This window comes from Labrus bergylta, chromosome 3 (genome assembly GCF_963930695.1).
Source record: "Labrus bergylta chromosome 3, fLabBer1.1, whole genome shotgun sequence".
NCBI lineage: Eukaryota > Metazoa > Chordata > Actinopteri > Labriformes > Labridae > Labrus > Labrus bergylta.
In genome coordinates, this window is record NC_089197.1 from 28,428,519 (window position 1) to 28,572,697 (window position 144,179).

General features: G+C 40.1%; 2 protein-coding genes across 4 annotated transcripts in view; both read left to right on the forward strand.

Annotated features, from left to right (window-relative positions):
• Positions 1 to 38,568: 38,568 nt before the first annotated feature.
• Positions 38,569 to 110,970, forward strand: esrrga (estrogen-related receptor gamma a). Of its 3 annotated transcripts, none has more exons than XM_029278619.2 (9): positions 38,569 to 38,939; positions 49,304 to 49,462; positions 61,878 to 62,302; positions 68,354 to 68,470; positions 78,446 to 78,556; positions 81,277 to 81,438; positions 101,143 to 101,249; positions 101,363 to 101,525; positions 105,246 to 110,970. In XM_029278619.2, exons 1-9 carry the CDS (start codon positions 38,884 to 38,886, stop codon positions 105,488 to 105,490), a joined length of 1,545 nt encoding a protein of 514 aa, XP_029134452.2. In that variant the 5' UTR covers positions 38,569 to 38,883; the 3' UTR covers positions 105,491 to 110,970. The 3 variants fall into 3 exon arrangements, with proteins under 3 accessions (XP_029134452.2, XP_065809170.1, XP_065809169.1); XM_065953098.1 differs by having other exon boundaries at positions 38,573 to 38,943; positions 81,256 to 81,438; XM_065953097.1 differs by having other exon boundaries at positions 38,573 to 38,939; positions 81,256 to 81,438.
• A 14,327-nt stretch (positions 110,971 to 125,297) lies between these two features.
• Positions 125,298 to 144,179, forward strand: part of ush2a (Usher syndrome 2A (autosomal recessive, mild)) — a 192,969-nt gene continuing 174,087 nt past the window's right edge. The window contains exons 1-5 of the mRNA XM_065953099.1: positions 125,298 to 125,784; positions 126,280 to 127,042; positions 128,334 to 128,548; positions 128,820 to 129,032; positions 132,491 to 132,659. Of these exons, the coding sequence (XP_065809171.1) occupies positions 126,488 to 127,042; positions 128,334 to 128,548; positions 128,820 to 129,032; positions 132,491 to 132,659 (1,152 nt within the window). The 5' untranslated portion in view covers positions 125,298 to 125,784; positions 126,280 to 126,487. The remainder of the gene's footprint in view (positions 125,785 to 126,279; positions 127,043 to 128,333; positions 128,549 to 128,819; positions 129,033 to 132,490; positions 132,660 to 144,179) is intronic.

Sequence of the window (144,179 nt, forward strand, 5' to 3'; positions counted from 1 at the left end):
CACAAACGCCCACACACCAATGGCTATGCCTAAGGGAGCAATTTGGGGTTCAGTTGCCTTTCCAAGGAGACTTCAACACAGATACAAGAAAAGCAGGGGATCAATCCACTGATCTTCGGATTGGAAGATGACCGGCTTTACCTCCTGAGCCCCTGCCATCCCTCAACAAAAGAATATATAGATCTATATTTAGATGTAACTTCAAACTTTCATGACAAACTGGCAAATGGCAAAAAGAAATGCACAAGGTAAATCAAAAGAAGGATTGAGATTTCAACATAGATCTTCTGTACTCAAACATGTTTCTATTTTCACCTCGATGTCAGGAAGACACAACTGAACTTCATGTTTTCCAAACTCAACAAATTAACCGGATTTTACTGCATACAGTTTTGTAGAGTTAAAGATTTGCTGTAGCAAGCAAAAAAGTGAAAATCCAAAACAGCATTTTGTACTGAGCCATTGCTTCTGTGAGCATGTGTGTGGGTTTGTGTGTTTCTGTGTGTGCCTGAGCATGTTTTTGTTCTGGTTGGTACTTCACTGAGAGACTGAGAGAGTCAAGAGTCCCTAATCCTTGCCATCAGAGACTTCTCCACACACGCACACACAAAACACATTCACACACATCAGCTTCTTATCAGCTTGCCCAGTGAACCATTATTATGTTTGGTGTGAATGTGTGTGTGTGTGTGTGTGTCTGTGCACGCTGATGAGGGGATACCGGTCCTCCCATGACAGAGGTAATCCTGTTCAGTGGCAGGTCTGGGTATCCCAACTGGTGTGTTGAGTGTGTTTGTGTGTGTATTTGTCTGTTTGTATCCCTTAGCAGCAGGTCATGGAGCCCAAATCTACTGCCTGTTTTTCGCATGCTACTCTGTCTCTTAGTATACTAGGTTTTCCACTCTGCTTTAATGTCTTATTGTGTTTACTTCTGTCCATTTGTACCACTGAGTATATTGAAACATACATTTTATTATTTTGAGCTGAAATATACACAGATCAGCTGTAGCTTTATGACTGGTCTGCCTAATATTTTAAAGATGCCCCTGTCGTGAGGAAGACACATGAAATCCACTCAACCTGGAGGTGTTCTGTGGTATCTGGCACTAAGATGTTAGCAGCAGAGCCTTTAAGTCCCACAGCCTCCAAATTTGGTTGGGGTATATCAATAACTTGGCCTTCCAGAATCCCACAAATGCTTGACTTGAGTCACCTCTGGGGTTGTTGTGTTGCTCTACGACACATTATTTCATTACTCTGTGGTCTAGTTTCAATGCTCACGTGCCCATTGTAGGCGCTTTCTACAGTGGACAGGGGTCAGATTGGGAAAACTGGTATGCGGCTACACAGTCCTGTACGCAACAAACTGGGATGCACTGTGTTTTCTGACACCTACTACCACTTTTGGTAGATACCGACTGCTGTAGAGTGGGAACACACCTCAAGAGCTGCTGATTTGGAGATGGTCTAACCCAGTGGTCTGGCCATCACAATTTGGCTGTTATCAAAGTTGCTCCCATCCTTACCTTTACCCTTTTCTTCCTGCTTCCAACATATCAACTTTGAGGAAAAATTGTTCATCTGCTGCATACCATATTCATTCCATTGACATCCCATTGTAAAGGGACAAATCTATGAATTTAACTTCCTGTCAGTGGTCCTAATGTCATGGCTGTCCATGTAAAAGTGCTGCTGTTGGAGCTGATCCTGTTTCACACTGGAGCATGAAGCAAAAGTCAACTGAAGTGCCTTTGAACAATGAAGGACAGACCCTAATCAGTCTGTACTGAGTTAAACTCTATAGAAGCAGTAGATCGAGAAAAAAAAAGTACAATGATCTTCATGGAGGAAACGTACAAAAGCCATTTTGCTTTGCGAGTATATCAGCTCCTTGATTTTACACAAACCAGATAAACACTGACAAACTGTGGTCTTTAAAATCCACATGAATGTGAAAGAAGGAGGTGTATATGTGAACATGTGGACATATTCTAAATATGTCATCCATAAAACCAGAAATTCTGCTGCTGTGTGGTTGTCAAAGCTTTCAGATCGAGCTGAGAATATCAGAAATGATGTGATATGAGTACAGTGTATGTGAGTACAGTAAAAGCATGTTATCAATTGAACATGTTTTTATTGAAAGCCTTAATTGTCATTGTATAACAGGATACAGCAATATTAAGACTGCAGCTCCTGGATGATTCATTGAAGTTAAACGGACAGATTTGCATATAGTATTAAATACATTTGCACAGACAAGCAAATTCCATAAAAAATGCTATAAAAGTGAGTTTTCTGAATGTATGTTGGTTTGCGATGGAGTGTATGTTTAGCCTTGATCTCACTTGTGTTTTGGGAGCATTATAGTGTCTGTTTTCAGGAAACCAGCGGGGGGCTAATGGAACGGCTTTGTCTGTTTAAAGGAATTACCAGCCTCCTTCGCCAAAATCAAGTCATAATCTGCTTTATTGGCACCACTATGCTCATTGCCACACCACTGACAGTTCCTACCAACACAACACACAAACACACACCAGTGGCAATCAGCCAAGCACCACTACAAGATGTTAACTCTCCTGTGAAAACTGTCTGAATGAAAAGAAGAAAGGGAGGATAAAGACATGGAGAAGAGAAAAACCAATAATACAAAAAGTGAGAGAGAGAGGTATGAGGTGAAAAGAGAAAGAGGAGGGGGACAATGAAAGAGTTGGGGCTAGATTCATAAAGAAAGGGAGGGAGATGAGATGCTGCAGGGTTATCAGTGATTAACAGTTCCACCATATAGAACATTGGGCTGGACTTCAAAGAAAGAGCTGCTTTTTGTTTCCAGGCCCTGAGTGTTGTAGGCCCGTTAGGAATGTAATGTTTGTATACCAAAAACACACACTTACACAACGTTCTCACAGTCGTAAAAACACATATCTCCCAGTTAAACAGTGAGAGACCAAGGGAAGCATGCAGGGGAAGATTTGAAGAAATTGAAACAAGGAAGGTGAGGGTGGGAGTCAAGAGAAACAGATGGCAGGATATGGAGGGATGAGCAGAGTGAAATGGAAAACAAGAGCAGCACCTTCAAAATAGCATTATTATTGATTGTATCACAGTGTTTGTCTGTTTGTGGTTGGAGCACCAAAACAGTCGCCCAGCCTCAACATTAGTTGTTTAGCTGGTCTTACTGTTAGTTAGGCTCTTTTAAGGTTGAAGAATGACCCAGCAAACATCTGAGCTTAATGTTAGGATGAAAACAATGCATCTTTCTTCAGAACTACATTTACATCTCAACAACTTGTTGGATTATCAGAGACTGAAGTCATTAATTAATTATGTTTATAGACAGATGCCCCATTGTAGGATCAGTGGACATGAAATGTTTCCTAACTGTAAATTAAAACCACTCCATCATCAGTTCAACTTAATATAAACAAATTGAAAGATAGGGGCCCAGTTGTAATTGAATTTTAATTCAATCCAGTTTAATATATTTTCCACATGAATACTAAATATTCACTATCGTTGGACCTTTTCACAAGTCATGAAAATGCAGACTTTCTATTGAAAAAAATGCAGACTTTCTAGGCTTTCCCCCTGTGTTGTCGTGGTCCTTTTGTCCATATCTATCAAGCAAAGTCCTCTTAGATACAAAATTATCAATTCTTTGTGCAACTGTTTTTTTTTTGTTTTTTTTGTTGCAAAGTTGGTTATGATAAGCTTTTTATTCGATTTAATTCAGGGGTCTGGAATCAATATGAGACTATCATAGGCAATTTAATGCATTACATACATTTCATTCATACAATATAATAGGTTTAATTTGTTTTGAACTGTATAATATTAAACTGCGTTTTTGGATTTTGTTTATCTTCTCAAGGATTCAATCATCATTTATTGCAACATGTTGGTGGATTTCAGTGTTAAAACGCTCACACAAAAACGATAAGAAAGATAAAATTACAACCTTTCTCTTACACACACAAAAACACATCATCTCCAAACGGTCTCCCATTGTACACGCTCTCTCTCTCTCTCTCTCTCTCTCTCTCTCTCTCTCTCTCTCTCTCTCTCTCTCTCTCTCTCTCTCTCTCTCTCTCTCTCTCTCTCTCTCTCTCTCTCTCACACACACACACACACACATAGCAGTAAAATGCTCCATCAAAGTACAAAAGTGGACTGAGAGAGGGAGACAGAGGAAGAGAGAGGGAGAGGTTTGAGATCTGAGGAAGAGGAGACGAGAACAATGGCTTTAAGTCTTGACAAACACTTAGCCAAGGCCTTCAGACTAACACTTTGGAGCAGACATGTCTGCCTGCATACCAATAGCAAACACTGTCACTCCCCATCTAACTCAGAGGCTTTTGATGTTCTATTCACAGAGATAGAGAGAAGGGAGGTGAAGGAGGGGATGGAGGTAGAGTGAGTGCAGATGCGGGACAGAACTTGAAAAATTAAAATAGGAAGAGAAGAGAAGGAATAAAGTTGGCTGAATGAGAGAAAGATGTAATTTCTTCTTTGAAATATGTAGCATTTCAATCTGACCTTTTATTCAAATATTTTTCTTCTTTCCCTTTGTTTTCTATCCGTTCTATCCGTCTGTTTTTCTTTATCTCTATCTCTCTGGCTATGTTTCCAACAATATCTAGATCATAGCTGTAAGAATAAGTGACATAGAGACGAAAGAGGAGGAGGAGGAGGGAGACAGAATATGGATCCCGGTCCACAACATCATGGTACATATTTTCAATCCTAAAGTGTTGTCTGTTTCCCTTTTTCTTAAAACACCGACACTACAGAACACAAGAGTAGTAGAGGGTATTTGAATGACAGGTCGTAAGTATATATTGTGTGACCATGTGTATGTCAGAGCTGTCATTGGAACTGATGCATTGATCGATTTTGCAGCCTTACTTCCCACACACCGTGATAACACAGTCAAGTGAAAACCTTATTCCTACCATGACCAATGGCGAACTCAAACTTGCTGTAAATGCCCTTTATGAACCAACGGGTCCATTTATTAGCTACACTGTTACAGTCTCATAGACCCAATATCTTTACCTTGAAGCGATTTGGTGCAATCAGTTATGTCTTAAAATGTTTTGACAGCCCTTTGTTATTCACATGTCTCCACTTAGAGGTGCTTGTCAGGACCCTCAGTATCTAATGAAGGTGCCATTCAAACATCTTAATAAAATGAAACCCAATATAAACCATCTGCAGCTATATCAGATACTTATGAACTACTTTTAGAAACACAGTAACAAACTGTGACACATGGTCTCTGCAGAGAACAGGACGATGGTTCAAACAACACAGTACCTTAAGCAGAAAGGGGTTGAATTGTACTTCATTGATATACTCCAACCAAAGACATTTTGTCAAACTTTAACCATGATTTCTCCTTTGGCTGAAACTATACAGGATGGAGTGTTTCAAGTTTACAACTTGTTAGAAACAATGGAAAGGGATGCCTCCATGTGCAACAATCAATCAGTCAATGAATTTTGATTTTATAGTGCCTAGCCATACCGAAATGTTATCCCAAGACATTTAACAAAAAGAGCGAGAGTGTGCTCTTTACTTATTTACAAAATACTTAACATAAATCCACTTTGACACTATGTGCAAACCATCTGTTTAACAAACAACAGATTGTGCCTGGTATGTCAATAAGAGACATAAAAACAATACCCTGAATGTCTGAACTAAAACCCTAACAGTTATGTGACAAAGTGTCAGGACTTGAAGACATCAGAGAAATGTTTCATAGATGTTGGTGTGAGTCTGCAGCCATTTTGAAGACAGTGTTTGAGCTGCTTTTTGAATTGTAAGGCATTCTGCATACCGAACCTACCCTATAAAAACTGTATGAACCAAAGCAACACAGATGAAAACATCGGTTTGTTGCCAACTTGCAAATCCAAAATCAAGTATTTTAAATTTAGTTTGATGTTTTTACACAAGAGTAACACACTGTAAAAACGTGTGCAAACATGTAAACATACATGTATACCATGATGAACCACATCCCTTATCTGTCAAAGTGCACAAGCACTTGCAGGCACAAACAGACACCCATACCCTACTCACAAGTTCTCACAAGCACGCACACACAACCTTCTCTGCAAGTTGATAAGTGTGTAAGGAGGCAGGGAGAAATTATTAATTATCAGGCTAATGGGCACCAGGCTGAGTTCTGCTTCATTAAACTCTAAATGTTTGTGTGTGAATGTTTGTGTATTGGGGGGTGGGTCTCTTTATAATACACAAAGATAGGTGCACATTCATTTGCATACACCTGTACACCGGGAGGGGGGGTTAACAACAAAAGAACTGCACAATACACATTCCCCATGTATGAAATACTATAATTTATATTTGCAAACACTGAAACATGAATATAATTAGAGTAATATTGTCCAATGAACCAACTTTAGGGGTAGTTATGTCATAATAACTTGGTGGACAATAAGGTAACAGTAAGTGGTTTTAATATCAATGACTTGTACTTGAATTGATCACATTTTCTAGTGCTGAGAAATATTTATTTATGGACAAGAAAGTTTTGTGAACAATGAGAAAAGAATCTCAGGCTCCATTTAAACTTCAGTAAGATGCACTGTATCACTGAAGTTTACAGTTGTATCTGTGTACGTACAGTATGTATGTGTGTTTAGTGTAGTTGCAGTAGTGGTGCTGTGCTTATGCCCTGTGTTGATAGTGATGCAGTTTGCTTCCACTCTATCCCTTGCAGGGTTGTGCTGGCTACAGTATGATAAGTAAAACCAGCGCTGACGTTAATCTGTCTCACTCCCATTAGGAAAGACAGATAAGCTTGAGAGAGAGGCAGAGGGATGGTGAGACAGGGGAGGGAGGGAGTCAAAGAGGAGAAGTTACATTGTTTTTATTTTTTTGGATTTAGATAAAACCCTTACATAATTTCAGGTTACAATATGTGAGAATGGAACAAATTCATACGAATTTGAAGCAATTTGGCTTTTGTTGGACAGTTTTTTTTAAAACAGACGCTTTACAAGCAACAGAGGTCCCTGTTTGGACTCAACTGAGAAGAACAATTATTCTGCTAGGCATGTCAGTATATGCGCATAGCCCTCATTATGAGCTTACTGTATAATAACAGTGTGCTTTGAAAATAAGACTCAGCAAGAGTGAATTCATTAAAAGTCCCCATGTTAGTTGACCATCAAAATAAATGAAGAAATGAAAAAAAAAAGTTTGCTCCTTCGCTTGCTTTAGAAGAAAAAGAAGATTACGATGTGTGTGTGCATGTGCGTCTGTGTGTTAGTGTGAGATAGCACATATTTGTGATTTTCATGTGTGTGGACTTGTGTGTGTGTTTCCCTAAAAATAGCGTTGATGGTAAAATAAGCAGGGGCCCAGTCTCAGTGGTTTTTCCCATTGATTAGCCGGCTTGCTAATGCACAGTCATCCCCACCACTAGTGCACAATCACACACATACTGCATTGCACTAATGAGAGTTGGTTAAGACCCCCTAGGAATAACCAACCGCCACTTTACCCCTAAGAGACTCACAGGAGGTGTGAGAGAGAGGGGGTGGGAGTGAAAAAGAGATAAGAAGGAGGGGTAGAAAAGTCAGATAAAGACATCATAAAGAGAAAAAAGAGGACAGAGCATGAGTAATGATGAACACAGTGAAAGAAGACATGTAGTCCTGCATTCACCTTTGTGTGAATGTGGGTGCATTTGTGTATATGGTTAAGACGGCCCTTGTGGTGTCCTCTTGCTGTCGATGTGTGTATCCCGCTGTCTGGGTGTATATGTGTGCTAGAATTACCCAGAATGCTTTAGCCATTGACTGACTGGCTAATGGCAGTCTCTGTTTTCCTCTGATGGTCATTGACTAGGCCTTCTCATCGATACCTGTTTTTACAGCTATTCTAGTGCTGTGTGGATGTGTTTGTTTTTGTGGCTGCGCGCGTGTGTGTGCGTGCGTTTGTGCATTTGTGCATTTGTGTGTGTGTGCATGCTGCTCATGAATGATTTTACTTGTACTTGTCGACTTTATTAAATACAGGAATCACAAAAAGAACCAGTTCATCAGAATCTGTCACAAGTCATGAGCAACAAAGCGATCAAAAAGGGCAATACGAGTTAGCTAAAACATCTACAGTCAGATATTTCTGCCTCCAGATCATTAAGACGACCTTTAAAAACATTCAAGGAAACCAGCTCCCGAAGATTTAAAGTATCTTGCAACCGATTCCAAGAAGAGGGAGCAGCATACTTGAACGCCCTTTTTCCTAATTCGGTACAGGCTTTAGGGATGGTTAGAAGGTGTAAATCCTGCGAGCGAAGATGGTAACTTCCATTACTTTTTTTGATGTAGCTCTGTAGGTAGGATGGAAGCAGACCGAGAATACCCTTATAAATAAAAATATGCCGGTGATTTAGTCTACGTGCAGACAAGGCAGTCCAACCAACCCGAGCATACAAGGAGCAGTGGTGAGTAAGGGCTTTTAGATTGGTGATAAACCTCAGTGCCCCATGGTAGACAGTATCCAACGCATGTAGGCTTTGCGAGGATGCGTGCATGTAAAGAGCATCGCCATAGTCTAGCACTGACATAAAAGTGGCAGCAACAAGTCTTTTTTGGCCTTAAATGAAAAGCAAGACTTATTTCTAAAATAAAATCCTAATTTTAACTTGAGTTTTTTTTACCAATTGTTGAATGTGAGGCTTAAAAAAGAGAGAATCATCAATCCCAGATATCTGTATTGAGATACAGACTCAATTTCAAAGCCCTGAGAGGTGGTGATAGCAGAAGGGTTCAGTGGCTTTGATTTGGAGTTCGAGAACATCATGAGTTTCGTTTTATCATCATTCAGCACATCATCAAGTTTTAAGTCACACAAGGTACGCTGTACAGTATTAAAGCCTGATTTGGTGTAGGTGCAGAGCAGTATATCACAGTGTCATCAGCATAAAAGTGGAAATTTGAATTAATAACATTTTGATCAAGACTATTGATATATAAAATGAAGAGTAGTGGTCCCAGGACTGATCCCTGGGGCACGCCTTTGGATACTTACAAGGGAGCTAGAAGTGATGCCTTCTGCCTGCACGTACTGAGATCTTCCAAAGGTAACTGTCAAACCAGCAGACCGCTTTGTCTGATAGTCCTACGCTACTAAGTCTTTGCTTTAGTATTGCATGATCCACAGTATCAAAAGCCTTTGATAAATCAATAAAAAGCGCTGCACAGTGGTGTTTGTTGTCTAAAAATTCTATAAAATCATTGACCACTTTTAAGGCCGCTGTAGTTGTGCTGTGTTTTTTCCTAAAACCTGACTGAAAGTCAGATAAGATATTGTTTGATAGTAGGAAATATTTCAGTTGTTCACTCACAATGGACTCCAGAACCTTAACCAGGACCGACAATTTGGAGATGGGTCTATAATTATTTAAAACTGTAGGGTCCCCCCCTTTCAACAAGGGAAGAACAAATGCAGATTTTCATATAAGAGGAATTTCGTTTGTGTCCAGGGAGAGATTAAAAAGATGTGTCAAAGGTAAAAAGTAAAAAGTAAGGTTCTAAGTTGTCAGGACCTGCGGATTTTTTTGTGTTGAGGAGTTTGAGGGCTTTGAGCACTTCTGAGTCTGTAATGACTTGAAAACTGAAGGATTGACTTCCTGTAACATGACAGTCAGAAAAAATAGTTGGGGAATTTATATGCCTATTGCTAAAAGAGTCAAACAAGGACCCAGAGGCTATAAAATGTTCATTAAGCTTTGTATCATTAGAAACCTGGTAGTATTTTTGAATGGTCGTGCATTCAGCCCTCATTTTCCCCTTAGACGGGAAATCTTTATATTTTATTTATTTTATTGTACAAAGTCTGAAAAGGAGCTTCCAGTGACGCAAAAATCTTCATTTTGCGTCATCGGAAGCTGTTGTGGTTAGCGAGGGGAAACTACAACGCTAGTTCCTCATATTTTCGACCACTGAAGCTACAGACCAATCACAGATCAGTGGGTGGGAACTCACTCCCAGAATCGAAACTTAACGTCCGCCATATTGCTTGGAAGCTATGCTAACAGGTTCTATGGAGAAAGCTGATAATGGCGAAAAAATATAAACATAGCGGTGAGATGGCTGCTGCCGACAGGCCGGTCTTGTGTTTTGGCTGCTGCGGCCCCTGGTCGCTGTCCGTCGGGGTTGCCAGCTCGAGCTGGGGCGGACTGGTATTGTCGGTGCTCTCACTTTTTGCCTATGGACACAGACATAGAGTCTGTTTTCTGCCAGGAATTTCCAAGAAGCCAATTCAATTCTGGAAGAAATCTGGGAATCTGTTGAAGAAATGGCCGTATGTGTTGTAGCAAATATGTCTGTAAATGTTTTTATTACTATATTTCTACTGCTATATTCTAAATTTTGAAGAAACTGTAACGATCAAATTTCCCTCTGGGATTAATGAAGTATTTCTGATTCTGAACTAGAGGACCTTAGTGGGATTTGGTGTCGTTCATCCACATGAGCCAAAAAGAGATTTAATGCCTTTTCTCGGCCAAGAAGGCACCAACTTCAAAATGTATTTAACATTTCTACTACATATATGACCCAATGTCAGTACAGATTCATGTTTCAACGGGTGAAGTATCCCTTTAATAATGTTAGATAAAGGGGATCTTGTTGAAATAACAACCTCTTACAACTTGTTACTCGTACGCCTCCAACATCTCATTCCCTCCTCCCACAGATTCTCTTCATACATTCCTCTACACTGCCTTTCAGTCTACCTCTTTTTTTTCTTCTGTTGGTTTCATTTCTCTCCTCAAGTATCTTTACCTCTCCTCTCTTGACTTCCCTATACCTCTCTTTTCCTCTCCTTTCTCTTCTTCCCCCTACACGTCTCCCCACAGTTTGGAAAGGATTTGGTCTCACAGACACTCAGCAAGACTATCACCACTCCACCCAGGAGACCACTCATCTCTCCCTTCAACTCCACCCCACTTTGCCTTCCCCCTTTCTCCCTCCTCCATCCATCTATCTATCCATCCATCGATTGCCACTATTCTTGGACCTCTGTTATCCCACTCAAAGTCCAGCTCGGGTTTCCCCTTCCTTCCCACCACTCAGCTGTGTGTGTTTGTGTGCGTGTGTGTTTGTGCGTGCTTGTGTTTGTGTATGTGTGCTAACTTCCTAAGTTCTCTGTCTTTCTGAGTGTGACATTTTATTAATTGTCACATCTGCTCTTACATCATCACAACAAACATTTATATTAATTTCCTATCACAATTAGAGGAAAAAGACATAGGACATTTTAAAGTACAAGGATCATATGATAACTTTTTATTTACTATAAATGCATGATTAAAACTCAATAATTCACGCATACATACACATACACACTCAAAATTATAATTTGCACTGAATTTGACTCAATTCCATGCTCATAAGAAGCAACAGAGTCCTGCTGCCTAGTCACCCCTAAACGCCTAAGTGGCCCAGGTATTGATAATCTATAGGAAATGGTCAATTCTTTGAGAAAAGCCGACTTAATTAATAGCCGGATTACTCTGGTCAGAGAGAAGCTCTTTACTTATCCAGTCATCCATTCAGTTATCTTATTGTTCATTTAATTAATATAGACTATTTGAGATATTTTTGACATTTTTATGCCTTCATTAGAGAGATTATGGGCAAAATGAGGAGAGAGGAATGGAGAGCATGCCACAAGGTTCCCAAATCGGCCGAAAAGAAAGAAATTGTCCGCAAGTGGCCCATAGCACTGAATAAAAATAACAAACGAGAACACCAGAGATTAGTTACTAAAATGAAAATGTAAGTAATGCCAAGTATCCTTAAACAAAATAAGTAGCATCTTCCTTTCTCTTCAGCCATATTAGCAGTGAAGAAGGCTGTGTGGATTGTGAGAGGTGGACTGTGCCTGTGTGTGTGTGTGTGTGTGTGTGTGTGTGTGTGTGTGTGTGTGTGTGTGTGTGTGTGTGTGTGTGTGTGTGTGTGTGTGTGTGTGTGTGTGTGTGTGTGTGTGTGTGTGTGTGTGTGTGTGTGTGTGTGTGTATGAGAGAACACTAACTGTCATTGCACGGTTTGATGTCACCGGGTCTAATTGTCTTTCATGTGAACACAAGGGAGAGATGTTTGGCAAGCACAGGGTAAAGAGAGAGAGGAAATAGAGAGAAGAGAGAGAGGACACAGAGGAAAAGGAGGGTTTATAGAGGACTATGATGAGTATTAGGAGGAAAAGAAGAAGCATGTGAAATTAACCTGCAGTTTCTAGTACTAGTCCTCCCTTTATGGTCCCTAACTGCCTGCCTGCGTCTCTGACGGATGCCACGACTACTCTCCTCTGTTAGGTGAATTTGTGTAAAATGCCTGGTAATTGATGCAGGTCTGAGAACTAAGAGAGAAGCTGCCACAGGTGATGAATGCACACTGAATGTGTGTGGTATTTTTTCCTGAGACACTTTTAACTGGGCCTCTTAAACAACCATGGAGACAGAGCGAGCAAGCAATTCCCCTATTGCTCTCATTTTACTTGTTGGTGTGTGTGTTCTGTGTGCAACCTGCCCCATTGTTGATATTAAAGTAGGTGAGGAGCCTACTAAATAAATACAGGTTATTTACCTGCTTTTTAAACAAATCAAGAGTGTATAGACATTAAGCACACTTTGCGACTAAGAACTGATTCAGCTGTTGGTGTTTATGAAAATGACAGCTTCTGTGCTGTCATTGATAATAGATCTATATAATGCACATTTGAAAACAATTTCAGGGTTTCCCACAAATTGAATAGTATTATTTTATCAAATATTAATCAAGGAATTATTAAAGAATGCATGGTCTGCTCAGAGGGATATTTGGTGTGATTAATGTAATAAAGTTATATTTCACAATGTGGTGCATACAGGACCAACATTACATCGCTTATCCACTGAGATGTAAAAACCCACAATAAGGGAATTAATGTGCTGAATATTCTGTGTCATTGGACCAAGTCCTCTGTGCCTGTATTAGTGTCCATGTCTTTGCTGGAGCAGTAGATTGAATGCACTTCCACATACCTCTATGGAAATGAAGTGACACACACACACACACATATACACAGTGGGACAATCAGGTCATTCCAAGGTAAAAGGACTTAGATATAGTGAAATATTCATATTTTAGAGGTGCCTGTGTGTGTGTGTGTGAGTATGCAAGTGCAAATGTGTGTGTCAAACTCATGACTGCTACAAGCAGTTCTCTTTAATTGAGGTCCTGACGCCTCAAGCAAAATGCTTAGGAGAAAGATAAAACCTGTACAGTGGTAGGTAAACACTTACCTACACACACACACACACACACACACACACACACACACACACACACACACACACACACACACACACACACACACACACACACACACACACACACACACACACACACACACACACAGTGCACACAGGCTTGCACACACACAAACTAACACAACAATGTTGACCTTAAAAAACAAAATCAATAAAAGTTGGTTATCAGGCAGTTAGTACTGACACAGTTTGCAGTCTGCTTGCTGACCACTTTAGTGTAAGAAAACATTACTTATGTTTTGTTAATATTATCAAGGTGAGGTTAGCGTTGGATGACATGACATCAGATTCAAATCTCAGTCTTTTTTTTTTCTTTTTTCTTTGTCAAAAGTATTATATCGTAGAATTACTGTATTAACTCTGTTTGTTCAATACACTGTTTTTTGTATACACTGTTCTTTGGTGGGTGCCGTCTGTTGGACAAAAGCTGTGTTGTGGAGTAAAGTAATTTCCGAATGCGGACAATAAAGTATATGAAGTCATTATCAAAAGGGGTTGGCATATGAACACATATTCACGCACTACAACCACCATTCTCTCCCTCAACCAAGCCTGTTTTGATTGTTTGTGTGCATGAGACCAGAGAACAATGTTTTTAGAAGTCACTGTGATTTCAGATCTGATTAGCCGGTAACTGAATCAGTGAGGTTACAAGATTTGTTTCTCGTCTGCTGAGGTGTGTTAAGTTGCTGCTGCTGAAAACACATTTCCTGATATGACTCTTTCAATAAAGAAAGCATTTCAACTTCATAACTAGAGGGGGCTTTTATTGTGGAAGCATTTGTCGGAAATACAATGCATTATCATCTAATTAACTTACCTGAGTGCTTATACTGGTTTATGGCCCACCTCGGTGAGAATAATTTAACTCAACTTCTTTATGGTTTGCAACCTGTAAGATCTGCTATAAACTGACTTAGACGGACTAGAAATGCAACCAAGAAAATGTCTCATTTGTAATTCATTATTATTTTTTACCTCCCTCAATATATAGTTTTTAGATGTTTAAGTCGTGTCTTGCACACAAGGAATATGATGCTTTGAGAAAAGTCGATCAGGATTTTCAGCCATACAATGACTGTAGTCAACAATTCAATTCAAACCTTCAAAGATTAGAATACAATCCTGAAGAACAGAGACATTATCTTCAATAAGCCATCTCTCCTATTAAGGCTAAAGGACTTATCCTAAAGCACAATAGATCAGTAATTTTTTTTTTTTTACTGAATTTGGCATGGCAATATGTTGCAATCTATTGACATCTCTGGAGTTCTTTGGCAGGTGACGAGCCAAGATGCTTTCTCTACAGGTGCTAAAGGGGGGCTTGACCGATGCATGGGTGTGCTATGAAACAATCAATTCGTAACTTTATAAGCTAGTCGCTCTTTAAAAAATAAACTGCTAACCTTTAACTGCTTTACCTAAAAATTATGAATGTAGTTTGATTTTAATTTGGGTAAAGAATATTTGAAAAATAGCCACAACTTATCTCATGGCAATGACAAAAAAGTTTCAAGTTCGAAGGTGAAAGACTTCAGCAACCAGCAGCACTTAACTGCAAAGACAGCACAACACATCCAAAAATGAAAAGTGCATTCCTTTATTTGTGACCAACGTTTTATTTATTAAAGAATAAGTTAATTTCTTATGCAAAATTAGACAACTGTTCAGAGGTAAGGAATCATGAGGTCGGCAAAGGAAGCGGGATAGGTTGTGACTTAACAGCTATTTGTGTTATGAAAGTCACAAATAATGTTGTGTTAATGACTTCTCTTAGAATTTACAGAAAGAAAGCTTGGCACGTCTACCACTTAACTTTTTAAATACAGTATCACTGATGTTAAAAAGTCTAAATTGTGACTCATCTTACTCCTCTAGAACAGCAAACCTTAGTCCCACTCCCAAACCAAACTGAATATTTCTCTTCAGTCTCATAAGGCATTAATTACATTCAACAGTAGCACAAAAACTGACTGAAGAAATTTGAAGCACCAGCAGCCCATATTTAGCAACAAACAGCAACTTTTTTTTTCCAAAGCCAAAGTAGGTATACAGCAAATACAGTGCCAAAAATGATAATTTTTTGGTGTTTCCTGTGTTCTCTGCCCTTTAAGGAGAACCTGTAATCAGAGCTGCTTACAGTCAGGTGTCTGTACCCATAAAGATCTCCCTAAATCTTTTTTCTCTCCCCTTCTCTGTCTCTAACTGATTATACAAACACATCTGCAAAGGCATGTGCATAAACACATTCACATTTGTGTAAATGAGTGTTAAATAGATATTCCAAACTGTGCTTCATACTGTTCTTAACCCTCAAGAGATCATCCCTGGTTTCTTCTCAAGTCTCCTTTATGACATTTTATTAACACAATACTTGTACATGATTCTCCATCGTGTTTCCTAAAGTATATAGTTTCTCCTTCTTCTTCTTTCCTATCTATTTATTTCCCAAACTCATCTTCCCATTTGACCAATTTTCTACCTTCCTCCCATATTTATTCCACTTGTATTTGGAAGTGCAACAATAATTTGTGAGGCCAATTAGGAGGTATTTAAGTGTTCTTGTCTCAGCAACAAAACGAAAGCATCAAGGATGGAGGGTCCCCTCCCTCCCTGCTATCCACCCACCTTCTAATCCCTTAAAAGCACTTACGAGATTGGCGCTGCCGGCCTGCTCGTCTACCCGTTGGTTGCCACAGCAGCTGATTGGAGGAATCGAGGCTCCTAATTGGATCATGAGGGTGTGATGCAAGCGACAGCAGCCACATTATGGGAAGCTGACTTTGTGCAGCGTAACCCTGCCAGGATGACCCCTTCTCTGTGTATGCAGGTGTGTGTGTGTGCTGTGTGTGTGTGTGGGTGTGTGTTTAGACTGACCTCAATGTGACTAAGAGCCTCTGCTCATCAAGGCGCCCTGGCTGAGGCTGCAGGAGAGGATAGATTGATGAAGAGAACATGGGAATGTGGAAGAAAAGAAAAAGAGGAGAAAATTGAGTCAAAATCAAAGCAGCAAGAGTTGCAAAGCAGAAGAGAAAAGGGATGAAGATATTAGCACAGTATTCGGGACAGTGCACGTTTTCTTTTTTTCCCCCACACATTTTCTCTCCTTCCGTTATGACGGTAGGGGGTAAGGTAGGATTGATGACATGATGCAGTGAATTAATCCCCCTGAACTTTGTGCCTGTGCTCCCTGTGTGTGTTGGAGTGTGTGTTTGTGTCTTTCACTTTGGTGCAAAGTGACTGTGTTGTCCGTTACGGTGTAAATTGATAGCGTCACTGCTCTTTGCCGCATTACGGTGAACGTGGAGCTGTACATTCAGTTTCCGAAATGCATTCTATATCACACCATCATGCTCACCTGATCCCACAGACCTGAATGATACACCAGCAAGGACTATGTCTAAGCATTTTAACCTAAAACCCTGCTGGTAATACTCACAAACATGCTTCTTTTGTGCACTGTATGATAAGTACATTTTTGTTTTGTTATATTTTGTTACAGTAATTACAAGTTACTTGATGGGTATATTTCCCTGGCTGTTTAGGTAGTATTATGGTAAAGTTTTTATTATACAGTCAGCATACTCAAATGAACACAGAATCTTTGTCAACTCTTAAAAGTGTAACCTTTATATTAACACTGTAAGGTGTAAACATTTTCTTAACGAATTACTAAAAAGATAATTGCTAAATATTGCTAAAAACCCATGTTTGGTTAAAACACTTTTTTTTTTTAAACATGAGCACCACATAATCATTTAAAACACCTTCTAAAACAGACAACAACATGGAACAATGTATGCTCTCTCATTTTCTTCACAATAGTGCTCAACAGTCCTGGAAATTAGGCCTTTAAGCCCACGTAGGCCATCATAGGTGTTGGGTTGGACTGTCTTGAGTCTCCAAGCAACCTGTGACAACATATGTATTGGCCTCAGGATACAGATACCTTCCTGCCCATGCATGCACACACATACACACACAGATACACCAAAAACACAGTCAAAACAATTTTTTTGTTTATAATCTAATAGCACAAAAACGATTAAAAAAAAGAATTTGTAGTGAGACAAAAACTTACATACGCTTCATTTGAGAAGATATCTTGAAGATAGGAAAAGTCTTTGACTCAAACTCTGTTTCTCTTCAACTGAGAGTAACGTTTCAGGGATTTTACTCCATCCAGAGTAGAATTAACTCTAATTAAACTTATTTTCAATTCATTCAAACTTTCTGTGAACTTTGTACACTTGTAGCTTAGCCAAATTATACAGGTATGTCCAATCCAACACTTTTTTTGAAAACCTCACCAATAACCATCTCATAACATATTGGTAATGGAAATCATTATTTCTGAGAAAATCATCTGTTAAAAGTCATTTTTTTTAATATAGTTTTGAATTGACATACATATAGACAGGTATTAAAATCATCAAAATGTTTTATATTACCATTACCTCACTGTAAGGCACACATGTAGATTTACTTTCAGCTGCAATAAAATCACATCACATTTCTCTTCCATCTTTTGCTGCCTATCCTCTCTTTAGTTTGAACTGCTGCAAATGCAAACAGTGCAGTGAGCTAGCTATTGTTTTTTTTTTTTTTCAAATTTCTAGATGCAGCATCAAATAGAGAAAGCTTTTTTTAAAACTTTAGTTTCCAATCCAATGTCAAAGGTAATGATATGTAGTGGAATGAAACGCTAAAATAGATGAATACATTTTTACAAATCATGCTTAAACTGTTGTATGGATACAATGTATTTGGAAGCTAGAGTCACCGTATGTCGCTCTCCTGTCAGCATGGTAGCTTTGACTCTAATAACCAGCTCATTTAGAGCAACAGGGGGTGTCACAGTGTGTGTGTGTGTGTGTGTGTGTGTGTGTGTGTGTGTGTGTGTGTGTGTGTGTGTGTGTGTGTGTGTGTGTGTGTGTGTGTGTGTGTGTGTGTGTGTGTGTGTGTGTGTGTGTGTGTGTGTGTGTGTGTGTGTGTGTGTGTGTGTGTGTGTGTGAATATGTATGGTGTTCAACTAAGTGTCGATTTCTGAGTGTGTAACCAGGATTTGAGTGTGTGTGCAATCATTTGTGAACTTCAGCATGCGAGTTGGTTTCTCTCTGTGTGTGTGTGTGTGTGTGTGTGTGTGTGTGTGTGTGTGTGTGTGTGTGTGTGTGTGTGTGTGTGTGTGTGTGTGTGTGTGTGTGTGTGTGTGTGTGTGTGTGTGTGTGTGTGTGTGTGTGTGTGTGGTGTCCATGAAGAGTGGTGGTACAGCAGGGGCGTCTGATCCCTCCACCTTTTAAGAACATCAGAGGGTGTGAAAAGCACTGATTGCCCTAACCGCTCTCATTGGGACTCAAACCCCCGGCTTAGATGTGCTTGAGCGAGTTTGGAGAGACAAGAGAGGGGAGTTGGTGTGTGTATCTGTGTGTGTATGAGAGTGAGAGTGTGGAGAGACAGGGGGGACAGGAGAGAGAGAGGGTTGGAGTGATGGAGATGGAGAGAGGAAATCATGGTTAGCAAGGGAGGGAGTGAGTAAACAAGCAAATTTATAGTGAGAGGGCTGTGGTGAGAGACAAGGGACTGGAGGAGAGGGAGGGAGCATGCACCTGAAAGAAGTTTTGAAGAGACCGAATGAAGAGAAAAGACATGATTGGATCTTTCATAACTTTTTTTTATTATTATTATTTTTTATGTTAGCGTTTCATGTTTTCCTGCTCTTTAAGGTCCCTGTTATTTATACTTCCTAACGGGACCAAACGCCGGTCTGAGGGTCTCTTCGCCATCAATCGCAGAGAGGTTACCCGCCCGCTCATGGGTGGATCTCTTTTTCTTCCCCGGCTGGGGTGTTGCAGGCGGCTTCGGGCGCCTTCGTCCCCTTAAAAAAGATCATATGCTCTGTTTTCATGATGAAAACAGTATGGGGATTAAGAAGGCTGCGTACGAGACAAGACGGTTGTAAAATAATTCTGCCTGTGTCTTTTTACCTCACAGTCAGATGTGTAGAAGGTTGGGCAATTCATATATAGATTTAATGGTCAATGTCAGGTCTCTAATTGAAAGCCTGTTAAACATTCTTGAGAAAGTTATTCCCTGCAGGCATCAGAGGCCTCTTTCCCCAATATCTTCTTAATATCTTTCTTACATTTTTTCATAAGAAGGTTCCCAAGAAACAATGTCGGATTCATCAAATTTTTTCAAAATACAGAATTGTTAGCGCCTGTATTCTTCAGTTGATAAATGCCATGTCTTCTTAAACTGGAAGCTTGTGCATGTTTTCCCTAATTAGCATAGAGAAACACCCCTGTTATGGCCACATAAGTACATGAAACTGAATCAGAGTCAGTTCTGTATTGTCCAAATATGTGGGCACATACAAGGGATTTGACTCGAGTTTACTCTCATGGTCCATGTGCACAAAAACCACACTAGATCAAAAAGAGATGAGGAGAGAAGTTGGGAGTGCCCAATTCAAATCTTTAAACAATTAAAGGCTGGACTTCAAATTACAAATAGTGAAGTAGTTCTAAAGTTGATGTGCTGTTACTCAAATTGATTGGCTTATAAGCTCTTAGATTGTGTTCTCAGACTTTGGTGAATGTCAGAATTTTCTTACATGAGTGTGAGTGTGAGTGGGTTTTTCAGAACAAATTTCTTCTTAAGAACTGTTGGTGAATGATGCACTATGATTGCTGCTTTTGTGTAGTTTGTGTAGTTTTTATTTAATTTTTGGTTTATTTATGAATGAAAGCCACTTATTTTTTGTCAAACTTAAAGTGGGAGTGCCCCCAAGTCATCCTGGAAAATAGAATTGTTTTATCTGATGAATCATTTCAGATATATTTAAACACTCAAAGAGGGCAATGAATGTAAAAACATGGGTTCAAAACAGAAAAGAAAGGAAGAAAAGATTCTCTCTCTTTCCCCTCTGTATCTCAAACACATTTATACCAAAACATACCTTAACACGAAGCTCAAACACACTCAAACACACACAGCAAGGCCCAATGGATTTATATGGGGCAATGGGGTCTTAGGGTCAGATATCCAGGGGTAACCAGAGGCCTGACCCCCTGGTTTGTTTGGGAGTTTTGGGGCCCTAGAAAAACTAACACACATAGACACACACATACATCAGGGTGGGGGTCAGGTGTGGGGTTAGGCTGTGAGGGTCTCTAATAGGTTCCCCTGACACATGAGGTGTCAACACTGGAGACAGAGATGTCATCACGCACACACATCGGCTGACACACACTTACTCGTGCGCTCACAGTTGAACACTTTTAAAAACACAAACACACATATTGTGTGACCAGATTTAATCTAGCGCTATAAAAAGATACGGAAACTGATTGGCAACATTACATACAGTACAAACATTACATGACATAAAGCCAAAATGAAATCTACCCATGTCATGAGTGCACACACACAAACATGAGTGTTTTTAGAATAACCTGAATTTCTTTCCTCCTTCAATGTTTGGCATTACACAGCCCCTCTTTCTGCTTTATCCCATACATTATTTCAGGACACCTTATATTTCTTTCAAGCTGCAATGTGATTGTTTAGGTTTCTCGCTTTGTGTACTTAGTTCAAGCTTTTGTTTGAGGAAGTATGTTTTTACAAGGGCCAAATAAACTAAACTTATATTTTCATTGATTAATCAAAGAAAAAAAGAATCATTGAAAAAATTAAAACAGAATATTTGCACTCTGATGTCTCTCATGTCTTTTATTTATTATTTATTTATTATTTATTTATGTGCAAGTCAGATACATGAAATCATATGTCGTATAGTTCTTCTTTTCTGTGTGTGTGTTTGGGTGCACACGTGCGTGTGTCGTTATGGATTGCCGCGATGTGGACTTGACAGGATCATAATTACGAGCAGTGATGAAATCTACCAAGTGTTTTCTCCCTGCATGGCTGCCGCTGTGTGTGTGTGTGTGTGTGTGTGTGTGTGTGTGTGTGTGTGTGTGTGTGTGTGTGTGTGTGTGTGTGTGTGTGTGTGTGTGTGTGTGTGTGTGTGTGTGTGTGTGTGTGTGTGTGTGTGTGTGTGTGTGTGTGTGTGTGTGTGTGTGTGTGTGCGCGCGAATATTTGTCATCCGTGGCAGCATGCTGCCTGTTAGCACACAGTAGCCATGATAACGCCTCTATCTTCCACTAATAGGACTGATAGACAGAGAAGAAGAAAGACGAATAGATGTCAGACAGACACACAGATAGAATGATTGATAAAGATTTTAAATTAAATCCATCAAAATGAGCTATCCTTCCTTACATGCCTATTTGTGCATGTTTTTAAAGAAAACTCAAAGATTTCAGAAATTAAAAATCGTCCAATTTCCTTATTGCCACAGATGTGGCAAAGTTTTCTGTCCATCAGTCATGTTGTGTTGAAGACGTGCATTTGCAACATTTTTCAATGCTGGCCATTACTCGCCAAAAAACAAAAGCAAAACAACAGCATCAAACACATTTCCCACTTATCTTTCTATATGAATAAGGAAATTAATGTATTACTACTGTTGCTGTAATATGGAGCTGCAGAGTTTCATGATGATTTTTTAATTTTTTATTTAACCTTTATTTAACCAGGTTGGTCCCATTGAAATTAAAAACCTATTTTTCAAGGGAGACATGCATGGCCAAGACAGGCAGCAGCAAAAACACAAAGTGTCAGACGGAAATACAAAGAGAGACAAAGTACAATTTACAAAACACAAACTCAATTTTGGATTAAAATAGAACCATCCAAGAGTCATATCAGGGAGTCAGTTGTTCAATCAGTGGAGCTAAAACATTGACATCCTATAGAATTTGATAAGAGTGGAGGAATTGTGTGTAACTGAATGCATTCACCTGTTCATCTTCCTCAGTGCTTGAGAATCATTTTAAATTAAAAATGAAAGTACAGTACCAAGCCAATGACAAAAAATCTTTGTCATGATATTTTCATGTCCTGGATAGTGTGACAATGAGGTCATTGCTTTTCCTTAACTCGGGAACACTTGACAAATGTTGATCAAATCAAACACTTCCCTTTGCCCCCTCCCCTTCATTAATTATCTTTAATGTGAAAAGGTTAGATAGAAATAGCACTCTGGGAATGGCTTCATGGCAGTGTAAAGATGTAGAAACATTTAGGGTATCCCCACCTTTGTCATATAAAATGTCCTGGTAGGATTTCCCCTCAGAGAAATTCTCTCTCTGTAGTTGGTGTTTCTCTGATAACGTATTGCATTAGTGAGTGAGATGTCTGAAGTGTGTGTCAGACATGCACTCATTCACCACATAAAGGCTTTTTCCCTCCCTTTATTGGTTTGTGATACAGCCCTACCTGCCACTGTAGTCAAATCAGAGAGAGAGAAGAAGAAGAGGAGGAGAAGGATGGAGAGAAAGGGGGGAGAGTCTGGAGGGGTTACGAGTGGGGTGGGGGGCGGAGGAGAGGAGGAGAAGATGAAGAAAAGATGAGAGGAGTCAACAGAGAGGGGCTGAGTGAGGGAAAGAGAGGGAGACGGGAGGCGCTCAATTTGCCATCACGGGTGCAACGGGGCAGAAAGTGTCCAAGAAAGAGGATGAATGTGTGCGTGTGTGTGTTTGAGAGAGAGAGAGGGAGGGATGGTGAATGAATGTTTATGTATGTATGTGTGTGTCTGCACGCGTGTGTGTGTGTGTGTATGGGTGGTTGCTAGTGTGCATGTGTGTCTAACAAGGGAGAAAAGACAACTCATTTGAATGTCAGATACAGGGAAGCGTGGTGTGCAGGGAGGGAGGGATGAGGCGAGGAGGGATGAGAAGAATGAATATGGATTACTGGGATGAAGATTCTATTATTTTCTGCCCGATTCTCTGATCTCTTTGTCGCAATGCCATAGGCCTCTGTGTGTGTTTTTTGTGTGTGTGCGAAAAAATATGTTGGATCGGGAATGGATCTGCAACAGTTTTCCTGTGTGATGTCTGAATGTGTTTATCACTGTGCATGTTCCTGTAAAGTGTTTGAATACACATGCAGAGTCAAAATTAGTTTGACAAGAATGATGAGAGTTTGTGTGTTACCGATTGTATTTTGTGTGTGTGTGTGTGTGTGTGTGTGCGTGTGTGTGTGCGTGCGTGCGTGTGCGCTTGAGAGTCTGTGTGTGTGTGTGAGTGAGTGTTTGTTCTTGAAGATGTTTTTAAGTTTGGCTAAGTAATTGACTGGAAACAATAAATTGAATTGTTCCTTGGCTTAGCAAATCCAACTAATGTGAAAAGTGGTAAAATGTTTTTGAAAACAGAATTAAATTCTTGGGGCGGAAGTACATGGCGGGGTGGGGGGGGGGGGGGGGGGGGCGGACACATTTAATTTCTTTAAAAAACATATTTTTTTTTTTTTGTTTGGGGTTGGGGGGTGCAATCTCCAAGTAGTCCTCGGATAGTTTCCAGTGACTATATATATATATATATATATATACATATATATAGAGGGAGAGAGAGAGAGAGATATGTATATAAATAGATATATAATATTTTTTCCCTTCCATAGGGACAAATGTGAAAAAAATACTATATAAAAATCATTTTTTTTGTTACTTTTCTTTCTTTCTCACCTCTTTCTTCCTATAAACAATTTTTCTTAACATTCCTCCTGACCATTCTTGTTTTTCTTCAATTCTTAGTGCTACTCCTCCCCCTCTCTCCACACATTATCAATCTCTTTCTCATTCTTTTCTGTCTCTCTCTCTCTCTCTCTCTCTCTACGGTTGAGTGGTAAGCAGACAGAGGGGGAGAGAGAGATGTGAGTCCTGGCCAATTTGTCCTGACACATAGAGATGCTCAGGTGGGAGAGAGGTGTCAAACAGCTAAAAGTGAGAGAGCGAATGAGGGGTTTGTAGAAAGGGAGACAGGGAGCATATATGAGAGAGGAAAGACAAGAACAGGAAGGCAGAGAATGGAAAAGGTAGAGAGATGTAGAAGAAAGAACATGTAAATATCTAACTACAGGCAGTGTCTTTTTTAAATGTTGTTTTCAATCCAATTTTTCCAAAGAAACCTGCCAGAAGTTTTTTTTTTTTAAAACCATCTCCAAACAGCTCTTAAAAGACAATGTGATTAGAGCTGACAGTGAGCAGCTTTTAGATTGCTATAGACCTATCAAGTAAACAATTAAAGTTTTGTAAAGACAAGAGTGATGCAAATTGAATGGAATAACAGTGATTTCGGGTCAAACAAGGGAGCGAGAGACAGATAGAGGCAGCGAGGTTCCTTGGAGGGGTCCCCCTGTGATATTGGCATGTTCCCCTTGTGTCGCTACAAGAGAGAGAGAGGGGGATCGACAGAGAGAAAGATGTCTAATCTTAGAGGGTAAGGGAGCGTGGACTCCCCAGGGCTTGTCGTGCTCAGCACCTTGTTAACCAGACATCTCTCTTTCCATCTCTATTTCCATCTTTCTTTCCACCGTGCTCATTCTCTGTCTCTCTCTGTCTCTCTCTCTTTCTGTCTAGCTGTGCCTCTTAGTGTTAGGCAGGAGGGCCTCTTGCTATCTATCTGTCAGTCCATCCTTCCATCTGTGTGCTCTGGTCTTTATCAATGTAGATTAACAGTAAGTGTGGTTTCACTCATTTGATAAACAATTTGAGCATTTAACAGAATTTGGTTCATAGGTGCGTGTGTGGCTGCGCATGTGTGTTCCTGCTGTCAGTGTGTTGTCAGGTTAAGGAAACCACTGTCTCTGGTTAATGGAACATCCACCAAGGTTAACACAGACTGGCAGCCAAAGTCTGATCAAGCACACACACACACACACACACACACACACACACACACACACACACACACACACACACACATAGTAACCACTTGGTTGGCAATGGTATCAACATTTCTGGAGAAAGTCTGGTTGTCAAGTTAAAAAAGCAGTCATAATACCTTTATAGTGCTGTATAGAAATGTGGTAAAACGAGGATATTTGGAGATGCTTTTGAAAAATGGAAAGAGGTTAGAATGCAGAAAGGTTTAGGATAGTATTGCCCAGCCTTAATGTAACTACAGTCTACTTAAGTAAACTGTTGATAGGCTCCAGTGCGTCTTTAGATATAAACTGCACACTGTATGTGCAATAGAACAAGAGCCGAGCCAAACAAACCTTACTTTAGAAAAAAATAAAAGACCAATAGAGCATTATAGAATTCCCTATTTGAACTTGCAGATTTGACGTCTTTTCTGTGAAAGAACTCCAGCTTTATTAATCTTCTAGCATTCCCATATTTCCCAGGTGTTTCCTGTCTGTGCTCACTTGAGGCCAGTGTAATTTGTTTCCATAAGCAGCATTTATAAAGTCTCCCCTTTTGCATGTGTGGGCAAGCTGTGCTCCAACAGGTTATACATCATCCATAGTTTAGGTGGTTTTATCCTTGGTTCCCTCTTCCCAAACATTGAGGTGTCCTAGAGCAAGATACTGAACCTTACTTGCCTCCTATGGTCAAGCCAAGGTTTTGTATGGTAGATGACACTGGATATAGTAGCTCATGGAGTGTTTACCATGTGGCTTGGACTGCAACCTGTACCCATATTCAGCAGCTCGATCTGCAGGCTGACATAAGAGAGGGACAGTTTGAGACCAAAACCAGTTCTGATATAATGCAACATTTCTGAACAAATGAGTCTCTAGAAAAACTTGTCTAGCTGCCATTACACAAGTATAATGATTTCTTCAAAAGTTTGATGAAGACATCCAATGAGTCTGGCTCATGAACAATTTGTGACAACAGAGTTCCAGTCGAAAGCATCAGTGAGGGACCACAGGATATTATGCTGCTGAGGGTGCTGAGCTTTGAGGTTTCAGGATGCTGTAAAACAATGTGAGAAGCACTTTCTACTCGTTCAGACACTGGCGTAATGAGAAAATACTCTTAATCCAGCTCACACATACACACACCGACACGCGCAGAGGCGTATTTCTGCTGCCGAGTGGTTTCTTGGTGAAAGCATATTGCGAGAGAAGCAGTTTAAGGAGTGGCAATTATAGTTTTGGACAACGTCATTGATTTAAACTCCTGATTAGAGGAAAGGTGACAGAGGTGGTACACACAATGGTGGGTGTAGGGGTGGGCTGAGGAGGGGGAAAGGGGAAAGGCACACACATGTAGACACACACACACATACAGCCTTACTTTTTCCGTCAGTCATGGGAATGCCTTAGTATGGCAAGGGTCCCCCCTTGTTCTGCCTTTCATGTTTCCCTCTCTCTCTCTCTGTCTCTCTCTCTCTCTCTCACTCTTTTTCTCGACACACCTGACTGAAATATTGATGTCTCCCAAGCGCTGCTGTTCATGCCTAAGTGGTTGTTTTTGTTTCAAGTAATAGGTGACACACACACACACACACACACACACACACACACACACACACACACACACACACACACACACACACACACACACACACACAATACAGGAACAAAACAAGGTAGGCAAGAAAAATGGCACATGCACACTTGGCTAACTTGACTGCTTTTATATACTGGTTAAACATGCCTAAAGAGTCACTCCATGATAACAGTAGCAGAACAACTGCTCTTGAGAGTGTAAATATTCACTTTTTTCTGCTATTGCGAGTTTCATTTCATCATTATGAGCGTAAGAAAACTTAGATTGAATTATTCAACTTTCCCACAGGTTTTTCAATTTAGGGCTAATTTATTCTGAAAGGTAGATGGAAATCTAATCTACATCTAGTCATCTAGTAGTTTGTAAGAAGTTCAGGTTGTCAGGTCCACCTTTCCTTCGTCTATCTGTTTGCTCTGTTGTCAATCACAGTGTCACAAGATACCTGACAAGACAACATCAAACCTCTTAATAACTTAAAGTTTACTTTTATGATGTTTTATGTGTGTAATAAAACAACCAATAATATCTATCTGATGGGGAAAGTGTTTTTATTGGTTAGCTGAATTGTTTGAAGAGGGTAGCTTACCTTTCCAAAATGAAAATTAAAAAAAAGTGCTTATGTTGCTCCAAAATGTTAACATGGTGAGTTGTATTTGAATTTGAATTCAGTCCTAGTAGCATGCCTTTTTCTGCACGTCATAAAAAAGAATGCATGTGTGCATACACGCTCACTCAAAAATGCTGTTCAGTCCTGTTCTATCCCTCCTCTGTGTAAGAGTTTAGCAGACCCTATTAATATTACATGAGAATCATTTGTATCTAAGCGCACCATTGACCTTAATCTGCAGAAGTATATAGACTACAAGTGTATGTGTCTGCACACACTCAAGCCCCCCTCGCCCTCACAGCCCGCGACAGTGGGCTCTATATGTAGCAACAACATGAGTTCATAGTAGGGTTGTTGACCAGATTCATCAGGTCTTCTCTTCCTGCAACATCAGCCTATGCAGGCCTGCATACCTTTGCTGGTGTGGGGACCCTTTTCGCTGGTTGCTTGTGTCTTGGCAAAGCATTCTCAGCAATTTAAACAATTTATTGTTTCACACACAAGATAAAAATGTCAGCTAAACGGTTGGTAGTAAATGGAATTACCTGGTAACACCAGAATATATACTTTCAATCTGAAACCACTTTCATTGAGAGCCTGATGAAGCCTGTGATATCTACTGTGTTACGAGATTCATTTAGTCTGTGCTCTGGTAACTGCTTACTCTGTGTGTGTATGTGTGTGTCTGTGTGGGTGCCTGTGTGTCTTGTGTGTATGTTTGTCTGTGTGTGCGTGCGTGCATGTGTGCGTGTCTATTCAGGAAAGCTGGGTCTAGGAGCTGATGTCAGATTGTAATTGAGTAACTCTAGTTCGAATGCATCTCCATTAGCTCTCCCTATCAGTGTGAGCTCACTCTGAGCCTGCGGAGGAGATACACAGCCTCTAATCCACCAGTGTTGCTAACTCTCAAGGGTTGGCAGGGTGACTCTCTAAACCACTGCTCAACTGTTTGACTTTTACAATTTTAAACATTGTACAAGACAGGTTTATTTTTGAAATAGTATTTTTGCAAGTGGATGAACAAAGAAGAAATGTCTCTTTATCTCTTATTCAGTCAATGCAGACTCTTATCAATCACATGCAGACCGGCTCTCTATGTTGGCTGAAAAGGAAAAGTTGGACTACTTCTTCAGATTTCTTCTGTTATTTGATTTCATGTTAATTTTGTTGTTATTTTTCAAGTGTCTGTACGTTTTTAGTCTTTCAACTCACAAGCATTATTTATTTATCAGTTATTAAAATTTTGACATGTTTATCCTTCACACACGCTGATGTATTTCAGTGTTCATTGATTTAGCTACTTAATTTACCCACAATATGAAGGCTCTGACAACCGAAGGACCTTGCATTCATTTTAATCAATTATGATAGGTTTTTCTAAAATATTTACCGTGTGATAGTTTCAGCAGACATTCATTGAAGGAGTGCATGATCTTGATAACATAAAACCTGTGAATGAAAGAGCTATTCTCAAATGTTGGAAAGGTGTCATCCTTTTGGTATAAGTGTTGGAACCTATGGTTTGTAAATGGTATCTATTTTAATTTAATTTGATGTATTTACTAATATTAATCCAGAGGGCACTTCTCACAGTTTTCATTATTGTGAGACATGCTTTTCACAGACATGCCTGAAACCACAAATGAAGAGATGTCAGGGAGTGCGGGCTACACAGGGACTTGCACCCTGAACAGTTTGTTGGTGTAGCACCTTGCTCAAGGGCACCTCTCCAGGAACAAGCCCTAATTTTCACATTTGGTCCTTTCCAGTACTTGAGATTTTGACCCTCTGGTCCCCAACCCAAGTACCCGACTGATCTGCTGCCACCCCTATGCTGTGTGTGTGTGTGTCTGTGTATGTGCTTTCAGTGTGTCCTCTATGCCCCTGTATTGTTCCCCCCATTGTTTTTCTTCACAAAAAGTCATGGCCTGACAAGGTGCTGCACGCTGTAAAAATTATGCCTTGTTTATACGTATTTATTTCCCCTTGACAGTTTAATTATTTCTGGCCCCATTGGAGGAAACCACATAAAAAAACTCCCTGTGTTCATACAGATTCTAATTAGGAATGCTGGGAAATTAAAACAGAGTTGTTTCGAAATGCTGTCATTTTTCCAGGGCCTCGTCGTGGAATTATGTCTCAATCAGCACAAGCGGAAATAATTACTTGTATACCTTCTAACTGCCAACATTTACCAAATGGCAAAGCAATTTACAGCCATCATGGCCCGGGAAGCAATCATTGGGCCAACTATAAATTCACAGGTCGACGGTTTGGAGAGCAACACTAGAAGGAAGGGTTATTGTGGAGAATTAGAGGGAGAGATAAAGGCTTGTGGTCTCTCTGTCTGCCCATGTACACCTTTGCCCCTTGTTTTCTCTTTCCCTTTCTCTTTTTGTTCACTTTCATCCCTTCTTTCCTTCCTCTCGTGAATCTATTTAACTGTCTTTCTTCCTCCAGACCTTCTTGCTTATGTCTACATCCTTTAGCTTATTTTAAAGTAAAAACATAGCACCAAGACACACACACTTACACACACAAATCTCAAACGGAGGCAGCGGGACGATTAAGTGATTATTTCAACACACACCATTAAACACACTCATTACAGGCGCAGACACTGACAAAGGCCCAGATAAAAACATACATGAGCACAGACACTTAAACACCCGCACACATTGGCTTTAAAGTAATTACTCACACACGTCATTAGACACAGACACAGATGAAGTGGAGTGCGTTTATGTTCTGTGTATCTTGTATTGTCGACTATATTGTAGCCCCTTTAACTCCTTGAATGCAATAACATCATCCATCTATAGTAGAACAAATGAAGTCTTTTCCCCAAGCTTACAGAAGAGGAAGTGATACAGGCAGCACCAGGCAAAGAGCAGACAAAGATTGTCTTAAAGTTTTTATGAGCATATTAATGGAAACAGCTGACAACGAATAGAGTGGAAATTAGAGATCACACTTGCTGTCTCTTAGGAAATAAAAAACAGAAATTGTACCTAAAGAGTTGGTATAAGAGCCGCAGTAAAAATATAGTTACATTAAGATAAACAGTCGTGACTAAATGAGCCTGTTTGTTAACATTATATACTATATATACATATAGTTTATATATAATATGCTTTCAAATTCATTTAAAATTCAAATGACGTAACACAATTAATAACAGTCTATATAGTCAGTCAAGAGGGGGAATTTGACTCCTCTGAAATGTTTAATAAGATTTGTTTAAGTCTATTTTCTATACTTTCAAATCCAGTTTCTGTTGTTGGGAGATCTGTCCTGTTGGTTTTGAAATGTTTGTCATGACATTCTCGTCACATTAAAATAGTTGAGTCCATTTTGAAGCTGTTAGTCAAGTGTTGTCGTACTTGTTACTAACTTGTTATCATAGTTATGTGCTTTGGCAGTGATTACAGTTTGTGCTGACTATTGTTGACACTTTTGTACAGATTCTGTGTAGCACGAGTGTCAATGCCTTTGTGTCATCTTTCTCTGACAGCTCAGTTATCAATCCAGTATATAAACTCACCCGACTGCTCTTATCAATTCAGGCTAAGTTCAGAGTGTTTTGGTGCATCATAACAGACCCTTGTGTTTATACTATTTGTTTGTGTTTTCATTCTAATTATATTCTAATAACCATAAAATACAAACATATTTTGGTTCAGGTTTTTGGGGTGTTTGTTGAACAAGTACCATGTTCAAGTACCCTTCAAATGTGTACAAGCCAACTTGGACTCGACTCGGATTTGTTGGTTTGTTGTTTTTTTGTGGTCCACCTCTACTTACGTTAAATCAAAAGAAAAACCATTTTATTCCACTGAATTTATTATTATACTTTTCACACTCAGATAAATAATACTTTATCAGCTTTATTTGCTGCTGCAACAACAACAAAGTGATTGTCACATTAATGCATCAGACATTAGAAGTCAAGAATATGATGAATATCTTGAAACGGGTCATTCTGCATATTAACTTTTTTTTTTCTCTGATAGTTATAACTATGTTTGTTTTACATTTACGATTCGGGGTGAGGATTCCCGCCAGACCCGACATACCTACTTTTTTCTTCGTACCTTGTTAAATCTTGTCACTTTAGTGTTTGATTCACTTAGGAATATATCAGGTGAAAGCTTTTTAATTGATATAGGAGCACAATGTACTTGTAGGCCTCCTTTTTAGCCACCCCTATGTGAAAAGATGACATATGTTGCCCTAGAACTGGAGCTTTCAAAAGTAATATGTATCAGTTCACTTTTTTATATTGAAAACACTTTAAAACACAAGAGCTCATGTGGGGAGCTCCTCTCTTCCTTTTTTATGCTGTGAACTTCCAGGCAAAATATTTTAACTCACTTTGATCTCTGTTCATCACAAGTAGAACATGAAAATATTTTTAAGACAGATCCACTTCATTTGAAACTGATTAGCTAAGTATTTTAGTGCTCAATTAAAAAATCAACAAGTAACCTCCTAAGCCAATAACAACTGGTGAACGACTTTTTAACATGATGATGATTTAACTATATTGAAGAGGTATAAACAGACACACACACTTCAGGCTGTAAAATGAATATTTGTAACCCTTGCATAAACATTACTGATTCAAATCAAATAGCCACATTCCTCAGTTTAACAGTGGCAACTGATATTGAGGTTAGATCTCACATTTTGTTGTCCTTGAAAATCTTTTCTTTTTTATGTAGTCTTACTCTCACCCTCCTCCTCTTCTTCTGTTGCTGTTTTATCCCCTTTCTCTCTTCATCTCCTCTGTACGCAATCTCTCTCTTACCGCCTTTATTAGTAGTGGAATTATTCACTTGGCTTGTACCTCAGTTTGAATAAATTGAGTGTTGAACTATTGGAGAGAGGGGGCTTTTTTGGCAGGCATACATTTGTGAGTGAGTATCTGTGTGTGTTATGTGTGTTGCGTTAACAAAGAGACAGCATTGAGAGACGACTAATCCCAGTGGAATAGCCCACTCATGTTCTGTTTGAGAGCGGCGTAATTAAAGGAGCGCACCTCTCCGAAGTCACCTATTTCAATACAAAACACTGCTTTATACAGACACACAGGCGGAAAGATGGACCCGCACACACATACGCAAACACGCATCCATTGCCTTCTTACCGAGGCAAGACTCACTCTGCATATAATTACATCCTCGCTCTAATTTATCCCTGGGAATATACCGAAACCTGAGGATGAGAGACAGGGAGGGAAGACGAGGAAATGAGCCCAGTGGTAGGAAGAGAGAGAGTTTAGAGAGATTGTAAGGTCAAGAGAAAGTAAGAAAATACTTCCCTGGTTATGCAATGATTAAAGCATCAATGTCTTATTTTTAGATAAGCAAACACGCTATATTTGTGTCTTTCTGTCTGTCTGTCTGTCTGTCTGTCTGTCTGTCTGTCTGTCTGTCTGTCCGTATGTCTACCCCCATCATTTATCTTCCTTTTAATGAATCCAGCTACTTATTTAACAATGCCTGCTGTAAAACTTTTTCCCCCTCCAAAAGCAATGTTGTCTCTAATAGAGATGTAGTTTGATTTGGAGTTGAGGCTGTAGGGGAAGTCTCACTCCGACTTTGAGGATACATAATGCAGCGGAGTACATGAACTCTGACAGAATGGAAATGATGTGTGCACACAGACACACTAACACACATCTTCAGTGTTGACATTTATCATGTCTGCCCTGTCTGTCCACGTTTGACGAGGTTAAAGCCCCAGTCCAGACCAAAGCCTGCCCCTTTTCCCTGTCCCTGCTTGATGAGGTCATTCCTTTCACTCTTTTATGAGGTACGGTCCAGCCAACCTTCAATCTGACCACTGACAGGACGGTGACCGCAACTGACCTGGAGTGTGTGTGTGGCAGAGAGAGAGAAAGTGGGGGTGTTTATATATAAGTATGTTTAAAGTCTCTCCTCTTTGTAATAGATTGAACATTGTGCGATTTAACAAGACAATATCAACATTTATAAACTTAAGACAAAGCATATGAGGATATGCATGTATTGATTCTTTTGTGTAAATCTTAATGCTTTTGTTTGCACTTAACAACTAATGTTACTGTGTGATGGTTTCAAAGCTTAATGCTCCCTTTTTATATACACCAAGGTCATTTTGTCTTTATCTCTGTCTTTCTCACCCTCATTGTGTCCCCTTATTACACCTATCTATCTCTCTCTCTCTCTCTCTCTCTCTCTCTCTCGCTCTCGCTCTCTCTCTCTGTCTCTCTAAAGTAACTCTCTGTCTCTCTCTCTGTCCCACACACTCTGCTGTTTTACTTGCTGTGAATCCAACCTGACCTTTGTGTGGAATAACAGGGCTGTCACATGGCATGCTGAAATCTCAACATACATCCCCTAAGATTATAAGCATGAGTATCCGAGTGCACATGTGCCTTTGAAGGTGTGTGTGTGTGTGTACGTGTGTAAGCTCTGCTGTTTGTGTGGTTAACATTTGAATGAATATCTTAATCTGTGTTAAGGAATACACTCGCACCACCACACATAATTGCTAACAGCATTTTGAAAGTTTGCCTTGGAATGAGAAATGATCTTTGAATGTGATTGCATATGCTTTAGTGTGTATATGAGAGTATCTGTGCATATGTGTATGACTTCCATGTACCCTCAGCTAAAGGTTACCCAGACAGAGTTTTGGTGACAGGCTCCAGAAAGCCCCCTAAACCCAGCAGCTTTTCCCAGCAGCTGGTGTTCTCTCCTTGGCTCCTTGGCCTTGATCACCATCCTTGCCCCTTCCCCTCCCTGGAGGTACCTGGGTGGAAACACACACACACACACACACACACACACACACAAGTTTGCAGCCATGATATATATTAAAATGTTGGCTGGTGTTGTTGATTTTTACTGGTTTATCCTCAAATCAGTGTTTTCACCAGGTGTAAATTTGCATGTTAAGAAAACATTGTTTATATGACCCACTTGAATGTTTCCACTTGTGCATCTTCTCATTTCTTCCTTATGTTTTGTAAAGATAAAACAACAGTCCCAAGCCTCTGTATGTTCAACATCTCAGAGACTGTGGTAGATGAAAGACTTGAAACCTCAACTCAGATGCTACAGCTGAAATGTTTGACTTTGAGTTGACTGCAGCTAGCTATGTGTATGACAACAATACAGTATAGTGTACTTTTGTTTAAAGTAAGGCCACATTTAAAAAGTCATGTTTATTATTTGAATTGACATATTATTAGTCATAGTGTAATAAAACACCCTGCCTGCACACAGAAAAACAGACTCACTCAAAAACAGTCTGAAATGAACTGCAGCTAAAGTGAAGGGTTTTTTCTAATAACACCTTGTGTCGCCGTGATATTACACCAAATGGGTAGTTTGGAGACAGAGATGGCTTTTTAGGTCTCTATCTCACATTTTCTTTGCTGCTTTGAGATCGCTATGTCTTTCTCTACCTCCTTTTTATCCTCCCTCTTTTTCTTCCTTCTCTCCCTCTGGGATCAGTGGATGGCTGGTTGGAGGGCCAGGCAGGGGGGCTGTGGTCAAATTGGCCATTTCCACAAGGTGTTGTGCTGTACCTGCTGACAGAGCTATCAGATAACTTAGCTCCATCCCTCCAGTCCCTGCTGGCAGCGTAACTGTGTGTGATGGTGTGTGAGTGAGTGTTTTAGGTTAATATTTGAGAGGACTGAGGTTCTTTGAAATAACTGGCTTCGATATATGATTTAGATTTTTTATTTTGGTATGAATTTTTAAATCAATAATGATTCAGTCTTATGAGCTATATAAATGAACACACACTTTTACATGCACACACAACTGGTCTCTATGCTGAGGCTGGCTGTAAACGGACCAGAGTCCATAGCTCCCTCTGTTGGCCAGCAGTGAACTACAATCTCTCCCTCTCTCTATTTCTCATTCTCTCTCTTTCTCGAAGACATTGGCAGCTGACTTTATGTGTGTGTAATAATGCAAGGTTTCATGTTTGCACATTGAGTAGTTGTAATCCATTTGAACTTCATTATCATTACCTATTGCTGACACAATTTTTTTGAATAGCAGAAGAGCAGATTTAACCTCAGTCCTGAGACATGTTATGACTGGCACACATGTGTAAATGTGTGGCTTGAGGTCAGCTACTTAAGTGACCACCTCTTGAATTTGTTAAATACTGATTTGACCAGCACAAGCACAAACACACACACACACATATACACACACACATACAGGCTGCCCTGAATGAACTTGCTGAGGCCTATTGAGTGGTGTGATTGATGTCAGTGAGAGTTGCAATGGATAATTCTTCCACAGATGTCAACAGGCCGTCACCACAGGGTCAGAACACACATACTGACACATACACACATACACACCACAAGCATACAAAAGACAAGAATGAGACTTCAGAAGTGTACAGAGTACTGCCGCCTTCCCATATTTACTGAACTGCAAAGACATGGCAGAAGCCCTTTATCACATGAATGACATCATTATAACAGTATTCCACTTTGAAGAATTTGATTGTTATCCCTAGTTTTATACAAATCTTGGAAAAGTTAGACACAGTGCACACACAGATAAACACACACAAGAACAGACAGGGTCTCTCCACAGCTGTACGGTAATAGCTCTGTGTTGAAGAGGGTTGCGTGGCAGCCGGGTTTGTCCAATGAGGGAGAGAAGTGGCCTAAAGGGGTCACTGTGAACATACACACTGCCTGAGAACCAATCAATAGTCATGGGAGCAGAGGAGGTGGGGATGGGGTCAGAGAGGGAGGAGAGGAACAAGGGAGGAAAAGAAATCCCTGAAATTTTGCGACTGATTTCAAACAGCAGTTTGAGAAGCTGAATGAAGTTATGATGAACACATTCGTGCTGACAGACTTTAAAGAACACAGCTGTGTTTTTGTCTCATCATAGAAATGATTTTATTAACATAAAGCTTTTTAAAGCTTTATGATGCCCCATATGCTGAGGAGATCTTAAGAAACTTGATCCTTGGAAATTTGTATTATGCTTTTTATATTATCACACACAATGTTGCTTTGTACTAAAACTTAAAAAAAAAAAAAAAATTGCTTTCTGATAACTGTATTCATTTCAGGATATGAATACAGCTTTTCTCATATTCTCCCCTGAGCATTTATCTTCTAGTAATATGTAAGTTTTATGTGAACATTAATTTCCAACACAGCATTCAACACATGTAATGCTGAGAAAAAGTGTGTTTCTGTATCTTGATCATTCTGCACCGATCTGGAGGTGTGTGTGTGTGCGTGTGCATGTGTATGTGCGTGTGCGTGTCAGAAACAGAGGTTTTGGTAAAGGATTTTTTTGCTCGGTAGTGACGGCAGAATTGATTCACACTCATCTTTGTCGATGCTTATAAGCCCCTGGATACATCATAACTCTGTGTGTGTGTTTGTTGTTTGTGTGCTTGTGAACATAAACATCAGAGCATCTGTGAATACATATGATTCAGTGCATTCTATGAATCACATCTCTATCCATAGATTGAGGTTCATGCTGTTGCGTATTTTATTCTATTTCTTGTTTTATTAAATTGTTGCCTCAGCCTTAATATGCAATAAATAATGAAGTTGTCATGGATACATATTTATTCAAATCGGCAGCAATTATAGGTATTGTATACAACCACATACTGAATGGACATTCTTAATGTCACCTGGTGATGCTTGGGTGTTGAACACTTGATGTTATTTCCACATGTTTGTTAATGAGTCTGACAGAAAGAGAAAGAGGTTGTAGTTACTGTTATACCCCACACACACACACACACACACACACACACACACACACACACACACACACACACACACACACACACACACACACACACACACACACACACACACACACACACACACGTACATCAAAGCAGGAATTGGTTTCAGGAAATGTTTTATTATCTTTTCTCTTCCAAAGCTGCTAATCACAACCACTCTCTTTCATCTTTCATCCCCCTTTTACACCCCTGCAATTTCTTTCTCTCTTTCTCACTCTCTCCTCCACACTTCTCTCTTCCCCTTCCATCCTGCGTGCAGGGGTATCTGAGTGTTGTAAAAGTCAGACTGAAAATTGGAGAATTTTAGGAAGAAAGAAGAGAGAGACAGTGTGCGCATGTTTGTAGCGGAGCAGATCTGATTCTCCCTGTCTCTCTCCTGATGTTCTCCTTTTTCTTCTCTCCGTTTTTCCTCCTCTCTGAGACTGAGGAGCAGTGAGATAAGTATTCTGGAGAACCCCCTTTGCAACGACAATACCCACCATCGAAGGTGTCAAAAATACTGGGAAAACATAGCCTGCTGGTTCTGAGACTGCAGGAGCTAAAAAAAAAAAAAAAAGAAAACAGCAAGCAGCGGGTAGACCTTGTCCCAATCATTCCCAAATCATTCCAGAAGAAAGGACAAGGGCCCCGAATTGCCATAATCCTGTATTTTACTGCTGAGCTGTGATGGGCTCTGCTGTATCTTGCCGGTGTGTTTTTGTGTATGTGTAGGTGTGAGTATGTTTGCAGTATGACACATGATTTAGTCTTAGGGTTTGGGGTCAAGCTTACACTATTTCCTTTGATCGCATAATTGGATGTGGTCAATTTTGTGTTTTGCAGCTGTGCAGACAAATCCTCATCTTTTTTTTTTACCTGATAATGACAGGAAACATGGCTTAACTTAAATATTACTCTGAAGTTTGAACAATTTGTATTTCACAATTTTCAACAGTGCATACAAACTAAAGGGCAATTTAGTGGTTAACATTGTCTGTTTCTAAAATTGCATGTGTTTGCTGGAATGCATTTTTCTGCATTCCATAGATGTAGTTACCAACTGAGAAGGACTTTTCAGAGAGAGTTGGTCCAAGCCATAGAAATAGAAAGATTTCCTGAAAAGAGACAAAGAATAAGAGAGAAAAGAAGAGTGGGATGTCTTGCTTTAAATCTTTCTCTCACCTGTCTCTTTCTCCTCTCCACTCCCTCCTTTCCTTCCTCCCTCCTTCTCTCAGCTCTTTGTCTGATCCCTCCCTCTCCACCTGCTCTTCTCTTCTCTCTCTCTCGCTCTCCCTCATTGTCTCCACCCCTCTCTCCGCCCCCATCAGCAGCCATTGGTCAAGCACCCACCAATCGGGGCAGAACCGGGACCTGAGGGACTGCATATGCAAAATGCTACTTAATATTCATGAGCTGCTATCGGGGCTTTAAGTCGTTGATTAGGACAGAGGCACAGCTTTCTGTCCCAACTGCCTGGCTGGCTGGCTGTGTGTGTACCTATAGCCCCCTCTCCCTGGCACTCACATCCACAGAGCACGCATACACACACATCCCTCACATCTACACACACGCAGAGCTGATCAGTGCAGGCAGCGCAGAGCCTGGTAATTGTATTGCTCCTACCAAGCGGAAGGAAGGACCAAGAGAGAGGAAGAAGAGAGAAAGAAGAGGAGGAGAGAGAGGAGAGATATAAAAACTTTGATCTTTGAGAATTTTTTTGTTTGTTTTTCCCTGGAGGTGGTTGACATGACAATGACCCGGAATCGCCGATGGATTCGGTAGGACACCAGTTATCCGAGTGTTTTTTAATGCACTCTGAACAAGAGTAGGTAAATTTTACTTTTTATTCTTATCTTTTAATTCATCATTCAACTTGTCATTGTCATTCACTGTGTGTGTGTGTGTGTGTGTGTGTGTGTGTGTCTGTGTGTGTTTGTGTATGTCTGTGTGTGTCTGCGTGTGTGTGTGTGTGTGATGGTATGCAGTGGAGGTGGCCAGCACCATGTCAAGGTTGTTTCTGCTGTCAGGTAGCACTCGTTCACTCTGTGTGTGTGTGTGTGTGTGTGTGTGTGTGTGTGTGTGTGTGTGTGTGTGTGTGTGTGTGTGTGTCTGTGTGTCTGCAATATCCGGGCAGCAGCTCTTACTCACTGGGTAGATGAGCAGATTTTCTGTCCCTCCACCTGAGAAATACACAAACACACCTGCACACACACATATATCCATGCATACATATACACACACACACACACACACACACACACACTAATTTAATTCAGTCCACACTTACAAACTTTCTTTTTCACTTTCTCATGTTTTAAGATATTGCTTTACTTTGAGTCAAATTGTTGTCAGGACAAAACACCAACTCAGTCAGAGAATGAGGTGTGTATGCCTATGCATGTGTTTATGCTTGTGCACGTGAGTTTTCTCTGTTTGTTCATCCAAGCAGAGAATCAGCAAGGTAACAGGGCATTGAGGTTACAGGAATAACGCGGAGAGACGGGAGGAGAAGGGCCCATAAGAGAGGTGGGGTGGAGGAAAGGGGGAGAGCTGCGCTCTTAAATGCCAGAGGAGGTAGAATTTCAGACGGGCAGCTCAGCGTGTGGCCCGGCACAGGAATTAGAAACACTTACACACACACATGGACACACTCAAACAAGCGGGTGCCGCTGAGCTGTTCCTTTCGCTAGCCCTTTGCTCTTTTAGGTGCATGTTGAAGACACTGCTAAAAATGCAGATGAACTGATTGGCACAACGGACATCAGTGTGTGTGTGTGTCTATAACCATCCACACACCATGTGAAATGTGTTTTGTAAAAACACACAAATGGAAAACAGAGTGTAAAAAAGAATACCTGTAATCACAGATTAGAGTGCAAAGCATACATTTATCAAAGTGATTTAGTGTAATTCAGGATTTGAAGTGAACTCTCTTCGTATGTAGAGGTATGAATGAGGCGGTCAAATCTGCATTGCTTTTGATAAACGCCAGGATTGCATCAAAAATGTGAAAAGGAATTTGTAAAGCAGATAAATTGTTTCAAGTTGTCACAACTTGTAGTTAATAAACCTAATGAGTTCCACTGAATCACAGCCTCAGTTCATGTGTCTTCACGGCAGAGAAACTAAAAGGTGAAAGTCGAAGCCAGGGCAAGATGATATTTAAATTTGTTTAACATCAGGACATTATGGTCATTTTTACATCAACTCATTGTGTGCTTTGAAGGTATCGCTTCTTTACACATGTATCTGTGCAAGTTTGTCTTTAACATGAGTCTCCCTCACCTTCTATGTGGCATAGAGAGCAACATCCTAAAATAGAATGTAAAAAGGACATATGGCCACATAACGCCATTCAACCTTTTTCTTTATCATTTTTTAGAAACAGTTTATTTTTGTGTTTTGTTTCAGTTTGGAATAGATTTGAAACCAGAGAGCTTTCTTTGCTGCATTTGATTGAGGAAAATAGGGTTAAAAAACTCCTCACAGGGTTTTAAAAGATAATTTTTTTTTTTCATGAAGTGCTAAAAATTCTTTTGATGAGTACCAATTTTACAAAGAAACAAAGAAAATAGACTGAGCTCTCATTCTGAATGTGTTGATTTCCTTTTGTAAGTGACCCAGCAAAGTGGAATTCAAATCGTCTTTGACTGTAAGGACTCACGCTGCTGCACTGTATCTGAAATTTGTGTTTCTATCTTCCACTCCAGCAGTGGGTGTACATAGGTAACGACAACAATTGAGGTTTAAAAATGTAAACTTTGTATTATCACAATGAATAACAGATTATTCATTTTTTTGGACCATGGATTCAGTCCATATTTTCTGAAAATTTGCAAAGCTTGAGAGCTGTGATTTGTTTAAAAAAATAAAAAAAACATTCTTTGATGCAAGACATAAAAAGAAAAGTGTGATGCACTTTTTTAATTGTGCGTTTCCGTAAATGCACAACGCCTTCATTTCCCGAAAACCTTCTTGTCCATTCTTGTCTCTTTCCATTCTCTCCTCATCCATCCATCCATCCATCCACTGCTCTCTTTTCTCAGATTCGCCTCCTCTGCTCTCAGACGCGCTTCCTACCCTAATTAAAATATTAGGGATAATGATGATCATACTCATAATAATAACAACAAGTACCGCTTAAGCTGTTAACATAATTGCATTCCCCTCATGCCATCGTATACATACCATTTGCATATCATTAATATATATTTTCTTCAGTGACTTTAGTGAATTTGGTGCTTTTTGTCAGTGACTGTGAAGGAAACGGGTGTTGAGAATAACACAGCGGCCGTGCAGATCAGTCAGTGAGACATTTTCAAAGAGGAAAAGACAATATTTTTTTAGATTACAGTCTGAATTATCTTCAACCAGGATTTACCTTTGCATGTCGTTAATTTTTCAATTGCATGAAAATGATTTACAATTTTTTTTTTTTAGATTTGAGTAAAATTCTAGATATCTGATCAATCCAAAAAAGTCTGAATGAAGCACACATTTGTGTTAAGAAGAAAAAATGAAGTCATTGAGTTATCAAGAGAATTATTTCCTATTTGAACGGATTGGATAATTAAAATTGTGCATGAGATATCAGTAAATTTCCACCTTGCCAGTCTTGAAGTGCTGCATTTTGTTTTGTAAAGGCAGCAATGAGCAGAATTACAACAGATAAATTATAGTGCACGAGTTGATTTTTGGAGCAGTGCTTTGACCTTTCAGATTTGATTATAGGGTTTTTTTTCTGATTTTCCTGAAGCCTTCATGAACATGATTTAAATTCATATTTTAAAAATGATTTCATTGTCCCTAAAGTCAGAACGATCTGGTTATACGGACTTAAATGATAATGTGCTGCAGTAAAAACTGTGTTGAAGAAGAGAACAAAATTCTGCAAAATGATTAAGACTGAGAGAATAATGACACTCAATTTCAGAAAATCAAGAACACTTATTGTATTTCCCTCTTGCCTTCTTTTTATCCGCTGCGCACTCTCTTACTCAGGCCAAGAGGGAGAGAGAGGGAGAGAGGTAAAGCTGCGTTGAGGGAGGGATGAGGGGGGGGACCAAAGAGAGATTGCACAAATTAAAATCCTTTTAATCTCCTTATAAAATCATTTACTTAATTCATCTGTCAAAGCATGTCAATATGTGCCGCACTGATTTGTTGGCTGTGTGTGTGTGTGTGTGTGTGTGTGTGTGTGTGTGTGTGTGTGTGTGTGTGTGTGTGGTGTGTGTGTGTGTGTGTGTGTGTGTGTGTGTGTGTGTGTGTGTGTGTGTGTGTGTGTGTGTGTGTGTGTGTGTGTGTGTGTGTGTGTGTGTGTGTGTGTGCGCGCATTTGCATCTGTTTGTCGTCATGCAGGGGTTCATGCCTGCCTGCCCACAGTCCGTCTGTGTGTGTGTGTGTGTAACCTATCGATGGTCAGTGTGAGGAGGTTCCTCTTTCTGTGTGTCTGTTTGCCTGTCAGTCTTGCAGATTTTTGTATTATCCAAGCCAACACACTCTCCTACACACACTTTGAAATGTACGCTCGTTGCATACAGCTGCCTCTCTCGTGAAGAGCCCGCACATTCCAGAGGTAATTTTGCCCCGTAAAGAGAGAGAGAGAGAGAGAGAGAGAGAGAGAGAAAGAGAGAGAGAGAGATGCAACGACAGAGACAGACAGAGCGAGAGGTGAGGGTGGGGTAAGAGGGGATTTTGCTTTTGTCTGACACCAGCACTTAGGGGTCCACTGGACACACACACATGCATGAGCGCACCCATTCCTGCAAAACACACAGGCACGCAAACACACATTCACTTATTTTTGGGGAAGCATTTGCAGCTTAAAAGTAACCAAATTGTGTCAAAAATGCAATTACACATTATTACTTATGCAGTCACCAACACGTATGCAGTGTTTGAAAACATCAATCCCACATACACGCACACACACACACACACACGCACGCACACACACACACACCAATTGGATGTTCTTGATGTGAATTTCTCTGATTGATGCTCAATCCATCAGTGCTGTGCATGCATGTGATTGTGTTATGGGTCAGTTCCGGCCTTTATGTGCAGAGGAGCAGTAAGAGGGACAGGACCAGCTGTGATGCACTCACACACACACTATCACACTCTCTGTAATTAGCCATTACGCCACACTGGTGGTGCATTTAAAGATGTTTGTGTGAATGTATATGTGCGTGATTGAATGCCAAAGCTCTGATTTAAAGGAGAGAAAGATTGTGATTTACTGTATAGTAAGAGACAACGGCACTCATATCTTCTCCTTCCCCCTCTTCTACACATTCCTCACATTCTATCATCTATACTTCAAAATGTGCAGTCGTTCATTTTTTTACCCATAACAAAATCTATCAAGTCATTTGTGCCTCCTTTTGAAGTTTACAGACTTTTCTGTCTCATTGAGCCTGTTTTCAAGATGTTGTTTTAGCGATGCAGACGAAAAAAGGAGCGAGTCGTCTTTGTCGCTGTGCAGATTTTATTTTTCAGCGTAGAAAGCGTGTTAAATTGAACTATTTTGACTTTTGTTAGTTGAATTTTTCATCATTTTGAATGTCATTAAAGCCAGAGAGACAGACTTACTAATCTGTTATTTCTGCTATTTACTAAGTAAATAAGTGAGCTGACCTCACACCAGAAAACTGGTACGAGTGTGTCGGTGTGTGTGTGTGTGTGTGTGTGTGTGTGTGTGCGCACGCTCATTCATTGTGTCGTGCTCAGGGCTTCTAATGCTACCTCTCACGCCTAATGGGAGGAGACAGCAGAGACCGGGCCACAATAGAACAGATTTAGATGGAGAGGTGCCGTGTGTGCGTGTTTGTGTGTGTGTGGTTGTGTTTGTGTGTGTGTGTGTGTGTGTGTGTGTGTGTGTGTGTGTGTGTGCATGAGTCAAAGAGGATCGGGGGATCGTTGCTGGTTAAAACATCGTGTCTGTCTTCTTCACTTTTTCTGCGTCTGTGTTTCTCCCTCCCTCCTCCCTCTCTCTATGTCCACTGGGAGCATCTTATAGATCGGTTGCTTGGATAGTTCTCCCCTCTACATGCTCAGGTCGTGTATGGTATGATTAAATTGTCATTGTTTCGACAGCATGTGAGGGGCATTCAAAAAGACAAAAGGGAAACATACAGTAAAGAGCAACATGGATAGATTCTGAGAGAGAGAGAAATGAATGACCGTCCTGCCTTCCGCCTGACAGTGAAATATTCCCCCTCTCATCCTCCCATCATGCTTCATGTGTGTGCCTGATGGAGAGAGAATGACAGACCAGGCCTCCATCCCACCTCTCTCTTTAGGTTTTTTAGGCTCCCTCTCTCTTCCTTTTCTCATTCTGTCTCTCATACACTTCTAATGTGGTGTAACAAACCTACTGAATAAAATTAGCATTACCAATAATATCTTCCATCACCAATCTCCAATTCACTAGGTATGCATACTGATTTTACTTCCAGATTGTGAGCAAAGGTTAATCTTTTGGGAATCAAAAATCTGTGATTAAACAACGCTTTAGAAGCCTTTGATAAATAGTAACTCATGTAACTGTCATGGGAGGGTCGGGATGAAAGAAAGAGTCAATTCTTTTTTTTTTTCAAGAAAAAAAAAGCCAAGATTGCCCAAAGCAGCCAATCTTTTTTACTTCGCTCGATGTCATGAAATATTTTTACTTTTTTAAATTTTTTGCTTCATCTCAAGTTTTCACTGTAGTTACATAGGATTATTTTACTTCCAGAAAGTAACGACCTTATCTTATCCATATGCAAAAAAAAAAAGATGCGCCTTTCTGTGTTAAAACAATTACAAAAATATGAATTTTATTTTTGCACTCTCTCGATGTATTTTCAAAGACGGGAACAGATCGCTGTTTAGAACAATGTCGATCCGTCCCGACATTTTAGCTTCGGGACAGAAGTGTGTGAGGACATGTCAGTCGCATGTTTGTACACTTTGTCGTGCGCATGTGTAACACTCTATCTGTGTTGTCTTTAAAGACGGATACATCTTCGTATGACTCTTCTTTTTGGTTGCGTTTTATTTTTGTTTGCAATCCTCTATTTAAAAGAAAAATATGAAATAAGCCTAAGATTTTCAAAGTGTCAGTCTGGATTTGAAAAGGCAGATCACATTTTCTTCCCACAGAAGATAAATAAAAGAGCATACCTGAAATTAAGAAAGAGAACATTAATTTATATATCTGAATAAGTTTAAACTTTTCTTTTGTTTCTCTCTTTTTTCTAAAATTATTATGTAGAAATAATCTTTTATTATTAGAACTAAGGTTTGCTGCTTTTATCATTTCCAGTTAAACAGATGGATAATGAAAACTCACAAATACAAACATACAAATGAATCTATTGAATCAATTACAAATCTTGAATACTTTTACCCCCAGTAGGTGTGTTCCTGTATGCAGCACTTTTCTTGACCTCCGCAGATTCTCTGCAATTCATTTCCCCTTTATCCCCACCTTCCCTCAACATTCACCCCCCATCACCACCTCACACGCTCCTCCTCTCCCTCCCCACCCCACCCCTTCCCTCGTGAAGCTGTCACCTTTCTGCACCCGCTCAGTCCCTATTAAGGCCGACAGCCCATCTGCCGCCTGCCCCGCTAACAGCTCCCGTCGCTAACGCTAACGCACACACACATCCACATTCACTCAGACACACAAAGGGATGGGTCTAAACCCCACCTGCTCGGTTGCATCCGGCTACACACGGAGAAATGTCAGACACATCTGCATATAAACATCTTTATACACTCACAGTGATTATCTTATGATATGATGATTCTCATGTCACATAAATGTTGAAATCTTTTTTTCAGACTATTTACGACCAGGATTGGTGTTTTACATATACGTCATCATTTTTTTACACATTAGATTTACATTTTTATTTTAAGTTCTTGGAAATTTTCTTTGAACCGTACAGTCATTTTTCACCACCTTAACCACCTTTGAGCCAGCAGTTGTAAATGAAAAATTAATCAAACGCCACATTGCATGAGAAAACCTTCTAGTTCTTTAATACGATTATCCAGCAAGTTTCTCTTAGTTTTCTGTTCAGTCATTAATCCGCACTCAGGTGTCCCCTATGGAACTTTATTTGTTCATGAAACAAGGTTTCGCCATGTTTGTGGATATTTATTGCATTTGTGGCTGGAAGACATCACACTGCCCAGACATGAGGGGTAATTACCAAGGGCAGTTGCAGCCCTATGTGTGTGTGTGTGTGTGTGTGTGTGTGTGTGTAAGTGTGAATGAGCGTGTGTGTGTTTTGGCATTTGCTCCCTTCAGGGATAGGTGCGTTTTGCATTAGCAAGAATGGCAACTGTCTCATCAATCACCGCATCACCATGTCACACACACACACACACACACACACACACACACACACACTCAGACACACACTAACATACGCACACTAATACTGTGTCATGGTCATTCTGTTCACAGATGGGCCAGCAACACATGAGCGAGTCACTGAGCATCAGAAAGACACCCACGATCTCCCTGCTTTCAAACACACACACACACACACACACACACACAGAAACCTTATTACATTCATGTGAGTGGGTGTGTATCTGTGTGTATCTGTGTGGTGGTGTCGCTTACATGTACTGACAGGAGCGTGAAATAGGTTAGGTAGAATCACATAGGTTAATACTCTCCCGCTCTATTCTTTCCTTTACTTACTGCAAATATAAATATTTATGACCTGAGCTTTCGGCATGTAACCCCTATTATGATTAAAAATCCTTAAAACAAAATAAGTTGTTTTTTAAAAATATTACAATTTTTAGTACATCTTAATTTCTAATACATATCTAGAACTGTTGCTGTACGTTTTACCTGTAAAATGTTCCTGTATTGAAATTACTGAATTGAAAAACAAACCTCCGATATTGCCTGATTGAAATGATTGTGTGCTGATTTTAAGATGCTTTTGATCCCACATTTAATCCTCTGAAAAGAATAAAGACATTAGAAAATATCCGATTACCTTGCCATAAGGCATAATGTAATAAAACAGAATCTCTCTTGGTAATCCTGAACAGTTCAAGCGCTCTGGCTAGTACAAGCGACAGACTGGAGCTATTTCTGCAAAAATCAAAAGAGTTTTGCTGTTCAGCTGAATATGTATCTGATTTGTCTGAACTCAGAAATGGGTAAAGTATTCTTTCAAAAATTAAATCTTATGGTATATTGGTTCCTTCATCCTTCAATTGCGGCTCAAACTCTCCGTTTCTGGTAAATTAATCTCGAACGTAGATTTAGATTTTCTGTTTGGCTTGTGGAAAGACTAACATTTGATTTATTATGAGCCTTTGATGTCAGGGATAGGGATTCAAACTACAAACGTCACCTGCATATGTGACTGGATGTACCTTAGTCAGGTGTTAGTCCAGACTGTTCCCCAATAAAAAGCGCAGTATTAAGTGTTGCCTGTCTATATAGCATTGTGACACTGCAACCAAAGCCAATAAGTGTTTGAAGCAGCAGCAGCGAGGTATCGATTCCTCCTATTCACCAGAGTGGAACTAAAACCTACATATTACACACCCGGGCCCTCCACCTCTCACTGAGCCGACCCAGCTCTGTGGATGCAGGGAGGGAAGGCTGTCAGATGGCTGATTGGTCCGTTTACCTGTCTGTCTACGCGGCCATCACCTGAAAAGGAACCCACTGTGGGACAGTATCACACCTACAGACTCCGACACACGTCTGTGTGTTTGTGTGGTAAACATGTGTCTATCAGTTTGTGACACATACTAACATCTTGCTCTGTTTACTGATACATTCGGCTGAGACAACGCACTCACAGGAATGTGGTAACTACAGGAAAATCCCAACAAAACTGAAAGATATTTATAACCAGATGATATAAGCCTTTATTTTATTTTTTTAGTAGCCATTCAGCGCGGCTGCATGGCTAAAAGAGTGACCAGATTGTTTGGTTTGACATGTTCAGAAGTAAAACGATTTTTCAGTATCTTAAAAAAGCAATGTGAAAGAATTTTTTTTTTTTACTTTAAAGACTTTGATGAATAATCTCTGATTTAAATATGCAGCTACATAAAGTAAATTATTTCCCAATTTGCTTGTTTTACAACAAGCAAACTTTTTTGAGGTATTGTGGAAAAAAACACATGCTCAAGAATCAAAGCACAGGAATGCCTCAGGCGTCTCTTATGCATTTCATTTCATTTTAGAAGGATCAATTTATTAGCAAAAGTGTTTTAGCATCTATTCTTATTTGAATTGATCTTTTTTTAATATCCTTACTGTCTGCCTGTAATGACGCTATTTTCTTCTGTACTGTCCGCTCCTTTCTCCGGTGATAGTTTATTTTTAATGTAGGCCACCCAGCCAAATGTATTATGCTCCCTGCCTCCTCTCCTCCTCTTTGACGTCAGCTATAAGCACTGTTCCTTTTTTTTCTCTCAAGCGGTGTTATTTAATTTATTTATTTTTTGGCTACGGATGATTTTGATTCTCTTGCCAGCGGTGACCTTATCACCCCAACAGCAGCTCCTCCCATGACGACAGTACTGGGTTTGATTGACATCTAGCAGTCCCTCCTCTTTTTTATATTCCCTCCTTCTGAAAGACAGACGCGTCCAGAGCTGGAACTGTTAAAACTCCTCTGACGTAAAACAGAGTGCTTCACTTAGAGGCCTGACGCATCGTCTTAGGCATCTGCGTACACAGACGGATATATTTCATGGAAATTTGTTAACACGTTCCAGGACAAAAGCCTTGTGTACTGGTCTAAAGTCATCTGTCTGTCTGTCGGTCTGTCGGTCTGTCTGTCTGTCTGTCTGTCTGTCTGTCTGTCTGTCTGTCTGGCACTGCTTTCAGCATGTCTTCCTACGTATTGCTTCATCTAAATGTGTCTTCCTGATTCCTGTTCTGCCTAGACTACTTGAATGTAAACGCCTAAAACTGTCAGCTGTGTGTTGTATCTTCTGCACACACAGGAAACAAAACATGTGTGTGTTTGTGTGTATCAGGTTTCTATGGTAAACAAAATCAGATGTGTTGAAAATGTTTGTTGTTTGAGTTGTAGTTTATTTTACTTGCATTATTCTTATGTGAAAAAATGATGACTTGCTGTATCTGGGTCTAAATATTCATCACACCTTACTTACTTTAACTCACTTTTCTTCTGCTTACAGAATGAACTTATCGAAGGGGCCATTGGTGAACAGCAGCAGTGAAGATAACTCCAAGTCAAACTATAGTAAATGCGGCGCTGGCGCCTGGAGGATGCACCAGAGCTACGATCCACTAGAGGCCAACCACATGAGAGACGCACATGCCCTCTACAACCCCAGGTAAGAAAAGCTACACGCACCCAAAGACACACAAGAAAGTTCAGAGGGACAAACATGTAAAAGAAAAAAAGAATCTATGAATCTGTTTGGTTCAGTTTTACACAAAGGCTACACTTGACCTCTGTAAACCGTAGATGAAAGGGAAAAGAAAGGCAAGCACTTTGAGACATCAAAAGCCAGTGTTTTAGTGTTCAGCGTGTGTGTGTGTGTGTGTGTGAGAGAGAAAGAACTTCTCAATGATGTATCAAAATAAAAGGTTTCATGTTTGATTTTCTTTCATTTATTACTTCAAATATTTCCCCCCTTTTCCATTATTCTGTGGCAGCAGGCTTTATTGTCTCTTCAAACTGCAGTATTTCATGTTTCAAGGAATAGATAATTAGAAATATCTTTGAAATAAGCTGCTTGTGGCTGCAGATGGCCTAGTGGTTAGGTCGTGCCACTTGTATGCAGGCAATAGTCCTCGAAGCAGGCGACCCAGGTTTAAGCCCGGCCTGTGGATCCTTTTCCCGCAGGTCATTCCCCACTCTCTCTCGCTCTCTCCCCGGCTTCCTACTCTATCCACTATCCTATTGAAAAAATAAACCTTTAAAGGAAATGGTAATAAGCTGCTTATCATAGAGTGAGTAGTAGAGAGTATCATCGACTTTAAGGTTCCCTCTATTTAAAACAATCAGATGTTGACAATTCCGAGAGAGAGAGAGAGAGAGAGAGAGAGAGAGAGAGAGAGAGAGATTTTTCCTTTGGGAAATATTCAATACACAGCTTGTACTTTGACATTGACAGATAATAAGATAAATGGCACCCTACTTAATGATGAGAAGAACAGTGGGTGAGCAGTATTTTTCACTGAAGGTTCTTAACATTTTTCACTCAGTATCCAAGGGCAAAATATTTTGTTTTTAAAATAATGTAATACCGGTAATCCCTGGATAACGCTTGTAGCTGCTGCGGCACATTTTACATATTTTTACCTGTAGCTCTATTCGTGTTTGTCTTTACGGTATATACGAGGTTTCATGTGAGAGCGGGATTCAACTTCTGGCTCAAGGACACTTCAGTAGTGCAAATGCATCGCAGCACGCAGTCTTTAAATTATAACATTTGGTTGAAGGACAGTCACTTAAACCATAACTGAAATCCCTCATGCCATCTGCATGTGCAATAAAGCATGAAAAGCTTTGACTAAAGAGACGTTGGACTTTATAGTTGTCCTGTAGAAACCCATTCTAAGTTTCTGTTGTTTGAGGCGGGTGAGAGTGAGGGCTGCCTTCGTCCATTTTTAGAACACAAACTGTAAATATGCGGCTTGTTTCATGTTGAAACACAGCAAAACGTGTGACGCATGAAGCACAGACACACACTCTCTGTCTTTTAATCATTCCATGTTTTCTGGAGAAGACATAGAGCCACATGCCAAGATTGTCATTCCATAGTTGTGAGTATGGGTTTTGTATATAATTAGCATAATTCAGGCTTATTGCACTATTATATGCAAATAAAAATGTAAAGGGATAAATGTGCTTGCTGCTCTTTGTTTATATTTCATTATGCATTTTTTCCATGTGAGCCCGTTTTGACAATGCACTGCCATGATCTAAACAGACATGCTAAGGTGCCTAAAAAGAAAGTGCTCCGGAAAGCTGCCCAAAAACTTCATCGATACTTCTGTTATTCTTTTAAACACCAGCAGCTAAACATTAAGCTGCATTGTGTCACCTGCTCTCATAACAACCTAAACGTTATTGTCATATCATGCTGTTTTTGTTGTTTTGATAAAGCGTCCACATATAGCACTATTGATTGGTGCATTGTTAGGCATTCTCATACCTGTTTATTTTTTAGTGTGTGTCAGCATGTCTATGTGTGTATAAGTGCCGGTGTGCACTGCAGACTGGGAAGTCTTAGTCCAATAGGATTTCAGGGTTAGTCTGGGTCAAGCCAATTAGAGGACTGGCAAACCATTCTCACGCAGACTCTCAGCCAATCACCATGAGGAGAGTTACTCGCACATCGTGAGTGTGTTTGTTGGCAGAAAGTGAAGTCTGGTGATGAGAGGTGTAAAGGTTTGCCAAAAGCTGGGGAGTCACGCCATGGCTAAGAGTCACAATCTGCATTTGCATTCAACGTAGAGAGAAAAAATACATCCTCAAAATGTCTTTGTGGCTGCATTCTCTCAAGTTATATTACCCTAGACAAAGTACATTTAATTAATTTATTGCAGAATGACTGCGTAAAATAACCATGCCTCGATTATTCCCCAATTGGCAAAAAAAACACAAAATCATCTGAGAAAATTCACAATGAAGATTTATGCTAGAAAATCTGCAATAGATACATAAATAATGTCCTAATGGGAACAAAAAGGTCTCCTCATTTAGAGTTCATCTTTAAGTGTTACAGTGACTCAGCATACACACTGGTAAGAACAACAGATGGAACTGAATTGATTAAGACATCATTAATGGGACTAAACATGTGTGCAGTATAGTAACATGATGAGGGAAAAAAAACTGAATGTCTGTTTTTTATTCTTGGACATGCAGTGTAAGATCAAATGGACACTCTCTCCGGGACATCTGAACCCCTACTGGGTTGATAGGATTTTCATGTACAATTGACATACACTCTCTCTCTCTCTCTCTCTTCTCTCTCTCTCTCTCTCTCTCTCCCCCCCCCCCCCCACCATAGGGCACACTTTTTGTATTGCGTGTAGAATTGGTTTTATTTCTTACAAAATCACACTTTTAGTTTTTTATACCTGAGAATTTATTTTTTAAGTGAAAACATTGAAATCCCCAATTTTTATTGTTTAAAAAACTTTGATATGTTTTGTTTTCTGGGGCTTTTTTCAAGATTGAAAAACTTTTTTGAAATCATAAACAAATCCTTAATTTGTTTTTGGAGAACTGCAGTTTTTTATTGGACGGCAACAATATTATTCCTATTTTATTTAGGCCATCAAACCATGGGAATGTGATTAATGTCAGGCAGCCAGGGTGCGCTTCAATACACCCACCCACCCACACACACACACACACACACACACACACACACACACTTTGCTGTAAACTGAGCCCAATGTAATCATAATGATAAAGCAGATTGCCTTAACACACAGATGGGCCTCCCAACAGTTCTGTGTGTGCATGTGTGTGTTTGTTCATGTGTCTGCGTGTGTGTGTGGGTGTGTGTAAGTGTGGACAACGCTGATTGGATTGCAGATTTATAGAAGAGGATTACTGCTGGAGCAGAGAGAGAGAACGAGAGGGAGAAAGAGAGGGTTTCAGACACTCACCTCTCATTAACTTCCACCCCCTTCACCTCAGCTCGCCTTTTTCTCTGTCATGGATAAACACACACATATTCTCTATACACACATTGACTATTTGCTATGAACACATAAATATGAATATTTAAGATGATATGTAGATGCAGCACTTTGTTTTCCATGCAATGTCAAAGTTATGCTTATAAATGAATTCTACCATAAAAAATGCTTAACCAGGGTTTAGATCCTTACATTTTCCAATTATTTTTTTCAGGTGATGAGTTTTTAGAAAAGTAAATATAAAACCTCTGAAAGCAAAGCTAACCATGCAAAGACATGCAGTAGTGAGACGTCTCATCGTGACAGCAGATTAAACTGTAATAAAACCTAAAGATTCCTCAATTTTCACCAGGTAAATTTGATCCATGCCAGAATACACACTAATGATTCTGCACAAACAGACCCTGTAGAAAAATGTTGAAATGTGAGACAATCAATAGGGGACATAAAATGGAGAGAAAGAAGCATGTAGGCCAGAGAGAGGGACAGACTCAGGCAGAGACAGTGGCCACTCCAGCAAACCTGATTATGACTGGATGTGAATTAGATTCCCTAACAGATGGTCCGAGAGCGAGGCTGTAAGGTGCATCAGCCAGGAGAGAGGGGAGGGAGACGGGGGAGGAAGGAGGGCTGGGGGAGAAGAGTGGGAAGATCACGGGAGGAAGCAGAGGGAACGAGTGTCAACAGCAGCTGGTGACAACACAGATCAATTCAGTTCAAAATGTGCAAAAGTAAAAAAATATTTAGGTGCACATTTGGTCTTGATTTCAACTTATTTTTCTATCTATTTAAGATGTATAGGAATTATTTCAGTGTATTACATCTTTATGATACATTCACTTTCTTCTTTAGATTTCCACTGGTACGCCTGAAATGTAATTCAACAACAATACTGTGAATCCAGTGAACTGGCCAAATCTGTGCCAATTTGGTATAATATCCTCATAATGTGGATTATGTTCTTACTTTTTCAAATGTGCTTTCAAAAGAAATTGGATGCCAAATTGAAAAGTTAGCTGTGATCTAAACCTGTTTAGGATGGATTTTCGCAATTTTTACAGATGCTGTGCATTATTGTACATACTGCAGCTCTGCTTGGCTCTCTCTCCCTGTGATGGATAGGTGTAAATCATCACAATCCTGTTCTGACAGCCCAATTTCCCCAAATCTGATCTGCTTAAAGAATGCAGCTTTTGCACCCTCTTCACTTATGTCTCCTCTCCTCTCCTCTCCTCTCCTCTCCTCTCCTCTCCTCTCCTCTCCTCTCCTCTCCTCTCCTCTCCTCTCCTCTCCTATTTCATTCTCTCAAATAAATTCACATAATCTCCCTCTCTTCCTTTCCGCCTCTCTTCGTCTTTTGCAGCATTGTGCTCTTTTTTAACCATTCCCTCCTTGTCTGTGTCGCTCTTCCTCCCCCTCCTCCCCTCTCTCTTCCTCTCTCCTGTGTCACTTTTGAAAGCCCTGTCATATTGACTAGAGTGGAAATCCTCTTTCGCCATCTGTTTAATAAAATGTGTTTTTAATCCGATCGGTGATATTTAGCTTTTTTAAACAGTTATTTTTCCCTCCACGACAATTTCATTTAATACAGCTCTCCTTTCTATCTGTCTGAGAAAGCGAGAGGGTGACGAAAGTATGTGTGAACTTGTGTGTGTGTGTGTGTGTGTGTGTGTGTGTGTGTGTGTGTTTGTAACGACATGTGTGTCTGCCACAATGGCAGATTTTTATAGTTGTTTGGAATTGCTTAATGATAACACTGCTGCTAATCCACGCACACACATACACACACTTACAAAGATGAACTCTAACCTTGATCAGTGACCTTTCTTTTATAAAGGTACTACCTTAAAATGTGTGTCCTCTTTATCGCTCAGACAACTTATCAGCAGAATAAATAGAGATTCAGACTGCTTGCATCAAACTCACTGTGTTTATGGTTTTTAAAATAATTGAATGTTACTGCTCATATTGTTCATCACATACAAGCTTTTCATTAAAACAGTATAACTTATTTTATGTTTTCTGTATGCACTATGCAGTTTAAGAGGTTCACCTCAAAGAGGAAGCTCTCAGTAATTTCATTGATTTCCACTCTTCAGCTTTCCCACTAAAGGACTCGAGGTCACTACAGGTACATGGAATACAATTTATTCCCCAAGATCTAAAAGTAGAACTAAATCAGACATCTTATTTGCAATAATTGATGTATTAAAATTATTTATTCAATAAATACCCAAATAGAGTTAAAAACCTATTTACTGTACTCCTGGTGTACTGCATACTCAAGGATTTAGAGGCTTGAAGCACTGTTCTTACAGTAGACACCCACCCTTACAAATACAATGACACAAAGCAGATAAAGGAGACAGAAAAAGAGAGGGGGGGGGGGGCAAAGAGAGGTAAAGAGAGACAAAGAGAGAGGTAAAGAGAGAGAGAGAGACATGGTGACAAAGATAGTGCCTGGCAGCAACACACTTATCAGCTAGTGCTGCGCTAGAAAATGACCTAAATCATCAAGATTCCCATCTGACACTCACACACATACACACACAGTGTAAGCAGTGCACTGTCTGCCCCGAACAAGCTCAACCTCTTCATATCTTTTTTTTTTTTTTTTTTTTTTACTGAAATAACATCAACACAGGCAGGCTCTCAAACCTAAATCATCTTTTATTCTGTCCAAGACAGACGTTAAGAGGAAGAGGAAAGCCCTGAAATATTTGGATGAAAATAAAGTTTTATAAGAAGGGGGAAAAAATTGGACGGACTGATAAACGGAAAGATGAAGACAGTACAGGACACAGCTCTATGAGGAAATATTGATATAACATGATACTCCTGAAGAGTTTGCAGTCTGCTGTTTCCAAAGCATATAATTCTTGATCAATCGTGTTCGGGCTGAGCTTGCCCTGTGGGTGCTGTCTCCCACTGGTTATCCATTCACATCTAGAGAGAGAGAGAGAGTGTGTGTGTGTGTGTGTGTGTGTGTGTGTGTGTGTGTGTGTGTGTGTGTGTGTGTGTGTGCGTGCGTGCGTGCGTGCGTGCGTGCGTGCGTGCGTGCGTGCGTGCGTGCGTGCGTGTGTGTGTGTAAACTTTATAAAACCCCAGGATGCAGCATAACAGCTTTAGCTCCTCTAGTGTGCCTCTATAAGTCTTACCCAATTCATTTCACACCTGTGTATGTGTCTGTGGATAGTTGTGCACTGTAAAGCTGTGTGTTTGTTTGGTTAAAATTCATACTTGAAAGGAGTCATATTGTCCAAACAGTGGACACTTTAGATGCGGGGATATAGACACAAACACACACATCCTCTCCTCTGCCAGTCTTTACAGCTCGACAGCCCATTGGGCAGAATGTGTTTTAGCCATTATCACATTGATTGTATGTAATCAGGGGTTTATTCTGCAGCCAATGAAGTGAATTACAGGTTTCCTGCCCGACTAACACTGTAACAATTGATCTGCTCCCTGGTGTGTGAGTGTGTGTGCGTGTGTGTTTGTATATGTGTAGGGTGTAAGGTAGTGTGTGGATGCACTAAAAAGAGAGCGGAGCAATGATAGTGTGTTTTTGTGTGAGAAGTAGAAGCAACCACAGAAAAAAGAGAGAGAGTTAGAGACCCAAAGAGAGCAGGAAGGAGAGAATGAGAGAGAGAGCTCAGTAGGAGGGAGAGTGGTTTAGATTGACTGTCGCTGCGTGAGTTTTTATTTCTTATTTTATTCATTTTCCTCCCTGAAAACAACTATAATCATCCACACACTGTGAGCCGGGGTAGCTAAACCCGAACACTCACATTTACACAAGCACACAAGTTATTTTCTCTCTCTCTGTCTCTGTGCCTTTAAACTCTTCACACATGTCGGCTAGTGCACTTGTAAAAACACATATTCAATTACTTGGTGCCTATAAAATCGCACAAACGATAGCGCACACAAAAACTCTCTACTATTTGCATGTCTCTGTGTTTTTGATTGTTTCTCACCGCATCCTCCCTAGTCCTTGAATGCAGAAAAATATTCATTCTTTAATTCTTTAACCACATCTTCCTTATTTTGATCCAGTGTATCAAGCTTACAAGTCAAGTTTACATGTTTTTCATGTGTGTGCACTCTCACTAGTCCATGTACTGAGCCAAGAAGCAGACAAGCAGTTCAACAACCCTCCACAGATAGGAGAGCATTGAAAAGGGAGTACAACAGATACAGACATAGAGCAGAGAAAGAGAAATAAACAGACAAGTGTCGGGGCTAAAAAAGCAATCCAGACTATTGATGAAATCGTTCTATTCATTTGACTATGGAAATGCAAATGCTTTTTTTCTTTTCTTTTTTTTTGCTCCAATTCCTCTCCTTACTCCATTCTTTAATTCAATGTATTTTCTCTCCAAAAGCATTGGCGGTATAATCTAGATAGAATTGTGTAAGGTTTTCTCCCTCTCTTTTTGCTTATTGGACTGTGTGTTCTTATCAGCATCGAGAGCACAATGCTTGGTGTGATGGAAAGGTATTAGCCAACCCGCTGCAGCTACATTGTCAGCACTTCTTCCTTCTCTGTCTCTACTGCTTCCTCCTCTCTTTCCCCCACTTTTCCTTCCTGCTCTTATATTTCCCCTCATTTTGATCACTTTTTCTATAGGAATTTGTTTTGAAAACTGTGACATGAGTCTTTCCTCTGCATATACGCATTATAAATTGTTAAGCCGTAGATTAAGCATTTGTCATTCTCTAAATAAAACTGGAGATCTTAATCATAATATAAGCTTCATATTTCCATTTATTTTTAGTCTGAGATCTTCATTTTTGATCATATTTCGGTTTATTATTTGTGTTGATAATTAAATTATGATGCATTTGTTTCACACACCATGTAATTGCTGACTTCTAGGGACATGCCACCAGCAACATGAGTCCAGTAGAGCAGGCGAGGTCAGACAACCAGACCAGGTGTTGTCTCAACTTTTGATTTGATAGTTAAAGGTGAATGTTAAAAATATAGACACCTACTTGGTACCCCAAGTAGTGCTCCATTTTGATCTCATCTCCTCTTATCCCCCCTTTTCTGCTCTGTTCTCCTCTCTTCTCTGTTCTGCCGTTTTGTTCTGTACCCAGGGGAGGGACAAAAACAGTTTGGAGTTGTTTGAGGATCAGTTTGTGTTTATGGCTGCCATCTAGCGTGGCAGTCGAGCAAAGATTGTATATAATAAGAGAGTGCGAGAAACACAGAGCAGAGGAGCACACAGTAAACAGCACCGGGACACAAAGTGAGGCACAGAGTAGTTGCTTTAATACAATGATTGTATGTTTGTCCCTGCCAGTTGTCAGAGCGCAGCCTCAGCCCACGGCTCTAATGACAGCTTGTCATACTAAAGTGGCCCACCTTCCTTCAAAACACACAGGAAAAAAAACTGTCTTTTTCCTCGGTTTCCTTTCATTGTCATTGTTGCCTCCTCTCTCCATGTGTCCACATATTTATCTCTTTTTCGTGAGTCACTGTGTCTTCAAAATTGAGTGAAAGAAAGAAATAAGGGCAAAGAGAAAGAGAAAATGACAGGGATCGAGCTGGTAATGGAGACAAGGGAAGGTGGTAATCTTTCTGGTGTGTGTGTGTGTGTGTGTGTGTGTGTGTGTGTGTGTGTGTGTGTGAGTGTGGGTTGTCTCCATGTAAGGGACAGGTAAATAGGCCTGCTGAATATTTGATGTTTGCAGGAACTAAACAGCCACTTTTATCCCCTTGCCTTGGCAGTTTTGGGAAGCTCTCTTGTGGTCAGTTTATTTACGGCAACTCATTTTAAAGTATAAAGCTAGATAAATGAACTTGTAGTCCTTACTTTCATAGATCCGAAAATCATCTTTTATGCAGCTTTGTATTTCAAAAGGCTGGGAGTGTGCATTTTCTAGTTTGTTCTGTTTATTTTACTGCACATGTGGAGCTCAAATTACCGTTATATGTCCACTTTATTTGTTGATTAAGCTGCCGTCTGTCAATTTAAAAACTTCAAACAATTGAAAACCAGTCCTTTCTTCATGACATCGTATACTGTAAATCAAAAATGATAAAATGAATTGTTATATGCTATATGATTAGTGACAGTGTCCTAATATCATATTTACACACAATTCATACATCTCTAAAATGTCTTTACTATTGGCTCTTCTTTTACAACATTGTTACAATAGGCAGTAACAAAATATACTATAGGGTTAAAAGGAAAATGTCTTTAACAGTATTAAAAAAAACAGCTAAGCCTTAAACATGATTACAGCTCTTCTTTGTGTTTTACTGAAATCATCTTATAACACACGGCTCACGTCTAAAAGCCTCTTGTGAAATAACAAAAAGAGAAAGGAACACACTCAAGCCTTTCACTTCATATAAGTCTCTTTAAACACCTAAAAACATAAAGAATTGATAAAGAATTAGACCCAGCCCCTTCCCTCTCTTTCTCTCCGCACTCATCTGAAGAGCAGACAGGCACAATAAGACTGCTCTTTCAGCACTGAGCCGTCGTTACATAGCTCCATAATTATACTGATAACATACATACATAAATGCATTCAACCTCTCGCTCGGCACAGCGCGCTGCCTGTGATTTCTTAATCTTCTTTCCTCTTCTCCCCTCCTCTGAACGCATGTCTTCTTTTTTTATTCCTTTTTATTCCTCCCCCTTCGACTGCCATTATTTTTCATTCATAAGCAGAGTGGGAGAAAAGGAGACGGTAGAGTTAAATGGAGAGAGCGAGAGAGGAGAGATGGAGAAGAAGAAGGAAAAAGAGAAAGATGGATGAGAATTTGAGAGAGATAGGAGGGGGGAAAAGCGCTTGAGATCTTATTGCACTTAAACTCTTTCACTTAATGGTTCTCTGAGGGATTGACGGTCGAAGGAAGGGGGCATAAAAGAGCATAAAGAGTGAAAAAGGAGAGATTAAATCATCACCATCACATCATCATATTAAATGGCTCTACTCTCTTTTTCTGTCACCACTGTATTTTCTATCCCTCTCCTGGAACATAGACAAACCTGTGCGATCTCTCAGCGTCTCGTCACTCTTAAATATTTGCATTCATTTCTTCCTCACTTTTTCAAGTCTCTCTCTCTTTCTATCCATCCAGTGACTCTTTATTTCCCCCTCTTTTTTTTACCTCACTTTCTTCCACTTGATTTGTGTCCAAATCTTTTCCACCATCCCCCTCATTCCAAACTGAAGGCCTACCTTAGCATCAGATAAATGGATTTATAGACATTGGTGAATACCACAAAGCCACGATTAATGGAGTCACTGAATTAGATGAAACTCCAGGAAGCGGAGGGTAGAAGAGGTGGTGAGAATAAAATATATGATGAAAAGGGAGAGGGGGCGAAAGGCCAAAGTATTGTACATTATAAATGTCATGTCACTTTATGAAAGGAAAAAATGGATTTAAAAGCAGTGCAATTCTGGGACAGGAGAGTTTTTGGTCTCACAGTATCTGTGTGGGTTTGGTTAAAGAATAAGAATAAGCTGTTTCTAATCAAATAACAATGCAGCACATTAAAAAGTGAAGAATACAGATGTAGAAATAGTGTCTGTCATTTGGCTGTCATCTGATTTTGCAGCAGATTCCTCTGTCTCAATTCTGTCTGTGGCTTTCTAAAGCTGTCTGCCTGTCTGTCTGTCTGCCTGTCTGACTGTCTGTCTGTCTGACTGTCTGTCTCTCTGTCTGTCTGTCTGTCTGACTGTCTGTCTCTCTTTCTGTCTGTCTGTCTGACTGTCTGTCTGTCTGACTGTCTGTCTCTCTGTCTGTCTGTCTGTCTGTCTGTCTGTCGACTATATCCATCCCCCCACCCTTCCCTCCCCTGACTGGCGCTCCATTCTCCGTCAAGGCACTGTCTGTGTTTTATGGGTCCCTGTAGAACAGGGATCTTTTACAGGCCGACTGGACTTTAGAAGCCCCTCGTTTAGCAGCATCCTGCCTTAATTAAAAACCCCTTTTGTGCTTTCTGCCTTTAACAATGAAACGGGAGAGAAGGGAGGGAGGGCAGGGTTAGAGGAATGGAGAGTGGTAATGCAGAGAGGAAGAGATAGAGGAAGAGAGAGAGAGAAAGAGAGAGAGATGGCAGTGAATAGGAAGTGATAGGGCGACAGGCAGATAGATAGTAAGGTAGACAAAGAGAGGGATGGAGAGATATGGACAGAGGGAAGATAGCTGTTAATTACAACTGCCATTAACAAGGCACGAGCCGAAATTCTCAGGGAGAGGAAGAAGGAAAAACAGGTGAGCAGAGAGAGAAACAAGGAAAGCTGTATGGCTGGAGAGAGAAAGTGAGAGGCTTACACTCTTTAGATACGTTTTGCATTGGTTTATAAAAATGTCCTTTTCTTGTTTTAGCTTCCCCTACAGTAACTTCTTCAGAGGCTTTCGTCATTGTGTGCTTTAATATGACCACATGTGTATCTGTTTGTATCTGGTTGGATGTGTTGGTGTGTTGAGAGAGAGAGAGAATCATGACTGTGTGAGGCTGTCTTTGGGATGATTGAACAGCAGAGAGGCTGCTTACTGATTACCTTCATGTAGAACAAGCTGCTATTGACTGCAGAATGACGAATGACCGTCGACCCTAAGCATGTGTGTGCGTTTCTGGGGCTGTGTGGTAGTACAGAAGCTTCTGTGCTACATAATTTTTATTCATGGGTCTCCAAGTAAACCGCAATCAGTTTATTCTGTTTTTTGTTTTGTTTTGTTTTAAAGGCTGTTTCTTCTTTTGTTCCCTTTTCTTTTTTAAATTGTCCCTTCCATTTGAGTCTGTATGCCTTCTTCTTTCATTTCTCCTGCTAAAAGAATATCAAGTATGATGGATGGATTGTGTGTACATGTTTGTGTGTCATTTATAGAACTTGTAAGTCTTTGTGAAAAATATAAATCCATCATAGGAAGTGACAGTGAGGAAATACAACATTAGTACAAATGATTGCTGTAATTGAGCTTGAAAAATGCCTTAACGTCACTATTTTTCTTGTGGTGTAGCACAGCACTGACTGCATTTTACACATTTTCTTGTAATACTTTGTCTTCTTCTGCTTCTATTTGTCCCTGTCTCACTCCCTCAGGCTTCTCTGCAGAATGTCCAGTAAGGAGCGCCACCTAGACTCCAACTGTCCGTCCTCTTATATAAAGACTGAGCCGTCTAGTCCTGCCTCCCTGACTGACAGTCTAAACCATCACTCCCCTGGTGGCTCCAGCGACGCCTCAGGCTCCTATTCGTCCACGATGAACGGCCATCCCAACGGCTTAGACTCCCCGAGCCTTTATGGCTCCAACGCAGGGCCCCTTGGTCCTGCCGGCGGCCCCGGATCAAAGCGTTACGAGGACTGTTCATCAACAATTGGAGAAGATTCACAGATTAAGTGCGAGTACATGTTGAATTCAATGCCGAAGAGGCTGTGTCTGGTGTGTGGGGACATTGCGTCAGGATACCACTATGGAGTGGCATCCTGTGAGGCCTGCAAGGCCTTCTTCAAACGTACCATCCAAGGTTGGCTTTCATTTTAACTTATTGTTTTAACGTCTTTCAGTTGGTCATGTTACATTTATGGTCCTGTCACTTGCTTGCTTCAAGTCTTCAGCCACCGTTTTTTTTTTTTTTCTTAAGCTTTTTTAATCAAAGTTCGACTACAAACATTTCAGGTGTCAGCGTTGTTTTAGAAAATTTGCCAAAAAACTGTAGATACCACAAAAAGCTTTCATCGAAGTGTGATCTATCTGTTTTAAAATTGACTTAAGGACAGTCTTAAAAAACGCTTTTTTTGCACTTCATTTAGTTTAAACTTCCTCTTTTGCATGGTTAAGCACATGCACCTACACTACTGAGCTATTAAAGTAGATCCAGGACATTCAAGAAGAGCCTTAGGCCAGATGTGAACCCAGATTTTTAAATGGTGCGTCTCCTTCCCTGTCTGCTAAGTGAGCCACCAGGACACCCAACACAATCTTTTTTTTTTCCTCTGCCCTTCCCATTTATCTTTCTGTCATGTATGCACACACACACACACACACACACACATACACACACACACACACACACACACACATACATAGACAAATAAGCATCCAATCACATTCATTCCAACAACACCCAGACACGCCCCCTTTCACCCTCAACCTTGACCTCTTCATGAGCAGCAAAGAGTGATTCAGGTAGTGTTTGCATTTTAGGATCTGGCTGATTATGTTCACAGGTAGAGTGTAAGCTCTAAGCCTGTTGTCTAGGAGATAACTTAGTGTCAGAAGAAGGTCAGAGGTTATGTCTAGGGGTCGGGAGTTCACGTAAGGAAGCAGAGGAAAGAACGGATAGAGCCATAATCCATATGATGAGAAGAGTACCAGGAATTAGGCTCAGTAATCCTTTGCTTGTCTCTTGTTGGTGGCCAGAAGTAGTCCAGGAAGTGAAAAGGTATTTAGGCTCACCTGTTTTGTGGATATTCAAATCATACCCAACCTACATTAGGTCCTTCATTTGCCCTTCTAAGAACACAATCAATCAGTCAGTCATTAAAAGAACCATTTAGCCCATGAATCAAGTCAATAGTCAATTTTAAAACAATTTATTGATTAATTGTTTTGGTTCAATGGTGGTTTGTACACTTCTTTCTTCAGCAAGGCAAAATAAGTGTACATAACATTTGGATTTATAATAACATTAATAATAAGCTGGTGATATGTATACGATGAAGTGCAAACATTTACCATCACAGTAAAAAAACAATCAGGCTCAAGATACTCTCCATATACCTGAGAGTGACTCCTCTGCACCCCATCCATTCTTTCCAATGCCAGTCTCCAAAAACAAGTCTCAAATATCGCACAATCGAGGCCCTAGACGCTTAAGCATCAAGCTTTATGTACAAAGATAACATATGTTAGATCAATTAATTGTTGGCTTTGTTTCATGGGAATTGTTGATGATTAAAAACACTGGATTTAACATCCGCTTATCCATTACCCATGGGTCCATTTACCACTTTTAAGTGGAGAATCAGGGAAAAGTCAGTGATTTTCATTTTAGGGCTGCCATGGTTATTTTGTCTTGATAGATAAGTAATTCATTAACCTTTGAATTCTTATTTTTTGAGCAGTATTGTGATGATTATCACATTTTGTTTAAGTTTTTTAAATAACTATTAGGCCTCATCAGTCAGCAGGAAAGCCTTCTTGTCAGACTACCAGTCAGCTGGTCGCCATCAATCTATTGAGTCAGTCAGTCATATCAGACAGGATTCATCTATCTGCCTCTCCATTCATCTATCTGTCGCTGCTTTCTTTTGCCTCCGATAAGCAGCTTTCCCAGTAAAGCCCCAGAGAGAGAGAGAGAGAGAGAGAGAGAGAGACAGGGGAATGTGGGGAGGGGAGGGGGGGGTCGTACATCCACTAGATGGTCACCACTACCTAGAGATGACCTGTATGTGTTTATTATGGGATGAGAGATCAGGACATGGTGCAATCCTGACAACGAGATTGGAGAACACACAAACCAAGATAAAGGTGCACACACACACACACACACACACACACACACACACACACACACACACACACACACACACACACACACACACACACACACACTCATGGACACATAACCACATATGGACCTCCCACACACATGAATAGACTGCACACATGAGTATGTAATCACTTTATGTATAGGTTTGACCCTTAATTCATCCGTCATCACAGTAGGGTCTAGTAGTTCACCAATTCCACATGTCTCATTTCATTTGGAGGGCTTGTTAAAGGTTATAGAGGTGAGTGCACAGTTAGAGATTAAATACAGAAGACCAGCAAACATATATATATATGATGCTATGTTGACAGTAGAGCCGCTTTGAAGTATGACCTTGAATAGATTTAAAGCAAGCCCCTGCCCCTCTTACTTCTCTCTTATTTTCACCGTATTTGTAATCCCACTTTCTCCTCTGGTGAACATGTTGCAGATCAGGAAGGCCGGAGTTCACCGTTTTGGGTCAAGACTTTGACCAAGCTAGTTTCTAGGTAGGACTGTTGTCATGAAATATAGTGACGAAGCTGTATTCTAGGATGGGATAAAACTATGAAACGTGGGCCCCTGTAGGTATATGATGGAAATAAGAGCTGTGAGGAAAATCTTTCTTTCTTTACTAAGAAAATTCCTTAGTGATGAGTTTTTATGAATCAATTACAGTTTTGTTGAATCTCTCACCAATGTATATGCTACAGTGCTACAGTTAATATTTGTTTGATCCAGACAGAGCACTCTTAGATCCACTGAAACAAATGGGTCATGACATTATCTTTGCACAAATCAAACTCATGTACAGAGTTTGTGGCTGTGTGTGTTTGTCTGTTGGCTTTGCTCGTCCATGTAAATTAGTGCAGGTTAATGTGTAGTAGTGCACATAGGCCTCTGTTTATCCACTGTTTTGGGTTTGTGTGCAAATCTTGGCTGAAAAGCAGGGCCAGCCTCAGATGGGCAGCGGCAGACATATTGGTATGTTTCAACCCATTAGCCAATAAAACCGCAGGTAATCACCAAAAAAACACCTCCAGCTGGACAGGGAAGAGAGCATGGGGTAGGAGAAGAGAGGGAGGAGAGCATGGGGTAGGAGAGGAGAGGAAGAGAAGGAGAGGAGAGGAGAAGAGAGGAGAGGAGAGGAGAGGAGATCAGTTTGGACACACAAGTTTAAACAAGGAATGAGAGGAGGAGGAGAGAAAAGGAAGGAAGGAAAGGTCCCATGGATGTAGAAAGGAATTAGTAGTACCGGTATGTGAGGGTTTGTGTTTATGTGTGCATGTGTGTGTCACAGCATGGAGGAAGTGGCTCTGGCAGCTGCTGTTTCTGTGGCGTCAGTCCAGCGACACCTGACAACCTGCATCTATCACTCCCTTATTGAGAGAGAGGGGATAAAGGGGAATGAGGAGGTGGGTAGAGTGTTGGAGAGGGAGAGTTAGGGCAATGAAATGAGAAGAGGAATGCAGCAAGATGGAAGAAAAAGGAGGATATGAGCAGGAAAGAGAAGGATGAGAATAAGAATATGTAAAGTGAAAGTGGTGGGTTGGACCACCAAACAAGGATTTCTGTTTAAGAGTTCTGTTCAGACTTCCTTTACAAAAATAATGCACATGTTCCATTGGAATCCAGCCTTGATGACGCTTTCACATTGTGACCTTTTTTAGCTTTGTATATTTCATAGCTCTCCAGTTAAAACCATCCATTAACTAAACACCAAATGACCATATCAAAAGTGAAGGGCAGGCTGAACTCGTGACAAGACAAAAATCTGAGTTATAATATTAGGAGCAATACAAACAAAGACAGCTCAAAGACTTTGCAGGCAGACACACAGCCGTCATATTACACTGTCTGCACAATGGTGGTCAATTGTCATGCAGCAGGTGGACATTCACACACATCTCAAAGGGGATTGTAGGGGATTTGAGGCCCACAGATATCCTTCCTCACTAACACCAACACACCCACATATACAAACTCACACGTTATAGGAGGCACCAAGAACGTGTCTGCTCTAAGCCCACCCCAGTGCACAATAAGACACATTAAGACAGAAATGAAGAGAAACAAGCGCACACCTCCACATACAGTTCTGATATAAACCGTTGTTGTCTTATTCCTACCCCATACTCCCACTATGAAGAGGCTGTTAATATCTGAGCACACAAAGAGTATACAGCCAGATAAATCATAAATTACAAAGTCATATATCACACCAGTATATGTGTTTATAATGTAAGCCTACAGGACATACCCCCTCCTGAATATTAGTCTGATATATTAAGTAACTATAATACAAATGTGCCTATTAAAGTCTGCTGCACTTCAGTTTGAGACATTTTAGATTCTATTTTCTCATCTTCTGTTACACCAATCCTAGGTGTCACTTTGATAATATTCATAACATACATTATTATTATTATTATTGCCTACTGACACCCTCTTTTAGCGTAGCACTCAACGTTAACACATTTAGCCCTTCTTGCCATCCTCCCTATAAGTGGCTCTTTACTGCAGTTATCCATTTAGCCTGTTTAGCTCTTGCACTAACAAGGCGTTCTACTGACCATCCATTAACCCACACAGATTGTGCGTCATTAGTACATTTAGCCTCAGTGCTAGCTAAGTGTCCCTCATAATTGCTGAATTAATCTGCTCTTTCTGTATCATCAGCATGTACAGGTTGGGTGTAAGCTAACTAGTCCCATTAGTGTTGTCCATTAGCCTATAAGGACCATTCCCCTAGCACTGAGCATGTTTAGTCTTAACTTTAACTAACAAGACCCATTAATGAGCATCTTGTTACCCATTAAGGAGTGTTTAGCCTTTTCCCAAGCTAACTAGCCCCCTTAATCAGCCCAGTAATGAGAAAACATCCTCCCCACAGCAGCAGTCAATAGTAATCACTGTTGACTCTGTTTCAGTGGGAGATGCATTGGCTTGCTGGGTTACTGTAATTGTCAGGCGGACAGAAGAGAAAGGGAACAGTGTTTTTATTGTAAACACCTCGGCATAGTTTTTACTATGGACAGAAAAAAGCAACCCTAAACAGCCTAAAATGTCCATATGTATCAAAAAATGGTGCCTTATAACTTGAGGTGGGGGGAGGAAATTTACTATGTGAAGAATATGAGCAGATCTGGAGGAGACTGAAGCTGAAAAAAGAAGAAAAAAGAACAGAATAAAGCAGAGAAGAACAAAAAAGGAACGGTAAAGAGAGGTTGAGAAGATAGAAGGAAGAAGAGATCATAGAAAAAGATGAGTCAGTATCAGATAAGAGAGTTAAACTACTCAACAAAGACAAGAAACAATGAGGCAGTGAACATTTCCTGGTCAAAGTGGTATTAACCTCTAACACACTGAGGTGTTTTTGTTTAAGTTGGCAGTGTTGTTAAGTTAATAGACTTAAATCGTCTGATAATCTGAGCATGGGCTCTGCACAGGATTGTTACTGCGAGTGTACTGAAGCTTGTCACGCAACCTCAGATTTACCTGAGTGACACATGGGAAAAATGGACAGGTTCCTAAATATTCAGTCATGATGTGTTTTTACCTGTCATTTAAAGTTTTGGTTTTCTAATGAGGTCATCACTCGATCAGTTTCTCAACAATTCAATCGTACCTCTTGTTCAGTCCTGGTCTGTGTTGTCAATACTAAACTGAATACCAAAAAACAAAACAAATGACCATTCTCACTATAGAGATACAGTTAAGTTTGGCTGACTTTAGAATTCGCTAGTTAATGATAATCAAACTACTAACTCACACCTGAACCTTCGGTTGGAAATAATATGTTGTACCAAATGTTACTAATGTTAAACAAGGTTTATTGTTCGAAAAAGCCATGAAAGTTGTGTGTGCGCTAATGTTGTGTACAATGGTCTGTTTTTAGATCGTTGTTTCCACAATTTACTGAGAGTGAGCTGGTGCGCTGTGATGCCTGATGACTGATCTGACTCAACCTTAACACTGGTTTGTGGATGTATCCGTCTAAAATGAAACCTTTGTTTTTTCTTCCTCCAACATGTTTACATACAGGCAACATAGAGTACAGCTGTCCAGCCACCAACGAGTGCGAGATCACCAAGAGGAGACGCAAGTCTTGCCAGGCCTGCCGCTTCATGAAGTGTCTGACTGTGGGCATGCTGAGGGAGGGTAAGGGAAAAGGTCTCTTCCTTATCTTTCTCTGTTAAATGTGCTACATGTAGCATTTTCAAACCTATTACAAAATCTATTCATTTGATTTGGTTTTTGGTGCAAACTTCCAAAAGTCTCATTACAGCATCATGTGCTTCTCGACTGATTTTTTGGTTTTCAGAAATCATTTTCTGATGCTCCAAAAGCTCTGGAAACTCTTCATTAGTAATCATTAGTAACAATTGAATAAATACAAAAAAGTCCCATGAGAATTGTGGACACAAATTTGAGAAACACTGTGCTTTCATTTAAATATGGGGTATGTTTTGCAAAAAAAAAAGGGGGACATTCGACTATAACAATCAGTTATTGATTTTAAGCAATGCTACATGTAACACTTCTAAGAACTTGCTAATTCTTCTTTTAAGACTTGATATAAGTATATCTTTTAGAACCTTGTTCACCTTAAATGTTCATATTTTTATAGTCCTTGAGTGTCCTCAGAAAGTTTTTCTCTCTTTCCATGACTCTCATTGTCTTTTTGTCTCACCATTGCTTGATATTTTTCTACATTTGTCTTTTTTATGTATATTTCTAACTTTCACAAACACAAGTTACATACAGGCATTGGTGTGGGAATGATTACATTCAAAGTCCCAGTTAAAACAAATGATATCCTCACATTTAGCAGATGTTTTCTGGTGAAAAAAAAGGTAACAAAACATTAGAGCTATCATCTGCTCCACACCACTCTGATTAAATACACTCACTCTCTCATTTTCACACTCCCTCGTTGCCTCTGCCTCTTTCTCCCCCCTCTCGTCTGCCCACCTTTGACCTTTCTACTCCCTTTGCACTTCCAACGATGAAAGGAGGGAGAGGAGTGGTGAGGGATGAAGAGGATGGCCGATACAGAGGGAGAGAGAGGCATAGCAGGAGGGGAGCGGCGGGAGAAAACTAGGGGGAGGAAGGGAGGGAGAACAGATTGATTTATAGGAGCAGAGGAGAGGGACCAGGGGAGGATGAGAGGCAGGGGGAGGATGGTTGAATGAAGCAGAAAGTGTGTGAGAGAGAGAAAGGAGAGGAGAGGAGGGTCAAGGTTGTAATTGATGGGAGACCTGGCCTACGCCCCCTTCCTTACAGTGGTCAGGGAGCGTGCCTCTGCCGACGCCTGCCAGCCCTCCCTCCATCCATTCCTGTCTTCATCTCTCCCTCCAGTTCTCCCACTCAGTATTTTTGTACTGTTTATATTCCTTCTCCTCTGCCTCTCTTCAATATATTCTCCACTTGGCCTGCTGTTCTCTTCATCCTGTTGGCACCACAACACTCATCCAAACCTGCAGCTTTCAACCCACTCCCAAACTGTTAGGTGAACCCATAACAGCTTGAGTTAGACAGTTGTAATAAAAACAAAAACATGAATTTGTTATTAACCTAACAAGCTGTTGGTCGTTTATGGGTCTGCAAATTCACAGGCTCAGTGTCACACTTTGCCATTGCTCAAATAAACTGATAAAAACATGTACAACATAAATGTAGTTTTCAGAAAAATAAATGCATGAGATGAATAATGTCCCACAGTGACACCACACACATGGTTGTCATGCAAGATTCAACTTACAAAAAGCACTGCTGGACAAAAACAAGCATTCTTGTTTTGATAAAAAAATACCGTATAGGCCAAGAAACTATTTCTTAAACTAAAAGAAAAACATAAAAGTGATAAAAGAAGGTGGCCAGAGTCTTACATCAAGGTCAAATTTTACTTGAACTATATTTTGAATCAGCAAAACTGAAGAAAAGTCTGAGAAAAGAACATAGACATGTAAACACTCCAACAAGATAAATAAAGAAACCATCCCCATTAGCCCCGATTTACTGAAAAGCTCACTCTCTTCTAACTTTCTCTGCCTCCCTCCCTCTTTTGTACACATACATACTCACAAACACACACACACACACACACACACACACACACACACACGCACACACACACACACACACACACACACACACACACACACACACACACACACACACACACACACTCCCAACAAGCTGCTGTCGTAGCGTTTGTTCTCCCAGTCGATCTGACATCGGCAGAACCGATGTCTCATCTCCTGTTTTGTCTCGTGCATGTGCGTGTGGCCACAAACACAGACACACATGTGTAAGTGCATGTATTATTGGCAGCTCAAACAGTCTCACTGCTCAGGCTGCATCTCCTTCTGGACACAGACACCACATCGCTTCATCGATAAACACCAGACAGAGCTGTCATTTTAAAAAACGATTCATTTTTTTTGTCATCAAACAACTTCTTTTAGCACAGTTTCTGTTCAGCAATGAGTGAAGAAGAGGTAGTTTTGTTATTGATTTCAACTCCTAAGGATGTGGTTTGTACACTTAGCCTTCAGAGAGCAGAACTACGGCTGCATTTTGTTTTCGCTGCGCCACTGCTCCACTCCACATTTATCATGCACACGCACACACATACCTAGGGTTATATGTATATATACATCAACATGACAGACCACAGCCACCCCATTTGTTGTGCTGTGTGTGAATTTGATACAGGAGACCCTGCTCTACATATGAATAAGGGTCATTTGGAAAATGGGTGTATCAATTTTTTACACTTTTTTCCTTTGTACTGATTTTAAACTGGGGAATTTGAAAAGATAGATACCAATACAAAAGAGCCTTATGTATTCCATTACCATTTCCCCTCAGTGACATGTCTGTTTCATGTCTAAAGCTGTGTGAATATTTACCCAGCAGAAAAAAATATTATTTTACTGCAATAAAAGGTAAAGTGGTTAAGGTGGTCTGATTTTAAAATTATTACATTAGCCAAGCACATTTTTTGTGATATCATGTTGAATACAGCCTGAAGATAGATTTATGATCTATATTTATTTAGACCAGTGTAAAGAAGGAGAGAAAATTATTAAATGACCTAGGGTTTTATTTATCAACGTACACTGGTAGTATGGCTTGTACGCACTGTATCATAGCGAGACCACTGGTGATTATTATATCACGCCTATCTAACACTCCTTTTCAGACACAGCATGTAAGAACATTGCTTGCTGTGTTTCATGCTGCCCTTCTGGGTAGAAGTATGGTTGAAGCAGAATTGCATGGATGATAATGGTAAGTGGCTAGATCAGTTAGCATCAGAGCTAACCTCAGTTGTCAGGGGCTAGCTCACGGAAAAAAGGTGAAGATAAAGTGGTAAGGGTGGAGTGTGTGCGAGGTGGAGGACATGGTGTGTCTCTTTGTATGTGTGTGTTGATGCATGTGTGTAGATGCTGTAGTTTACCCCTTAGGGCAAGATCTGCCTCAAATTAGCTTTGTCGCCTTGGGAGACAGAGAGGGTGAGATGAAGAGCAAAAGAGGCAGCAAGGAAGTGTGTGTGCATGTCTGTGAGGAAAAGAAAGAGATTATCAAGAGGCCAGGCGGTAAGTAAATCAACTCAGAGTGGAACTTTTTTCTCATATGTTAGCTGAAATTAACCCCTGATCATCCAAATAAAATAAACACACAGAAAGCCCAGTTTGTGTGAAAGAAATTGAATGTTTCTTGCACAGAGGAGAGCAGTGAACGAGCTGAGGGGGGTAAACTGAAAGAATGAACGAACGAGAAGCACCCACCCACCAATATGTACCAGCTAATTTCTAAAGCAAGGCAATTAAAAGACCTGACTATATTATGAGAACTTCCCCTCTGGCAATGGCTGTCTGTCCATTTTTAATGAGGTCATAATGATGCGTCAGCTGAAGACCAAAAGGTCACAGGGGCGGGGCTTGATTCTGCCAAGAGAGAGAGGGGTTGTGGGGGATGGGGGGGGTTTACTGATTCTGTTGCAGCTAAAGGATTTGATAGAAGCAAAAATTAGCAGCTTGTAATTTTCAACAAATCCAAACTCAGAAAATACATTTAATTTGAGTTAAATATGACTGCTTACAAGCCAAGGTATTTTAGTTGTCACAGTTATTTCTATTATAGCAATCTGGCATGGCAAGACAGACATAATGCATTCAAATTGAGCAGTAATGCGTAGAATTGTCATGAACAGAATACAAAACACAGATCAGACATTTGAACATGAAAGCTTTGGCAGAGGCACACGGTCTACGAGCCAGAAGTATTCAGAATGCATCTAAATTGTACATATGGTCATATTGACAGACCTGCTCCCTTACAACACAGCAGCTTTGATGATGGCACGTGTGATGAATCCTGGTTAAACACACAGAATGTGTTAAAGCAAAACCAAAGCCTTCGTTTCTGTTTTGCTGTAAACGGCCAGCTGGATTCAGATGGTAGACAACTACAGAGACCACGGACTGCAAATATAAACCTTGGCACTGAGCCGTGCACACACACCCCACACACACACACACACACTTAAAGCTGATGCCAACTTTGGCAGTGCTCCCCACAGCCTCTAAGACCTAATGAGTGAGATCGGGTGGAAGGCCCCAGTCTGTGTGAGTGCTGATGCCGGTGTGTGTGAGTTTGGTGTTCATATGCAGCTGGTAGTGTACGTCATAACCCCTTTCGTAGCTCAACAAATGACTGCTGCTATCAGATCTCATTGCTGCACGCATGCATCCAAAACATAACCTAACCTAACGTTCTAGGGCACAGCTCGACTCATGTAAGAATACTAAACACTCAAAGACAATTTGTCTCTCATAAAGGAAACATGACTTCTTCAAATTGACCAAAAAGAGAAATCAAAATATCTAGAAAACACAGTTTGAATTGAGAAAAGTGCAGACAAACACAAGAAGTAATGCAGAAAGAATGAAAGTAGGGAATGACTAAGGGGGCAAGTGATGGGGGAGAGGGGAGGAGACGAGAAGAGGACAGGGGAAACAGAGGAAGGAAGCGCCAGACAACTGGTGGCGTCTGGTGTTCCCCCATGGGAAACTTGTAGCTAAATCTGGCCCTGTAGCGTCTGTCCCGAGCGAGTGTGTGAGAGTGTTTGTGTGTGTGAATGGCATCTGGTTGCATCCCGACTCGAAAGTAGCGATAATGGAAATACTGTGACGGGCGATCTGCCTAAGTGGTCCACTCTCTTTCACATGCACTGTTTGTTTCTGAGGAAGGTAGATGTGGCAGGACAACTGTTTTGGAAAAGAAAAGTATATAAGAGAGGACTTGAACCAATTATGGTTATTGTTTTTAGCTGCATTTGAAAGTTCAAATTAGCAATACTTAAAAAAATATCCTGTCACAAATTCCACTCATCAAGTATCACTTTGTAATTTACTTGAATTTGTAGTTTTTTTATGAATTAAGACATTAATCATTGCTAAAATATCCTTTCGACTGTGTCATTCATTAAGCGATCATCTTATCTCAGCTTTTTTTGGAAATATGGAATTTAAAAAGATAGAATAAAATTGGCATCAAAGTACAATAAATAACCATCCATAGAAATTTGTGATTTATCATTGCATTTAACAAACAAGGCCTTACAGAAAAGGGGGCAATATTTCAGAAAAGGCAGCACATTACATGGACGTCACAAGCTCTCACACACATGCCCGCCTTCACACAAACACACACACATATTCACACACCAGTGACAGCCACCTGCCCGCTGCCTCAGGCAGTGCTGTTCTGATCTGTTCTGGTCTAAACTAACGTCACTGCATGACACAACACACGCTGTCCTCTTAACCTCAAATCTACCCCTCAAACATGCTCCTTTTATTTTTCTTTGTTCGAGCTCTTCTTTCAAAAACTACCAACAAAAAAAAAACATATGAAACTTGACACTTAGGACTGCTTGATTTCTCAAAGTTTAAACCTACCAGTTAACCAGACACAGGATTCCTTTAGATATTTTCAGGCACATTATATGTTTCTTCAAGTAAGAGGTACACACACACACACACACACACACACACACACACACACACACACGCAATACACAACAGGCTTAAACCAGCCTGTTGTCCTACCCAATCTACTTGGCCATCAGTTCTTAAAACCACAAAGGAAAACCCTCCATGTTATTACATCAACACTGTGGTTAACACTCACACACTCAATCACAAATAACACACTCTCAGAAACATAAGGTGATAACCTGGTTGAAGCTGGAAGAGAGACTGCAACCCTGTTACAACTTCAATTATCATAAAACTCTCTCTCTCTCCCTCTCACTGTTCCCTCATCCCTGCCTCTTTAGATTCTGTCTCTCTTCTTCTTCTCTTTTTGTCATTTCTCTTTCCTCTTGCTGTGATCAACAGAAATCAATCATTTTATTTCCTCTTCTTACTCCTCTCTCCACTCCATCCCTCTCTCCCTTTTGCTCCCTCTTTCACTCTCTTATCATATCATTGACCATCTGAAATCAATTCATTTTGTGTCTTTCTCTTCTTTTTCGCCTCTTTTTCACTCCCTTCCTGCCTGTTCTCTCTTTAAAAGCACTTTGGTGTCACAGGCATTTCAGTAGCAATCCCTCAACTGTTAAAACACACTCACACACACACACACACTCACACACACACACACACACAGACCCACACAGATGCACACATGCTGACATAGAGTGACGCCAGTTTTGTGTAAAATCTATGCCGATGTGATCAGTGCAGTTCATGCTATTGACAGGCAGCAATATTCCCACGATAGGAAAGATTCACCTTCATCACTGTCATCGTGTGTGTGTGTGTGTGTGTGTGTGTGTGTGTGTGTGTGTGTGTGTGTGTGTGTGTGTGTGTGTGTGTGTGTGTGTGTGTGTGTGTGTGTGTGTGTGTGTGTGTGTGTGTGTGTGTGTGTGTGTGTGTGTGTGTGTGTGTGTGTGTGTGTGTGTGTGTGTGTGTGTGTGTGTGTGTGTGTGTGACAGGTACATAACTTGTCATGTTTTTAAAAAAGAAAAATAGACTGTTATAATACTGTTATTGAACATCAAGGAAATGTGGTGGGGGGATTCTGTGTGTGAGTGTAGAAGTGGAGGCAGTAGACTGAGTAGAGGTGCACTGTTAGTTGACATAATAATTAAAGGATATAATTAAGGTGTGTAACCTCTGTGGATTTCCTCTCTTTCATGGATCTCTCCCTTTCTCTCATTATTCTAACCCTATCTCATTTCCCTTTTATTAGCCCTCAAAGCTTCCCCCCTTTTCTGTACTATATCATACTTTTTCTTCTTTGTTTACTAGACCATCCATTACCCTGCTTTTATATTACAACCTATACTATATACTTTCTTTCTGCTTTCTTTTATCACATTCTTTCTTTTGTGTTTCTCATATTTATCTGAATTTTTTTCTCGCTTTTTTTATTTCCCATTTCTAACCCATTGGCTCTTTAATTATTCTGTTCCTTTCCTCTTAACATTTTTTTATCCTTACATTTCCTCACTTCCTAAGACCCTTTCCTCTCTTCTCCCCTCCTCCCCTCAGACCTTCCCGACTCTCCCCTCTTGCCCATTCTTTACAACTTGAAGGCTCATTTGTTAACAGGAGGTAGAGCACTCTCACTCTCCCCCTAGCCTCCTCCTGTCTCTTTTTTGTGGGCTTTGGAAATATAATTTTCAAATTTTAATTTGATTCATTTAGATTCGATCATTAATCAGTGCTGAGAGAGAGTTAATTTGGTGGAAAATAGATGAGGTAGTTAGAGAGGGCTCTTTATAAAGTGAGCTCAGCACAGTCTGAGTCTTTTAGGTGTAAGGAAGAGAGAGAGAGAACATTTGAGAGCCTTCATGTGAGTGTGTGGGTAATGGTTGAAATGTGTGTCTGCAATAGGATGTATGAGAGAAAGTGTGTGTAGATGGTTAGACAAAATAAACAGTAATTTTAACATCTTCTCCCATAAGTGTTACACTTTACTCTGAAATTGAGGATACACACTTAGCATGTGTTGCTTGGCTCTCCTGCCAATGCTGCCTTTATTTTCTGGTGCCACCTGTATATTTGACCCTTTCCCTCATTTCCTCTGTCCTTCGACTTTTCTGACTCCAATACTCTGCTTCTTCCTCCTGTCTGTCTTCCTCTCCTCTTCTGACCAGCCACTGACCCAGGTAGTGACTGAGCAAGCTGCTTGTTGCAGCGAAACCCAAACACAACATGAGGGTGTGTTAGAGTTTTTGTGTCAGTGTGTGTGTGTGTAAGAGAGAGCAGAGAGTGGGTGCGTGAGTGCATTTGTACCCCCTGGTGCTAAGAGTTTCTTGACCGTTTGCTGACACTGCCTCCCCCAACTGTACCTGGACTGTCAGCCCTTCTGTCTACCTATTCCTGTCTCAAACACACACACACACACACACACACACACACACACACACACACACACACACACACACACACACACACACACACACACAGCAGTCAATGTCCAGTACACTTGGCCGACTGCTTCCAAAGCTAGTTTGAGGTTTCTAAAGGATTACATTCCATTTGAAAATGCATGCACTCAGGTAAGATGCTTTAGATCAAATATGCTGCCACATACAGATGTGACATGACATGTACCAAACACAAATAAAACAGAGAAACACATTTTAAACACTCTTTCAATGCTAGAGAATGAACAAACCTGCCACTGACATTTTTTCTTCTCTGCAAAGGAATGTCTTTCTGTTAAAACTCTGAGGTGTGTTGTCGTGTTCATGGTCAGCACATTTCCAAAGGATGTAAATATCTTTATGTTAAGAAAGAAAATCTAGACTCCTCAGAAAGCCTTACAAATCACTCTGAATGCATTGTTTTATGCTTAGTGTGAACACATAAAATCTTCAGTAACAGAAAATATAATAGCAAGGATCAAAAACCATTTCTTCTGTTAATCTACCAACCACTGTTAATCTGACTTTCCCTTGCCTATCGCTCACTCAGTCAGTGTTTCACAGTGGGATACATGGAGGAATTCCATTGATTAAGTTCCTACAGATAAGCCCTCTAGATGTCTGTTGAGAGTTAGTGGCCCTTTTGGTTGTTTGAACTCCTATTTTTCTTGATGACACGACTGTGGCTGCTCTCAGAAATATAATCGTATGATTGCAAATGGGCATTTCAAAAAGCTTTTATAGGTTTAATGTCAAAACACAACACATATGGGTGCTCCAGTAGCCTAGTGGTAAGTGGGCATGTCCTGTGTACAGAGGCCGTGGTCTTCCATGCGGGCAACTAATCTGACCTGTGGCTCCTTTCTGCATGGCTTAAGATAGAGAAGGTAAAAAGAGACATGTCTTGAACATCTTAGCTAGTTGGCATCAGCCATTTTGGATCTCACTCTCAAATACCTGAGGTTTAGTTTTAATACATTTGGCAGCTCTTTAGGATTCCTCCACCCCTCCCCTTCCCTCTCCTCCTCTCCTCAGGGGCATATGACACCTCTGTCTTCCTTATCCATCTTTAAGTGGTAACCACGGTAACATCCAATCCCTTGAGAGATAGGACTAATTAAATTAGGACTCCTTTGTGTCAATTAATTAACGAGACACAGAGAGGGAGACGGCGATTGGGGAAGAGACAGGGAAAGAGTCAGAAACCTAGAGAAAGAGATTGTGTGTGTGTGTGTGTGTGTGTGTGTGTGTGTGTGTGTGTGTGTGTGTGTGTGTGTGTGTGTGTGTGTGTGTGTGTGTGTGTGTGTGTGTGTGTGTGTGTGTGAGTGTGAAAAAGAGAGAGAGAGAGCAGCCCTCAACTCCATTGTTGTCTCTATAAATTAATCTTGTTGTAGAATAAAAGAAGCACATGAGTTTAGCAAGCTTGACAAGAACTTGAAAGGAGCTACCTGCATATCACACACACGTGTACATGCATGCAATGCAGTACCAGGATGTTTCTCACCACGTCAAACTCAGATCTTATGTGTACTTTTCCTTGAGGTCTGACCTTTTCCTGTCACCTTCATCTTTCCATTCATTTTCACTTTCTCTTTCTATGTATGTTTGCAACTGCTAGATTTGTTTATTCTATAAGCCAGTGTAATGCACATCATGTTGATACACTTTTTTATGTCTTCCAGGAGTTCGTCTGGACAGGGTTCGTGGTGGGAGACAGAAGTATAAACGCCGGATAGATGCTGACAACAGTCCATATCTGAACCCACAGTTGGCTCTGCCTCCCAAGAAACCATGTAAGAGCACACCTCAAGTCTGAATTTATATGTAAAATGCCTTTTTTTCTCACTTGAAGCAGTGATTCTCAAGAACAGTCTCTTGCATACTGTCCTTGGGGCAAAGTAGCTCATACTGTACTCTACAAATTGACATATGTGCTACAGCAGCAACAGAATCTGTTGTGGTGCGCAGAGGAAACAATAAAAGACTAACACAAACAGACAGAACACAAGGAAACTTCTCCCTAGAAAAATGGAAAAAATAGTTACATTCTTGCGCATCGTGTAGGTAGTGTTCATGTTATGGTACGGACTCGTCATTGAGAGACCAGAAGAACAAGGAACTGCGTTTCAATCTGTCTCTATCCTGATGGAGACAGTTGGACAGTAAAAACATTTAAACACACGTCTACACACACACACGCACACAAACACACACACACACACACACACACACACACACACACACACACACGTAAATAGACACGGTAGTGAGAAGCCCATCTGTTTGAGACCAAGTTTATCTCCTGGCACTACTGCTACCAGGTCATAACATTTTATATGTGTAATATTTCACTGTAAAGGTATTCATTTAGCCCCGGATGGGTTGGCTGTGTTTTTTAAAGAATAAAACCATCGCCAAAGCCTGATGATTGAAAAATTAACAAGGGAGAGAGTGAGAGAGCGAAAGAGAGAGAGAGAAGCTAAATGGGAACATTTCTCAGAGAGAGGGAGAGAGAGAAGCAGGAGGGAGGGAGGGAGAGGAAGGAGGGAGAGGAAGGAAGGGAAGAGGACCAGCCAGTACCCTAATCCGGATTAAATCCAATCTGGCAACCACATCAAACTAGAGTTAGCTCTTCAGCTAACCGTCTGCTCACATACACACACACATACACACACTCTCATGCAGTGCAGATTGAGCAGTGTTTAGCAGCTTGGTCCCAAAAGCCCATTTTGCTTAAAGCTGGAGCATATTCTGCTTTAGGCCAATATGCTGAATGGCTGCACGACAGCTTACCGGGAATTCTGCACTACTAATCATTGAAATGATGGGATAATAAAAATGCATGCACACCGTGTGTGTGTGTGATTATAATGTTTTTGTTTGCATATATAGACCATGTGTTCATGCAAACTGAATGTCTCCTCTGGCATGCTATAGACTAATTTCCTTAAACTGGATAAGTGATATTTAACTCTTAAATCCTATTAGTATTCCATCAAGATGTTTTCCTGTTTTGAATGACTTATTTACTTAAATCATCAATCATCACTCAAAGTGCTTATTCAAGTTAGTCCCTAGTTTACATCTTTCCATTAAATAATGATATGAACATAGTATCTCTCTCTGACATAAAAACCAACCTACTCTTAAAAACAAAACAAAAATACAGGCTTGAAATAGACTTGCAGGATTTCTCTTGTTCTTTATCTCTTACACTCAGTCAATACACACACAAAAATCTGTCTGTCTCTCTGTCTCTGTCCCTCAGATAAACGCACACAGCCTATCTATCTGTAGCCCAATCCCCAGCCTCAGCGTCCCCATTGATTGTGTGAGAACAGAACAATAGCCCAGGGTTTGGAAATGGGCTTCCATTGATTCTAATTAGGGAAACATTAAATAAGATTTACCCACAGATACTGCACTTTGACTGGGATTGGTTTTGGCTCAAACGACCCTGGAGCTGGAGGGAAGAGGATAGAACTATATATATATATATTTTTTTTTTTTACGTGTGTGCGTGTAAAACAGAATTGGGGGTGGAGAGTGTTGGATCCATACACAACTCATCCCCCTTACTCTGTTTCACTCTCTCAGTGTTTATCTCTATCTAGCTGTCAGTCTCTCTTCTCTTCCTGTCTACCCATGACTCTATTTCTACCTTTCTGTCTTCTCCTTTTCTGTTCTTGTATTTTTTCTGTGGCTCTTCATCTATCCCTTGCTCCTCTCCTGCTCTTCTATCCTCTGTTATTATTTCCATGCTTCATTAGTCAGTGGATTAATTTGGAAGCAGGGTATCAGTCTGTCACTAATGGGCCGCAGATATCTCATCACCACATGTCACCATTACCAGCTGAGCTGTTTGGCTTTCAGAGTGGTCTTACCCTGCTATATGTATCGGCAAAGCTTCTTAAGGCTGTACAACAAAAAGAAAGCATTTTGTGCAGCCTAAATCACCAGCAGTAATTGCCTTTAATCACACCTTGAAGCATTTCCGAAACTGAAAAGCTTTCAATCATTTTTATTCCTCTTTAGTCCTGCCAATTTACTGGAATCAAATCAATTATCTAGTGGTTCATTGTGAAAAACATTTCTCAGGACATGTAGACAATGAATGGTAATAGATCATCCTCTTATTTGATCTTGCATTCATCAAAATGGGTAGAATCTGAGTGTTCTAAAGTTTACGATGCAATGTAATATTAATATTCTCTGCAATGTATTTTTTTAACTTTGACTTTTAAACGAGCATAACTTCATGAACATTGTTTACAATTGTAAGGTTTTAACGTGACGACTGAAGATTTTTTGCTGCATGCTTGTGCTGAGTTGAATAAATATGCTGAGTTGTTTCTGTTGATTTGATATTCAAGCCATGTTATAAGTCAAGTTTGCTCCTAAATCGTGTGGAACAGTTTGTAGCCTACTGAAGCAAATATTCACCATCTCTCTGTCTCTGTGTGTCTTTCTCCTTGTCTGGTGGTCATGTCAGTTGCCTTTGGCTGCCTTGCAGATAACAAAATCGTCTCTCACCTGCTGGTGGCCGAGCCAGAGAAGATTTACGCCATGCCTGACCCAACAGTACCAGATAGCGACATCAAGGCCCTGACTACGCTGTGCGACCTGGCTGACAGAGAGCTGGTGGTCAACATCGGCTGGGCCAAACATATCCCAGGTAGGTGAAAAAGAGTTGTACACCCTTACCTTCACTGAGCCTAACCTGAATCTGTTTGTACACAATCAAACAAGATACCTTTTTTCTTCAACCAAATTATTGAAGATTTGAAACACACACCCACACCCACACAGGAAGGACACACAAACACACAAGCTGTTTTAATTAGCAGAGAAAGTACTAGGTTAAAGTAGTTCAGGCACTCACATACAGGTGAACATACATACAAGTTCACCTAGTGCTAAGGTGTGACCTTCCACCCTAATCCTTGAACCCAGACAGTGTGAACTGTTGACTCCTCCAACAGGCTGACCAAATGACCTCACTTATATCACACACACACACACGCACACACACACACACACACACACACACACACACACACATTCTGACCTTTTGAACTAACAATCCAATCCCTTTACCTTCGACCTGTGTATGTGTTTGTGGGTGTGTTTGTGTGTGTGTGCCTGCAGTCACTGTACAGTGTATACTGCAAGGCCTTTTAACCACAGATTTGCCTTACTGGTTTTAAACCTGACAGTTAATTAACTAATTTCAGTATACAAAAAGAATAATTTCAGTAAAGCGCTACCTTTAGCAGCATCGGGTAAATCGTTGCACAGAAAACGGTGTTTTGTTGGCTAAATTAAAGTATAAAGGTGAGAGATGAAAGCTAGAATGTGTTTTTGTTTTTAGTGAGGGAGCCTGCTGTGACAATATTGAAGAACGAATAATGGTGTCTCAGATAAACATAGATTACTGCAAAGATTTGTCAATGGTTATAGAAAAGACAGAACAGAAAAGAATTGTATTGTATTGAATTGAATTACCTCCTGATGCCACTGCTCAAAGAGTATCCCAGGATATGAAAGCAAAGGGGGGAAACACCATATTAGAGACATAAATACCACTCAGTCATGCTGCGTAAATCTATAATAATAAAGTCAATGGTTTTGGATAACAGGATCTCCAAATGATATTTTTTTTATGTCTTATCAATAAATGTGAGAATAACAAAGAGAAGAGAAAAAAAGACTGAGAGAGAAAGGAAAGGAGAGATGGGAATATACATTGCTTCTTGTTAGTGTATTGATTTATGTGCTGCTATATGGGCAATAAGCAGACATATGTATTGATCTAGAAACTAAATTTAGCCCTTAAATATTTATATTTTGCTTTCAAAACAACATATAGCATCTTTCCAATACCATCTCCTATCCTCTAATCTCCCTGACCTGCGTTTTACTCCCTTTTGCTTTCTCTTCTAATCCATTTATCCCTCTCTCCTTCTCTCTTTCTCCCTCTTTATATGCCTAAAGTTACTGCATATTACATGCACACACACACACACACACACACACACACACACAGACACACACACAAGAATTGACATGCAAATATACACACCAACATACGTGATGTTTATTTATGGAATTATACATCTGTCTTTCTTTTTCCTTTGCTCACTACTTTTACAAGTGGGTAGAGTGAGATAGCCATGTGGTAGGTTAAATCTCTGTGTGTGTGTGTGTGTGTGTGTGTGTGTGTGTGCGTGTGTGCGTGTGTGTATGTTTGTGTGTGCTGCTTTCTGTGTGGAGGGAGCAAAGCGCAAGGATTGCTTGGCGGAGAAGAGAAGATGGCGTGATTAGATGAAAGAGAGGGGCAATCCACTGCTACCACAGAAAGATAGAACTCTTCATCTTCCAACTGTGTGTGTTTGTGTGTGTGTTTGTGTGTGTGTTGTGGACACTTTATGAAATCTTCATTGTTTGCAACACTGATCTAATACTCGCCTTCCTACACACACACACACACACACACACACACACACACACACACACACACACACGTACACACATAAAAACATGGTACGCACAGAACGTGATCTACTGTTCACTCAGGATTGAAACGATTGTCAGCAAGAAATACACCTCCTTGACAGTCTTTATCAGACTTCTACACACACACACACACACACACACACACACAATACTATACAATACAAAACAATGACTTAAGTCTTGAATAGGATAGACTAGAATAGACAGGTTAACCTTTTTGTAGCCTTCTTGTTTCAAATCTTGTCAACTGTGTGTGTATGCGTGTGCATTTTTTTGTGTGTCTTAAAACTCCATAGGGCGTACATGTGAACAGGCCTGTCTTTGCTCGCCATGGTACAGTAATTTTTTTAATCAAATTGATGGAGAGAGACAGAGAAACAAAGAGAAAAAAGACAGAGGCAGAGAGAGGAGAGGTAAAGCCAATTTATGCTCCATGATATGGCTGTGCAGCGCTGCAAACGCACACACACACACGCACAGACACACGTACACACACGCACACACACGCACACACACACACACACACACACACACACAGGCTGCTAACAGTGGTAACAACGTGTCAAGGCGAGCGCCAGGCAGCTAATTTGAAGTCATTAGATGTCTGCCGTACTGGCAACAATTTGTTACGCTCCCACACGCACAAACACACACACAGAAAACCACATCACATGCACACACTGAGTTAAGAGCCGTCTGCGGATAGCGAGGAGGCTAAATTGTAAACTAATTTAAACATCACTCAGCGTTAGAGAGGCTGCCTGCAAGACAGGCCCTCGGATAACAAGGCTAGGCTACGCGTGTATGTGTGTGTGTTGCTAGCCGTGTTTGACACACAGAATCGCCCAACCTTAGAGACGTGTGACAACACACATAAACACACATATCTCTTTGATTGGTCCTTTTATTCTAAAGCTATGCTGGTCTGTGTGTGTGTACGCTCATTTCCATACTGATATGGCCTATATGCAAACATTTGATATGTCATTAGAAGTAGAAAATGAGGTTTCAGACACAGTGTGTGTCTCTTGTTTCCTACTAGGAATGGGACTCTAACACATAGGCGCCGCACACATGCACATTTGGATCAAAGAGCGATGAAATGCATGCAAACACATACACAAGTTGGAGAAGCCCTCTTGCTGTTCTAAGCTGTGGGAAACTCAAAACAGGAGTAGCCACACACACACGCACACATACTTCCAGATTCAGTACTCTAAAGTAGAGGAAAAAATGACATTTTTAGAAATTTTTGAAAGAAGATTTTGCATCCTTACATATTATTAATGAAAAGAAGATATCATTTTAAAAGCTCTCAAAGATACAACTCCCGCTGCATAAGAGGCTGAATGTCATAGTCAAGCATGTGTGTATTAGCGCATGTGTTGAAGGAGGAACCAGGAGAGGTCAGGTGAGAGGAGGAGGAGAACAGCAAATATTTAAACAGGATGAGAGAGTGAATTAAAAGAAAGAAAGAGGGCATTCAAAACGAGCCATTTATCTGTCTGTAAAATTAGTCTTTTCATCCTTTCTTTTCTCTTCTCTTACTCCCTCATTCTCTCTCACTCTCACTCCATAATAACTAAATGACTACCGGGCAGTCATGCCAGGAGCTCTTATCTCTCCTCACGGACACAAAAGGGATAGACAGACAGGCGAGCACTTGACTTGACGAAAAGAGCAAGGAATGAACAAATGAATGAATCAATGAATGAGAGGCAGAACCTATAACACTGCCTATTTTACCAGAACCAGGGGCCTTGCCATTAGTGTTTCTTTATGACCCCTCCCCCATTCTTTCTTTATTCAAGAAAGAAATTGCTCTCGGGCCGCCCCCACTTCCCCTCCACTATTCTCTTGCTTCTCTATCTCCTTTTACTTGCTCATCTTTTTTTCCTGCAGTCTCTCTCCCTCTCTTCCATTCCTTCCCCTTTCAATTTTGACACTCAGGATAAGCGGTCTATGTGTCGAAAGTAACGCGGTATGATTGAGCTGTAAAAAATGGGTGAAGGGGGGTGTAGGGGTTTGCTGTCTGTCTATTCATTTAATCGGCCTTTATGGAGATATGGCAGAAGGTGTTTTGGTGGTGGTGGTGGTGGTGGTGTCAAGGGGAGTCCTCTTGTTTCATGTTGTGCACGCTTCTGTCTATCTCTTCATCATTTTTTTGTCATGTCTTTATTCCGCTTGTTTTGATTTTGGAATGAGCAATGGTGTTGAAAGAACCCACAGAGGTGTTAAAAATAAGAATGAGGTGTAGGTCTGAATGACTGGTAGCCTCTGTTTCATGTCAGTGTTGTTGAATGTTAGCACTACTCCATAAACTCTGACATTTCCTGCCACAAGAAGATGTTGCTTCTTCTAGCGTGTTTCATTTGAGAAACTGGTAGAGAAATATTCCTTGGTTAAAATGTAGCCTGGCTCCCATCAGTAATCATTGTCTCAAAAGTAAAATAAATATTATATATCTATTTTTTACATTTTTTTATATATAGATGTGAATATATATAACCTTAATTAATAGAGATGACTTTTAAATAATGACAGTATGGGATTGAAAACACAGCATTATTTATTGATTGACTAGGGAGCACACCTCCTAAATTAAACATGCGAGGGTGTTTCTTTTCTTGTTTTAAATAGGATGAGAAAGGAAGCCTAAGCAGTTCACAATAACTAGTGGAAATATATCTGTTGGCTAATACAAATTACACGTGGAGTTCCTCAGGGCTCATTTGTCGGACCCATTCAGTTTTATTGTATTAAGACTGGTGTAGGAAGTACTGAAGATTAAGAAATTAAGCTGTATTTGTAGGTTAGATTTTAGGTTGGATATTGTATGTTCTTCTTTTTTACTTTAATAATTGCATGTTTATTGATACATACTGTACATGTTGATAGTTGTGAAGTTAAAGTTATTATATCACTAACTGTGTGGTTTAGAAATGTACAGGGGCAGAAGCATGGGAATTGGTGGAAATGAAAAGCAGGGAGGTCAGATACATTACCACAGTATAACTTGGATACTCCCAAAGAGCCTTTTTACACAATACTATTCTGACCTGATGGCTAAATGTCCCCCACCTCTTCAACCTCTCTTGTGACCTCTCTTTTTCCCTCTGTATACTTGGGTCTTTTTCCGTCTCCCCCTCCTTTTCTCTCTCTGTCTGGCCTGACCTCCCACCCTCTCTCTCTCCATGGTATCCTTAACCTCTTCATTATCAAGTCAACCTCATCTCTCAACCCCTGTCCCCCCAATGTCTCCCAACTCCCCCCTTCGCTTATCCCCCCAGTCAGACCTCATTACTTGCATTCTCTCTGGTTTTGCCTGTCTGTATGTTTTTACAGATTACTGTGATCTGGGTTTGTTGAGTCCATTCCAGTCCTGTATGTAGAAAAAGAAGGATCGTCAGCACACTAATGAAATCAAAAATGTTGTCAGCTCAGCTTACCTAATAAGCAAAGCCCTCCTGTATCTTCACCTCTGCAGGTGTTCTCCTATGCTCTTGTTCTTTCAGCCATGTCTTACATGCTTTTCACTTAGACATTTTCAGCCAGTGAGACAGTTAGTCTGTTAGGCTGCCAGACAGTCAGTCAGTAAGTGAGCCAATCAGTCAGTCAAGTAACTACACAGCCAGTCAATCAGCCAGAAAGACACCCAGTCAGTCAGCAAATATTGATTAATAGAAGTGTCCTGCTCCTTTTAGCAAATCAAATGTTGAGTCTCAGCAGCCAAGGAGAACCCCTGCACATACACACACACACACACACACACACACACACACACACACACACACACACACACACACACACACACACACACACACACACACACACACACACATTCACAAATATACACATGGATACCCACATCCTTGACTCAGAAAGTGCAGCTCTCTAAATTAACACTGACACACATTTTAACACTTTACAATGAGCTCCAGGAGATGCAGAACAGTGAACACACTGTGTGTAGTTGTGTGTGTGGTAATAGAGGTATGTAAAAGCCCAGACTGGTGGTGATGTCACTCTGTAACCCTACTTATTGAGTCTGTTGTTGCCATCAATCAGCAAAGAGGTTGTCAAGCTTTGGGCTACAGAGTGGTAAATCAGAAGACAAAAAATATTGTCCACTATCAATCACACAATCACAAACAAACATGGTTCTCTTCTTTTAAATTGTTAAATCAATGAGCCTTATTGGTATTCTGTTATAGAATTACCTCCTATTTCAGTTTGGGGTCTCTACTGTACTTCTCTCTCACTTTATTTTTCAGTCTTTAACTGCCATTACCCTCTGCATTAAAATGCTGGGTCAAGGTTCACATGTACAGGTAAACATCTAAAAACGTATGAAGCGAAATACACATGGAAACTCACAAGCAGATTTGCCCCCATTCTGTCGGCTAAAGCTAGCTCACCTTGACAGTCTCAGCATGCTGAGTGCCTTTTTTAATCGCACAAACACAAGACACAAACATACAGTTCATTCACATAGACACAAATACAGCACAGTGTGCAGACATGAAAACCATTACACAGAAAGCAATACAAACATACATAAGCTGACATTTTGCGATAAAAACATACTCACAGTTAAGTTTATTACTTTTAGGTATGCAGGCAACATGCAAAGGTATGAGAATTATACTGAAAAGGTTTTACCCTTAAAACAGATACTAGGAAAAAATGTACCTTTCAGTCAGTTCAGGTAAAGCAGATAGCCTTCTTTGATGTAATAAAACTGACTTCACCTTTTCTTTTTTCGTATGAGATTCATCTTGTAAATGTTTGAGGATCTGATTTAGAATCAGATAAAGAATCAATCATTAGATTTAGTTAATTGCCTCGGTCAGTTTTGATTCTTTTGTGCTCTCTGGAAAGCAAATTCTCGTGCGTGTTTCCAATCCCTGTTTATTTCTTCTAGCCCTGTTTGGTGTGTTTGATTTCCATTTCTGCCCATCCCTGAGCCACATAACACATTTAGAGGCTGATGTCTTGGTTTCAAGTACGTGTGTTTGCTTATGTGTGTCTGTTGTGTGTTTGTCTTTGTTTCATTGTCCACATTTGTGCATCAGAGACGTCTTATTTTCCAGGGCACCACCACATTGGTTTCCTCTTGCAGCCCATACAAACAAACACATCACTGTTTGCAGATGAAAACAAATATTGATGAAATCAAATTAGGAAAAGAATATTTGATATCTGAGCTTTATGTTTGGATTAAGTTGGGCTTTCTTTATTAGATTAAGCCTGTGGGTATTGGAGCATCTCATCAATATGAGAAGGCAAAGGAAGGAAATCATTTCCCTTTTTTGTACGTTGCATTTCTTCTTTCTAGTTTACTTCACTTTTTCTCTGATTCACTTTTATTTGTGTTTTTGTCTTTTTTCAAGGATCAAGGATTTTGTTCTTATCCTTGGGGGCCATTTGCTTGACACACATAAACACAAATGCCCCTACATATTCTGTCTCTGAGCGCACAGTCAGTCTGTGATGACTCTAGTGTCTGTCCAACACTCTGTTTGTTTTGTCATCACCGTGTTGACAGTGTTTCCATGACAATGTGCTTGAGATGACATACACTGCTGTAGGTGCCTGCTATAAAAAAAAGAAAATAAATTCACACACACACACACACACACACACACACACACACACACTGTTATTACCTCTATCAGGTCACACCTTGGTGATGACACACTCCTTATGCCTTGAGAGGTGAACTGACCTGACACACATCACACAGAAAGACACACACAACTTACTTCTCACTTTGTACCAGCTGTGGCTGTCACACTACACATGTGTCACAATAAATCAGACCTGCATTCAAATGAAAAAAAAAACAGAAGTCACTTGAAGATGAGAGGGAGTGTGTGGTGAAATTGGATTCTACAACTGTAGTTTTCCTAAATGAAGCACTTCTTGTAATTGAATGAAATATATGTATAGCAAGAAATCAACTGATTTTTAAAATGGTGTCTGGTGTTCTTACCAACCTCTCATTAAAAGTAATTTTGATGATTATCCTATAAAAAATGAGATATGAAAGTCATTCATTAGAAAGACGTTAAAGTAAAAGTGTGAAAAACAGAAATATTGAGAGATTTGCGCTCAGCAGCCCATTGCTGTTTTTCTTATTAGTTTGATTACATTAGCAAATCAAATTCATTTGTCTAGCAGCTTTCGAGACACAGTCTGCAATCTGAGTACACTGACTAATCTGCATCAGATAAAGTCTTTCACACACACGCACACATCAGAGACATAAGCCTGCATATACGTGTACATTCACAAACACATAGATTGTAAACACACCCAGGAAAACGCAAATACACACTCATAAACACACGTTCTCGAAAAAGCACACATTAGTGCACAAATGCACACACACACACACACACACACACACACACACGTGCACAGTTTTATAATGTGACATCAGAAAAGCAGTAACAAATAAATCAGCACACCATCTGAGCCCATCATCATCCAAGTCATCACTAGCAAACAGTCAGCTTTTACCACTTTCAATTTGCTTTTGTCTTTGTGTGTGTGAGCGTGTGTGAGTGCGTGTGTGTGTATGTGTGTGTGTGAGCGTGTGTGAGCGTGCGTGTGTGCGTGTGTGTGTGCGTGTGTGTGTGTGTGTGTGTGTGCGTGTGTGTGTGTGTGTGTGTGTGTGTGTGTGTGTGTGTGTGTGTGTGTGTGTGTGTGTGTGTGTGTGTGTGTGTGTGTGTGTGTGTGTGTGTGTGTGTGTGTGTGTGTCTTAAACAGAGAGAGAGAGAGACAGAGAGAGACCTAGCAAGAGAGAGAGAGATGATGTGATGTGATATGATATGCTGGCGGGGCATAAAGATAGATGATCATAATTACGCACAGGCCAAACTCCATTTCAAATCATCATCATCCTATTCTATCTGTTGGAGCACACATGTACACACACATACACACATGTACACACACACACATGCACACCAGAAGCAATATATAGAAACCACACACACACACAGATTCACAGACATCCACTCCCACATATCACACACCTATGCATGCAGCAAATCTAGTGGAAGGAGGGACAGGCTTGTCATGGCATCACATTATTTCTGGCGGTTCATGCAAAGTTCACAGACAGGCCTGAAATAGTTATTCTGTTCCTCTCTCTACACACTCTTTTCTCTATATATGTCTTCATATCTTTCTAGCTTTCTTTTCTGTTTTTGTCTTTATCTTCCTGTTCCCCCCTTGTATCTGTATCTTTTCTCTTATTTTCTGTTTCTTCTTTAAAAACCTTCCTCCATCTCACTCTCATCCCTGCACTTATCCCTTACGTCCTTCCAACCTCCCTGCTCTGCATTCCTTTCTCTTCGCTGTATGTTTCACTCTTGTCCTTCCTGCCTTATGCTTTCCTGCACCCATGTTTCCTGTTTTAGCTTCCCTCTTTCTTCTACCTCCCTCTGTCTCTCTCTCTCTCTCTCTTTCTCCCATCCTTCTCCTATCCTTCTTAAATAACAGTCTGAAGGATTCATCCTTTCCATCAGGGAATAAGCAGGTGGGAAAATAGGATTGGAGCGTGCCTGTCAGCAGCTGGGGGCGACTTATGGTCGGTGCACACAGCAACTCACACAGAGGCAAATTATATATATACATTATATGGATATAAACACACAAAGGCAGGTTCATTTCAGAAGAAATATAACTGCTTATAAGCAACACTTCAACAACAAGCCAGCTGCTTTAACTGTTGGTGGCTTAACAGTGTTCAAAGCCAGTATAAACGGTGTGTCCAGTAGAATATAACTAGAAGTTCAGTAGTTAAATTAATTGTAACAGTTTGTGATCTTGTTTTTTTCACTCTTTAAAGGATTCATTTTTTTGGCTTCTTGCCTTTATTTGATAGTAGAGTAAGTGGATATAGTAAGGAATCAGGAGATAGTGGGGAATGACATGCGTAAAAGGAGCCATAGGCTGGACTTTAACCCGGTCCCGGCCCACTTAGCCTCCGTACATAGGGCAGAACCTAAATACTGGGCCATCAGCGCCACCTTTCAGCATCCTTTTAGTGTGTGATAAGTGGATTTCAGTCATGACATAAATGCTCAAAAAGTCAGTGCAAAGCTGTGAGTGAAAGCAGATATTTCTGGACATATTGGCTGTAAGCAGTGTCATAAAGTAACACCTATCCGAGCTGAACATTTTTCTACATGAGTAAAGCATTTGGGCTTATTCAGAGTTGTGACTGCACTTTTCGTTATGCAGAGCACAAGCAAAAAGGGGGTCGAAACCAATGAAAACAAGAGGCTGATCTGGGAGGATTTGAGAAGATCAACATAAAAATCTGAGCTGTGTTATAAAAACACTGTGTTCCTTTCAAGTTAACTATCGTTAACTTTTGTAAATGGTGTGCATTGGATGTATGCTTTAAAAAAAAAATGCATATGGTGTAAGCGCCCTTTTTGGCATACTGTGTAAATACATTTTACATGTCAAACTATTCATGCTGAGAATATTTTCTTGTTGTTTGCTTTGGTTGTCGGACTTCTTGAACTAAAATGAAATAATGAACATTCTATGGAGTTCATGTGTGGGTAAACAACACTTTATCCTTATACAAGCGTGTCATTTCCCACCTGCTACTGGGTGAAAGACCATGTCTGTGGTCTCAGTGGATCACTGTTCCTCCACATGCACGCAACGCACAAAAATACACACACACACACAGCGGTAATAATGTGTGTATTTTTGTGTCTATTTAATCTTGATGGGATGTTTCATCTGCAGGCTGCTATCACAGCTGGCTGCCTTATTGTCTGGGTCAGACTGATGGGTATGCATTTGAGTGTGTGTGTGTGTGTGTGTGTATGTATGTGTGTGCTTGCCTGTATTCATTCTTAATTTGTGTTACTCCTAGCACCTGCGTCAACATTTATTGAAAACGCAACTGTTTGTGTGCCTGTACAAGAATAGAAACACTGTTTTATTTTTATCCAAACACTATCTTTTTGAATAGTATACTGTATGTAGATTCAAGAAGGTATTGTGTGTGTGTGTGTGTGTGTGTGTGTGTGTGTGTGTGTGTGTGTGTGTGTGTGTGTGTGTGTGTGTGCTGTCTATCAAGCCACACACACAGCCGTACCAAACCATTGGCTTGGTTGCTGATGATGACATATGAGTTCCTGGCCTTGGTAATGGCTGTTAAATCTCATAATTACACGCTTCTTTATTGCAATGCATAATGACCCCGCAGCACTATTGGACAATTAATTAAGATTTTCAGCCCAGGCTTTTTCAGGCCCAGATGAGGAGGTGGAATGAGGTCTAATGTTCTTGTCTTCGAGCTAGGACATTAAGGCATGATGCTGTAGCAGAGGAGGCTGTATTGCTGTGTGCATTCGTTTTCAACTCTGCCTGTCTCTTAGTCTTTACCTTTCTGTCTCATTCTCTCTCTCTCTCTCTCTCTCTCTCTCTCTCTCTCTTGTTCTCTCTGTTCTGTGTCTCCTCATTGCTCCATTAGTGAGTCCTTCCTCTTGTCCAGGATGATGATATTTGAGACCATATCTCTAATCTGTGAATGGTAAATTAATCCCTGTGGAGTTTCTGCAGTCATCTCTCTATGGAAAGCTAAGGGGGATTAAGAAGATAGAATCAACACAGCCTCTTAATCTCATATACAGACACCAAACCTGGACAGGGACCATTGGGTTTTGTTTTAAAGTATCAATTAGATAGTTTTTAACTCAAACATAAATAGTGCTTTTATGATGAAATACATATGTATGTTTTGGTTTCCCTCTTTTATGGCAAATGCTCTTTGAGACATTCTAAAATTATCGTGAAAAAAAACAATTGCTGATTCTTGGATTATAGATTTTGTCTTTTCTGTGTAACATGTTATGGATGGATATTGTTCAGAAAACTTAATCCACCAAGAGATCAATAGACTGCCACATTCAAGTTAATTGAACAAGCTGGGAATATAAATGGGTTACAGACTAGAATGACAGATGGACGGAGGGATGGACCGATGTTTGATCTTGATTTATTTCTTGTTCCTCATGTTTCCTTGTGTGTAAATGTTAAAGTAAGGTACAATCATTGTCGTCAGAACAAAAACCATAAGTGCAGATATCCGTTGCCTGGATGTGTAACTAATTCCAGATGTACCAAAATGATTATTGTCTTCTTTATACTGACAAACATTACTTTTAAAATTCTTAACTCATGCTCTCTGCCTTCAAAACAGACTGTCAGCTGTGTCTGTGATTGTTTTTGTGCACACATGCTCAATTCTCTGGTGAACGTGTGCGCTCTCTCTCCCTAACACACACACAAATAAAAAACATACTGTAGATACACACATGGTGTGTACATGGTATCTGGGGCTGAAGGGACAGGAAGCTGAACTTTAGGCTACAAGGAAGAATAAATTGTTCATTTTCTTATTTCTAATTTTTTCTCTTCACAAACTTATTTTTGGTTATTTTCACTTATTCGACAACATTCTTTTCCTCCATTACCATTCTTACAGAGCAGATCATTGTCACTTGAGCAGTACTCTTGACTCTTTATAGAGTCAAGAAGGTGTGGTCCCAGCTGAGCTCGCTGTGGCACACGCCAACAACACATACACACACTCACCCATGCCCTCCTTGACACGGCCCTGGTGGAGCTAGAAGTGGGTAATTAAAATGTAAATATTGATATTTTATTATTTGAAATGCCTCTACTGCAATGATCTTAATGTCACTCCATCTGTCGTCTCTACGGAGGCTTGGGGTTGCCCTCGACGACCGGCTGCCTCCACCCACGCAACCCCTGCACGGCAACATCTATAACACTCGACATCCATCCATTGCAGCGTCTACATTTTGGGTCTAATTAAGTGTTAAATATGAGCACTCACAGATACAGCACATAACACACATACACACAGAGAATCCAGCACACAGACCTCTGTCTGTCTCCCTGTGACTCTCTCTGTCACGCACACACATACACACACACAGAGCACTCATCTTCACTATAGCAATGGGAAGATTTTAAGTGTTAATCTTGCAGTGCTGCTGATGGTGTCTAATGTATGCAATTAACAGTCAGCCAGGGCTGAGGGTTTGGTAATTAGCTGGCTGTTCACACTGATTAGAGGCTACTGCAACCCTGTGACTGCTCTACTCTCCCTGAGGCCTCACACAGAACAAGGGGGGATGTGGAGGGCGGAGAGGGGGTGATGGAAGGGGAAAGAAGGAGCAAAAAAAATAATAATACATTTTAACCAACAACATTACATGGGGATGGAGGTGAAGGTGATGAAACATGTTTGTGAGGGAGATACTGCATATGTGATGTAAAGTGGCAGAACAGCTATAAAATGTATTTGTCTGTTTGAAAAAACTTAAATTAAAATCCATTCTTCATTTACGATACCTATAACTTAAATATTGAGGCATCCAGGCTTTTTTTTTTACTGTAAACTATGATCAAATTTGGCTACATCATAAATAAACCAAGATATAGAGTGATAAATACATGGTTGCCATATTAGCTACAGTTTCATAGTGTGCAGAGGCTTGCAGATAAAATCAAGAGGACTCTTCTCCCTCTAGCCCCTGGTGAAGTTTATTTGTAATACTGCAGTGGTTATGTTACCTAAGGCATCAGGGAACATAACCACGGTGCTGCTTTAGTCTTTATTCATCCTCTGAGGTCAGATGTTTGTGAAAGAATAATGGAAACTTGCAGCATCAACATATTAGTTAAAAGAAATGGCAGACATGCGTGTAAACAAAAGGTTAGGACGATACCTCTTTTCTGTGTTGTTCATCTCTTTATACACACTCTCTCTCACACACACACACACACACACGCACACAACACACACAATTTGATATAGAGAGGAATTTGATAAAACACTCACATTTTCAGTCTATAAAAGATAAAACACAAGTGATATCTTCTTTTGTACAGTATCAGCTGCACTTGACACAGACTGATTTTATGATCCATATGACTAAACATGTGATTTTTAATGTATGTGTCAGTAGGTGTGAGTACTTGGTGTCAGTGTGTCTTTAAGCCCCTCTAAATTAACTGGTTCTCTGGGTAGATTTGTTTCCATTTCGTTGCACATCTCTGTGTAATTGGGTCAGCTGGTGGTTGTGTGTGCAAATGTGTGTGTAAAAGAAATTGCCAGCATGCTCGTTGTGTGCTTATTTTTTGTGTGTGTAGATTCAGCCTAGCCAAAGCCATCACAGGGGGTCCGTGTTCATTTGGGCCGGCGTCTGGCCGTATGGTACAAAACAGTTTGAGGTGTACACACACACACACACACACAGGCACAAACACACACTCAAAAAGCATCACAAGGGAGTACTTGCACTGCACAGCATGTGACAGTGTGCACGCCAACACAAATTTAAACACCCACACGTACAGGAAGTGGTGTTAGAGAGAGCACTGGACCCGCGATACACAGTGTGCATGCAGTAGAAACACACACGCGCGCGCACACACACACACACACACATGCAGTGCAGCGATGTGCTGGTAACTGTTTGAAACTTCACGTGTCCTAATGCAATCTCTCTCTCAGCAGGCCAGTAGACTTAAATCTGTCCCCTGCAGACCACAATACGTGTACATGCTGCACATAGACAGTCTATTATTCTCCTCACTCATGATAAGCAACTATAGGATCATATACAGTTAACATAGCTATCATTGCTGCAAAACTAAAGCACTAAACCGAATAAACAGTTTGAGTACACTACACGTGACCACATTGTCTGCCATAGTGACACACAACGTACTCTTTACTTAACATTGTAATGATGCATGCCCCTCTCACAGTACTTATCCAGTTACTCTCAATGTTCTTAGTGTGAATTCAGTTTGACTCTGTGTTACATTTCTTTGACAGTGCTTAAAGCAAATTCTTACCACTTCAAGACAGATTCCTCTTGATAAGTGTGTGAATGTATGCTGTTAAATTGTTGCGACAGATTGAGAAGTTACTATTAAATGTGTCCAGGGGTGGCAGGCAAATAGGACAGAGCAGTGTCAATGGTAACAAAGCAAGCAGGTGCTCAAAGGCTGCAAGCCAACTACAAGTGTGGAGATAGAACACCATATCTAAATGTGTTGTTTTGGTGTCCTTAACCTAATTGTATTCAGTAGTCTGTGAAAGGAAATGATTGTTATAGAACAGCTCAGAGTCATCTACAGCCAAGTTTGTCTACATCTGTTTAAGGGAGCAGAAGAAGACTGAGGAGACACATGGAACTGCCTGTCAAATATTTGTTAATTGTTGACTTAAACCTCATGATGTGTAATACCAACCATACATTTTCTACAACCCCACCACCACAAGCCATTCAGCTTGAATAAAGAGAGGCAACAGTTAAAACCTCTTTAATCACTAATATTAGTTTTTAAATTGTGTAACAAATCTTCCTGGATCAATTTCATCTTCTATGTCTTCAAGGACGTCTCTTGCGTGTCATCTCTGTCTTTAGTAACATTTGAAAAATTCAGTAATTTGTGAAAAAATGCATATTAGTATCTCACAATGACCACATTAGAACCCCTCTAACCCCAAGCTACTGACATGCATACTGTAAATTATGAAAGAGATGTTTTGCTGTATGTTTGCTGGCATTTAAAGACTCTCTCAATATGAGACAGAGGGCCAAAGTCCTCACTCTTAGAGTTAAGCTTGTTGGCCACTGTTTGTCACTGCAGTGGCAGAATGGGAAGACTACTCATGTGTTGATAACATGGACCAGATCAGCATTGCAACCAGTTTTCCCACCTGTCACATTAATACACAAATGAACACACTGATGCATCAGTTATTTTGAACTTGCATATAAAAATAACTTCATGAAAAAACACAAACTGTGCACACACAAGTGCACAGGTACTCATGAGCATCACAAACGCTCCTCACTGGTTCCTATTTGCCCTGTAACCACAAGAAAACAAATATAGGCCTCCTGGATATGTTTGTTTGTGTGTGTCTGTATGGCAACTGGGGCGTGAGAGAGGGCTATCCTGTTTGTGTGTGTTTGTGCCAGACTCTTGTGCGGTCTCGGGTGTAAACGTGCAGTCAGGACTCATTTGGCAGACAAACAGGCCGCAGGGTGGCTGGGGAATCGACGTGTGTTTGTGTGTGTGCGTTTGTCTTTATGTGTGTCTCTGATAGAGCAAAGGGGAGAGAAAAAAGAAAGAGTGCGAGAGCAAGCAGGAGAGGTTAAGTCTGCATGACTGCACTGCAGCCTCTTTCTGTCAGACCAATGTGTGGCACCCGCGCACACAGACACACACACACACACACACACACACACACACACACACACACACACACACACACACACCCACACAGTACCTCAATTGATACAATAGAGATATATAATATCCAACCAGGTACAGAGTATGGGTCATTCACCTCATGCACTACATCTCAAAATTTTGCTTTGTTCACATAAAGGACTATTAGTTGGGAAAGAAAAGTTTGATTTCTGTCTCATCTTATGGAATTATAATACATTGAATGTATGGTATACCATATGCAGGGTTTGAGTTAACGTTGAGATACATTGAAAAGTGAGGATTGTAACCATTGAAAAAACTCTAAACTAAATGATGTTCTTACCAAATACATGACCATTAATGCTATAATGCTTTCATGGGAACGCATGGCTTTACTTTCAGGTCATGTGATGTAGCAATTTACTCTCGCTCAACATTTATGTAAATATGTTTATGCAAAGCTTTGAACTTTATTTTTACTGAACATGCCTCTACATAAGGCTAAGCCCCCAACACCCCCACAAACAGCACACCAGCTGTTCCACATCCACATATGCACAAACACACACACACTGCCACACATAGCGTGAGATGCCTTATCAACAATGGGCAGAAAGGAAATGTAATTAGAGCCAAATAAGGAACCTTCTTTTGTCAAGTGAAATCACAGGTATGAAAGAAAGGTCTCCATCAGTCCCTCCACCACCACCTCTTCCTCCTTTACTTTCTTCTCTCCTCCATCTCACTCTTTCTCGTGCTCTCTCTCTCTCCATCAATACCTCTCTCTCTCCATCATCAGCACTAAATTCCCATTGATGTTTCTTTTCTTCTGCTGTATCGATCGCTTCATGAGAAGGAGGGGAGGAGGGGAAGAAGAGAGAGATGGCGTTATCTGTTAATTAATTTGTCCTGAAGCTGGCCGCCTATTAATCAGACAGATAAGAGGCATTGGATGGCTGAACAGCGCAGACAGGCTGGTGAGGAGGGGAGGGGGTCCTGGAGGCACAAATACACATACACAATCACACACAAATATACACAGATAGGAGATGCCCATGGTGTGTATGTATGGGAATGTATGCATACACTAAGCATACAGTACAAGCATGCTGATGAAACAACAAGTCAACACACTCGCTACAATGATCTTATTAGTGTTCAAATAAGCTATATAAGCAGACACATGTTCACTCAAACACACACCACATCCTGATAAAAATCATTGATGAACCTCAATAAGAAAAGTTGAACCTTCAGCTCAATAAATTAATCACAGGGGTTTTTAATTATTGGTGTTGCCTCTGTGTGTGTTCATGCATGTGTGTGTGTGCATGTCATGAAAAGGTAGATGTTTACTGATGAAACATGTGAGTACACCCTCCTATTAACACACAGTTTTTTTAAACTAGTTCACACTTTTTATGTTTTTATGATTCTGTAACTCGCAGTGTATAAATTTGTTTTGCCGTGTATGCACCTTCTGGACCAAATTTCACTAAAGGTATGTGCGAAAATTGATTGAACCCTCTGCACTGCTCTCAATGCCCGAGTAGTGCAAACACACAGGGGCAAGTTAAAATGCATAATCAGTGACACCATTAAATGATATTAACCCACCTCATGTCTTCTTCTCTTCACTTGACCCCGGGCTTCAAACACATTCAATAAGTGTGTTAAAGTGTGTTAAATTTAGCCATGCCCGTGCTTATTTCTCCTGCCCACAATGAGTGGCGAAGTCTTAAGGCCCCCCTAAAGACTTCTGCGTGTGAGAATGAGATGTGTGTGTGCATGAAGACCCCCTCAAGAAATTCACCTCTAATCTCTTCTGATGATTTCATTAAGTAGAAGACACTGCCAGTTGGCAACGATACTGCTCCCTTCACTGTGCCGTGTGTGAGTCTGTGCGTGCGTGTGTTTGTGTGTGTGTGTATCAATCATACATATTTGGATTCATTCCAGTGTGTTCCTATGCATTTATGTCTATGCATATGTCAAACCCTGTGCATTTGTGTGTGTGCAGCCCACAGTGTCACCTACTGTATATATTGTAAGTGTGTGTGTGGTTTGAGATATTAATATTATTAGTTGTAGATGGAGTGAATTAGAGCACATTATGAACAACAATGGCCTGCAACATGGACATAATGAGACGCCTGCCATTACCCATCAACACACTGTGAGATAAGATCCCCTAATGCATATGCACAAACACAAACACACACACTGTCACACACCAACTATCTCCTGAGGAGGCACCCTGCAGCAGATGTTGTTGAAGAAATATCTTCCTTCTCATCTGCCTACTTCTCCTGACAGGATGCTCCTCTCATATACACACACACACACACACACTGGAGGGCTGCTGTGAGGTCTGACAGGTGTGCTCACATAGGCCACTGTCTTTGCCTTTCCTATAAAGGCTTGCACACACACAGGCAGACAGGCAGGTGTGAACGGACAGGTGTGTTAGGAGAGGACAGCTGTGAGGAAAGGTGTGAGCGGGCAGGTGTTCCATTAAAGAGATAGACAGACAGACAGACAGAAAGAGAGAGAGAGAAAGACCGAGGCAACAGACAGTCTGCTGCAGTAAAGAAAAAAATGTGCAAAAGATGAAATGGAAAAGAATAAGACTGAAGAGAAAGGAGACCGCACATAATTGAAACTATTAAAACAGACAAAAACTCAACAAAAAAACTGAACTGAACACCGAACAATGTAAAGCAAAGAAAAGTCTAACAGAGAGATCTAAACAGACAAGGTTTGCAGACAACAATGTATCAAGATGTATGGAAAGCAGGTAAAGCCAGAATCAGGCCCACAGATGGTCAGCCATGCACAGACAGTGTCAGATAAAAAGGCATGGATTGCGATTGGAGAGACAGACGGATATAGACGTAGGCAAATAGAAGGACATGGATTGACACCAGAGAAAGCAGGCGTTTTGAGGCCACAGCAGCAATTAGTGTGTGTGTTTGAGCGGTGCAGCAGCGATGGCCAGCATTGATCCATGGAGGTTGTGTCAGGGGGAGATAAGGCCTGCCTTTCCCAAGAGAACGGCCCTGGGCACAGGGGAGAGAGGAAGAGGAGGAGGAGGAGGACTCTGATCAACTGTATGGATGGAGGGAGGGGGGGGGGGCTGATCTTGACCCCCTGTCTAGTTAAGAATTAGCTTCATGATCTTTTTCGTGATCTTTGTTCCTCCTTTGTTTTACTTTTCTTGCTTAATTGTTGTCATAAAAAGTATCACTACAATTTTGTTTAATCATTGTCCCAAAAAAGCCATCATGTCATTTTCTTTGTTCTTTTACACACAAAATAAAGTATTTGACAACCATTTTCAGCCTTATTTTATTCAACAAACAAAAGTATAGCTTGTTTTTTCTGAATCTTTTCTGTTCATTGTCATTGCTATAAAAACATCAGAAGACATCTCAGCAGTTCTTTGTCAGCAGCAGCACAGAAACATTCATTAAACAACAGAAAAAAACACACAGATATTAAAAGCATAAACATTAACAATCCTCCCCTTCCTTTTCCTTTGTGTCTCAATCTTCCCCAGGTTTCTCTACGCTGTCTTTGGCAGACCAGATGAGTCTATTGCAGAGTGCATGGATGGAGATCTTGATCCTACGTGTTGTGTACCGCTCACTGTCCTTTGAAGACAAGGCAAGTGTCCTGAGCTTTTTCTTGTGTGTTTCTAACAATCACTATTGAAAACCCCGTTATGAAGATACACATGTTTATTTGCAACCTCTCAACCCCTCTGTGTTTCTCTGTAGTTGGTGTATGCTGAGGACTACATAATGGACGAGGACCAGTCAAAGCTTGCTGGACTTCTGGACCTGAACAACGCCATCCTTCAGCTGGTCAAGAAATACAAAACCATGAAACTAGAGAAGGAGGAATTTGTCACTCTCAAGGCCATCGCTTTGGCTAACTCAGGTATGGAATTCTTCTCTCTACAGCTGATGTTTGTTTCCGAATCTGTCTGTCTACGTTTGAATTTTTAGCACACAACTCGTGGAGCCAAGGAACCTCCGGGGAATCTCCGATCCCATGGGGCTCATTTAATCTGAACCATCAAAAGACTTCAATACAGAACATCCAAAGATGCACACACACACACACAACTTATAATGCATGCTCTCAAATACAGGGACATTGTTTTTTGTAATACCACATTTAAAGCTACCAACTCTCCCTGTTAAAGCACACATACTTATAATTTATTATATATAAATAAATAAACAAATGTCCCATAAAAAACACATTAATCTTAAACCTGAAGCCCCCCTCCCACCCCAAACAAAGTGGCGATCCTTTTACAATTAGCATAGTCGTCTCTTCAGATGCCTGTTAAATAAGGTGAAATCATTAGAACCCAAAGTCTGTCGATAAAGCCCCCTCTCTGATGTGTCCAGCTGCATCGACAGCTGACTGACACACGCGCACACACTCCCTCTCACACTCACACACCTTCTTCCTCCCATGACCCGTCTTTTGAACTTTGTCTTGGAAGCCGGCCAGCTCTTCAGTACTCTTTAATTACAAGGGGGGAGCTGTCAATACAATGTGTTTAAATGGGAGAATGCAATGGAAGCGCTTTGAATAGGGAGGGAGGGGCCTTTTGTTCTGATTCCGCTGCACGCACATAAAAACCAACACATTAACAAACGTGCACACACACATTTATTCTCAAACAAGCGGATGTTATTTCTCAGACACATGTAAACACACAAACATGTATGTGTCTCTAAAAGTGAGCCACTGTTTGCTCAAACACATAGCGTTCTTACTGTCATACTCATGTAGAAAATATTGACCTATGTCGTCCTGTGGGCTATGTGTGACAATCAATGTCTTGGCTCTGCCTATTTATGTGTGCATGTGTGTGTAAGTGTAACTGTTTGTCTCTAAATATTGCTGACTGATAAAATATAAAAGCTGGCTGGTTCTCCTGACCAGACAGAAGTGAGCATGATCAAGATGATGATTATGATTCATATTCGGACTAACAGGTGGCTTATAGCCTGTGTGGCTTTAATGACTTCTACTGGTCTGAAAGGGATGAAAGGCCAGGTACAGAGAGGCAGGGTGTTTTAAACATACGTAGGTCCATTATCATTTTAAAAGCATAAATAAAATATCCAGTGAAGAGCAAACTATAACTAGGCAGATGACATATGGCTGTAAAACTAGAAAATAAGATTTAAAATGGAAGTTGCTTCTCTCTTCACAGCCCACTTTTGCACACCCCATACAAAGAAATATCTGCAGATAAATCCTGAGGGTAATTATCCATCAAAGCTTATCTCACTGATGAGGAAACTCGTGTTTGAAATAGTCATTCTTTTAGCTGATTGAAATTGAAACAGCTGACGCCCAAATAAGATCTGTGCATCATTGCCCAGACTCTCTAACTGCTCTTCAAGACAACAGAATGCTAGCATTAGCATTTTGAAGGGCACTGACACTAATTAATTCACAGGATGCTAATCGTCTGCATTAATGAAGCCCAGCCTTAAGAAATGTTAGCAAACGTGCCCCACATGTAAAGACAGCTAAACTAGCCATGGGAAACAGGGGGCACGTGTGTGTGTGTGTGTGTGTGTGTGTGTGTGTGTGTGTGTGTGTGTGTGTGTGTGTGTGTGTGTGTGTGTGTGTGTGTGTGTGTGTGTGTGTGTGTGTGTGTGTGTGTGTGTGTGTGTGTGTGTGTGTGTGTGTGTGTGCGTCCATTTATGTGTGCACACAAATTGTTCCTTCTATGTCAAATTGTGAGTTTTACCAGCCTGATGTGCTTGTGCTCATTAACAGCTGCTGTTTTACCTTTGAGTTTACTGCGGGTCAGCGCACAGGCAGTGTCCATGTCCAACAGCTTACAAGCAAAACACACAAGATTAATCACAAACAATGTGGAACTCATTAAACTTCATATTAACTTAAAGTCAGTTAAGGCTTAACTTTTGTCATCCAAAAACACAGGACTCACAAGGACTAGGGAGATCATCAGTAGGATGTGTTTCATGTGTCATTTCACAAGAGACCCTACTTAAATGTCACCTAAATATTTGGCTCGAAGATGTTTGACGTCAGAAATAGATAAATAAACATTATAGAACAGTATAACATGGATTAATTGGGAAAAAACAAAACAAGCAAAAGAGAAATTTGTATTGCATTCAGATTGTGATTGATGTTTATTGTATAATATTAATTAACAGAAGTAATCATGCCTCCCCCAAATGTCTTCAAGCAACAAAATGATCACAACCACCCTCTTATTGAAACAGTGGGAAAAAGTAGAACATTTGAGAACTGGAAGAAGCTGAGTTTTCTATTGATTTCTATAGAATCCAACCCAGTGACGGTCTGGTCCTGCATACTGATACATGCATTACACTCTATAGATCCAACACTGTGTATTTGATTGTTGTTTGTGTAGGTTGTGTGATTGTGTTCATCTGTGTGTGTGGCTGTGTTCACATTTGTTGGATTTATTTTGTCTGCTCAGAATAATTCATACATTTCATTGACCCTGTTTGTTTAAGTCTGTACTTTGGTTACCAAGGACTTTTAGTATTTAAGTTTACTGTCTCTGTATGTGTGAGCATTTAATCCACCGATCCCAATCAACTGACAAACTTAGACACATCACCATAGAAACCACAAACATTTCTAATGCTTAAGATTTTTTACCACTTTAGATCTACTCCTCTTTTGTTTGACACATTGCTTCTGTATCAAATACACAGTGGCCCGTGAATAGAGTGGGGATAAAAACATTCTGTGTTCACGTATGTTAAACTATCTACAGTACCTTTTTTTCTCTAGTCTGCACACATAGGTGATATCCCCAGTGCAGATTGAGTTTGTGTGTGAGTGTAGGGGCGTGTGTGTTGGGGTGTGGTGGCCTATCAATAGTTGCCTTGTGATTATTATTTAACATGCATGTAGTCATTGATCGGAGACATTGATCGGAGGTTGGGAGCTAAAGGCCAGCTCACATTAAGACTTTAGCTCCCTAAGGGGCAATATGGAGCATTATCATTGAGGGACATTCTCAGCCCTCTCTGCAACATGTGCTGAAACACACCTTACATGCCAGCTCAATGAGAGATTACACATGTGTGCAGCCAAATGGTTTTGCTCAAACACACTCACAGAGACTCTCAGGTGTTCCTGCGTCTCTCCATCATTCCACAAGTCTATTTCTTTTCTCTCCGCCCACCCGTCTCTTTGTCTGTCCATAAATCACACCCACAGATCCACACTTTAAAGCCTGACAATGGAGCAGCAACTGTATTTAAGCCTTCTTCCAGGGTTAAGCGTCATGTAGCAAACTGAGGTTAATTAGAAACAATGTATACAAAAATAAAAGCATTTTGGATAAAAATGTTAAACTACTAATCTATAATTATCCTGTTAGTTTTTAGATAATTTTGCAAAGTGGTCTACATGATAAAAAAAAAACATCTATCTATCACAGCTTTATATTCAAATGCATTTATAGAATACATGCACAACCAAGAGTTTTGATTTTCATCCCTGAATATCACGTCATGAAGCCAAGCAAACTGCATTGAACATGGAGGCTACAACAAACCTCTGATCAAACATTTTTTCATTCACATTTTAATTTTACTGCTGTGTTTTTTTCTCCAGACTCCATGCACATTGAAGATGTGGATGCAGTGCAGAAGCTTCAGGATGTGCTCCATGAGGCCCTGCAGGACTATGAGGCTTCACAGCACCAGGAGGATCCCCGCCGGGCGGGCAAGCTGCTCATGACCCTCCCCCTGCTCCGCCAGACCTCCACCAAGGCTGTGCAGCACTTCTACAGCATCAAGCAGGACGGCAAAGTCCCAATGCACAAACTCTTCCTGGAGCTTCTGGAAGCCAAGGTCTGAGGAAGCGCGAGCTAGACGCCAGTCTGACCAGCTGAGCTTCAACATGAACTCTCACTTTGAATGACCTCTTGCTCTTTTACACACACACACACATACACACACACACACACACACACACACACACACACACGCAGTCACACACTCAAACACACACCTACATACACACATAAATATGCCCCTGAAGTACGTCTGCTGACACTTCCCTCTGTGAACAAACCAGTGACCTAAAGCTCTAACCTGAACCCCAAAACCTCCAACGTCTGTGACAAAAAGGGGGGGAACTTAAACTTTTTGTCGGGGGAGAGTTTGACCGACTGACATGACTACCAATCCTGACAAAAGATGATTTTTCCTTGAAAACTTTGAAACAGTTTCAGCAGTGGCTCTGAACCGTGAAGATGGTAAAAAAAAAATATGCATTTAATATCGATTAAGAGGTCATTAATGACAAACGCTTGAGGACACATTTAAAAGAAACTGAAAACGCTCCATTGTAGTCCTGAGAGACTGTAAGACTGCACTCGTGTCTCCGTTCCCCTTCTCTTTTCTCCCAACAGAGTTTTTTAGTGTTCAAGAAGAAGATATGTAGGGGGAGAAAAGGACATTAAAGATGTATTTAAGATGTTTGATTTCAAATTACATGTAGAATGAAATACAGATGGATGGACAGAAAGAAAGAAAAGAAGAGGACATTTTCCCTGCCAAAGAATGGAGCTCATCCATTCAGAGGATGCCAGCAAACTTTACTGTCATAACCCAAAACTGTTTCTGCTTTGATCTGTGAGTCGCTTTCAATGCTGGGCCTCGAGAGTGCTGCTGGTTTTCAGTGTGTCCAGTTATTTGATTTTTTTTCTGGTTATAATGAAAATCAGCACAGCTCAAAGAAAGGCTTGAAAACACTCTCTTCCTGGTGTACCATGACTCCCCTACTTTCACTGCTTAAGTATTTGTTGTATTTGTCAAGAAACAGTGGCCCTGGTCTCCCAAACCTGACAGTACCATTGTATTTGTGTTTGAACACTTGAGGTGGCTGAAAATGCTTTCAAATAGTGTCATTTCAGATGTGAACAATTCACAGAGTTCATAAGTAAAAACACAAGCAAATGAAGACTTGGTCCATACTTTCAAGAATGGACCTGTGCTTGTCCAGCTGTGAGTTGTAGACTCACTTTGCATTCTCTGTGATGCTATCTATTTTGACAAACGCTCCTCTTGTTTTGACGTATGAAACATTTTCAGCCCCAGGGTTGCTATTCTCCACACATAAATCGGTTGAAATTTCTGTCCAAAAAGGTGCCATGAAGAATAGTCCAGCCCATGCTCATTACCCAAACTCCCAAAACTGCAAAGCATCACTTCCAAAACGACCCTCCTTACTCCGCTGCATTCTCACCTTCCAGCTCATCTCTTGAGGCAGAACTGAGATGTTTTTGAGATCCATTCAGGGAGTAATGAGGGAGCTCGAGTCAATGCAATACAAAACCAGAAGGACAGGTGTGCTGAAAAAAAAAGAACAACTGTTGTTGCTTTGAAACTTATTTTTCTCCTTTATTTCTATCTTGAAAATAACTTTAGTGATGATAATACCAGTATTAGGGTTGTAAATAAGTCATCCTGTATATGACATATAACACGGCTTTGTTTTTGTTATTAATATTGTCTTCTTAAAACTGAATCAATCAATATGTCTTTCCTTTTTTCTATGAGCTTGACCACTTTCAGCAAGTACCATATATATAAATATAACAAGTAAAAATGTATTAACAAATTCAGCATTTATCGTAGAAAACACTGAGCAATAGCAGTTTTAAAAGGAGGGGTTTGTGCATATGGACTAGGTCTGCAAATTAACATAATGTGCCAGTTTCAAATTTCAGAGACAAGAGGGTTTCATAGCTACTTTCCCTCTGTGTAACTTGCCATAAGCTACTAGATAACAGTCAACATTTCCTTTTGTTAGTGATAGTTTACACAGGAAAATATGGACCAGAATTTTGAGAATGAAATATTATTGTACTGTCAGAGTAAAGACAATGAGAGTAGAAGAAGTAACACAACAGCTTACAACACTAAGAATAAGCAGCCAGTTTATATTTTTCACAGAGTTCTGATGTTTGCACCTTTTTTGTGACCAGGCTTTTTTTGCCATCACGTTTTATCTGATGAAAGCAGACAGTCCTCTTGAAAATCAACTATTCAGTAATGCAAAGTTTACTCGAGCCATGTGGCCTCATGCAGGGACTAGAGAATAACCTGCTTAAATCTGGTTGCAAAAACAGAACATCATCTGCATAAAAAGAAACATGACACGAAGATCTTGCTCTTCCACTTCCTGTTGATGGACATTTCATTAAAAATCTTTAAAGGAAATGTTGTAAAGGTTAAAAACAATAATTCTACCAAATATCAAATGAACAATATCAAATTTCTAATGTAATCTTTTCAAGGAGAATCCATTACAGGCAGTTTTACTGTTATTTCTACATTTGTTTCTTGGCTATTTTTCTGTATACAAATTTGTGTTGTACTTAAAATGAACAACAGACTATTTAATGGACATAATTTAAGTTTCTACAATTAATTAGATTGTAACCACACAGACTTTAATTGGACATTTGAAGGCATTTTAAGTCATTATAAATTGACCGTTGAGTCGTACTAAAGTGGAAACTGGAAGTGGCAAGTCCGAGGAAACTGTATGACATCATACAGTAACAGAAAGATTGTACACAGTAGGTTTGACTGGTCACAGCTTTAACAAGAAGATACAGTCGAGGGGATTTTTTTATATCATTGTTTGTCATTTCTAAAGCTGAATACAAGTGACAAAATGTGTAATCTAGATGACGGTGTAATCTAATGTAAAAGGGCAACTTGTCACAGCTGAGGAGTGCTCCAGTTTAAGTGTAGTTAATCTCTAACATCACACGCTCTGTATCAACACATCAGTATTATTAGTTAGGGGTATTCTTTCAGCCTTCTTAAACATTGTATATTGTAAATTATACAGATTATAATTCTAACATAAGACATTTTATTGGAAACAAAATCAAGAAAAAAAAGAAAAAAATGTAGTTCAGCCTCAATGTATGTTTCATGTTTGCTGTTTTTTCTATCAAGAAAAAACTTTGTTTCTTTGATTTGATTGTTTTTGTTTTGAAGTCCTCTCTCTGTTGGATTTTTTTCCTCCTATGTTTGCTCCTTTGAGGCATTGCTGTGTACTTTTTCTTGTGGTGATTCCCGTTCTTGTGCTGTGTGCTTCTTCTTTAGTCAACACAGTGTAGAGTAGAGGCCATGTTGTCCGTCCGTCCGTCAGATCAGTCTGCTGGGGGTCTGGGTACCGGATTCTCTCCCAATGAACCAAACCAAATATAAGGCTCTCCTTCTAGAAACTTAACTAGACCACAAGGATGAAATCACAGTATTCATCTTTACCAAGCTATACATAATGAAATATTTAGTATCTAAATGAAGAAACACAATACAAGTATTTAAAAAGGGATCATTTGTGTAACTGTCCTGTAGAATAAACACTATCCTGTATATCTTTAGGTTTAAGTAACAATTAAATGAAAAGGACATTTAAGTATTTCAGAGCTGTTGGTGACTCTTTTTTGACAAACTAGCTGTACATAGCTGCCTTCCATACAGCGCGGCTCAGTCATGATCTTTACTGTTTCTGCAGTCAATAACAGAAAAAAAATGAAGATGAAACATTATTTTTTGGCCGATTCTTTTCCCTGATTTTCAGCTTATCCTCGGGAATATGTTTCAAAGTGTAAAAAGAGAGCAGAGAGGTAAAAGCTAGCACTTATGGTTTTTTAGGGTTTAGGGAAGAAGTAAAAAAAAAAAAAAAAAAAAGGCATTTTAGTTCGCACTTGCTGTTTCTCTTTATCTTGCACTTATTACACCACATTACAGGACAAGTTTCTGCTTTTTCTCCAGACTAAAACCACAAAGTCCAAAATTTAGACGCCTGTTAATAAATTGTCATTCAACACATTTTATCTCTTTATAGATATGTAGTGATGTATAGGTTCTGTGCTACAGAGGCTTTCAACATTCATTTCTTATGTACTCGAAGAGGAAATATACAGACACATTTGTAAGTGAATTCCCAGAGGACTGATTTGAATTTCTCTACAGTCATTGTAAACATTGTCATTGTCAGAAAGGTGATCATTCTAATCATCTACTGTACATTAATCCGCAAACAACTAATGGAAGAAAGGTGCTCTTTTCTTACTTTTTTGATTTTCTTCTGATGTAGTTTTTATTTATTTGACAGTTGTCATCCAAACTTTTGTGGTCCTGAACAATGAATCATGATCAAGGATGGTTAAAAAGAAACTCCCTGAAGATTTGCGGAGCAGGATGTGGTCCACAGCCATGTTTTGAAATGAATACAGTTAAATTTTTAGTCGCTGCACAAACTAATGTGTGTACTTTCCAGATGATTAAAACAGGATCCCATTTACCAGCAGGAATCAGGAGGAATAGATCATGTGAATCATTCAGAGGTTTTTAAACTTGCTGCTCATAGCCAAAATATTATTTGATGTTCAAGTGTGTTCCCTTGAACTTTTTTTCTAGTAAAAAAAGCAATATTTTCTTTATTGTACAACAATGAGACAAGAGTTGCACTTGTTTGTGTTGGGTTATACTTCCAAATGCTGCTGTAGCTATTAGAACTACCCTGCAGTAAGTGTTTAAACCATGTAAATGACAACAAACCAAACTGGAGGAGCGCTAAAAGAAGGACTTTCGGGGGTTTTTGCCAATGCTTTGATAGAAAAAGTTTGACCTGGTTGCACTTTGGGCACCATGTAATTGCCCTCATCTGGGACTTAGATCCATTAACCTGCAAATAGTCTGTGTAATAATAGTTCAGCTGTAACAGGAGGACAAGTTTTATTTGGCATAGCGGGAAAGTGGGAACCTCCATCTACCCCTGATATCTGTTAAGGCCAAGTCCAACTCCAGCTCTACAGTGTTTAGTCATTTAGTTGTATTTAATCCCCAAATGTTAACTGCCACATGTGCTGCAGCGAACCCTGCAGACTGGTTTTGCAAATGTGAAAATATTGAAGAGAGACAATTGATGCATTTGGATACAAAGGCTATTTAAAGAGGAGAGGACCCTTTTGTGGTGGAGAAGAGTTGTGTACAAGACCCTGTAGTGTTATTAAAACATGTCAGTAGATTTTAGATGTGCTTCACATCAGTAAATGAAAAAAAAAGAAACAATAACCTGTATATTTTTGTGACGTGTATCATACAAGTGTGCTCCAACAATAATGTCCATTTGTGTAAATGTATTTATTTCACATTGTATATATTGTTCAATGCAAAAAGAGAGACCTATGATTCTGTAACTTAAACTACTATGGGTTGAAACATTACATGTGTTACTCCAGACTATGCCTTTCAGGATTATTACAGTAGAGCAATATCAATTAAAACCAGGCTTCCAGTTTTGACCCCTGTCCTCTGTCTCTGATTTTTCTTTGTAAGAGTGGTACCAAACAGAACGTCAACCGAATTTACTTAAAGCGGAAGATCCACTTTTACAGTGTTTTTGAACATATATTTGGGTAACCTGAGTGTCTACTGACCAACAAAATGTGAAATAAACCCATCCCACAGAGAGAAGTGCTCTGTTTCAAATTTGCTCTCCTTGTGACATCACAGTGGGATTCTGTTAAAAAAAAAAAACTCCCCTCCCCTAGCACCCCAAGCCTAGAGCAAAACGTTTGTGTAGGTCCGCTATTTTTATTCTTGCTAGTGAAAGAGTGATGTCTACCAGGAAAACTCAGGGGGGCTCACTGCATTTAAAGAGACAAACACACCAAAACGAAGCATCGTGAGAGAGCTGGTTTATACAGGGTCACAAACCTCCTCTGGTGCTTGATTCATGTTATATTTTGACCAAAGCACAGCACAGATGTTTCATTTAGAGCACAGGGGACTGTTTGAAAAGGTAGAAAAGGGGGATAATATGTCCTCTTTAAGAATATTTCAGCAATGCACTGCTTCACAAGATAATGTTTATAACATCCCTGTAACTTAAACTCTAAATCATTCAGACACATAATATCATGGCAAAAGCTTTGACTCAATGATCCAACAAAAGGAAATGCCTTTAAAGCGGCAATTCAAATACCTAAAAGATGCTTAGATTTCTTATGCAATGATGACCGCTTTGTTGAAAGGTTAAATTACTGCCACCATAATCACTTTCAAAAGTTGTAAAAGCTTGTCTCACATCGTTTTGACGTTTGGCAAGCCTTTCAACTAATGGTTGTGTTATTCGGACTACGTTTCCTGAATCATGGATGGTACCCTATAAGCAACACAGAGTCATGGGTTGTTTTAATACAGTGCTTTGTTTTGTTTGAATGACAGTAATGATGAAGTAACTTAATGTTTCACATCCATGGCTGGACTAGAGAGCAATAGCAAGAGAGAGGTGGCAGCTCCACCTCATGGACTGTGTGCCCATAGTCACATTACGGCATTAGTTTTCAGTTTAATATGAAGCACACCTGGTAGGCAATATCAGGGAGATAATTTACTTCTTTCAGACAGTCAAAGCGCAAAAACACCAAGCATAATTAATAGCACTTAAGAAAGTCCATGAAAGGTCAAGAGTAAAAGAATCCCATAAGGGGTCTGCCACTGTTCCACAACAGAACACAACAAAAGCTCCCTCTTCCAGTATGACCCTACAGAGGCGCAAGTTCTGAACACTTGTCTGAGACAAACTAATTAGCTATTCATCCCATCGCTGAAACTTAATAGAAAACTGTTGTCAATATATCAAATAAAAAACAACTAACCCTTTGCCCAACAAATAACACAATAGTTATTTTTATTTTTTGTTTCCTTGACCATGTGCAAAAGTAATCTATTTTAGTGGCTTGCTAAAGGCTGCATACTAGAGCGAGGTTTAGATTTCAACATAAAGCCTGTTTATATGCTAATCTGTCCAGTAATGTAAAGCATTAAAACATGAGCTCAGGTCAATTCTAGGTGTTTTTAACATTGGAAGTGTTCTATATTTTAACTGTCTTTACTGTAAAGTAAAAGGAAAGAGAGAAGTGAGGTGCAAAGAGTGGGCAGGAGGAGAAGAGAGGGGGGAGGAAGGAAGAAGTGGTAACAGCTTGCTGCGGTAGGTGGCTAACTACTGTCCATTCTGAATGGTCTGATCTCCTTCTCTTGCCAAGGGCACTAAACACACACACACTCGTACAGACGCATACACACTGATGTTAGACATAGCGAAAAATTGAAAAGAATGAGTTTATTACCTCTTCTTCTTACTTTACCCGTTACGTTTTGAATATTTACCCTTTGCTCTTCTTAACCATCCCTCCTTCCTGTTTTGTCTTTCTAACCTTCCCCCATTCTTCTTTGCCCCCTCTTTATTCCCTCAAATATCTCCCTATTCCTCTCTCTCTCTCTCTCTCTCTCTCTCTCTCTCTCTCTCTCTCTCTCTCTCTCTCTCTACCTAATAGCCAGCAGCAGTAAATGGGATGCAGAGGCCAGATATTTAATGTAGCAGAGAGCCGTGAAGCGTTTTAAGAAGCCTTTTTCTAACAGGGGGAGCCCTGACCTGCAGGCAAATATTTTTCAACCAGATGACATAAGAAGATATTAGCAGAAAATGGAGCAAGATCTTTATCCCTTTTTTTCCCCCTCTCTCTGTCTTTCTACTTTTCCTTTCTCTCTCCTTTCTGTTTGGGTTGCTGCCTGGTCAGCCGGCCCTTTGCACATACGTTTTATTTTACTTGCTCGTCTTTTGGAGTTCATTTATTTTATTTTATCTTTGATTCATTATTATGATACGATAAAAGCTACTTGAGCATTTCAGATGCTGTGGGGCTCTTATCGTTAACCTTGTGGAACGCATGTAAGAGTGGGCTCCACACGCCGCATCGCTAATGGCCAACTTAACTCCTCTCTACTCCTCCTCCACCTTCTGGCTTCATCTACATCTCTCTTTCTATCTCTGTCTCTCTCTGAGCATCTTTTATCCCTTTATCTTCTTCCTGCTATCTCTTTTCTCTTATAATCTCCTCCTCCTGTATATCTCTGTGTTTTTATTCACTTTGTGTCTCTCACTTCAGAGTTCGAACTGAATGTGCTCATTGTTGCGTGAAAGAAAAAAAACCTCAGCACATGCTTATTCTCTTCAGCATAACAGACATATGAATGACGCAGCATTTAAGCACTTAAAAAGAGGCTTTAACCCTGATCTGTCACAGTTGATCATAATGACGAGCTGGACTTTTCATTGGTTTAACACTCGGTCTTCTGATAAGGGATTTTGAATCACCTTAGAGATATGATGTAAAGCATTTTTCAGGTCCTACATTTTCGGCCCTTTTTCATTCTTCAATTACATACATTAAACTTTATTATTCCTAATATGTCTCTAATGTAGTAAGGACTGAGGAGTATGAATCTGCCTGTTAAAGCTGCATCAGAATCATACTTCTCACATATTATGTTCCCTCTTCACAGAACAGACAGAAACAACGACTGACTTCAGAGTTATAACTGTCAAAACTCTCAAGCCCCGGACTTTGGTCACATACAGGAACTCTCAGAAAGGGATCCTATGACAGAATGACAGATCCAGCAGCAGGTTGCAAAAGCTCCACATAATTAGGCTCACTGCTTGGAGAACAAAATTAAAGACATTGAAAAAAGTCATTTTTCTTAAAAAAAAATGACTTGGTTGTTAATCTAGCAACACTCATTGAGTGAATCTATTTTTGTGGATCAAATCTAAAATTAAGAGAAACTAGCGGTCCAATCATTCAGTATTCAAAGTTTTGTAAACCAGTTTGTGTTTTCCAGTAAATTGGTGAAGGCCTCAATTTTTTTTGTGTTTTAAGAAAGTGCACTACAAGATGTATAATGCCAATTATATCTGCTATCTGGTCATACTGTCAGTTTTGCTTGCATCAAATCATTGTCTGCTAATTGTTTTCCTAAAGTCAGGTATATTTGGAAAGCAACCTTTTTTTTTCTATCCGTTTTTGCACCTGAGGAAGGCTTGCATCTTGAGATCTAATTGTTGAGTTTATTCAGAGACCAGCATTAGGAGTGTTACCAGACCCCCTGCTTTAAACAACTCAATTAAATTCAACTGAAGTACTTTTATTAATCCCTCTGGGGCAGTTGTTTGGAGCGGCTTGTACATAGAAATACATAAATAGAGACACCGTGACGTACAGACAACAAATTAAACAAAAGAGCTGAAGTATAAAATAGCACATAAAAGGAGATAGAAATGTTAAACAGACTGATTAGTAATCAACCAGTCTGGATAAAGAAATACAAAAATAAAATGATGATTAGTCCACTGACTGACAGTTTAACTTCAGAGACTTTTAGACCATCACTTTCTGTCTCCAAACAAACAAAACGTGAAAACAATGGAAAGGAAGTGTGTCCTGTCATATCAGCTCTAGACCTGCAAATTGAACCCTTTAAAAACGAGTCTGGATGCATGAGGTAAACTTTGCAAGGAAAATAATAGTTTTTGCTGTTGATAAAGATGATGTCAGAAGTCCCACGGCATTTTGATTTTTATTGGTCACTGAGTCAAAAGTGACATTGACGAAAAAGGCAAACTACTTTTATCTGTATGGACCCACTTCATGAGTCCAAATCCCCTTAAGATGTGCCGCTCAGCTCAACTGGTAACTTGTTGTCATGTATTTAGTTATCTTTTCAAACAAACCAACACTTCACATGGTTTATTTAAGTTTTTGTTTGTCCAGGACAGGACAGTGGATAGATTAAGAAATCAGGGAGAAAGAGTGGGGAAGGATTTGAGAAAGGGGCAGAGGGTGAGAGCTAAACCCAGGGCCCCTGCTTTGTGTCTATAATCTCTGTATATGGGGCGGGGACCTAATTGCTATCGACGTACCATGAGGTTTATTTTCTAAACAGTAAATCACTGTTTCTTTGAATGGATAAATTTGACATAATGAGAGAGAAAAGCGAATTGGACACTGTCGTTACAAGATGAATGTGGGCAAACTTCTTCGATACCAACAGTCTCATTTGACTGGCTGAAACCACTGAACTGCATTGGTTTTTAAAAGACCAACAGAGTGCATTCAAATTGTCTTTTTTGCTTAGGAAGGTTCCTAACTGAGTGAAATGACCTGGACACATTTAAGTGGTAGCCATGATAAGGGTCATTCAAATTCTCTAAAAGTTAAAGACAAGTGTGTGAGTGCTTCCTTTATAATCTCCTTTAGCATAGGATACACTGGACCATCCTTTACCAAAGGAGATGAGATATGCCCTCCCACAGTTCCTTTCGGCCGCAACATTTAAAGCGAGTCGCGCATCCGACCATTCATGGAAACTAACGATGACCAAAAAGGGACACAGATTATGTAAGGGACATTTTCAGCCAGATGATGTTTTATTCAACATATTTCATTCGCTTAAGAACGCTTTGTGCAGTTGTACATTTGTATGCTTAAAACATTATGTATATCTTGCATTAATGTAACAATTCATTTCATAGAGTCTTACTCAGGCTCTTTTGGATTAATGTTGATTTCTGAGTGGACAGGAAGGTGATGGTTTCACTTTTGTTACTCGTAGCCTGGTAGTCTATATTTCTTTTATATCAATCCCAACCTGGTAATTAGGATTATTTCACCTGTAAGAAGGCACAGGGGAAAGTTTTTCAGGTGTGCTTTTATTAGTCCATTTTTGCCGTCACATAATGATGTCGCCTAGTAGAAATGTGGTTAGATTGTCAGAGCAACGCAATCGCCTTTCCCTTAGTCCTTTATGAATTCTCCTAACATCTTTCCTTAGCCTCATGACGTTTTCCCCGGGGTTAAGGTAAAGAGGATAGTAAAAGGGGATAGTAGGGACAATTCGAATCCACCCCAACATTGTAAAACACTGAAAAAAACAAGGGAGATTCCATGCTGAGACTGAGACCAGCTGTGGCCATAGTGGTAATAGAAACCAGAACGTTTAATGCTAAACAAGCAAATATCTAAGTTGATGTATTAGATTGAATTTTAGGTTTTGATTTAAAAGCCGCTATGGAGTCAGGCCGTCTGTTTATTAGTTGTATTCAATCATTTGTTTTTGTTCACTTTGTGGAACATATACATAAATGCACAGAAACATAAACAGTCTGCTTTATTCAGACCTCATACTGAAGGCTTATCTTAGCACTTTTCATGGGTTAAAAGATAAAGTCTGGATGTGATTTTTTTTTACCGTGTCAAACAGGGTCAGTCTCTGTGGATGACCATATCTGTTTTAGGCGCTGTGACCTGTAAAGTGCTAATGTGTGGCAGCTTCACACTGATGGTGTTTCAAATGCCTGTTTTGTGGCTATTTATCCCCCCCCTCCTTGTGTGTGTGTGTGTGTGTGTGTGTGTGTGTGTGTGTGTGTGGAGGTGGGGGGACGTGTGCGTATGTTAGTGTGTTTTTTTTATATATATTAATATCTATGTGTGCGTCTACATGTGCGATGGTTGGTATATGTGATTCATAATTTTACAATCTTTTTGAGCCACATGTGGTCATATGTAAGCCATATTTGGATGTCTAAATTTCTTTGTGCTTTTGTGTGTGTGTGTGTGTGTGTGTGTGGTGGGGTTCCCTCGGGTTTCACAGGCCGGGTGACATGGACTCACGGTGGTAATGGCCTTTCACAGCATCTAGCTCCCCTGACACATACACAAAAGAGCACACACACAAACATGCGCGCACACATGCACACACACACACACTAACACACACACTAACACACACACACACACACACACACACACACACACACACACACACACACACACACACACACACACACACTACAACACAGAAAAGGAGAGTAACCGGTGCACAGTGAAACAAACAATCTAAAGCACAAATATAGGTATAGAAGGAGAAAAAAAACATGTATGACATACAGTAAGCATGGGGATGTAAGTAATACAAACGACAGAAATAAAAGGAGAAACAAATCTTTTGTAGATTAAGAATTAAATCATTTTCATGAGTTTGTATTTCCATCCTCTGCTTTATTTCCCTGTGAAGTTAAGACACTTTCTAAAAAGCAGGAGAAAAGTATACATGAGTGATTTTCAGTTACATGAGAGTGATAGTAAAATCCAAAATGTCTAGTAGATTTTCTTTCTTGTCCTTGTCTTGGGTTTTCTATTGACCTGCTCTCCATCAAGTCACAAATGCCTCACTTAGCTTACATGTTAACTAGCACACCACTCTACTCGTAATTTATGGACCTTCATTTGTGCAGTGATTTACTTGTTTTGTGTTCTCACCACCTTTCACTCCTTCTCTTTTTTCTATACACACCATGTCCCTGTCCCTGTTTATTTTTCTTTTAATAATTCTTATTTGTCATTTTCAGTTGTTTTTTTTTCACTTCATTCACTGTAACTATAAATCAAATGTGTTAATTTCCTTCACCTCTATCTCCTGCTTCTCTACATTTACCTAACATCCTTCTGTCATCCCGTTCCCCATCCATCTCTTTTCCCATTCTGCCCTCCATCCCTCCATCCCTCTATCTCACAGGGTGTAAAGTGTCCTAGGTTGCTGTGTGTGTCCGGGCTGGGTGTGCGAGCTGTAAGAGGGTCAGCTGTCTATTTGCACTTTTCGCGTCCCAACTCCATATATGAGGGGCCATTTATTCTCTCTCTCTCCCCCTTCCCCTCCTCTTTCTCCGTCTATTGCTCTCTATCTCTCTCTTAGGACAGTAAATGTTTTAACTCACCATTCTATGGGCCATTCATTAAGTTAGTGTACTTTAATAAATAGTCTGACGTGTCACTGCCAAGTGAATTAGTGGCACTTAAAATCAAACACTAGTGGCCACGGAAGGTCTGATATGCAGAGGCCACTTTTTCCTCAGAAAAACAATTAGAGATTACCGGGTCTGATATGTACACTGATAACATGCATGATTGTATTTCAAACAAAAGCCACACAAAAAAAAAAACACATGTTAAAAATATATGGCTTTGTTTTAGATTATGATTTTTTAATTACAATATTTAAAAAGTAGATAATAACTGCTTTATTTGCTGATGTTGATTAATGTGCAAAAAAATGAAAATAAAAGCATTGTGTGTGATCTTATTTTATGTTTCACCTAACACTTGCATCTCAAAGAACCCAAACAGCTGATATAGAATACCAAAACCTCTTTTACAATTACCACATGGTATCCCCCGGAACCTTTGAATTGGGGCTCTGGTGCCCTGGGGACTGGGTTTTAGCCTGTACACACTGAAGAGCACATAGCAGGGCCCTTTCTGAATAGTCACAGTTCAGTATGCAGTACATACTTTTCAGTATGGAGTTTCAGTATACTGAACTCTCGTGGTCATTCAGTATGCATGTTTTGGGTCCACCTCAGTATACTGAACATTTCAGTATGGATACTAACTTCCGGGTTTCATGCAGTATGGTTTGGATGCGTGCTTTCAGGAAATGAATTGTATTTTACTCACAATGCTGTGCGAAATTAAATGTAAATCGTCACGTCACGTCACCTCTCCAAATCAAAACAAACGAGCGTGGATTAATTGAATACATTTTTAATCTACAGTTAAAGTCCCGACTGAAATCACTACTTTTAATTAACAACAGAAAATATAACAAATGTCTGCATTATTATAAAACCTTTTCCCCTCTATTTAAATAATGATTTAACTATTTAAATGTGTCTTTATTCGTTTATTTTATATTCTGTATATTACTGTCTTTCATTTGTTCTTTCCTTTATGTACTGTATTTTATTTAGTTATTTAATCTGCCTTTTACTTGATTTACATTGTGATATTGTTTTTTGTTTACCTGACTGTATATGCGCATTACTCTTTTTGAATAAAGCTAAACAAAAAAACAAAAAAAAACGGGTGAATGCGGCCGGTTCAGGTAACATAAATGACGTCACTTCCTTACTGAATGAATCAGAAGAAGTAGGGACAAATATCTGCCTACTGTGCGAGCATACTGAATAGTAGGTACTAACAGTATGCAGCACGGATAGTATGTACTGCATACTGACAGACTGAGTAGGTACTTGGCAATTCCGATACAGCCATGTGAGTGACTTTCACACAAAAAAAAGATATCATTGCCAATTTCAGTAAAAGTAACTATGTCATATAATCTATAAAATAGGTTAGCCACATTCTCAATATGTTCAAAACACCAAACAGGCCACATCAAGTAAAAGTTTATCTTTACAGACCCAGCTTTCAATCAATTCCTTCAATGAGGCAGCTCCATTTTCCTAACACCACATTTCATGTAATGCTTTCAATAAAACACTGACTGCCTTTGTGCTTGTAAAGTACTTCTTTTACCTCTCCAAAACGTACCAAAACATACTAGAATGAAAAATGACTTTCAGTAGTCCAATGCAGGAAGCTTTGCTCAGTATGTATAACATTGTAGAAAGTAAATGTGTGGAGATTCAGGCAATGAATCAGAATTAGCTGAGTGTGCAGTGGTGACACTAATTTTAGTTGGTGCCCTAGTGAAGCAATCATAAAGCTTGTAATCTTTCTATCTTCAGTCATTCCCAAATGTTAAAGGGAAACTTAACTTGATAAAAATCTACTTTTTGCTGACCTCTGTTGGTTAAACGTCAAGCCTTGCTGCCTCATTGCCCTTATATGTCAACTTTTCACTATAGGAACAACAAAAACCTTGCGTTTATGTTTAGTGTTTTTCAAATCCAATGTTTTGTTTCCCTCCCCTTACCACCTTAGCTCTGTACTGTAGTTGAATTAATATATGAGAGAATGGCATTAAATGATGTTGGATTTGCAGGACATTTGTCATTCCCAGTATTACCAAATCATATTATGAACCCTAATGGCAAAATTGTAAAATTATAATGCTTAAAAGCAAAATGATATTATTTCAAGGCAATAATATTTTCTTCTTCAGATTTCTTTTGTGGATTTTTATGCCTTTATTGTGGAAATATAGGGTCGGAAATCAACGCCTTTTCTAGTCATGAGTTAACTTCTGTTATTGTCATAGACTAACAAAGGCAATGTCTCGGTAATGTCATCCATTGGTTTCTGATACAGACTTTTGAAGCCCGTTGGGGGCGGTCTCCATATTGGAAATGCTGTCTCAAAAACATTCGGGCAGCCTGGTAACGGGAAAGAGCAACAGCTGCGGCCTTAAGCGGCTGCAACGCAGCCATACGTCACTCAGATCAGCCCCTTATAATTATAATAATACATTTCATGAATTATTCCTCAGCCTTAACAGAACAAAACTGAAGCGATATAAATACAATTATTCCCCCATATGTGCTGTTTGTATTGAACCAGACTGTAAACATGTTTATTTCTGCTGTAAAAACTGGTGTTAGGGAATGGGTGTGAATGTGGCCTCCAGGTCTTTTGCAGTCAGCCTACAGTGGACATTTGAGGAACTGCAGGTTTTTTCACCTGCATTGGCTTCATTTCTCGGGTTGCCACTTGGTTATTACTTGGCACCAAATACAATACATTGTTTTGTTTTTGCTGACCTCATCTCCTCTAAAATCAATAAACAACAAAATGAACAAGCAACCTTTACTGCCAGTAACACTTTGAATATTTTTCTTCACAACATCTATATCTGTGCTTATGAAATCAGTGACTCTTTTGAAGTAAAATATAACAAAACTCTGGCCAGTCTAGTCTGCTGATTTCCATGGGTACATCTAAATGATAGCTGCTATAAGGTGCCCCAAGCTAATCATATAGCCTTGACAGGGGAAAGGTGATTGGCATAGACAAAGTGTGTTTGAGTGTATGTGTGTGTCTGTGTGCCACTGAGAGAGACTGGATGATTATGTGAATGTGCATTGTCAAGAGAGGCAGGAGGTTAATTCAATCCTATAGAAACGCAGCATGGAGGGGATTGGACAGCACAGCCCTGAGGGTGTCACTGGCCTCAGCCCCAATAGGGGGCAGAAAATGTGCACACACAAAGACACACAATATGGACCTTGTGACTTAAGGGTATAAATCTGAAAAGCCAAATTGTTTTTATATCTAGTTTCTTGTGCATTTCATTTAGGAAGAGGAGGATAAATGATGAACATGGATTTATATATATATATATATATATATATATATATATATACATCTTTTCATAGAAAATGCTGCATAAAACAAGGACAAGCAAAAAAGAGGACATTCTGAGAGGAGGGTGATGGAGGACAGTGAGAGAGATTGAGGGCATGCAGAGGGTAGGAGTGAGAAGAGCCGGTGTGGAGAGGGATATGTTGGAGAGAAGAATGAGTGCAGGACAGAAGTGACCAAAATAGAGTATAGACAGCAGGATGACGCAAGTGGCAGGAAAATGGAAGAGATAGCATAAATAAACCGTATACCTCAACACAGCAAGGTTTTTTTTCCGTCTGACCAGCAGAACTGCCAACTAAGCATGTTACTGTGGTGTTTGTGAGATATGATGTACTTGCAAATTTTAAGCACGCTACCTTAAATGAAACAGAAAAATGGACTACAAAGACAGTCTATTTCCTTATTATCCTCTCTCATATTGTTTTGTAAACAAACCGTCCTGACTGGAGCCCACATCCCAAATTCAGCAAAATTAGATTCAGTCTGTTGATCATTATACTGTCCCATGAATCTGCCTGGATGGTGACAACAACAAAACAAAACAAAAATCTGAACGGTACAGCTTCTCTCAATGTTTTTACTGTGCATTATTTCATCTTTTTAAGTGGGAATATATTCATCAGTTTCCTAGACTGCCCTTTCCAAAGCCATGTCTGCTGAAGACTAAATGTCTATTTAATAGTATGTTTTCTGTGCAATAGACAAACGAATCAAGGCAAATATTTTAGTGGAGTTTTAATGGTAACAAGCGAAGTTTTGACTCTGAGTCAAACTAAGGTGTGTTTACACAAGTAAGCTGCAAGTTGTATCTTTGTTGGGCATACACAACCATGGATGAACATTCATATATGCCAGCATTTATTCTCAAAACTTCATAAAGCTTGAGGAAACTAACAACATGAAATGTAGACCATTGGTTACTTTAAACTACATGCTTATGCAGGTATGTATTCATGCTAAAAAACCCACACGAACACATGTATGAACGTACATAAAAACAAATCTTATATTCATGGCAGTCAAATGATGAGCTTATACTTGCCACCATGCTTTCAGGAGTAAAAAAAATCAGTTGAGTAAACTGGGTCTGAAATAGATGTGTGTGTGTGTGTGTGTGTGTGTGTGTGTGTGTGTGTGTGTGTGTGTGTGTGTGTGTGTGTGTGCGTCCTGTGCATGTGCGTGTGGGTGAAATTTCCATATGGACAACCTAATATTGTATTTTGCTAAAAAACACAGTCGTTCATCAATTTATTCCACTTTTCCTAATCAGCAGCGAGGCCAAGGATGTCTCCATACATATTCATGCTGCTCAGCAGACTCCAAGAGACGATACATTTACAGCCTACATTTACCATATTACCCTTAATGTTATTAGACCAGCAAACACAATTTAGCCAAATATAAGTCATACATAAGTAATTTAGAAAATGAGACAATATTAATTGCACGATCGTCATCCGCTTTTAATCCCGTTTGTGTGATAGCACTTCAATTTCTGGAATTGAATGCGCCTGGCTGAATAAATTAGTACAATCAATGTATGACTAGATTCTCTGTCATGTGGACACACTCTGTGCAAATCTATGCAAATGTCTTATGAGGAGAGGATAAGAGAAACTCTTCTCGTCTGACAAAGCTCTTGATAATCATAGCCTATCTGACACAGTGGTGTGATGTCATTTTCAGCCTCTCAGAGGAAAAGAAAGAAGGAAAAGGTGGAAAATATGATGAGAGATAATAAAAGAGAGGATTCACACTGTTTTATGGGTACATTTCCATTACTTACAAATCTGCCGTCATTGACAATTACTGTATACAGCTATGACCTTTATTTATAAGAGATAATTTTCAACTGGCAAACCATTCAAGTATCAGGTTATCTTACTCAACTTTGTTTTTCTGCTCTTTTCCTCCCTCCATTCAAATTCATTCTCCTCCTTTCTCTGACTTCAACTTCAGCTTCTCTCTGTCCCTCTTTTGCTTTCTCCTATTTTTCTTCCTCCACCCTTTTCCTCCCTACCTCTATCCTAGCCCCTAGCCACCTCCCTTCTCCTGCTCTCTCCTCCCTTTGCTCCTCTCTGCCTGGTATTGATTAGAAGGCGAACCTCTAATCTCCTTAAGGTCATTAGGAACACTTAATTAAAACCTAGTTAGAATGCCTTTGTTCAGCCACAGCAAATTGCAGCTGTTCAAACGCGATTAGTATGATAACGTAAAAACTTGTCGGCAGGGAAAAATATATGAGAGGCTCTTTTTTAGGTTGGATTGTTTACATGTTTTACACAATTTAAATGCAGAGCACTTAAGCAAACAGTGGAAGTCTGAACCAGTGTATACTTGAGCTTGAGCTTCTGCTGTGTGTTTGTGTGTGTGTGTGTGTGTGTGTGTGTGTGTGTGTGTGTGCGTGTGTGTGTGTGTGTGTGTGTAGGCCTACATGTTCGTGATGAGGGGATCATTATATCTTATTAGTAGATGTTCAGGTTTATATAACAAACTAGATGATATATGCATTTAACTGGCTTACTGTAGGTTTCTAGGCAAATCGTGTTACATTGTGATTTAGATTTTTTTTTTGGAAATGGGTTGTTTCATGCTCCAGAAGTGATACAATAAATTGGAGAACAATTCAGATAGGCTATTTAATGATGTTTAAGACTAGTAATATGTAAGTCAATATTACATCCCTCATTTTTTTCTTCATGTTTTGACACTTACAAATTGGAACCAAAATAATTTCTAAGGATAAAAGTAAAAATTTGGCCATTTGAATCCACATCTTGACATTTTCTACTCCTTCTACTCAAGTCTGATTGTCACGCACATGCATTTATTTTTATTTATTTTTATTTTGTACTTTCTTTTTGGTTACTACTGCAGATAATGAAAAAAAAGATAGCACTGTCAACAGAAAAATTCAAATGGACAGGGGTGTTGTAGAAGACTATGGACCCCCTTACATGAGGGCCCTGTGTAGGCTACTTAGTCCCTTGTCCTCCAAGTCCAGAACCCCTAAATATGGATAAAAGAAAAGACATGAAAATCCTATTTGGAGTTTTTTTTTGACCATGATAACTTTAATTTTAATAGACTTACATGATGTGTTTGAAAAGCATTCTAATCTTAGAAGGTTGAAAAAACAAACGTGATGTTAATCTGAGTGCACAAGTGATTGCAGAGACTTCTATCCACGTTCTCACAGAAAAAAAAGCCTACATTAAATCTATCTAGGCCTACATCAATCCTCACCTTAATATTTTTGGAAAAATCTAAATTCCATCAGTTCTAATGCATTACAATTTCTTTCTTTCCCAAAATGTTGATTTAGGATCATAGACTGTAAATATTAAGTTTAACATTTAGCCAAAGTAAAAAAACAAACAAACAAAAAAAACACTTATCTGATGGTCCCTCTGATTTCCTACCCACACGCTCCTTGGAGGGAGCAGATCAACGTTGCCTAGTTACGGCAGAAGCGTTCCTCATTTCTGTGAGAGCCACTTGTCTGACACACAGTCGCATCCCACGTAGGAGGAGGGGGTAAAGTATTACTGCCAGGCAGGGGGTAATTAGGACATGTTTTATATCGTATATTGATGCCATATTGTCCCAGACAACCTTTACCATTCTGAAACAGATGCTAAACGGATATGTGGCTCTGTTTGTTCTCACGCCGCCCCCCAGGGCTCTCAAGTTACTGTTACTTTGTTTTCTACTGAGTAACGCTGCATCATAGTTACTCATAGTTACTTTGTGTCTCGTATCCTGCCGCTGCTGGCCAGATGGCTGCTCGCGCTAATCTCCTTAGCAGCGCGTGCCGCATGTTCTGAATGACAGGAAGAAAAGAGAGGAGCTGTTTCAAGTTCAGACTGTGTTTTTTTCGGTAGAAATGTGGACTGGAGCGACGGAAAACACTTCAAGTCGTATCTGGAAAGGACTATTTCCCCCCATTCGAGCGGTGTGAGCTATCTCTGCCAGACGTGTGCTGATGGAGAAATAGAGAGGGGGCTTGTTTTGTCCGACTCATACCAGAGCAACAAGTTGAATGTGTCTTCACGCCGCACTTGTGTTGTGACGGGGACAGAGCTTTGTGCTGCAAATCCACAACGACAGGTAACAACCACACATTTCATCATGTTACACTATCTGCATAGATTTACTAATTTGTTCCACGGCATATTAGATACTCTGTGAGCTTTCCTATTTTCTAACAGACAAGAGGGTCCAAGTAATTCAACACCAGAGATGTCTGGTCGGCCTCTTTTTGTGTGTCAAATGTGAAATTGAAGCTGATAAGTATTGTAATGAACAGAGCTTTGGCCTAAGCCTCAATTTCCAACAAACTTATGTGAAAACCTGTTCAGTGGGACACAAACCTGGAGGCCAACTGCTAGAGGGAAAGGGCATGTTTAATTCAATGGAAAATGAAGAAAAGCGGGAAAGCAATGTAGCCATATCAGTTGAGCTGTGCCTCCATCAAGCTGTACATGATAGTGTAGGCTTTGGCTAGGGAATAGCCTGCATGGCATTTCACTCTTCTCAGATTTGTCTCATGTTGGATTTTGGTGTGACCACATCTATCTTTCCTTCTCTCTTTTTCCTCTCTAGATTGGGAAATCCTACCTATCATTTTAAGGCTTTGGTTGTGGTGTGTGTGTGTGTGTGTGTGTGTGTGTGTGTGTGTGTGTGTGTGTGTGTGTGTGTTGATGTTTGTGTGAGTGACGGTGACAGTGTAACAGAGAGTCAAGCTTTGCAGCCTCACCCTAGGGGCACTGGCCTGTAAAAAATGTCCCTGTAACCCTGTAACCATGAAACCATGACAGTCATCACTTATTCAAGCACTGCTGGAAGGCTTCCGAAAGAAATCCAGGTTCTTGGACATTCTCCTGCGCCTGAACATGTTCTAGAACCCCTGGCTAAGATTCCAGAACCCCAGACCATGCTGGAATCCATAGGCCAGAGATGGATGAAACTGCGGAAAGACGAGGGAGGAGAAGACGGAAAGGAAACAAATTGGAGACAAACATGTGGCAGAGGAGTCGGCAGAGAGAAGACTAGTAGAGGCAGAAGTGAGAGGTGTAACTCAATGAATAAATGCCAAGAGGAGAACCTAATAAGTTTGACAAAATGTGTGAAAGGAAGGGGCAAGAGTTGCACAGATATCTCTGGGAATCTGTCTGAAGGTGAAATCAAGCACAGGGGAAAAAGGCTGGAGGAAAGGGAGACGTGGCCTGCTTTACCTGTGCTGTTTTACCTGAAAACCATTCCCGAAGGAGAACTAAAAAGGGGGACGAACAGTATGAAAGGGACAAGCTTCTTCTGGATATTGCTTCTCCTCTTCAGCATGTATTCAACACAGGCCTCATCACAGGTGAGAGAGGCTGTCAAGGGCCACTTCTTATTTCTTTTTCCAAAATTTGTGAAGGTAATTTAACCAGACCATATACCGTATGCGACTTGTAAAATGACTATAATGGTCTTTTTCACAGCAGAAAGTAGGACTTTCGCAAGAAGTAGACAAATCACACGTCTTGATAATGTCATGCTTGCCCTGTTCTACTCAAATGTCCAGTAATCCACAGCATATAGTTCTATTTGTCATATCAGGAATAACCCAGGTGAAAGGAATTTAACAATAGCAAAACAGTATGCGAAATACAAGGACACTGACTCTTGCTCATTTAAATGCAAATGAAACTTGTTAGCTTATTTTTATGACATCAGCAAACAAGTCAAAATTTGTGATTGACATTCAAAAAATGTCAGCTTCCAAGGTTGTAAATACCACAAGAGGGGTACAGCACCCTAAAATATTACAGCACCCTAAAACTGATCATGTTGACTGGAATTCAGCCATCATGATTCTGTTTTATTCATCTGAGGGGCAATTAAACATCTACAAACCAAGCGGCAACCTCCGGTCTCGAAAAATGAAGCCAATGCGGAATAGCAAAATCCTGCAGTTCGCCAAGTGCATGGTCGAGTGTCCGCTTCAGACTGGCTCCAGGAACACCGGTTGTCACACACACATGACTGGCGAAAAAGCTGTTTTTACAGCATAAATAAACATGTTTACAGCCTGGAACACAATACAAAATAGGTCTGATTAGTTATTGTCATCACTGGCACACACTGCACAAACTGCTCCGTTTTGATTTTGAAAACAATAAGTGTTGTCCATAGTTACATTAGGTGTGTAGATTGACAGGTGGACACGATGTTACGGTTCGTCAAGAGGCTTAAAACCCGCCTCAGTATCGGCCTGTAGCTAGGTTGAATGAAAGTTAGGATGAGGCGGGATTTCCAGCAAGGCGGCAACTGCTGATGAGCCTCCAGAGCCCTGTAACAGATGGCTGACGTCACTCAGGCTTCGTCCATTAATATTTAGTCTATGGTACAAACATATTGCTTTAGGCCAAATTATTTATTGGTTTTAAATCTCACAATGACAGTTTTAATGAAAAAAAAAAGGCTTTTAAATTGGCCCTACATGCACAGTTATGCATTTATTCACAGCATAATCAGACTGTTTCATTTTATACTCCTTTGTATTTTATTCTCCAGAATTGGAATATACAGTAAGTTATTATTGGATTGTAAAGGGGTTAAAATACCTTGGATCAGTGGAATTATAATACTTGCAAACTTGTCTTCTTTCTTAGGGAAATTTTCCACAAATGGAGAACATTGCTGCCTTCAAACCTGTGTCTACTTCTCCGGCTCGTTCCACCTGTGGAATTCCAGAGCGGAGCAGCTTCTGTCAGTCACCGTCCTCCCAGACTGAGCTGATGAACTGTTATCAGGCCTTCTGTGTCCAGGATTGTCCTTACAGATCTTCCACACCCCCCTATGCGCCACTGCTACTTCCTGCACATTGGTAGGTCTAATTTATAGTAATGTTATTTACGTATTTAAGAAGTTATATACAGTAGTTGGTCAGAACCCCTGACTTTTCTGTCAATGCCAAGCCAAAACAAACCTTAACTTAAGTAGTTAAATAAGTTCAGTGACTACAAAATGGACGCAATACAGGTAGCTACCCTTGGCATATAGCAGACTTACATACTGTATATCAGAAAGGGATATTATACACTTCAAAGTTTTTCTTTGAGAAGAAGTCTTGTCTAACTAATACTTATTTCCACTAGGGGTACCTGTGTTATTGAAGACAGGGATGACACTCGTCCTGGGACGGAGAATGGAACCACTACAAATTCTGAGGGGGTTTCTGGTGGATCCAGTAGTGTGCTTTTTCGGTTAGGCCAAGGTGGATGTCTGATCTCTCCCCCCTCACAGAAACTAGGACCATTGGGTTCACTAACTCTGGCCTTGTGGACAAAACCAAGCTCGCCTGGAGAAATGTGAGTTCAACTTTGAACACTTCTATGAAATTACAACAATATGTCAGTTGGCCTTTTTTGTTGATTGATATACAGTCACGTCTGCTCTGAAGTGGTACATTATGTGATGCAAAGATTTCAAACCAAGTGAAAGCCCTGTGGTATGGATCTAATAACAAGGTGCACCTAGGTTAGGTCTGATCAGGTTATTATCACTATCAGGAAATGTTGCCAACAACCTGCTGTCATGTCCCACTTAGACATGTTGTGTGTGAGAGACATGGGATGAAAGTGTGCTAGTGTGTTACAGCCAGGCATTGGATGGGGCAGAGTTACACACTCAAGTATCAGTTTACAATCACAAGCACACACTGACACACAAGGTATACGCACACACTAAAACAGATCAGTTTGCTGTGCTTGAAACCCTATCTCTTCCAGCCTACACTAACACTAAGAGTTGAATGCTCCAACAGGATCTGGTGCTCTGTCGTGAATCTAAAAAACAACCAAGTTGTTGAGGTTTTGTTTATAACAACAGACACTGTGAGGTGAACATCCAGTGAAGATTACCATAAGAAAGATGGGGATGATACAGTAAAAGAATCAGCAAAGCTATGTTTTAAAATGAAATGTGTTTTCAGTCTTTACCTAAACATTTTAAGTTGTACAATTAAACACAGTGAAAAGACATTTCTGCCGTGCTAACCCGATCATATCTAACTCGAATGAGTCCACGTCAAGTCCAAGACATTAAACAACTTGTAAACGTACTCTGATGAGGAAAAATGGTGCTTATTCACAAAAATCTAAAATAAAAGTTTTGTAAATAAAGTTTTAAAATGCTTTGGAATCCCACTGTGTGGACAAACAAGAAAAGGGATGACTCGGTGAGAAAAAACATCTTTGTCAATTGTAAAAACCTTTATTTAAATAAGTTGTCCATTTTTTTTAAATCAGATAAAGTCTGTCAGCATTCACATATTCCACAATGTGCTGAAAGCTAGATTTGACTGATAACTTTGCAGTGGTGACATGACTAAAGCAAGACCCAGAGCAACACCTTACACACTGCATGTGTATTCTAGTAACTCTAGTAAATTGAAGTGAAAGTTCAATTTAAATGTTACTGTCAGTAGAGTTAAACTCTAAGTACCAACAGAGATCATATCTCTCTAACTCTTTATACTTTATACTGTGATTTTGTTTGTGAGGTTGTCCGTCTCTGGATTCAGATGACAGACAAGTCTTGTTGTCTTGGTCTGCCGAACATGACACCTGTAGGTCTGAATGGAAGTAATATCTCTCTCCCTCTTTCTGTTGCTGTCGTTGGCTATCAGTCTTTTGTTGTCGAGATGATCATGGCTGCCATCAAAGCAGCCAGATGAAAGGAGGTCTCTATCCTCACCTCTGTCCATCTCTCCTCGCCCTTCTCTTTTTGTCTCTCTCCTCTCTCTGTGATTTCACATCCCTCCCCTTCTCTGAACAATGAACAGAGCCTGCCACCTGTTCCTGCAAAGTGTAGTTTTAACTACACCACGGCTTAATTTCTACAAACTGATAAAGTCATTCTCATAGTTTTTGTGGAGTCCAGTTTGTTTTGACATTTATTTTAGGTTGGCTGCAGAAACCCCACCTGATGAAAAGTGTGTGGAGAGCAACGATGTGACCCAAACAATACTCCACACACTAATAGGGCTTTCACACTTTCAGAAATCTCCTGATAAACTCCTGATATTTCCCAGAGACGCTGTATATGTGACCGAAAACAGCCAAACTTTTTGCTCAGTCTTCACCTGGAGTTTCTCATGCCAGACCCCTAGAAAGCAAAAACGAGTGGGCTGATGTGAGAAAGCTGCAGGATATTCTACGGAGATTTCACCTCGAGCCAATAGGAGGGCGAGTGACATTTACATACTGTGACTGCTGCACTGTGCTTAGAATGTATACACATGACCACTACGATCTCCGTGCAAGTAATTAAAAGGCTGCGTTACGTTTTCTGTTCACCAGTTTGTTGTTCTCCGCTCTTTTGTTGATGATGTCATTAGGTTGAACTACACATAGCAAGCATTGATATAAAGGCAAATATTCTCATTATAGCGTTGTATAGTGGACTTTGGTGCTTCTTCCGCTACTTCCGCGTGTTATTTTACGTCATGTCTTACCTCAGGAGACCCCCCGCCCCCCTGGAGGATCTCTGGAGCAGTCCTCCTGAAATTATTTAGATATTATCCGGAGTGCATCTGTAAAAACGGCTTTGAGAGTGAATTCATAACCACTGTGTTGTACAAATACAGCACTCTGTACATATACATGAACTACTCAGTGGAAATGACCACAGAGTGTGTGCTTGACTATTCTGGGGGTCCCATGTCGTGTTCCCTCCAAACAACAATATATCAGATCGTAAATTTGGAGATGTTAAAAACCTCCACATTGAAATCTTTGGGTCACTTTGTTTTTTTTCCCGTGTCGTAAAAGTAAAATCATTCTTACTTTACCTCCCTCTCCAGCAAAATAATCTTTAAAACCAACCAAGAGAATGGCACTTTGCTTTCTGTGGGAAGAAGGAATTGGGCCCAAAATTGGTTTGATTATATTGTAGTGTAGATTCCACATTATTCTTGAAAGGCTATGAAAGGCTTTCATTTTTTGACAACCCTTCTTTTCTCCAACCAGTTTCCATATAAAAAGAATTACAACTGAAACAAAGAAACCAACATTTAAATTTATTCTCCAAAAACAACAACAACAATTTTGCCAAAAGTGAATGGTTGAAGTCTGTGGTTATTTGAATTACAGGATGGTGTTTGGACAAAATGGGCTATCTGAAACTGTTACCTTAACTGTGATTAAAAATGTCAGAAATGTTTTCTGACATTTTTTAAAAAGATGTGGGTAAATCCAAAATGGCATTATTGGCAAGATGTATCACTGAATGAATGAAGATTCTTAGGTGCATAAATCAACACACAAGTAGCATTTTGTCCTGGAAATCAAAATGACTTAATGTAATCAAACAGCTTATATTTTTCTTCTTGTATGTATTATTGTATTCTATCTTTCTATGTATTTGTGTCTCCCTACAGATACACACACATACATTAATGTGCACACATACATACTCTTTTTCCTCATGCATATATCTATTAATGATTTATTGGGTATGCGGCTCTGGGTTCATAAAAGCCATGATTTCCCATAAAATGTCAGTGATGGTGGTTAATATGACACGTGGTGTCTGCACCCAATGTAGCAGCTGAAAGCTAACAGTCATGTAAAATATTGATATTCCATGTGTAAATGTCAGATTGAGGGACTGTGTGTAGTGGTGCTGGACTCCATGGATTCTGGAGTTGACTCTTCTGTTTTCTGAGTTGAAACAATTGATATCTGCCAAATATGCAAATCGACAGTCTGCCTGCTGAAATAATAGTTTTTTTATTGGGTATGTCTGTATCTTTTTGTTTTCTCAGGATGCTGCTGGAGAAGAGCTCAAGGGAGCGGTTGTTTTTCTCTGTGACAGTGTCTGAGCAGGAGATCATCCTCCGATATGGTCAGTCCAGCAGTCGGACTCCTCTAGTTGTCAGCTTCAGAACAGACGGGAGGCTCAGAATGGAGAGGTGGACACATCTTGTTCTGCAGGTAAGAAATCTCTGTGAATGAGGATCGTGCTGATGGCATGGCTGTCCTGTCAAGTCACTGTCCCCTGTAGTCAGTCACTATGAGGGAGACAAAGATTCAAGTTTTTTTGCATTTGGAAATGTATATGCAAATTAGATTCAACCATTCTGCATTAAAAGTACCACCAGGTCTCCTTTCTTCTTTTCTGTTTGTGTTTGTCTTTCATTCTCAGTTCATCTTTATCTTTTTCATGCAACAAGCTGGTGGTATTTATAGGGAAGAACATCTGTTTTGGCACAGCTGCTGGGGCAAGGGGCACCCTCATTTGATCAGACACCCACACACAGACAACATTTCAAAAACCTGTATGTAACGTCACTTAATTATAATTATATACTTTTTAGGGCTGAGCACGTTAAGGCGTTATTTTCGCGTTAACTCATTAATTAATTATCGCCGACAATTATTTTATCTCGCATTAACGCAGTTTTCATTATTCATTTTCTTATTGTAAAAGTCTGTTGCTCACTGGCTTTTATTTTGTAAAATTCCATCATGAGCCTCGCATGTTGCTTACTGCTGCGCATGTCTGCTGCGGCGCTCACAGGAAAGAGGAAACAGTGTTGCCAACTTGGCGACTTTCTCGCTAAATCTGGCAACTTTCCAAACCCCCTTGGCGACTTTTTTTGTCAACAGCTACTAGCGACAAATCTAGCGACTTTTTCTGGTGTTATTGGAGACTTTTTTGGTGTAAGAAACTGACGTGAAAGCACATATTGCTCTGCAGTTACTGTCCTCAACGAGCAGTGGGTGCTGCCGTGAGCCCCTCCCCCTTCCAAAAGCACTCACAGGCTGTCAGTGTAGCCTCGCACAGCAGACCCAGCTGCAGTCAGAGAGCAGAGAGGAGACCCACACCACTCTGCGTCCAGACTGCAACCAATGCAATAAGCTTTAGTTTTGTATTTATTTGCTTTGATTACATTGTTTAAGTTGAGAAGTACATTTACAATAAAAGTTCGCTATACACTACTTTTTAATTCATTATTGGATTTTGCGTATAACAATGCGATTAATCGTGATTAATCACAGGAACTCGTGCGATTAATGCGATTAAAACTTCTAATCATTGCCCAGCCCTAATATTTTTTATTGCTGGTTCCTCTCCGACCTTTGTGTAGACTCGGCTTTCTGAGAATAACAAAGACATGGTTATTGGTCAAGGATTGTTCTGGTATACTGAGTATGCTGAGTATACTAGTAAAAAAATGGAAACTTATAAATCTTGTTATATTCCTTTTTAGTTAAAGGGGTGATCACTAGTTGCTAATTGCTCTTTTAAAAAAAAATTGTGTTCCATAGTCGTGGATCGGTATGAATACATTATATTACATCTACATTTTGTTTTTAGCGTTGTTATGGAGAAACACAAACATGAAATTGTACAGTTCTGACAGGGCTCAGTTAAAAGATGGTTTTATTGTAATGCTTCCGTTGTTAAGTATGAGTTTGGCGTCTTTTGACGGCTTAATACATCACTGTTTATGTGTCCCAAAAATGCACCTCATCTCTTCCATACAGATCGATACACTGTGAACAACAAAGTCATGTTGAAACGGGGATTTTCCTGCAGATCAAAGTATGAGGCTGCCACCATCGTAAAAGTTTTTACTGCCCCCAGCTTTTATCAAAGTCTGACGGGAAACTTATTTCATTCACATAATAGTCTGAAACACACCCAGAGTTTATTTCATTACCTAAAAGAACTATGAATTGGGCTATCTGGGTTTTTTATATAGTGGGGAAGCTGTGCTTTTAATATCAATTGGACACACTTTTTGTTTTGTTTGTGAGTTGATCCAATAAAAACATGTCTCTCAGGACCTGGAAAACATTTTTTCTAAAATGTTAATCTGTTTTAATGTCCTATTGACTGAATCCAGATGGTATACCATTGAACATTTACCTACTTCTCTCTCTCTTTCTCTGCCTCAGTCACTGTATATGGTGGACAGGAGTTTTTTATCGGTTTACTATTAATGTATTAATGTGTATTTGTATCTATATAATACTTGGCAGTCAAAGCCATTTAATCACATGCTAACATGTGCTACACGCTAACATACCAAGACATGACATAATTCAATGTACTGTACTGTAGAAAGTGCAACACGAGAGATTGTAGAGACGCCTGTCTGCAGTGCCACTGCCCTCTTCCCATTACTTTTGATACAGCACCACCACCACATAATCATAATGTTGTGATTGCAGCGGGAACTCACAAATTCAGCTGTGCTGTCCTTGGAATTCTGTGTTCCTGAAAAACACCCTTTAAAGAATAAAGAAAACTTCATGACAAATTTGAGTATACAGTATAAACCAATACAAGAAATATAGTATTTGATGCTCAAAAGATCAGACCCAAGGACCAGTCTTTTTGTTTTAAGCAATGTAGCATTTAGCTTTGTAAATTTGGCTTTAGCTCTAATGTTGTATTTAAGAGGTTACATTTATTTTCCAGTAATTTCAGTATGAGAATTGTCCTCTTAAATTAATTGTTTCTCACAATTTTTTTCATTTATTCAATCTTCCAGGGACCCATTGAAATCAGCAACCGTGGGTTCAGGGAAGTCACTACATTTAAAACCTAGCAACATCTCTGGAAGTTCAGTGTGTTGAATAAAAAAAGAAGCACTAAAATAATTGCAAAGTGCATTGCATAAAAACAGATGACCTGAATTCTGGCAATTTAGGCCTCAACAATTGTAGAAAAAGTGTGCAAAATCTTGCTGGGAAATACATTATTTAGACAACTAAAGAATGTATTTTCCAGCAGGCTACAGTGGGCAAAGACTGCTTAAACTATGGAAAGGTTGAGATACAATACCCCAGTTCAGTTCTAGGTTACTTCAGTCTTTGTCTAAATGAAAATTTGGTCTAAGGCACTCCTGAATGACATCCAGTTCAGTTTGGAATACATTTGATAAACTTAGACAGATCATTAAGTTGCCAAATGGATATAGGTAATGGATTGCATTATATATCGACACTGGTATAAAGCCTGATTCAAGGACGATGAGGAATGAAGAAGCTATACATGTACTTAAAAAGGAAAATAATTTACCTACCAAGCTATAAAATCTGAATAGACACTTTTTTAATGGCTGTATTATTGGCGCTGATGCCCTGCTCAGTAACTTCAATGCATTGTTGTTTAAATGTTTCTGATGGCTCAATTGCTAGCAAGTGTGTGTGTGTGTGTGTGTGTGTGTGAACAATGTTTTTAGAAATGTCTATTTACAGTATCCATGCATGTTTCACATATTGATTCAAACACAGAAAAGTGATTGGCTTGTAGGTATTTTGCTGCAAGAGTGTTGTGTTGGTGTGGCTTGGAGGTGTGTGTTTGTGAATTCTTGTGAATCAGACTGCCTTTTGTTTAATGTTGTGGTGATGTGATCTGCTTTGACCATTCACAAGAATAACATAATCATCCTTGACACTCAAACATTATTCGCATACTCACTTTTCATGCATGCAAACACACTCATCTACTCACTCTATCGCACGCATGCATGCACACACGCACGCACGAACACACACACACACACACACACACACACACACACACACGAACACACACACACACACACACACACACACACACACACACACACGCAGTTCAGTGGTAATTTGTAGCTGACTTGTCAGCCACAATACAGACATTACCCCATATGCAGGGACTGGGTAATTTAGAAACCTTTATCACACACCTACATTGCACACACAGACTCAAGCGCACACACCAAAATGCACGCCAATCATCTGTTGGTTTGAAAAGATCAAAACACCAAAAAAGACAGTCAAAAGGAATACGGCTTTCCAAGTGCCAGGAGCAATTCACATACACTGACACACACACACATGTACACACATGGTGCTAGGAGCAAGGTGCTGTAGGGATGCTGATGCTCCCTAGGTAGTTGTCTTATCTGATTATGGTAACGATGTCAAGAGTAGTGGAGGAAAAGGTAGCCTGGGGGAGGGAGGGACTGGGAGGAGGATGGAAGGGGAAAGTGATGGAGGTGGCTGAGTGTGGTTAAGTGAAGTTACCAGGTCGGTTTACTGTAAGAACCACTGTCCTGTACATTTATGCAGAATTAACTGCCAGTCTATGGCCTATTGTGTGCAGAAAATTAACTCTACAGCTATTTTGGATATCGGGAGAGTACAACTGGTGTTCTGGTGGCTGCTGCAAGTGTTATTAACATAGCTTGTTTTCTAAGTGAGTGTGTCTTTTTGATCTGAAGTCCTGATTGCACAAGGACAACATGAAGCATTGAATGGGTTTAGGGACAATAATAAGCTGCATACATTGTCTCAACTAAAGTATAGAAGACAGGGACAATTGTTGCATGTGTCCTTCCTTCCTTTTTATAGCCCACATGACACATCTTTTAGTAAACAAATCTTCTTATATATGTCCTACACTTTCAGCCAAGTGGACAGTTGATGTGGTTAAATAAGTTAAAGAAAAATCCAAAGGTAGTTGACTTTTTAAGGCGAAAGAGGGATGTGAAAAAAGACAGCCAAAATAAAGACAGAAGGAAGTTCATGATTCAGATAGCTTTGGAAAACTATCTTTTAAAGTACCAGTGATTGACTGTGTGCCTGGAGGACCCCCAGAGGGGTCCGTCTGTTAGTGCTTGAGCAAATCAGCATTATCCGATGAGGCAGTCACAGGGACAGCCCGTCACAACGGTCCCATCAGTCCTTACATGGCAGCATGAATGTTAAACATTGGTGTGTATCCGGTATACATGTACATTTCTATTTTTGTTAGTGTTAAAAATATGCACACACTTGTGATTTTATCAAAATACACACAGGACTAGATACACAGACACAGAGAAAAAGCTGGTTTACTTCTTGTGAGTGGGTCTTAAGTAAGACAAAGAAGAGCAAAAAAATACAATTGTTAAGACTTCTAAATGCAATGTTAAGCTTAATGAATGTTTTCATGCACAAACTTGAAGACTCCGGCCTTTTTACATGTCTGTGGACCGACTGCTCTGATACAACCTTCTCAAGATCTCTTTTTTTCTTGCATATGGAATATTGTGCAAACTCAACTCCTCCTTATGCCCAAGATACTTGATCCCAGATAAGCTGCTGCTTAATATGTAAAAAATGAATTAAAAAAGAATAACAACAGCAGTCTCAAAGTTAAGACAAAATATTTGTTTGAAACCAGTTGTCCTCCTTAGGTGAACAGATGTTGGTAGGGTCTCATGACATTTGTGGGTACAAAATGGTAGAAAAATTGCCTTTTCTTTGCTCTCTAACCTCTTTAATAATTTGAAATGAACATCAGTTTAATACACAAAAGATTCAGCATATACTTAGAAGCTGAATAGAATTTGTAATCATACATGCAGCTTAAAAAAAAGGCACTCAAATTTTTAATTGGAAGAATTTACCTATTATTTTTCACTGGTTGTTGTTCAACAGAACATTAATTATTTCATGCCTTTCGCTGTCCTGAGCAATGTCTCTGCTCTGCTTGTGGTTGACTGTGGCAGGGTTCTCTTTCAAACACCCAGAAAAAGTGCAGGAAAAAGGCAAAACAGGGAAAGGTACTTTCCACAATATTAACAAAACAAAAAATTCCAAAATGGCAAAGGTTCCACATGAACACAAAACACAAATAAAATATGAGCACTTTCAAAGCAGTTTGAGCAAATATTACCTTTTCTGTAACCAGATACAGACTGACCTGAAAGTGTAAGGCAGCCATCTTTTAAACCAGAGGCCCCTCCCACTGGCGGTTTGAATTACGTAACTTATTATTACATTTCTTATCAATTTAATGATATTAACTTTTAAATTCCATTTAGCCTTTTTCCATAATATATATTTTTTTGTTCATTTTTGCCCTTTATTGGACCGGACGACTAAAGAGAGACAGTAAATGTTGGGAGTAGAGAGTGGGGGATGGCATTTTGGGATGCAGCTAAGGGCCGAGATGATCCCTCGGCCACTGCGACAAGGCCTACAGCTTCCTTACATGGGGCATCCAACATAACTGCTAGGCTATCCGGTGCCCCATGTTTATACTTTTTGACTAACACTTTACATCTAACCATAACACTTATTTATTGAGATAAACAAGATAAAGATGTTATGATTATGAATGCGCATGAACTAACAATTTCATATGTGGAAATGATTTGCTCTGTTTCATCAACCAAACACAAAAAATGCACATATGCAAAGCATATCACAGTAAGAATGCTTTAAATTTGTGTAAATGTATGTGTACAGTAAGGGTTAGAAAAAAGAGTTTGCAATGTGCTGACACATGGGAAGGTAGCCAGCCTGTGAACCTGAAGGGCTCGAGTGAGCCAACTTTCTCCCAAGCAAATAATACCGCAGGCTCTGCAATGTCCACTTGATGGCCAGCCCCTCTTTTTTCAACAATGGAACAGCTTTTGTAATGGAACTGTATTGTGTTGCTCCGGGAGGATTGGATACTCTACTCCTGGGCCAGAACTGCTCCTAGTTAGATGCGTCCACCTGTACCACTTCCATTGAAGTCTGGACTCCTGCCGTGCCCACTCACTATTTGTGAGGGTCAACCCAGCCAGCTTCATTTTACCCAGAACTAGTGGCAGGTGTTGGACATGATCCTCCCAGATGTTTCTGTAGACCACCACGTTTTCCAGTAAGGTGGAGGTGCATTGTCCACATTCCTGGAGGACTCTGTCCATCAGTCATTGGAAGGTGGCTGGTGCTCCATGGAGACTGAATTGCATCACGGTGATCCAGAGTTTGGAAAGCTGTTTAAGGTGGGGATGTCTTTGCCAGTGGAACTTGCCAGTACCCCTTACACAGGTCCAGTGTGGTGATACATTTGGCTGCTCCAATCTTCTCCAGCAAATCATCAATTCTCTGCATTGTGTGTGCGTAGAATTCAGAGATGAAATTGAGCTTCCTGAAGTCAATGCAGGTACGGAGGGACCCATCCTTCTTGAAAACAAATTACCACCGGACTACTCTGTTAGATAGCTCGATCACACCTAGTTTCAACATCTCCTCCACCTCTTGCTGCAGATCTGCAACTATCTGCTGCGGAACTTGGTAGGGATGCTGGCGGATAGGTCGTCCCTCCTTCAGATGAAGTGCTCAACCACAGTGGTTTTCCTGGGCTGGCAGCAAAGAAAGAGGAAGCATCCTGGAAGACCTGGAGAAGCTGCACAGCTTGTTGTGGTGATAAGTGTGTAAGGACGGGAGACACAAGCATCCCAGGAGTCTCCTCTTTCTCATTGAGGTTCACCAACCTCACCAGCAGATCCAGCCCATGAGACTGAACTTGGCACATTTTAAGTAGGTTGATACGGTACATTTCCTTTTGTCTTTTCTTTTCTGGGTGATGGAACTCATAGGTGACTGGGCCCATCTTGAGAGTGATGGTGTGGGGGCCATGCTGTCTTGCCAGGAGCTTGCTATTGGAGGAAGGAAGTTGCAGCAGGACTTTTTGGCCAGGCTAGAACTCCTGGTGTCAAGCCTGTAGGTCATACCAGGTCTTCTGGCTCTTCTGGGACTTTCTCAGGTTGACCTTTGCCTCATCCTGATACTTGGCGGGCCCATCACTCATCTCAAGCACAAACTTGCCCACCCATCTGTAACTTGAAGTGGTTGATGTGGCCTCTAAGATCCATGGGTCCTTGCACATCCCAGCCATACAGAAGCTCAAATGGAGAGAATCCTATTGAAGCTTTAGGAACCTCCTGATAAGCAAACAGCAGGTTGTATGACGTTTATGTGCATATACTCCAAGGATCATCATTTGTCAACCCTTACTGTCCCCACTAATCATATCTAACATTAAATATCTAAAATATGGTATATCATTTTTTACTTGTTAAATAATATATATTTTATTTCCGTTAAGGGTAAGTAAAATTTGTTCCCTGCTCATGCCCCCCTAACAAATGTAAAGTTTAGTTTTCATGTGTGCAAGACGTATCTGTATACTTATGTGGATATGTGTTATTCTCTCCATGTGTGTGAAGGTGAGGCAAGGTTGTTGGGATGTAGGGGTGAAGTCGACACCTCTATGGTAGCCCCTCTGCCTGCTGGCACAGAAGGCAAAAGGGCACAGGGCTGGCATCAATTACATGGCCAGAGAGAGAGAGAGAGAGCGAGAGAGAGAGAGAGAGAGAAAAAGGTGTGTGTATGTGTGGTGGGATTAGAGAGTTTTTGTCTTTACATGTATTTGTTAATTGATTTTTCATGCCAATGTGTGGTGTAGTCTGGCTTATAGTGCAAGCAATGCACATAAAGGGTTTTCTCTTCCCTCTGAGATGTTAGATATGAGTCTTTACAGTGTTTGCAGCACAGAGGTTTCAAAGAGCTTTATACTGTATAAATAAATACAAGTAGGCCTATAGTAAATGCAAACCTGCCCTTTCTAGAATCGTCCACACTTAAGATGTAGCATGGCATAGGCTTGAAACTAGAGGCGCATAATATTGGAAAAAATGTACATTACTACATCTTTTATTTTTGGGGTGTAAAGGTATTTGTATTCGTTCCAGACGGAACAATACTTCACAGTTCAGACGACACAATTCATGCAGTCATACTAGGAACATGTTTGAGACTAATTGCAATCACACATGGCAGTATCCACATGCCAATCCAGGTGATGATAATACTCATAAGTGACTGATAACCGCTATTAAACAACATGCAGACACAACAAACAATAAAACACACAGAGAAGAAGAGCAAGATGACACGGCAGACCTAGAGGACCTGTCTGCTATTTTAAATAATTTCTGTTGGGAAACTTTGGGTTCACAGTGATGTATGTGTTACGTTCCCCAAGATGGCTAGGGGATGAGGGGAGTAACAATAAATTAAAACCCAGGAAAAAGAAATAGGAACTAAATATAAGCAAAGTTTTAAATGATTTATTAACAAAAATGATTTATTAACAAAAATGTGCAACACAAAACAAGCTTCTTCTAAAAAACGCAAAACAAAAGAGAAGCCAATTCAAAACTAACACTCAAGATATGAACAATGAGGCCTTAATCAGAACACAAAGCTTCCACGAAAGGATCACACTAAATTTCTAGTCAAAGACACACTCAGTCCAACGACCCACTGGCAACTGGCAGCCTCCTCTCTCTGAGGCTGAGGGGCAACACCTGGGGAGCACACACAGGAGAGAGAGAGAACACACAAAACTACGGCACGTAACAGTATGTCATTGGAAACACGTCAAACATGCTTATGAGTATTAGACTGCTTCACCCAGAGGTGCAAATCACCGGCACTAGGCAAAAGGTAACAGGTGTCCAACAACTTATCTTATCCTAGCTGTTTTTAAAAAGCCTCTGGATGTGAAAGCAATGGTTCAAAGACATTACTTGAGCTGATACATTTTAATCTTGTGCGCACACTGGCCAGTTTGTATTCCTTTACTTGAGTAAAATAGCGGTGGTAGAGCACGAATAAAGACTGCTATCGTTAAGAAATAGATTGACCTCCTGTGCCACTTAAAGCTATGACCGCACACTTCATTAAACATATTATGATACATTACTCCTAAAAGCATTTTATCTTGTCTTATTTTAACAATGTATTTATTTTATATATTCATTGTTTATGTTACGTAACACAACCAACTGTAACCTGCAATTTCCACATAGTCCTGCCCCACTTGGTCCGTTTCTGGAATGTGAGCAGCAATGAGCAGCTCGGTTCACAAGATCACAGGAGAACTACAGGATTGCACAGGAACTAAGAAAACATTTCAAACCACATTGTGCTTAGTCTTTCTGAGGATAATTTGCTGCTTATTTGTTGCCTGTTGCTGATTAAGTATGTGATCGGGAGTCTGTATATTGTGTTTTATTTTGAAATTGACCGGATTCTCTGTGCGTTTCCTTGTCTGACTTTCTGTCCGGGTCGATCTGTTCTCTTCAGCTTGACGGGAGTGCATGATACGGAAACAGGAGCATTGACTATAGTGGCGCTGATGGACAATGTTGAAATTGGGAGTAAGTTTTAATCCGTAACCTCAAAACTGAAGTATGAACCGAACCGTGACCTCTGTGAACTGTAACACCCCTTTTCATCAGGTTTTTATTTTTTTAAAAGTCTGACAGTTCTTGAAACTGTTCAAAATCTGAACATTTCTTCATTACCAATGCAGGTGTTGCCACTAAATATCCGTGGCATGTTCCACCGTTAAAAGCCAGGGTAGCGTTAACCAGATCCAGGAAAAGGTGCTACTGGTAATACACATGGAACGTCTGCCTCGTTGAACTGAACGTGTACTTTGATCCAGCTGACAATTGGTCCTCAATGCATTCTAGATTCACTCATCCCTGTGCTTGGAATTGTCTACTTGCGGAGAGAGCTCACCCAGGTTGCATAATACTGTATAATACAAGGTGTAAACAGGGCATACACACTAAATTGTGAAGATCCTTCCCTGCTCTTGCATTGGTACTGTGTGTGTTCCTCATTCTTGTGTGCTATCATGAAAGTCTCAGGGAAAATAAGTTAGAGACTTATGGTCCTTATTAAAAGCTTGGTGTGTCACCTTATATATGTCCTGTCTCCCTCTTTTTCTCTCTTTATCTTTTGCTCATGCTTTTTTTGACAATGATTTACTCTCTCTTTCTCTCTCTCTCTCTCCCTCCTTCTCCCTCTCTCATTCTCTGCCACATCTATCTGTTTCCCTCCTCCTTTCATTCTCTCCCCCTCCACCTTCTTTGCCCTTCCCTCTTTCCCTCTCATTTTCCTGAACTCACACTCTCTCTCTTCCCCTCTCCATCTCCCTGGGGACAATTTTCTTTTCTTAAATAAACTGTCATAGCTAGTGTTAAAATATGGGCCTTACACGGAGTGAGCGCAGCAAGGCAAAGGCATGAGGCCCTGGGCTGGTATAAAACATGGATAATATGCTGTGAGAGGTAATTGTATCTTTTAGCGCCGAGATGAGTAGAACAAATGTGTCTCCTCTCCATCCCCTCTCTCCCTCTCTTTATTCCCTTTCCTCCTCTCCTCCACTTCCTTTCACTACCTTGACACACTGCAGCCGTGCTAATATGATAGAGAGAATATTGGCTGTACATCAGAGCTGCAGTTCATTGTGGGTAAGGGCAAGTATATGAGGGGGAGAGACGAGTACAGAGGGTAGAAGAGGCCTTGAGGCGGAAAAAGAAGAGAACAAATACAACAGGAAAGAATGAGAGAAAGGGATAGAGGGAGAAGGTGATAATATGCCTGAATATGAATGGTAGAGCTGGAGCTGTATAGCATCTTACAGATTTTGCTTCTACTCACTAGTTTATATGTGGAAGACAGTAATATCTGGGAATATCCAGTAAGTAGGCTTAAAATGTTACTGGAGAAATGGGCCTGGAACTGTTTGGAGAGTTCTGTTTTTTATATAAACACAAGAATGTGGGAAGGTTATTTCACTTTTAGTAGATAAGAAGGACGTAAGGGGAATAGAGAGGG

Bases quoted from the DNA above. Each gene is read 5' to 3' on its own strand.
- esrrga (XM_065953097.1), top strand. From the start codon at position 38,884: ATGGATTCGGTAGGACACCAGTTATCCGAGTGTTTTTTAATGCACTCT. The intron at 68,471-78,445 runs GTAAGGGAAAAG...TATGTCTTCCAG, and splicing joins TGTGGGCATGCTGAGGGAGG to GAGTTCGTCTGGACAGGGTT. The intron at 101,526-105,245 runs GTATGGAATTCT...TTTTTTCTCCAG, and splicing joins CATCGCTTTGGCTAACTCAG to ACTCCATGCACATTGAAGAT.